The sequence below is a fragment of the Electrona antarctica genome, assembly GCF_951216825.1.
Source record: "Electrona antarctica genome assembly, chromosome: 2".
Taxonomy (NCBI): domain Eukaryota; kingdom Metazoa; phylum Chordata; class Actinopteri; order Myctophiformes; family Myctophidae; genus Electrona; species Electrona antarctica.
This window is the reverse complement of record NC_136807.1, coordinates 24,097,731-24,241,909: the sequence shown is the minus strand read 5'-3', so window position 1 is coordinate 24,241,909 and position 144,179 is coordinate 24,097,731. Positions and strand designations below refer to the sequence as shown.

Genomic DNA, 144,179 nt, shown 5'->3' with positions numbered 1-144,179 from the left:
TGTACACTGTTGCTCTGTCTCCTGCCTCCCAATCTTTGCCATAGCATGAGCCAGATATGACAACTGTCTGACTGAATGTCTGGATGAGTGACTGAAGCCTGCCAGAAGGCAGAATGAATGAAGCTTGGCTGAAGGCTGACTGAACGGCTGGGGGGCGGGGGCCTGGATGAAAGGCTGGGAGCGTGGCTGCTGACTGAAATTTTGTCTGGGGCCTGAATGAGGCGCTGGGAGCATGACTGTCTGACTGACTGGCTGAATGAATGGCTGGGGCCTGAATGAGGCGCTGGGAGCATGGCTGGCTGACTGACTGGCTGAATGAATGGCTGGGGCCTGAATGAGGCGCTGGGAGCATGGCTGTCTGACTGACTGGCTGAATGAATGGCTGGGGCCTGAATGAGGCGCTGGGAGCATGGCTGTCTGACTGACTGGCTGAATGAATGGCTGGGGCCTGAATGAGGCGCTGGGAGCATGGCTGTCTGACTGACTGGCTGAATGAATGGCTGGGGCCTGAATGAGGCGCTGGGAGCATGGCTGTCTGACTGACTGGCTGAATGAATGGCTGGGGCCTGAATGAGGCGCTGGGAGCATGGCTGTCTGACTGACTGGCTGAATGAATGGCTGGGGCCTGAATGAGGCGCTGGGAGCATGGCTGTCTGACTGACTGGCTGGTGTCTGAATGAGAGGCTGGGAGCGTGACTGGCTGACGGTCGACTGAATGGCTGAGAATTTGAATGAATGGCTGAAGCCTGAATGGAAGGCTGGGAGCGTGACTGTCTGGTGCTCGCTGCAGCTCGCCTCCGAGGCCCCGCCGCTGCAGCTCGCCTCCGAGGCCCCGCCGCTGCAGCTCGCCTCCGAGGCCCCGCCGCTGCAGCTCGCCTCCGAGGCCCCGCCGCTGCAGCTCGCCTCCGAGGCCCCGCCGCTGCAGCTCGCCTCCGAGGCCCCGCCGCTGCAGCTCGCCTCCGAGGCCCCGTCGCTGCAGCTCGCCTCCGAGGCCCCGCCGCTGCAGCTCGCCTCCGAGGCCCCGCCGCTGCAGCTCGCCTCCGAGGCCCCGCCGCTGCAGCTCAGATGGGCTTTATTACCTTTAAACCTCCATTTTCCTCTTCCTTGCTCTGCCCTCACACTCGAGTCATAACAACTATGACGTTTTTCCATGGTTTTCGACGACATACTACAGTATGTTGTATGTTATTTTTAACAAACAAAAAAAATACTTTATTTCAGAAGTCTTTTCAATCATTCTTTAATTTGTTAATACAAGTTTTACCTCATTTCAGTTTAGTGAATAGTTTTACAGTTGTTGTTTCACAATGTAGCTTATTTTTAGTGCTTCTCATTTTACAATGAGCTTCTTTAAGTGCATCACAAAATATGTAAAAAAAAACATATTTATGTAACACTGTTAGTTTCCCCCCACATCATTGGTGTGAACGTCTTACTGTAAAATAACATTTGTATTTGAATGTTCCCAGTCGAACATGGGAGGCCTTGAGTAGCTTCATTAACGGCCACGCCAATGGAAAACAACACGCACTGAAAAACAAAAACAAAATTAATTAATTAAATAAACAAACAAAAACATCAAGACATTAGTTCAAATGTTGTAATAAAGCTAGGGATGGGACGATAATATAATATTATGAAGATTTCATGTGATAATATCGTTTAACAATATTGCGATAATTAAAACATGCTTAAAGATTAGCCAAAGTACAGAGACAACCATGTCCAGTTGTATGACGGACAATTTTACCATACATTCATCTCCGTGATATGATTACTGCACGCGTTTTCTTTTTTAATCACAATTATTAATAAATAAATAAACAATGTTTTACTTACATCTACACGTGGGAAGCTCAGGGCTCCATTGTCCATCGATGCCACAGGATACGGTGGTGGACCCCACCAACACGTATCCCCAGTCACAGTGAAATGACACTGCGTCTCTGTGCTTGTAGGGCGGTCTTAATGTCCCCGTCCTGGAGGCGTGTAGCACATTGGGGAGGATGGGACAGGATATGTCTGGAAAGGAGATATTCAACAAGCAGCCCTCAGTGACATTGTCAGTGTCTGCCCATGCCTCTTTTCCACCAAAATAACTTTGGTTCTGGAACTGGTTCCGTTCTAGACTCTTGGAGCCTTGGTTCTTTCACGGAACTGGCGGCCATTTTTTGGTTCCAGTTCCAAACCAGTGTTTAGGTTTCTGAACCAATTAATTTTCAGTGTAAACACTCTGAGCTGGTTCAATATTAGGTGGGAAAAAATAACCAAACCGCCTCAGTGTCATGTGGGAACATCTCAAATGGTATGACCTCCGGGAATTTGACCTCAAGAAAACGTTAACGTCAATTATACTGCACGTATACAGCTGTCACAATTAGGTCAAATAATGTGTGATTAACAATGGTTTCTGTCGAACATTATGTATAAAAAATATATTTCTGTAAACAAGGTGCACAGGGCAGATATGACAAACGTAGCTCTGCAAGCTCAAAACACATCACGGTTTTGAGCTTGTAGATCTGCTATTTCCTGTGACAGGCGTACACAGGTATAAAGTATTCACTTTAAAAAGTATGTTTGACCTGTTCTCAACAAAGCCATGTGCCAATGCCTAGCAAATGTGATTTGACCTAAAAATCCAAGCCAACATCACGTGGTACCTTTGCATGTGGGGGGTGGGGAACTCCAGGTTCCGTTCTTGGTGCACCAGAGCTGCTTGTTCCCGCTGAGCGTCCCCTTACGGCAGCGGTAGCTCACCACACTGCTGTACGTGTAGGGCTCAAACGCTCCCGACATCACTGCATCAGACACCGACGGCGGTTCTGGGCAGTGCACGACTGGAAGACACCAGAAGCGTAGCCTATTAGTTTAGCATATTCTTCATCAATTCATTTGTGTTTTCTCTTTGTCTGCTGGTTCAGTTTGGCATTAGTTTCAGTGTTGTTTATTGTAATGACTCAAAAAGGTTGAGAAAAATAAAGCCATTTACAAAACATGTTAAAACAAGCACTGCTAAATATGGAAGATTAATTTAATATCCTCCTGAGATACCATAGTAAGAGAAACCTATGAAAATCTGGGAACTAAATCGTTACCAAGAAATTTCTTCACCAATATGTTTCTAAATGTGTCTAATAACATGTAGGGGAGAGCCGCCACGGTTGTAACGCGTCATGGTTGTAACATGCACGTTATCTCTTGATTGGTCAACGCCATCATGACGCCATCGCGTCAGTATGTGTACAGCAACGTACTCTACGTGCCCAGGAAGTTTGAAGTGTTTACGTTCATCCTACGGGGAGTTATTGCCGAAAAACTGACTTTTCTCAAAATGCGTAACATTTTACACCTGGAGTATCTTTGGGCTACAGTTTTAGTCTTTGATGTTGGTGAATAAAAATCCACATGGATGTCTTCATGCTTATGTTCTTCATTAGTTTGCATCGTGTTTAGACGGAATGCACGTTAATTCTGGTCTGTAAGCAACCCAAAGAACAACCCAAAGAACAACTTGCAAAAGTGGGTCAATTGTAACACACACCATACCATTAAATGTCATATTTACATATTTGACATATTGGCCGCAATATTATGTTCAGTCAGCTGTCTTTCATTACAGAGTGTATTCTAAATTAGTTTAGGGTTGTACAACTCAATCAATCAAACGTTTTATCTTTGTTGTTTAATCAATGTATTTTCCCATTGAACTGACTCAAACGCCCAAACTGGTACACCCAGTACTATAATTCCCTTATGTTTGATACATTTTCGTATCACATCCATGGTATGAAAACAATGTTAAGGAGTTGCTTCAATGAAATATAATTGCTTTAAGCTGAAAACGATATGTTTAATGATGTTTTTTAGCATTGTTACATTCATCTCGCATGCCGTTACAATTAATCCGATAAGCGTAGCAAATGTAACATTGGAACAGCATCCACGTTCGGTTTAATAACTCCCGACCTTCTTTATCAATTGAAAAACTTGAAGTGGTTTATGGTAGCAGACATGTGTAGGTCTGTTGCCTGAAAATATTACATATGTATAAACGGATCTCTGAGTAAAAGAGTGTTACAACCGTGGCGGCTCTCCCCTACTAAAAGTTTGAAATTCAACTCCTGTGGGAAATTTGAGTTATTAGCATAATATGTGACCATACCATTGACATCCTATATAAGGCAAAAAAAAAGTCAAAATGTCATCATTCTTTAAGTAGCATGTGACATATGAAACTAGGGGTTTTCATGACTCTGAATCCATTCCAAGCATTAGTTTTGCACAAAGAACACTCCTTGGGAGGAAAACAGCCATAGCCGTCATCACAAATGTGCTGAGGTCAGCACATTTGGGATATGGCCGAATTTAGCCCAATGAGTGTTTTTAATACAGTTTTCAGTTATTTTCTTTTTAGATTATATAATTTTTATGTCTATCTATTTTCCCTCTAAATTCTAGTTGATTATTTTGTTAGTTTTATACTAAACACTGTATATTAGTATTATTATTATTATAACACACATTGCCAGTAGTTTGTGCATGTCATGAGCAGAAGGTAGTAACACTAAAAGCATGTACTGCATGTTGTTATCAGCGGTCTATCAGATAGCTCACTGACCTTCACAGACAGGAACTCGGCCGTCCCATACTCCCGAACTCATGCAGTTCCTGGTTTTGTGGCCGACCATGTCATACCTGACAACAGAGTACAAATAAATGTAGTTATTGATTAAACACATGGACCACAGGTCAGCAATAACACATAATGTACCGCATATAGTGTTGATTTTGACAGCGGTATTATTACATTTTTATCCCACGATTTTCCAACCCATTTTTTTCACCCAGTGTCAATTATCTAATGTAATCCTGGGCGCTACACTTCCTCTGCCAACCTGGGGGGCAGCAGACTGAGCTCATGCTCCAAGCTGATACTTTTCACCTGACGGGGAGAGTTTCCCCGGACGGACGTAGCACGTGGAAGGAACACGTTATTCTGACCAGTTCCTTTCCCCTCCATCAGGCCCCCCGGCTGGCCAGGCAGAGGTAGTTTAGAGACCAGGATTACTGCATGTTTTTTGTGAGGGTACCTACCCTAGGGGACACGGGGAGAACATGCAAACTCCACACAGAAAGGCCCTTTCGCCAACCCCACCTCGGGTATGGGCACTGATGACGCCGAAGAGAGAACAAGCCCCCAGCGCCCACAGCGTCCCCAGCGGGAATCGAACCCAGGACCTTCTAGCTGTGAGGCGACAGCACTACCGACTGTGCCAATCTGCCCTTTGACAGCAATTTTTTATTTAGCTTTAGTCACAGTCTTTTGAATACAATCGAATTTAGTTTTAGTCATATTTTAGTCATCTGAAATGTTTTAGTGTTAAGTCTAGTTTTAGTCGACTAAATCTACAGTTGATTTAGTTGACTAAAATGTGTTTTGGCGGGCCTTGGTGTCATAATGGCTGATTTTAAACAACCTGAAAATAGCGGATCTACAAGCTCACAACGCGTTGCACTGCCACGCGTTGTGAGCAACCAAGCATAATATGACTCATCTTTCTACTAGTTCTACTGGATCTCTTTCCCACTAGTTCCTCCCTAACATTTTAGTCTAGTTTTAATTTGTTGACAAAATTGACAATATATTTAGTCTTAGTGTTAGTCAACGTAGCTTGGTTTTTATATTTTGTTTTTATTTAGTTTGTCAGTGAAAAACCTTAGTCAACGAACATTTTTTGTCATAGTTTTAGTCGACGAAATAAACACATGTACCACAAAGTGTACGTGACCCACCCACTTAACGTGGCAGCCTCGTGGAGACTGGGCTGCCGTGTATAAAGTAACATAATGTATAACGTTCTTACCCATCATCACAGACACCTGTAGCAGAGTCTCCAAACTCTGCTCCAGTGTACAAGAAATGACCGTTGGAGACTTCCCCTGCTGAGCCACAGGACTTCCCTGTTTGGGTCACACACAAACAAAATAATATTGCCAGTGTCTGCGTGGTGGCCTAGCAATGATTACTATCAGAATATGAACAAATATAGTAATGATTACTATCAGAATATAGAGCTATTTAACAAAGAATATCACTTAGCAAGTTTATTTACTGCAAAGGATATATTAAGTACAGTAGGCCTGTTAGTTAGTAAGTACATTAAGTAGTTATACTTACGTTCACATCTCAATGAGAGATTGGTCCATTGTCCGTTGATACATTGGCGGTAACTGCTGCCACCTGCTGGTACGTATCCCAACTCACACACGTACCTCACTCTGGAGCCAGCAGGAAACACAGTGGTCTTCTGGGTAATGTAGTCATCGTGAAGGAGGATAGTGGGTTGGTTGTTGAGCTGCGGTGCATCACACTCACCTATTGCCAGGAATTAAGGGGCCAGCATGTCAGCTCTAAGCTCATTTAATGGTTCAGTAACAGATAAGGCATGAACTTCTGATATTTAAATACTATATCTAAACACCAATATTGGTTTCTTCTTCCATCACTATATGCAATTGATATAAAAGATTGCAGAATGGAGTTGCACGGTGATGACATTGTTACATCTTGTGTAGGCCTACAGGTACATAAGAGTAAAACATATCTTCCTTCAGACAACACAGCAGCATGGTTAATAATAATAATAATAATAATAATAATAATAAGGGTAATAATAATAATCATAATAAATCAACCTACCCTTGCCAGAACTTAGTATAATATATTATAATTATACTATAAAAGTATAAAGTATAAAGTATAAAAACAAATACAAGGATACTTAACATCTCAAAAACGAAAAATCTGTATCGACTTTAGACGTACCCCCCGTCTTACCCAGAACAGTGTCATCCAGGGCAAGCCAGTGGAAATTATCGACAATACCTTGAAATTTGATGCAAACACTGACATGCGCATTAAGGGCCAGCAACGCCTTTACTGTCTAAGAAAAGTGGCTAGGTTTAATGTTGACAAAAGCCTGATGAAACTGTTCTATAGTGCCTACATACATTCAGTCATTTCTTTCTCCTGCATCTGTTGGTACGGTAACCTCGTTGTCAAGGATAAAAATTCCCTTGGGAGAATTGTGAAAACTGCTTCTAAAATGACTGGCATCCAATTGGAGAGCCTTGATTTCTTTTCTAATAGACAGCTGCTCAAAAAAGCCCTGTCCATCCGCTCAAATAGTGCCCACCCACTCAGTTCGGAGTATGCTGCTGCTATCTGGCCTTCGCTTTTGTGTCCCTACGACCACAAAAAACAGGTACAAATACTCCTTTGTCCCTGCCTGGATCCGAGCAGTCAATGCTGCCGGAAGAAGGTAAATAAACTGTGATGATGATGACGATGATGTTTAGTACCTAGCTCTTAGCTCTTATCACTTGGCTCTTGGCACTTTATGATGATGGCACTTTATGATGCTATGATGCTTCACTTTGTACTGTAGGCCTACTTGGTTGGCTACTCTTTCATTTCTTATCCTTTTTATCAATTGCACAGATATGCTCATGCTATGTTGTCCTATGCTATGTTGTCACATGTCTGTTGCTGTTCTGTACTGCTTTTGATGGGCGCTAGCCCCTCCTATATACAGGTTTAATGTTCGTCTTTAGTTCAATGTTTGTTTAATAAACGCCTTTGACAATGAAGGGAAAACTTACGTCTTTTTGTAACTCATTACGTCATATTGTCTCTTTATTGTTAATGTCATTTAATGTTTGTGTTGGCACCGTTTGTTTTACATCACCATTACATCACCTAATCGACATGAGTTAAGACTCATTCATAGTCTGGATTTTCGGTGGTGAGGTGACCACCGCTCCGGTGGTGAGCTGACTACCGGAGCTGAAATAACATTGAGCGGTGGTGAGTAAAAACAGAGAGAAGGGCTGGGGCGGTGGCGGTGGTTTGCTCTTCACCGCAGCTTGTGACGTCATGTTGTAGTTCGTGGTGGTCACCTCACCACAGAAAATCCAGACTATGTATGAGCCTTGGGACTTTAATATATTAGCGCCCCTCACTTCACACGGGTGTGATTTTTATGTTTCAATCCTCTATGAACTGCTGCAAATAAAATTGCCCTCCGGGGACATTAATAAAGAACTTGAACTTGACAAGACAAGACAAAATAGGTTTATAAAACACATTTGTTTCATGAGATTGACAAATTATAACATACGCTATGTGCCGTTTCCCATATTTTGGATTTCCAGCCAAATCTCTTCTGTGAAAATCGCAGATATACAAGCTCGAGCGTGTTGCAAACGCGGGAGGTTGTGAGCTTGTAGATTTTCGCCTACCATTTCCCCCAGAGTAGTGACACACTAGGGTCAACATCGCCTATCATTTCCCCCAGAGTAGGGACACACTAGGGTCAACATCGCCTACCATTTCCCCCAGAGTAGGGACACACTAGGGTCAACATCGCCTACCATTTCCTCCAGAGTAGGGACACACTAGGGTCAACATCGCCTATCATTTCTCCCAGAGTAGGGACACACTAGGGTCAACATCGCCTACCATTTCCCCCAGAGTAGGGACACACTAGGGTCAACATCGCCTACCATTTCCCCCAGAGTAGGGACACACTAGGGTCAACATCGCCTACCATTTCCCCCAGAGTAGGGACACACTAGGGTCAACATCGCCTACCATTTCCCCCAGAGTAGGGACACACTAGGGTCAACATCGCCTACCATTTCCCCCAGAGTAGGGACACACTAGGGTCAACATCGCCTACCATTTCCCCCAGAGTAGGGACACACTAGGGTCAACATCAACACCTACCATTTCTCCCAGAGTAGGGACACACTAGGGTCAACATCGCCTACCATTTCCCCCAGAGTAGGGACACACTAGGGTCAACATCAACGCCTACCATTTCCCCCAGAGTAGGGACACACTAGGGTCAACATCGCCTACCATTTCCCCCAGAGTAGGGACACACTAGGGTCAACATCGCCTACCATTTCCCCCAGAGTAGGGACACACTAGGGTCAACATCAACGCCTACCATTTCCCCCAGAGTAGGGACACACTAGGGTCAACATCAACGCCTACCATTTCCTCCAGAGTAGGGACACACTAGGGTCAACATCGCCTACCATTTCCCCCAGAGTAGGGACACACTAGGGTCAACATCGCCTACCATTTCCTCCAGAGTAGGGACACACTAGGGTCAACATCGCCTACCATTTCCCCCAGAGTAGGGACACACTAGGGTCAACATCGCCTACCATTTCCTCCAGAGTAGGGACACACTATAGGTCAACATCGCCTAACATTTCCCCCAGAGTAGGGACACACTAGGGTCAACATCGCCTACCATTTCCTCCAGAGTAGGGACACATTAGGGTCAACATCGCCTACCATTTCCCCCAGAGTAGGGACACACTAGGGTCAACATCGCCTACCATTTCTCCCAGAGTAGGGACACACTAGGGTCAACATCGCCTACCATTTCCCCCAGAGTAGGGACACACTAGGGTCAACATCAACGCCTACCATTTCTCCCAGAGTAGGGACACACTAGGGTCCGGTCAACATCAACAACTCACCCGGTGGTTTGGGTTGAGCAGACGGTTCAACAGACTGCAGACAGCTTGGAAGCCGAGGCTGCCACTGGCCCGCAGGACCACATGTGACCTGCGGGGGTCCGTCCAGCCAGAAACCCTGTTTGCAGGTGAAGGTCAAGGCCTCTCCAGTCCTGTATGAAGCCCCTGCTCTGCCAGTGGACACACTGTTGTCCACAGCAGGGCCAGGACATGTCTTCTCCACCGGTTTAGCATCTGACAGAGGAAAATAAACAGAATAAACATGATACGCACTATGGAGGACAAAGTAGCGAATGATGACTTGCTTTTATTCATGTATAAGGCATGTTGGTACAGTACACACTGGCATGCATATGCATATGAACGTGCACGTTACATTATGACACCATCAGGGCCTGTCAAAATAAATTTAGTCGACTAAAATCTTAAAACTAGACTAAAACTTTTCAGATTACTAAAATATGACTAAAACTAAATTATTTTTCATTCCATAGACTATACTACAAGCTAGATCTGCTATTTTCAAAATATTGTTCATATTCATTTGAAGAAAAAAAAACTGAAACAGTACATTCTGCATAATGAGTACTTTATACTTTTAGTACTTAAGTACATTTTTATACTGATACTTTTGTACTTTTACTCAAGTTATTTTTTTAATTCTGGACTTTTACAATTTCTACATTACAGTAATGATACTTTTACTTAAGGGATATTTCACTTCACAAAAAAACTAACTCTTGGTCATAATTTGATCATCTACTCAGGCTTTTGTGAGCACCCCAGACAGTTTTGAAGTTGTTCGATACTGTAACTGCCATTTTTCACTTTCCAGTCTCCTTTGCAGTTACTTCACAGATATATGGTGGGGGTGATCCTACGCAGTACACACACAGAAAACAGTAACAGATGGATGTCAAGTCTTTGATCCAGTTTGAGTGTTATTTATTCTTTTATTGAACAGAAGTGAGCAGTTGAAATCATGAACATACCGGCTATATTGAATTGTTCTTTCCTTTCTGTCTGTTTGGTTGCCGAGTGCTGCTGGTAGGAACGGTTTGGCTCCCCAATCCCTGTGTCTAGCCCTGCTCAGTGCACCTGTGTCACCTTATAAATGCACACCCAGTGCTGTGCTTCTCAAGCCCGCCACCAAGTGGTCAAAAATAATAATGGATATAATCTAAATAATGCCTCTCTTCTAATGGCTCCTACACACCGGCCCCTAATTGTCTCAAGTGTAACAATTAATAAACATATAAGGAGCCATATTCAAATTTACACATTTGTCTTTTTTTTTTTTAATAAAAAAAAAAAAGAATTAATTCAATCTTTAATTAATTGAAATCTTCTTTCAACATCGGTTTCAGTCTCTTTAGTTTTCAGTCTCTTGTGTTTCAGACTCTTGGAGCAGACATATCTTTGTTATCAAGATGTTGCTTTTGGTCTTTAGTCGAACTATGCGTACAAGACCTTTTGCATCAGGAATGGTCTCCATAATATTCTTCCCAGTAACCAGGCGCCTCGTGGTGCAGTGGAATCCACCACCACCACAATGTCACCAGGGGCAAAACTTATTCTTTCTGCTGACCATCTTTGCCGTTCTTGGATTAATGGTAAGTATTCTTTTGTCCATCGTTTCCAAAAGAGATCTGCCAAGTATTGTACTTTTACGTACGTTTCCATCTACGTTTTATGTACAGATCCTCTTTCACAAAGAGTCCAGGTGGCAATATTGGCTGTGTTTTCAACAAAAGAAGATGGTTTGGGGTCAGCGCTTCCAGGTCCATTGGGTCATCAGAAGACTTGGTGATGGGTCGATCATTTAAAATTGCCTCTACTTCACACATTAAAGTTTGCAATTCTTCATCATCGAGCACTTGTTGATTAAGAACAGAACGGAGTACACCTCGTACCATGCGGATCAGTCGTTCCCAAACACCGCCGTGATCAAATAATCTTCTAATGGCTCCTACAGATACAGTATTTAGATATTTTAGCTTCCCCGCAGCTAAAATACTATAAAAAAACAAAAAACAAGAAACAAAACAAAACACGGGCACCTCACATATTAGGAGTCCATAGTGGGCCCCTGCAGGAAGGCTAGCTGTGCTTTAGGGCACAGCTAATGGGGATCCTTAATTGCCCGGGGTTATTTAATCCATTAATAAAATGTGCCCAGCGATTTATAAACACGGAGCACTTTTACCGACGGACCGGATGTTGTCCTGTCTAACACATCATCTTTTTTTATAATTAGACGGGATGATTTAGATCGCGAGTTAACGTTTTAATTTTATTTGCGTTGTCGTCGGCTAAACAGGGGGGGGGACATTTTCGATGACGTCTCACTGTTGCGCAACATCGAGGATTGCACAACAAGCGCTCCTAGGCTGTGGAGCGATGTGACCGGTTTTGATATCATTAATCTCTGTCGATTTAATCAATCTCCGTCTTGGGCAATAGACCGTACTAAGTACCAGGACGGAGATCTCCGTCTGGGGCCCTTAAACTGTTAAAAGGTTGCTTGTTAATCAAGCAACCTAAAAACTGTCTGGGGTGCTCACAAAAGCCTAAGTAGATGATAAAATGACCAAAAGTATTTTTGAAAGTGAAAAATCCCTTTAAGTAACAAATTTGAGTACTTTTTCCACCACTGCTACAAGCTCATAACGCGTCATAAATTCATCAGCATGCAAGACTGTATGGTTCGCACACGGCGAACTATACAGTGGTCTTTCCCTACCTGGCATGCACTGAGGAATGTCGCTCCACCTCCCAGACGCTAAACATGTCACTGTGCGGGGTCCCTGGAGATGATGCCCAGCAAGGCATGTCACGGTGACGACAATGTTCACCCTCATACGTCTGTCGTTAAGCTTTCCATTTGTTACATTGAACCTGGGACACTTGATAACTACAAAAGAAAAGGTTAAAAAATACTTAATGCAAGACAGGTTTGCTTTTTTTTTTACGTTGTACAATCCTTCATGCTTTACTGCCTACCGTAACAAAATCAAAGTAACTACATTGACAAAGTGACCAGATGCTGAATATAAAAGCTTACATAAAATAAGACGGTGTCCCTTTTCATTTTCAAGCAAGAATTTCCTCTTTCCATTCAAGAAAGTGAAGTGCTGTTAATCACTCATTAGCTAATTTTAAATAGTTTGAAATACATTATATTTTCACACCCAAATACAAATACAAGAGAAAGATGTACTGTGCATAATGCATATACTGTAGCTTCTTCAAATACCTCCCATAATAGTAATTTTACAAGATGTAAAGGCTAGATTTTGAGAGATTCAATTAAATAAAACATTAATGTGTACTTTTTACTGACATAATACTAAGCAAAACAATTATATTGGCTGGGCAAATAACAATTTGTAGATCAGCCATTTTCACCATTAATGAAAATAAAATTAAATCAATATTTTATAGATTAAAATAGATTGGAGGCAAACGTGGTGAAATAATGATAGTGGTGAAATAGATTGTTGAAGTCATATTGCCCAGCACTGTTCAGACCTTTTGCTTACTGTGTTGTAATTTGTTTGCAACATTAGGTGTATAAAAAGAAAAACAACAAACAATAGAGCACCGAAGTCTGATGTATTTTATTTTACACATCCTACCTGGGTTGTGTTTGTTTTGCCCCATTCTGAATTCCCATGGACTTTTTTCATATCACGTCAAATAAGAACTGTGTTCCAAAAATAAACAATGATCCCGGTGGTTTGAATGTTACCGCCGCAGAATTAGTTACATTTTCACCAGAAACTGACTGTATCAAATATGAGTGACTGACAACCTCCCTGACAATAGAGGGTATGCGCATGCATAAAGTGAATGGCAGATCGAGTGGCAAATCGAGTGGCAAAGTGAGTGACAAAGTTAATTAATTGTTGTTTAAAGTCATTTAATGCAATCAAATAGGACTTTTCTGTTTGGATGTATGGGCTGCCAGGCTAGAAAATAGTTTTTTGACACTCAGTAGGCATTCCTGCATAATTTCCGGGTATGATGATGATGTCACTCGCATACCCTCTATATCTCTGAGACAGTGTGTTTATTTTTGGACCACAACGATTTTAAGATGACCCTCCTTCTCCATAGAGGAAAAAGGACTGGACTTCTGTACTCTATTGCAAGACGATGTAATATGTGTACTGCAACATGAAATGTAATATGAACAAATTGCAATTCAATTATACACTTACCAATGCACTTGGGAAAAGATGGAGACCATTTTCCATCCGGTCCACAGGTCACATTGCTGGATCCGTTCAGCATATGGCCGTACGTACAGGAGAAGGACAGCAAGTCTCCAGGCCTGGAAACACCTTTTAATCCCTGGATCTGCATCTTGTCCGATGCCTTGAAGTTGTTGGGTTCTTTACATGTAATAATGTCTCCAACTAAGAACAAAGAGGGGAGGAAAAAAGCTGTGCAGTTTTATTTTTGCGTAGTGCAAAATAGGCTCTGTGCACAGCAGCCATATTGGAAAGAAATTGGGCCACTTCCTTACATCCTTCAAAGGTCTTACCAATAATAATTATTAGAGTTCTAAATGGGCCTGACAAGTAAAGCCCGGCCCTAACTGGCCCGGCTGAGGCTCGGCCCAGCCCGACTAATTAGCATATGTTAATTATCTACAAGCTCATAGTGCCTGCCACGCTATGAGCTTGTATATCTTTTTTGTTTTTCAGAAAACTGTTAGGATTTAGAAGATATTCGTAGAATCGGCCTCAGGTCTTAATGGGAAAAGAAAAAAAACACCATGACATTGTTTCTACATTAATTTAGTTTTGGGCAATTATTTGGGGGCCCACTTGCAACACATCCTCACGGGCCACACCACACCACCGGTTGAGAATCACTGACTTATAGCAATCCAGGACCTAAGCTGACCTGGAGTGTTGGCCTCGACGTCAACACTCTGGGGCAGACACTGTGGCAGCGGAGGCGTCCACGTGCCATCAGCACCACAGGTGAAGCGTTGGGCTCCGGTCTGAATGAAACCTGGGCTGCAAGTGAAGGTGACAGAGTCCCCCTGTCTGTGTGCTGAACCGTTGGGCACCACAGGCTCAGAGCAGGTATTATTCACTGGCACTGCACCGATCTCTATATGGAAACACAAAGGAGACAGATGTATTGTGTGTTGTTGGTGCGAGACGCTGTCACGCATCCAAGTATACAGTATATTAGGCTTTAAGACCTTTTGCACTTCAAATGAATGTGAATATTACCGTTTCATGCGCTATGCATCCTCACCCACTGACTGCAGTGATGTGAATTTAGCATCAATCCATTTTATTATATTTTGTTATCATTTTAATAAGATTTTTCCAACATTTCGACAACAGAACATAATCAGACTTACATAGAAGACAGTGTACATTTACACATTTTGAACATAATCATACACACTTTTATAATAATATAAAGAACAAAAACAATGAAAGAAAGAAAGTGAAGTGTACTGTAACAGATCTCCAGGCCTTAGTTTAAAAGAGAAATCCAGACCAAAAGTTCCAAAACACATGTTTACCCATGAACCAGCCTATAATCCTGTCCCAACATAAGTACATGTTGGCCTTGAATTGTTTAATAGATGCCCCCTGTTCTCCATTTTCCCCACCCCTCCCACAGTAAAATGCAGCTAGAATGGTAAAAAATGATTATAGGCTGATTCAGGGTACATGGTCTGGAATCCTTTAAGAGGCTGTTTCACTAGTCTTATCTGAAGGACAGGTCTTAATTTTCCCATAAAACTGTCCCTGTTTCTAGACATTTTTCCTAGAGAGGGGAACAGCCCTAGCCTGGTTAATAAACCAGACCGAATCAGCCGTTGGCAAAAAAAAGTTGTCTACCAGCGGATTACGGTCTGGCGAGGCTCAGTAGCACGCCTCTTTCCTACAGCAGAGAACAGGTCGGACCAATCGGGACACGGTATGCAATATAGGCGGGCTTTGGTACAGTGACGTTCAATGTTTGAGACTTTTGACTGACAGTAGCTCTGACCAATTGCGTCAAAGAGAAAATGTTTCCCGGGAAATGAAATCCAAGTGGAGCCAGCCCAGACTGATATACCGCGACAGTGTTGTGTGATATTAGTCTGGCTTATTAGCCAGGCTAGAACAGCCCAGGACCTCTTGGACACTCTAGAGTCTGTGTCTACCCATACCCGTGTCTACTCTAGTCCAGGGGTTCTCAACGTTTTTGGCCGGGGACCCCTGGAAATGCTTTGGCAATGTCTCTGGACCCCCGCCCCGCCCCCTCCCGACCCCCAATATAAATTGACTGCTACAATAACCTTAAACAATTTTGGGCGGGAACCCCTTTTGGTGTTTTAAGCATTGTTATAATTTAGCTATTGAAAAATAGCAGATCTACAAGCTCATAGCGCGCCACCGAGTGGCGCGCTACGAGCTTGTAGGTCTGCTATTTTTGAAAAATCGTGAAAATATATATTTTTTAATAATTTGGGGACCCCTAAAATAATTTGGCGACCCCCCGAGGGGTCGCGACCCACGGGTTGAGAACCCCTGCTCTAGTCCACTCTGTTAAGGGGGAGACACAGAGCCACACCATGCAGGTATCCCGCGTCCCTGCCTGGGGTAGGAAGCTCAATATAAGAATAAGCCGTTTGTTTGACATTGGCAGAGAATACTTACTAATGCATGTTCCTTACAACTGTGCTACTCAGCATATACAGTATGAATAGCACGGTTTGGGTGCGTCAAGTTGTGTGTTAAGTACTGGGTGGTAGGTAGCTGATGGTAGGTGTGGCACTCCACCTCAGCATCCATTTCCCGGGGGTCTAGCACATTCTAACGCGGACAGACTCCCACGTGTTACCGGCTGATACCAACAATATGCCTCTCCCGACCGATTGTTACACACAATAGCTTCATCAGGCAGTACTACTTGTCAACCAGTAGGTGTCCTACCAGACACCATGAAGGTCGAAGGTCTCAATGGAAGAGCATGGAGACCACTGTACATACTACTTATATCGCAATAATCTCATACTCTGTATGGTACCACAAAGACATGCTTAATTAACATAATATTTAATTTCTTAAAATGAGTTTCAGATTGCAGCTCGAAACGGTACATCATATACATCATAAACGTTTCCGCTCAAAGAACGTTCACACCCAGTTCTACTATGTTTGTCTTCGTTTACTTGGAATCATTGCCACATTGTCTTGTGTAATGTGTAATGACTGGCAGTACAACCACCCACTACTGTACCACCATGCACGCATATCTAACACCCTAACCCTGTGGTCAGGCACTGTCTGTACTCGCCTTTCACAGTCAATGACAGACCTCAGCTAAATAGCACTCTGTCTGGTATTGCAGTTAGATGATTCCTGGTATTGTCTATCTAGTGAAAATAAATGAAGTTATTATTATAGTGCTGCAGTGCAGGGTTTTGGGTGCCGTGATGCAAGTCCAGGGGTGCCTCAGAATACCTTCATATTTACTTGCACTTTACTTGGTGCGTTCTTTTTCAGTCTACAGTACAACAAAGTCATTTCACCAAATATAGCAGATCTACAGGCTCAAAACACGTTGTGAGCTTGTAGATCGGCTATTTCTGGTGGATGTTCCCTCTAGAATAGGAATGCTGGGGTTTAAGTTGTTAAACGCCAAGTATAAAAGTTATTTTCAGTCTGTCCTAATGGAAACAAATATTCTCTTCAGTTTTCCTTGTGACATACTGTATCTTTGGGGGTAAGATTTACATTCATACCGTTAATATGACAAAAGGAGCTATAAAGTAACAATGCAATGCAGGAGTGCCGTGGATAAAAAACAAGTTATTTACAGGGGTGCCCTGCACCAAATATATTTGAGAACCAGATCTGGTCTAGTGGGTTTAATGACAAGGACAGAGCCTTGTAACAGGCTGCTCAGGCTTCATGATTCATAATCTCCTGTTTTAAATTACTCATAATATCACGATTAAAATGACTCATAATATCACACACAAAATGACTCATCCTTCAAGAGTCACAACACACTTCGTTGACCCATAGGAGTCTGTAGCCTACTCGGCCCCCCTCCTTTTCTCCCTCACCAAACCTCTTCACCAGATATAGCTGATCTACAAGCTCACACGTGTTGTGAGTTGTAGAACCTTTATTGCACACTGCATAAACCTTCTCCCCAACTGAATTTCTCCTATACTCAAATCAGCCATTGAGAAGGGCAATATTTCCACATGAACGATGGTTTCTCTAAACAAAATAACAAAAACAAAAATAAAGAGTGGGAAACCACTATCAGTCAAGATGAAACAAACCATTTCTTTATTTCACAATGCGCTGCAAATTTAAATCAACCACAACACGACACCATCAATCCCACTAACGTCAACAGGTTTTTGCCACACGGATCTCAGACGCTTATGGCAAAAACTACCCATAATTCTCCTTGGAAAGACAAGTGTAAGTAACACTTAAAACATTTGAATCATAACCACCCACACCTTTCATTAAGTCTAATTCCAGTCATATTGTTGAGACAGGTCTTAAAAATCCTGATCTAGCTTCAGACCTCATAATAAGGCAACAAACCATGTTTTACTGTTCTGATGAATGTGAACCACTGCTCACACAAAGTTAGTATGTTAATAAAGGGGATTTCTTTTCTTTTTAATACAAATTTAAGAATTAAATAGCCTTTCAAAGTTGCAAGAGAACAGTGCCCTCGCTTCCGACACACACACACACACACACACACACACACACACACACACACACACACACACACACACACACACACACACACACACACACACACACACACACACACACACACACACACACACACACACACACACACACACACACACACACACACACACACACACACACACACACACACACACACACACACACACCCTAAACTTAACCCCATTAAAACTAACACTGAACTTATTTCAAACCTTATTCTCAGTAAAGCATATACTGTACAAGAATACAAGAACCATCCCACTGAGCGGTCGGTGGGGGAACAAATCGATCGAGTTTTAAGGCTAGCATTCCGGTTACCCTGTATAGCACTTTGATACTATATGTTTTGAAAAGTGCTACACAAATAAATAAGTCTTATCCAGAGAGACTCGGAGAGCGTTCATTGAAGCCTTAGGGGACGAAGAGGAGTAAGTAAGTAAGAGAGACTCGATACACTACAACTACATGGACAGTACACTACAGTAGCCAAATCATGCCTACAATAAAAGTGTTCTTAGACTGGGTCCAACCCTTATCAAAGAGGGTCCATGGACCAATTTTGGGTTCCTTGAAATTAAGAGGTGGGGAATCAGTGGAGGCTTGGGAGCATTGGGCTGGGGGTCACAGAAGGGACAGACGTCGATGTAGGCCTGGCTGTCATTTTCTGGTAGACACCCCTTCCATATGAATAGAAGCTTATATTATATTCTCCCACATTAAACACCTCAGAAACATAGCCAGACTGTCCCACACTCACCCTACCAGAGGCCGAAAAACGTCCTTTGTCTCCTCAAGGCTTAACTACTGCAACCCACTTCTCATCGGGATCCCTAGCAAGAGCATCCAGAAGCTCCAGTACAATTAGAACAGTGCTGCTAGGATCCTGATGAGAGTGTGGAAATATGAACATATCACACCCAGACTCCATTCTCTACACTGGCTTCCTGTCTCATTCAGGATAGAATACAAGGTCTGCCTCCTTACCCATGCATCAGTGCATCCACAGCAACGCCCCTTCCTATCTAAAGGAACTTATTGAACCCCCAACCTCCACCCGCTCACTCTGCCCTGGAAATTTGCATTCACTCAAATGCAAAAAGACTAAGCTCCGCACTATGGGGGACTGGGCCTTCTGCTCAGCTGCTCCTTTCCTTTTTAACAAGGCATTTGCCTAGATGGACTTTTGGATGCCCTGTGTGCTTTTAAAACCTTTTTAGCTTAGTTATTTTAAATATGTATTTCTCCTTCTTGATGTAGCACTTTGAGACTTGCTTCAAATGCAAAGTGCGTTATAAATAAACTGTATATATATATATATATATATATATATATATATATATATATATATATGGGTATGGTTTTGCCCACTCAATTCATAATTAACGTTCCAATTGTGTAGCTCTGGCTCATGGACTAAGAACCAAAAAGAACTGAACCGGTTTCCATTTACCCAAAGAATGCATCGTAAGCGAGAGAAAAACGATATTCCATCGAACGTCCAACATGTTTTCTTTTATCAAGTTGTGTGCCGTGCGCAAAGACGCAGCAGATTCCTCCTCACTCTTCTGTTGTGACAGCGCTGCTGTGCTCGACTTTAATACTACGGGAGGTGGGGGTGGATTTATACGCACCCACATTCAGACTAGGATCTTTGCACATATATATATACATATATATATATATATATATATATGGGTATGGTTTTGCCCACTCAATTCATAATTAACGTTCCAATTGTGTAGCTCTGGCTCATGGACTAAGAACCAAAAAGAACTGAACCGGTTCCCATTGGGAACCAACCGGTGGAAAAGGGGCCTCAGTGGTCCTTGAAGGGGTTTCAGGTGGCTAAATGATGTATTGGTAACCCAATGGAACCAGAGCTTTCTTGAGCTTTCGTCATGTTTCCCAACAGTGATATCATTGTTAAACATACATTTACAAGAAGTCTAGTCTACACAATTAGATAATGTAGAAGATTTATTTTATTTTGATCAATGTTGCCTGTTATGTCTCCTAATAGTATCATCAATACAGCATCCAACGATTATATAAAAAGGTTTTGGGTCTGAGATGCAAAATGATGGTCAATGGCTCACATATAAATGGACCTTATATGAAAAGGGTTGAAAACCACTGAAATAGCCTAGTGGGCGTAAATAATGCCCAGTTTTCTCCTAAATACAATCCTGTAGGATGTAGGTGTATACTGGACTATAGGGCAAAAGCCATCTGGTTGTGACTTCTGAGTGACCTGACCAATAAGATCATAAATATTGAAATAGGCATATGATCAGACCAGATTGGAAAGATCTGCTTTGGATCAGTTCTTACATCTTCTAGTTTTTGCAAACATTAGGATATAGGACTAAACTTTTTTTTTTCCTGAGAAATGTCCCTTTAAACGAAAAGACAGTTTTAAAGTAGGCTACTGGCAGCTGACGTCACCATCAAAAACAGCAGACTGCACTGTCTCATGCCAAAACAAAATAATAGATTCCATAGCGCGGTGGTACGTGTCGCTGGCCGAAAATAACGCGTGTGTTTGGATTGTAGTCTACAATCCAAACTTGATTGTAGTCTACAATCCAAACACACGCTTCTTTGCTACAATTTGTAGATAGACATTAGACATGGTGTTACTATTTTCGGTAAGGGATTGATTTGAGGACACGTTGGTAGGAGTAGGCTAAGAACTAAGAATTAAGCACAGGCTAGTTGTCAAAATAACGTGTTACCTTTTACGCACAACCACAAACAGAACATAACGTAGGGCATCTGGTTCATAGCCCTAATGTCCTTTGTTGCCGTTACATTAAGGCATATTAGAGCTATGGACCAGAGCTAGGCCTACACGTAGAATGATATAGTAGGCTAAAGCCTAATATAAACAAACTCACTTACTTTGACATGTTGATTTAGGTGTCCATTTTCCAGCCATACACGAGTAAACAGCAAATCTATCGTTTCCTCCAGATGGAGTGAATCCCTCCATGCATTCATAAAACACCTTCTCATTATGCACGTATTTCTGTCGTATTGAGCTGGAGCTTTGCATTTTGCCGTTCAGAACGGATAATTCTGGAGCAGCGCAGTGCTTGTTTCGAGGATTTGGATGCATCTGAGCTGTGGGGGGAAAATGCAGGAATTAGCAACGTCTATCAGCTAAACTAAACACGGGGGGAAATAAAATATAGCGAGATATATGCTAATACAATATGTTTGGAACATTTCCATTTACCCAAAGAATGCATCGTAAGCGAGAGAAAAACGATATTCCATCGAACGTCCAACATGTTTTCTTTTATCAAGTTGTGTGCCGTGCGCAAAGACGCAGCAGATTCCTCCTCACTCTTCTGTTGTGACAGCGCTGCTGTGCTCGACTTTAATACTACGGGAGGTGGGGGTGGATTTATACGCACCCACATTCAGACTAGGATCTTTGCACATCAGCATTCCCAATGCATTATGCATTGATTGACGCAGCGGTGGCCGAACGGATAGCGGCGCGGTCTAGATACCGGAAGGTTCCCAGTTCGAACCAGCCGTCCGACACGTTAAAATTACCACCGCTGAAATGCCCTTGAACAAGGCATCAACCACTACGATGAAATGTGTTCTATGAGCAGGGCCTGGCTGGAAACAAGTTCTTGAGCTTAGCCCAGATACCCTGGGTAAATATAGATTTCATTTCATTTCATTTCATTTCATTGAAGGATCCTTTTTTTTAAACGAATGTGTTTCCATGATGCGCTTTATGGCCGACAGACATAGATTCCTGTCAGTGGTTCTTATCAAACGTTTTCATATTTAAGGAGTCAAGGACCTCAAAATGCATTATGTAGCTCAGGCTGCTATTTGGATTCCAGCTGGCCAGCCATGTTTCATGACAATGGAGCAAGTTCGTAAACCAGCTGTTAGAAGTTCCTTCATGATGCTGATCGTGATGGACGACTGTGAACCATGTGGCCATTTGGTTCGCAGCCCCCATCTGAAAATATTTTGTGCCAGGGCCCCACATACAAGATTTGTTACATTTGACCATTTTCTTTTTTTAGATATTTTTGATAATATTTACTAAACAGCAGAGTTCACAACAGGTCATCATCACCACAATGCACTGTTATAGATCTGCTCTTTTCAAATATCCTAAACTGATGCCATTTTGCTTAAAGCACATGTACATATGATATGATTGCAATATTCTGTGTTCTTTGCTGTGTTGCTGTTATATTATGGTTTTTTTTGTGTGTGATGTTTCTTCTTTTATGCATTTCTATTGTAGCACTTTGAGATCCCATGGAATGTAAAGTGCATTAGGCTATAAATAAAATCCATTATTATTATTATTATTATTATATTATATATGCTGCATTGTCTGAAGGAAGCCAAACAAAAATAAGTTGTACTCTTACAGTATGCACCTGTACGTAACAATAAAGTACAATCTTGACCTTGAGAACCACAGAACATTTATTTGAGGCCTACTTCTTTAAAGACGTCAATGGAAAAAGTTATACACTGGGTTAGGAGATCAGATGATGAGTGTGATGAATGGCAGGTGTGTCGACTGACAGAGGTGGTGAGTTCACAGGGAGCAGGTGTGTCTGGTGAACCTGGAACCAGGAGAGTGGCCACATTCCTCCAGCCGTCACCAAACAGGACAGGGGAGGGACAGGGACAGACACAAGACAAACATGGACAGACACTGGGACACACACAGCCATGACAAGTAGCTTGGAACTATAAGTTCATTAACCCATTTAGACCTGAAAGCATCTGTGTAATCTATTTTTGTCAAGGACCCCAAATTGATATCTGGCCGCAGACCCCCATCTAAAAATGTTCAGGGACCCCCCAGAAGAAAAGATGTATGTTGCATGAATGCATACATTATTTTACATTTTCCAAATATTGTTGAGATTTCTCCAAATTTGTTCATCTGCTATTTTTGAATAGCCAATGTTTTTGAATTACAATGTCAGGTTTTTCAGAAAACTTTAGGTTAGGATTTAGAAGGCTTCTTATCTTTAATGTGCCAGGTCTAAATGGTTAAACATCCAAGTAGGCGAAGCTTCATCATGAGTGGCATGTTTCTCACTATTTAAAAACAAAGATACAATCCGTAAATGTTGTGTTTGTTCTCTCTCTCTCTCTCTCTCTCTCTCCCGGCAGACAGACGTAATATAATTGCAACGATGTCCGAGCTACGATAAAGATGGCAGCGCTTCTTGTGGCCAATCCTGTGCGCTGTCTCCTTCAAATAACTTTATTCATAGTCAACAGTCCCTGACACCAGAGCAAGTCCAAGGGTGCCTGAGAATTGATAATATTTGGAATTTATCAATATCACTTCAGTTTAACCAATTAGACCCTAGTCTAGACTTAAAGCAAAACCTACCTGAGTTGCACTGTAGCCTACTTGGTGAGTTATTTTTTTAATCTACACCAAATTTCAGTTTAAGTGGTTAAACATCAAGTTATTTTCAATCTGTTCTCTAAGACATTCTCTCAAATTTCCCTTGTGACATACTGTATATCTTAGAGGGAAAGATTTACCCATCAACATAAGACATAAGAATCCCCAAGTAAAACAAGGTTTGAGAACCACTGGTCTCAATGGAAGAGCAGGGAGACTGCAGTTGTGTTAGTTATTATATAATAGATTTTACCGTATTAATGGTAAATGGTGCATTTATATAGCACTTTTATCCAAGGTGCTTTACATTCACCCATTCACACACACATTCACACACCGGAGGAGGAGGAAAACATGCAAGGCATGCACCAACTCATCAGCAGTTAGAGGTTCAGTCAGTGTCTTGTTCAAGGACATTTCAAACCAGGATCGAACTTCGCTCTATCTACCTCCTGAGCCACTGCCACACCTGATATTAATTAAAATAAGGCCTGTATTGTAGTAATTGTAATAATACATTGGCTTGGTGGCAAGTATTTCTGGTATTATGAGTTTAGATTCATTACAAAGCTCTGACTGTTAGCCACAAAGGTTTCCATACGTGTATCATGTGCAGGTTTAGAGGGTGTGGTGGAATTTATGAATGATTTGAAATTATTCAGTTTCCTAAGGATGTTGAAATGCAAGGATGTTGAAATGCGGAGCAGGGGATTAAACCTGTCCAGTGTCTACAGTATCACCACATCCAAGCACATTGCACACGTCAGTCACACTATCAGAAGCAGTGTTGCTATGTCTGTTAATTATAAACGGCGTTGCCATGGGCGTTTTTATTTTATTTATTTCTGTGGGGGATGCCAAAAATATTGGCATCAAAATGTACTTGACGTACCAAAAGTAGAAAGTTCTCATTGTACAGAATGTCCCATTTCAAGTTTTCTAATGTATGAAAAATAGCAGATCTACAAGCTCACACATTGTGAGCTTGTAGATCTGGGCCGGCCCAGATCTGATATTTTCAAATGGACAAAATGTATAAGGGAAGTGGTTAAAGGACCAATTCACCACTTTTCAACTTATCTTCATATAACTGGTCCTCACTAATAATCATGATAAAATGCTACTCAGTCTGTTTCTCATAAGAGGGCTGTGGGCAGTTCAGAAACCCGTCCACCAGTTACATCATCGTTAGGCAGATCATTTTTTAAACAAGATTTCTTTAAAAAAAATGTTTAGATTTTTTTTATCTTGAGAACAATGGCTTCCATTATCGTATTGCAACTTTTCAGGACTAGAAAGTGTGCCGTTTCTATTAGCTTGGATTCCCCATCGATGATGCCACTGGTGAACAGGTTTCTGAACTGCCCACAGCCCTCCTATGAGACACAGACTGAGTAGCCTGGGGTCCACCCAGAGGCGTAGCTACAATAAGGCGTTTTTATTTCTCCCTGGAAATAAAAACGTCTGGGTTTCCGAGGCTACAGACCGAGTAGAAACAAAGTGTGCCGTTTTATCATGATTATTAGTGAGGAGCTATTATATGAAGATAGGTTGAAAAGTGGTGAAGTGGTCCTTTAATGTATGTTTCGTAATAATAATGAAAATCTACAAAGTAACTATGTATAGTAACTAATGTTTTCACATAATTGTAGTGGAGTAAAAGTACAATATTTGCCTCTGAGATGTAGTGGAGTAAAAGTACTGGAAATTGAAATCCTCAAGTAAAGTACAAATATCTCAAAACTTAACTTAAGTACAGTATAAAGTAAATGTAAATGTTAAAGTAAATGTTACTTTCCACCACATCATGTCAGCCCACTATCAGAGGGTTGTGGTTGACAGCTGCAGGGTTATGTAATTAGGACATGGTGTAATGCCACCATGCCCATATGCGTAATGGATTAGAGCTAAGGAATGAGATGTTCTTCCCTGACGAATGAGATTACAGTGCTTTGTTTTGGGATATGATAGTCTGCATGCAAGGACCCTGACAACGTGTTGACTGGCGGCCTGGTTGAATCTTAGAAAAACAAACTTATGCAGTGCAGTCATGCAGTGTTCTAAAACTAGGACCTTCAAAGACCCTCAAAATAATTTTGGCCGCGGACCCCCATCTGAAAAGATTTTGTATCAGGGAACCAAGATTATTGTTATTAAAATATAAAAAACAGATTAATTTATATAGGTTTAAAGTGGTACAATTTTTTACTGGGGACCCCATGGAACAAAGACCCCTGGGGGTCCCTGATCTCACTTCGAGAACCACTGCTGTAGTGTTCCACTTCATTACGTTGAAATATAGTATAACATTGTCATTAACTTATAGGAAGCATAGTTATCGTCAAATAATGAAGGTTTTGTGACTTAAATGTATTACCTAAACTTGCCTTTGGGGCAAGGATGGGAGTGAAATGGCACATTGTGACCACTTAAGTGAATGCAAAACTTGTGGGCAAGACATTTACATTCCCCTTTTAACCCATTAAAACCGGGAACTTTAACCATTATTTTATACTTCGGCTATAATAGCAAATAGGCCTATACAAGCTCATAGCACAGCACAAATGTAGATCTGCTATTTGAGAAAAAACTTTGAAAATGTGTGCAAATCTTGAATATAAATATATATCTTTTTTTTAACTGAAATCTTTAATTTGAGGGTCCCCGGAACAACAAATTTTGATATGGGGGTCCACAGCCAAATACATGAAAAAGTTTGAGAACCAATGACATAGAAACGTTTTACAGAAAACTGTATTGTTGATTGATTGCCTGAATTTCATTTTTACCAGACACTTATGTCATGTGTGAGCTTTTGCCCATTGGGTATGAAATGCACTAAATAAATAAACTTGACCTGATGAACTGCTAAAAGAATGTTTTCTTATCATGCTGTCAAGTTGTGGAATCTTTCTCAACCAGGAGCTTAAAAAACAATTCAAACTAAACAGAAGAATGAAAGAATGAAATGAAAGAACAATATATACTTGGTGGTATGTCTACAGCAGGGGTACCGGTATTCAACTAGATTAGGACGGGGGCCACAACTGTAGAATGATTGTGTGTGGGGGCCGCAAATGCATTTTGTGCTCAAACACGAAGATTTATGTATACATTTGTGCACAGTAATGTGCAGGATAATATAATGATGTCTATACAGGTATACCGTATATGCTACCTTTGAATAGATGTAGACCTATTTGACAGTGCATAAACATAATTGCCTTGACATTAACCTCTCTCTCTCTCTCTCTCTCTCTCTCTCTCTCTCTCTCTCTCTCTCTCTCTCTCTCTCTCTCTCTCTCTCTCGGCACCCGCTTCGAATGGGATCAGTGTATTGAAACGGGGAAAATCAGGTGCAATCAGGCCTTTCTATTGAAAGGCCTGATTGCACCTGATTTTCCCCGTTTCAATACACTGATCCCATTCGAAGCGGGCACACCCGGTCACATCGTGACAACTAAAGTGATGAGACGTGTGAATGATGGAGACAGAGAATAAGAGGGCTTCCTTCCCACTCCCCTCCTTTCCTCTTTAGCCCTGATGTCCCTCCTAGCTTCACCACCCCTCCTTGACCCCGAGGAGACCATTAGGAGTCAGAAGAGAAATCCGGGAGGACTTTGAAGATCAAAGACAAAGGAGTATAACTTATTTTTTAACCACTTAAGCCCTATGTTACACTTTGTCGTACGACGGATTACTGTCATGGTAATCTTATACTTCATATCGGACACACCACCATACCTGTAACTTTCATTAGCCCTCAAAATAATATAATAATTTGTTCCAGGGGCCACAAAAGGGGGCGCCCAGCGGGCCGTATTTGGCCCGCGGGCCGCCTGTTGAATACCCCTGGACTTCAGAATGTAGGTATTTGTCATTGCTAGGTCAACAACACAGTTGCAGCTAATCAAATTAATAATGGGCATGTTAGATTTTAGGTGTGTCAGCGTTGCTTGCTAAGTCTGCCAAGTTTTTAATCTGCTGTAGTCTTTCACCTGAAGTGGAAAACAAACAAACTCAGCCTCTAGGGTGTTGCGTGTCAATGTGTTCAATGTATGCTGCTTCTGTACTTACTGTATTGTTTCTGTGATCTGTGTAAAATGCAAGTGTAGCCCCCAGCCAAGACCCAGCCCAGCCAAGACACAGCCCTGCCAATCGGGCTCAGCCCTATTGGCATGCGCGTTGGTCTGGAGAGTGGGAGGCCCGGGCTCAGCCCTATTGGCATGCGCGTTGGTCTGGAGAGTGGGAGGCCCGGGCTCAGCCCTATTGGCATGCGCGTTGGTCTGGCGAGTGGGAGGCCCGGGTTCCATCCCTATTGGCATGCGCGTTGGTCTGGCGAGTGGGAGGCCCGGGTTCAATCCCCGCTTCCGCTTAATGCTACACAAGCATGTATGCTGGACTCTGAATAGCAGGGATAAAAGAGATCCACATACAGTAAACACAAACATAAATAACTATGACAATTATGTCATGTAATGTGGTATGATAATGATAATGGCCCGGTTTCCCAAAGGACACATGGTGTAAGACAGGGTTCCCCAATTAATTTTCCTCAAGGGCCATATTTTGACTAGGGTACCTGGCTGGGGGCCGAGTCCGCACGCACGAGGTCGAGGTCTTGCCCTGAAAATTCATTTTCAGGGCAAGACCCCATTTGAAAAGGATGCCCAGTTTGACATGCATAGGCTACTGACCCACATTTAATGCCATTAATATCTGGGACCCCCTAAAAAAACCCCCCAAAAACAACCCTTTTTTTTCTTTTTGTATTCTTCCAGGGCCACAAGGGGGGCCCGCGGGCCGCCTATTGGGGAACCCTGGTGTAAGAGGTATGATTGCACATGCTCAGATGCCCTCTAAGCCGCACACAGAAGCCTGTGAACATAAGACATTTCGTGCATAGATGTGCCATGCAATGGCAGGCCTCAGGCCTGGTATGGTATGGTAGGCCTAGATAGGGTTTTAGTCTTTGAGCTTGACAAACAATTGAACATTGTGGCATTTTTCAAAAGCGTAAAAATGTGCCAGTTCAACTATTGCTTGTTTTGTTTTATTTATTATTCCTTTTTTAATGGAATGTGGATTTTAAACAGAAAGTCTTCTCAAACTGGTTACACAGGGTAATGAGCATACAAACACAGTTCTGTCAGTGAACACCAGTTAACCATTTATTGCATTATGGGGATGGCAGTAGTTTGACATGGTGCTAGGACGCTCCCTTCTGCACCAATAACATTAATAGCAGAATACACAGACATGTAAGACCATGCAGCATTGCATCCAGCCACTCTACCCCTGAGCCACCGCCGCCCCAAAGCACCTTGGGACCGCCCACCCCAAAAAAACAAATGACTTGGGGGTCCCGGCCCACAGTTTGAGAACCACTGGCATAACCTAACGCCCAACATTGTGAACATGGCATATCTGTAAGACAGTCTAAATTAAGCATAAGAGTGTTCTGACAGACTTACTTACGTTACTTACTTACGCCTGTAGCCCAACTTTGGGCATAGGCCACGAACAAGAGCTCTCCAGACATCCCGGTCCTGGGCCAGCACCTGGTCCTCCAGGTTGGGGGTTGGGCGTGGGGCTAACAACCCCACCCCGTCAAAAGAACGTTTGTTACAGAAACACGAAAAAGAGCATCAAAAGAAACTAGAGTCCTGGGAGAGGATGGTCCTCCAGCTAGAGGATATATGACACCAAGTAGTGAAAGCCAGACCCATCTGGAAGCTACTGGGCCGACAACCATCATCTCTACCAGGAACACCATTAATATAGGAACATGGAATGTCAGGACCATGTTCGAAACTGGCAAAACAGCAGTTCTGACAGAACTATGGTAATATTTTATTTTGTTTCCAATATACTGAGAAACATAAGTACGATTTCAAAAGACAAACCAGCATAGTGATATTCATTCGGTTCAGTTTGTATTTGTAACATAATATTGTATATACAGTACATACATACCTTCAGTGTTCTTATTGCTTGTTACAGCCTCATGTAAATAATATGCAACATGAAGGCACTTGGTACTATACCAACAATACTTAAAACAACAATAATTAGGACACGTGGATGGCTATCATGGATGTGGATGGCTTGTGTTAACCCATTAAGACCTGGGTTCTCACACTTTCAAGATTTTCGAAAACTGTTCAAAAATAGCAGATGAATAAGCTTGTGCCGCGCTGCGAGCTATTGTTTAATAGCCAACGCATGCCACATGCCACATTACAAGTAGCTAAACACATTTTTCCATTCTCTTTAAAGACAGTGCTTAAAACAACGACAATGATATAGAACAAAAAAGACAAATATCAATTCCTTTTATAAGTATATAAAAATTACAGTTTAAATTAAATATGTGTGTTATTCAGTCTCATAGTATCCTATTGAAAATAGTTGTGTTGTTTTTAATGGGATGAATTAAAACTGGCCATCAATGACAAAATAATAATAATAAAGTCACATTTAGCATAAGGAGTCATCAAGGACACTGCGACTGCTATACATTCTGTACTGCTACAGCACCAGCACCAAATTGGAATAAGTGTACACGTATTTTAAAATAGTCCCAACCGAAACATACAGGATTTGGGGACAAGTGCTTGCTGGAAGACACTGCTTCATAACTACATTTAAAAGGCATGTTTCAATACGCAGTGGACAATTCACAATCACCAATGCATTCTACATTTAATAGTCTAGCATTGTGATATACATAACAGCTGGGTTTTCTATCTCATTATGTTCTCATCAATCACTGCCTATTTGATATACTGCCAGTAAACTATTCAATAACCCTGATTTTCATTTGAAGTAAATGCATTGCTGATTTAAGACTGTTGTGCAAAGGCATTAAGCTTAGCACATTATCTGCATAAAGCTTAGAAATTATAATTATGTATACGTACATGCACAAACAAAGCTTAGATATATGTGCACGGCACGCACACAGTAGATGCACGCACACAGTAGATTTACTTAGAGCATACAACAATTAAAACATCATATTAACCATCATAGGAACCAAATGGACGTTTCCATATCTGTAACTCTGAGAGGCCCCTTTTCCACCAGGGTTGAGCCAGTTCCGTAATTTTTTCCTGCCTAATTTTGAACCAATTCAAGAGTGTTTCCACTGAAAATGAACGCTAAAAGTTTGTTCGGACCTGGAGCCAAATAAATACCAGATTTTTCCAAGTGGGCTTGTCACTATTCTATAAGTAAGATTATGATTATGAACAGTGGCAAAAGCAAGCGAAACTGTGTGAAACTGTAACTGACACTGGTGATTGAATTTCCCCCGTGAAATGGATACTTGGACTGGTCATAGTCGACACATTGCTGGCCAGACCTGCAATCTAATCTGAGGACTCCTGCTCCTCAGGAGGGCTGTTTAAACATTCAGCTATGGTTCTGTTTTAAACTGGTGGAAACTCAACATTCAGCTATGGTTCTGTTTTAAACTGGTGGGAACTCAAGCTGGGGTACAAAAAAAACAGGCCCGTTTGGGAGAGAGAGCGAGTGCATTTTCCAGCAACGGCATCAGCCGCGGAACACCGGCGGCAGGTGGTAGTGTTTCTCGGCGGTATCAGTCCGACACTCTACCCCAGGGGTTCTCAACCCGTGGGTCGCGACCCCTCGAGGGGTCGCCAAATTATTTTGGGGGGTCCCCAAATTATAAAAAAAAAAAAAGGGGGGTTTTGCAACTGAATGGCTGTAAAGTGGAAATGAAGAGTTTACACATAGTACATGCATACACCTTCCCTAATGATTATATCTGGTTTCAGTATTTATTTATGGTGTATTGTCTCCATTATTAAGGTTATTGTAGCAGTCAATTTATATTGGGGGTCGGGAGGGGGCGGGGCGGGGGTCCCGAGACACTGCCAAAGCATCTCCGGGGGTCCCCGGCCAAAAACATTGAGAACCCCTGCTCTACCCCAAACCCTAAACTTAACCATAACCGCAAGCACGGAGCAGCGCATGTTCGCCAACCTTAACACATTTTCGCCAACCTTAATCCGGTCGCCAACCTTAACCCATGTTCGCCAACCTTAATCCGATCGTTTTCCACATGTCGGTCCTATGGTATGTCGGATAAGCCCCAAACCCTTACCCTAACCCTAACCGCAAGCACGGCGCAACGCATGTCGGACCAACGCACTGCCGCGGAAGCGAGCAGCAGTCTTGTGTCTTAGCTGACACCCCACGGCACCGTGGCAGTTACCGGCAGTTTACCGGCACTGCCGAACGGACCGAGTCCCCCCCCCCGTGCAGCAGCTGCCGTCCCCGCTGCGGTTGTTAGCGACAGTTACCGGCAGTTTATCGGCACTGCCGAACGGACCAAGATGGAGTGGCAGTGGAGTGACATAATCCCCCGCAGCAGCTCCCCCGCCCTAGCCTGGCTAATAAGCCAGACCGAATCAGCAGTTGGCAAAAAAAAATTGCCTGCCGGCGGATTACGGTCTGGAGAGGCTCAATTGTACGCCCATTTCCTACACCAGAGAACTGGTGTGGCCAATCGGGACACGGTATGCAATATGGGTGGGCTTTGGTACAGTGACGTTCAATGCTTGAGACCTTTGACTGACAGTAGCTCTGACCAATTGCGTCAAAGAGAAAATGTTTGAACCTGCCCCCCAGGAAACAAGATCCATACACAGCATCTCCAGACTCAAATACCACACGACAGTGTGATTTGAGTCTGGCTTATTAGCCAGGCTTCCCCCACCCACCCCACCGCCCCGGCAGCGTCGCAGCTGATGCCGTTGCCGGAGAATGCACTCGCTCCTTCTGCCATTTGGTTCTATTTGTGCACTCTCAGAGGTTTGGATTGACGGATGGATGGATAGATTTACAGAGTCAAATAAATAGATACAGTCTGGTGTGCTGTCTACAGGGAGACTGGTACTGGGGAATAACTCAAAAATACAAAGAAAATGTTCTCAACTTACTTTTTTTCAGGTCAAGACAATTAACTGTCAATGAACTGCAGACAGACGACTTGGCCTGGTCTTGGCTTCCGTTTTGATATTTCACAGTGTACCCGGTTTGCTACGTTAACATTCCTAAACATCCATGATAAGCATATTTGACATCTTACACCCAGGGCTCTGAAGGGAAAAAGGAGGGGTCCAAGTTCAGAGTCTGAACTTGGACCTCCACTCTACACTAAATCTCTTGGATGAAGGAATTTTGAAATCAAAGCTTGTATTAATAGTGTTTGGTCTTTCAATGCTGTAGGTAGTAGGTTGATGCTTATTTGATGCCTGCTTGTAGATCTGCTATTTTCAAAAGATTTCTATACATTTGAAAACTTGAAATGGGGCATTCTGCATAATGAAACTTACTACTTTTTGTACTTTAAGTACATTTTGATACCAATACTTTTGTACTTTTACTCACGTCAATTTTGAATTCTGGACGTTTACTTTCTACATTGCAGATACTTTTACTTAGTATCTTAAACATTTGAGTACTTTTTACACCTACTATGGTTTGTGTGCTGGATATAGCTGTATATATGTGGATATGGAGCAGAGAACAACATACAGAGGTATTCCAGACAACAGATAAAAAGGTAGAACAAGGACGTTCACCCATCTCTTCTCTACGCCTCTTAACTGTCAACACCGTTGCCCGGCTCCTCTGGACTCGAGTGGTTCAGGGACTCCTGCAAGTAAACGATCAAAAAAGGTTTTGTGTGAAATGGGGGCAAGAACACTCAGAGAATGAAGCACTTGTATGACTGGCTGCAGTCGCATTTGAGCCAAGATTTAATGTACGAGGTCACGAAACATTCCATTTCAAAACATTCCATGTTATTTATCCAGTTCTCCTGTTGCCACGGTCTTTTCAGAGGGCATACGTTTGTATCAAGAGCAAGACCAACACTTAATGAACAGCTTCCACCTGGCTTCCATTCGACTGTTGAACAAGGCATGACCACTGCCTCTCACCAGACTGGCATTAAACCTTTTGTATTTTCTTCTTTTTTTATATACAGTATACATTTAGCAGGCATAGCCATAGATAAATATAATGCCTCATTGGCCGCTGCAGTTCATTGGAGCGACGTGTCTCCATTGAAGGCAAGAAGTCAAGCGGAGGCGCTGAAGGCACGCTGCGTCGCTGCCCAAATTACACTCGTGCGACTCCTCCATGTCTCTTGCTGTCACTCAACTGACTACTGGTCAATCACAGCACGTATATTCCGGGACTTCCATTACACCACATGCTTTGCAAGGAATCTTAGGAAAATTGTGCCTTAAATTTTGACACGTGCCTCAGAGCCGGAAGAGGCGTCTACCTTTATATGTCTATAGGCATAGCAGCCTAGGTGCCCAGACGGCTACGCCAGCCGAGGGAAGCTGTAGATCTGCTATTTTCATTACTTCTTAATTGTCTCCACCAGGACGAACTGCCGCTCCTCCAGTAGGAGCGGCCTTCTCCACTCCCTCCATTGGCTCCCGGTCGCTGCCAGCACAGAATACAAAACTCTGATTCAAAGCAACCAAAGGTATGGCTCCCCCATATCTTGCAAGTATGATCGAACCCTACAAACCCTCCCGCACTTAGATCAGCCAACGCAGGGAAACTGGAAGTACCTTCACTAAAAACGCTGGGACAACGCTCCACACGTCCCAAACTCTTCTCCCTCCAAAACTATGGAATGCACTTCCCATTACAATCAGAATTGCAGCCTCACTCCCAATCTTCGTAGTCTGTAGTCTGAAAACCCACCTCTTCAGACTCCATCATGGCCCGTAGCACTTGCCCTAGCCCCTTAGATATCACTCTATGTAGACTTAGATAGCATTTTATACAGACTTATAGCATGTTACGTAGACAGCACTAGAATTGCATTTTATGTAGTCATAGCACTTTATAGTATATACTGTATGTATAGTACTAGAATTTCGCGGGCCTTCGGCCCGCTCATCCCAGAGTTGCGTTGCGATACAGAAGTCCACAGATACAGAAGTCCACAGTGACACGCGTTTTATGCAGCTGTTTTGTGTTGCAGCGCGTGCGCGCGCGCGCGCGTGCGTGTAGTGTTGTTGTTCGTATCCATAGATGCGCCTGGGTTCGTCCCGTTTTTTCCACGCCAGGTGTCGATGCAGTCGTTTGCGCAATTTGCGTGTTTGCATTATTTTAAGTGTGTAGGCATACCATATTCTGAATGAGCAAAAAGAGGACACATGCGCGCGTGCATGTGGATGTGCACATGCGCGTGCACGTCGTGCATGTGCATGTGTCGTGCGTGGGCGGTTATGTTAAAATCAGATGTGAAAATAATCTATAGCCTAACATTAAATTGATCAAATATGCTCTATATTAGTTATGTATTTATTGAAAGCAGTGGCTGGCAAAGGTGTGATCCAGGGACCCTCATGGTTCCTTGAGGGGGTTCCAAATGGACCCATTATAGGTGTGTAACTCTGAGAGTGTACAAATGGAACCAAGTGGACCCTACAGGTGTGTAACTCTGAGAGTGTACAAATGGAACCAAATGGACTGTTTTATAACTTTTAACTCTGATACTGTACAAATGGAATCAAATGGGAGTCTTATGGGTCCATTTGGTTTTACTGTCAGAGTTATGGGGGTCCTTGAAATTAAAAGGGTTGAGAACCTGTATGCAATGGCTTATGTCTTGTAAAAAGAGAGACCAGCCTATTCTCCAAACCATCATATGTTATGCTTTGCTAGGTTGTACAAAATAATATTGGGTCAGTGTAATTTGCAGGAGTCACCGCGCGCACAGCTGCCTTGTCTGTGTTGACATGACATGGGCTTGCAGGACAGAACTTTTATTTGTGACAGCCACATAGTTCCTTTGCAGACAATACAATCTGCTTGTCATTGGTCAGTCACAAAGCTAAGAAAACAATGTGAGAGAAAAGGTAAGGACTGGAAAGCTCTGTCTGTGTCTATCTGTCTTCCTACGTGAAGACGTGTGGGCTCTGTCTCTCTCTCGCTCTCTTCTCTCTCCTCCCTCTCTGTGGTGTGTGTGTGTGTGGGGGGGGGGGGGGGGATTAGTTGCGCTGCCTTCGACAGTGCTATACTTCTCCAGCAGCGGTGCAGAACCGAGAGAGTGACACATTGTTGTGGATGTAAACGGCGCAACTTGTAGCTGTGAAGAAGTTCGGATTGTGTAGTCGCAGCGGTGCTACAAAGTGAATGTTACAACGCGCACGGTGATATTGTAAGTCGCAAATGCGAGTACGTAGTCGCACTGTCGAGCCCTGTGTAGTGTAGTGCCATTGTCGCGGCATCGCGAGGCGAGGCAAACCCCCCCCCCCCCCCGCGCACGCACGCACACACACACTGTACGTAGCTGTTTGTTGTTGCAGCGCGCGCGTGTGCGTGTAGTGTTGTTGTTGGTATCCATATATGCGCCTGGGTTTGTCCCGCTTGTAGCACGCCAGGTGTCGACGCGGTCGTGTTAGCATTATGGTAACTGTCCAAGTTAGAATCAGAGTGTGCGCTGTGTAGGTCTTCTTCTTCTACTTGGTTTTGGTATGTGTGTGTGGGTCACGTGGTTGGCTTTGAGCAAATGGGAGAGGGAATGTAGTGTTGCCAGGTCCGCGTATTGTAAGCGAGTGGTAGTGTGTGTAAGTAGCGTGTTGAATGGCATTTTTTCTGTGCTTGTTTTCATAGACGTGGCAACAAATTAGGCGGGGGTGTCGGTGCTTGTGGCGTGTTTGTGTTGATTATTGATATTGATATTGTGTGCGAGTCTGGACGGGAGGCGGCTTTAGTGGCAGTGCAATGACAATTTTTAGGCGGGTGTTGTTGAGTGTGGGCGTGCGGCGCGACATGAGGAGATAGCGGCCGAACGACACGGAGGGTAAGTCTGTGACGTGTTAGTGTGTTGTTGCAGTGTGTGTTGCTCCTGCTTCGGCTTCGGCACCCAGCGTGTCAGTGACGTAGTAGCTGGTGACTTTGGGTCCCTTCCTTGGGCACACCTTTTGGGCACACCTTTTCAAATGTATAATAGATAGTATGTATAGTTTATATTAATAGTTTCATTATATAGATATTCCAATGTTACGTTCTTAGTTTACGCATGTTTTATAATAAATACTTTTTATGTATGTGATGTATTGCCATGCTTTTTGTTATTGCTTAATGTAAATCGCTCTGGATTAAGAGCATCTGCTAAATGCTTAAATTGTAAATTGTGGACAGCTAATCTCTGGCACCGTTGGCTTGATCGCAGCCAGACTCTGCACACACACACTCCCTGGATGCCAGAGCTGAACCTCTGCCCCAAATTATCCAATTTGGCCTGTTATAGCGCCACCAAGAGGCCACTTTTTGCAAAACGCATTTCTTCACAGTACACCTACAGATTTTGTCCAAACATCACGCAAATTGGTACACAGTCTCTCTATTAGCCATTAAATGATACGGCTCTTTCAGATATTTCATACTCCATCCTGATTGGGTAAGATTGGCTGCTCCGTTTTGAACAAAACGCTGCACATCATGAAAATTTTCCGTGAAAATTTGCACGCCCAGTCCCACTAGGCAGAGGAAGAAATGCCACTTGAAAACTTTCATCTCACGTGTTTTTACCTATAACTGCACCAATCTGTGTAAAACCTTGTATGCACACTCCCTAGAGGCTAAGGAAAAACCTTTTCACATCTGACACAAGGCTGACATATGTAAAACACATACATTTTTATATTACTCCTTCAGATTTTATCCAAATCTCACGCAATTCGGTACACATGATCTCTACAGTCATGTGATCAAGATGGGTTTGTTTGAGACCTCATATTCCACCCTGATTGGCTAAGATTGGCTTCCAAAGTTTTCAGGAGTGGCCTGTTTTGTACAAAATGCCGCATATCATCAATGCAGTGTCTGATTGCGCCGGTGAAACTGTGCATGCATATTCCCACTAGGCTGAGGAAGAAATGCCACTTGATATTTTTTTAATCAGCCTCATGGTGGCACTATAAAAGGCAGAGTCGCGTCTTTACATATAACTGCACCAATCTGCGTAAAACTTTGTATACACACTCCCTCCAGGCCAAGGAAAAACGCCTGCCCTGCGTTTTTCAATTCTGCCTTTTCGAGTGCCACCAGGAGGCAAATATCAATCCTGGTGGAGACCTGTGCCCCGAGGGGCACTAATTCTAGTTATTGTTATTTTTCTCATTCATGGAATGAGTTTGTTTAATGTTTAAAACTATTTTAATTTATTTTATTAAAAAACCGCTTCAATGACTGGCCACGTGTGTCTCTTTGTATGTCTCCATCTGTATGTACGGACAGCTGCAATACCTTTGGGTGACCTTCACGCGTGCACGCACATGCGCACACGCACACGCACACACACACACACACACACACACACACACACACACACACACACACACACACACACACACACACACACACACACACACACACACACACACACACACACACACACACACACCCCCCCCACTGTTTGGGAAGCAGTGTATTAGCCAGTACTGACCTGGCTGTTGGACTCGGGGCCTTCAGGCAGCTCCATGCTGGGAAGAGACGGAGCCTGCGGCGGCCAGCGGGACTTGGGCGGGTTCCCCGCGCTGTAGAGACGGGGCCTCTTCACCAGCTGGTCCTGACTGGACAGAGGAGTGAAGCTGTTCCGTCTGAGGAACAGTGTCTGGGAGCCTTCTGCTGACACTCTACCCTGCTGCAGTGGAGGGGCAGAAGTCACAGAGCAGAGGTGACATTTTTACTCTGGTTCACTCAAGGGGTGTAGGGGACAACACAGAGGTGACATTTTGTTACCCTGGTTCACTGGAGGGGTGTAGGGGACAACACAGAGGTGACATTTTGTTACCCTGGTTCACTGGAGGGGTGTAGGGGACAACACAGAGGTGACATTTTGTTACCCTGGTTCACTGGAGGGGTGTAGAGGACAACACAGAGGTGACATTTTGTTACCCTGGTTCACTGGAGGGGTGTAGGGGACAACACAGAGGTGACATTTTGTTACCCTGGTTCACTGGAGGGGTGTAGGGGACAACACAGAGGTGACATTTTGTTACCCTGGTTCACTGGAGGGGTATAGGGGACAACACACAGGTGACATTTTGTTACCCTGGTTCACTGGAGGGGTGTAGAGGACAACACAGGTGACATTTTGTTACCCTGGTTCATTGGAGGGGTGTAGGGGACAACACAGAGGTGACATTTTGTTACCCTGGTTCACTGGAGGGGTGTAGGGGACAACACAGAGGTGACATTTTGTTACCCTGGTTCACTGGAGGGGTATAGGGGACAACACAGAGGTGACATTTTGTTACCCTGGTTCACTGGAGGGGTGTAGAGGACAACACAGAGGTGACATTTTGTTACCCTGCTGCAGTGGACCGATGGTGGAACAAAACAGAGCTGACTTGTAGGGGTGCATCAGTTAATAGAACTAATCGATTTGACTATATATATTTATTTATTTTTACAATAAAAAGGTCAGTGCAGTACAGTAGATGAGTCATATTATGGTATCCAAAATAGTCTCATGTGCAGGAAGGACAAAAGGGAAGTAATCTGAATGATCCAATATAATTATGCTGAGAACATGTGGCTAGCCTGTGTGTGTGTGCGTGGGCACGTGCGTGTGTGTGTGTGTGTGTGTGTGTGTGAGCATGTGTGAGTGTGCGTGGGTGGCAAATTGGCAATGCTACTGGAAAGCAATTAATTGTTATGGTTGATGTACGCAGACATGACACTCTTACCCAGCCCACTGTGTATACGCTCACTGCCTGGGGAATCTGTTCAACCCATTAAGACCTGAGGCCCATTCTACAAATGTCTTCTAAATACAGTTTTCTGAAAAACTTGTGTTGCTATATCAGTGCTTCTCAAAACCATTTCATGCCAAGGACCCCCAAAATTATACGTATTTGGCCGCAGACCTCCATCACAAACTATTTTGTTCCAGGGACCTCCACAAGCAAAGTATTGGAGGCTGACTTATATAAAACTCATTTTTGAATATTACTCCTTCAGATTTTATCAAAATGTCCCGCAAATCGGTACACATGATCTCTATAGTCATATTAGTCATGTGATCAAGACTTCCCTTTTGTCCTTCCTGCACGTGAGACTATATTTTGGATACCATAATACGACTCCTCTACATACTGTATTGACCTTTTTATTGTGTGTGTGTATGTATGTATGTATGTATGTATGTATGTATGTATGTATGTATGTATGTATGTATGTATCTAATTAATTAGAAGCTTTGTAATTAATTAATCTTGATTAATCACATTTTAATCGCATATCAATATTCAACCCGAGAACAGTGAGAAACCTTTTTTTCAAATGTTTTTTGGTATCACTAATTTTCAACATTTTACTATGTCATTAATATACCTTAGAGCTGTTGTGTGGAAATAATAAAAAAAAATCTGTAACATTATGAAGTACATCTCAGTGAAAGCTGTACTTCATAATGTTACTGTTTTTTGTCAGACCTCCAGTTCTAGGCAACACAAAATGGGGTGACTTTTTATTATTTCCAGTGCACACAACTCCATAGAAAAATGTTGAAAATGAGTGGTATTCCCCTTTAAGCAATACAACTTTTTTCCAACGGATAAAGAAGTGGAGCAAGTGCCTTTACATGGCGGGGCATGAGAAAAACAAATAAAAACAACTTTATTAGGGGGGAAACACTTAGACAAAGGAATAAAATCAAAAACTGGGGAGTGCATTTCACATGGGGCAGACGATTGTCTGACCACGGACTTCCACGCTTATTGCTGCTTCAGTATGTTTCGCATCGAGGACAGCTTGACAGCTTCGTGCTGTGGTGAAATCACCACGACTCCGCGAGCCTCTACTCTGTGAGACATGTTAAGCTGAAGCAGCTAGCATTGGAAGCGTTGGTCATATGGCGTATGGATCCTTTCCCTCTGACATTGCACACAACCATGCTGCTATCCACGCGTCCATCCGATAGCTTTTAAATCTAAATGTCCCATCCACGGAGCAAAAGCGATATAAGCGGCTTCTTCATTCGATTCGCGCCCAGTGAGAAAAGTTCCGCGGTGAAAAAGGTGCAATGACGCAAAGTCCGATTGCGGTGAAACTGTGCCCGCATATTTCCACTAGGCTGAGAAATGCCACTTGACATTTTCAAAATCAGCCTCGTGTAACCACTACACAACAGAAGTTACAGTGTGTTTTTATGTGACATTTATTTTTAATTATTTGTTTTAATTATTAACGTGTTATATAAACGGGTAGTAACTGAAATATAAATCATGTAATAATAATCTAATAATACAAAGAAAGTCCTCATATAATCTACAGAAGATGTTATAAAAGTGCACAGAGTACGCAGGGCCAAGAGGTACTGGGCTCAACTCTTACAAAGGAAGTTGTGTTCCACAAGAATGTGTGCTGAGGAATGGACGGAGCTTGGCTGCCCTGCCAATGATCATAGATCACGAGATATGGATGAGCCAGCTTCCAAGAGGAACAACTCATTTTTGATGTGCTAAAGTTAAGACCTGATGATTCACAAAGAGGTGTAATCTTCTCTTTTTTGTGTTGTTTTTATTTGTTATTAAAATGTGCTAATAAACTACACTAAAAGTTGTGTCCCGCACTGACAAATAAGCAGATCTATGAGCATGTACATCTGTTTATTTTATTTATTTTTTATTGTGTAAAAAGTGTAAATCAAGTGTAAGAGTATGCAGGCACAAACTCACTAGTGGTCGGTCTCTGTGCGTGTTGACTGCCTCCACTTTCAGATCAAACATGTCCACTTTACAGCCTGGCAGAGACAGGGGACAGACAGGGGGGAAATAGTCACAGTCCAGGTAAGGAGGGAGGTAGGCGGACAGACAGACAGGCAGACAGAAAGGCCAGGCAGTAAAAACAACTATAAAGCGACTAATGAGGTGTTTCTATTTCCTTCAGGTTGGTGATGTCTTACCATAAGCCACAGGGGTGAGCTTCAGAACCGTGTGCAAGGGGCACTTCAAGTAGGGCAGGTCATCTGTAGCGACACAAATGTGACTCAGTTATGCCAACAGTGGTCAGAAGTTCCACATGACATCACTGTTGGGCAGAAACCTTGTATCTCCATAGTTCAACTTTTTATGTTGCATGTGTACTTTATCATACAAGATTGCCAATGAATAATAATAAGTACATTGGACCCATTGGAACACAGGTCATTTTTTCCACCGCCAATTTCCTAGTAAGTAACAGTTGTGGACATACAGTACAAGGTTTCTACTCGTCGGTGACAATAACCAGATTTATTTATTGTCGTATATATTTGGTGTTTGACCTTTTAAATAGAAATTACACTTCTCCTTTTCCTCCCCAACATTAAGGGCACACAGTGTGTGCCATCAGAGGTGTGCCGTCAGCTGTGTAGGCGAACCCTGCAGACTGTGGTTTTAGCTTTTAAAATACTCCAAAAACACACAACCCACTTCCTATGTCCTTACTTGACAAAAAAGAAAATCTCAGGACAGCACTCTAACCAATACTGAGACTATTTTGAGAATACCCTATTTTCCAGTTTGTACAGCAAATTAATGTTGTTTGTGTCTGTTTCATCTGACAAAATATGTTATGTCGTGGTGGAAAATGACTGAATGCTCATATTGTTTTTCTTGCTGTGCTAAATGTGTAAACTAACAGTGTTGTGCAGTGTTGTGTTTTTTAGTTTTATCTTGTGTACATTCTGTTCTACTGAGGCTATGTGTGCCAAGGTCAACATTCAAACAGTAAGTAAACAATAAGACGACGGTATTAGGATGTGGTGGTGAAATCATATGTTAAGAGTCTAGACAAGATAACTGCAATCCATCTAATAAACATAATCGATGTACAGAGAGACACTGAGATACTACCGATGTGTTAAACGTGTTCTTTGACGCAAACATTAAACCATACCACGAGTGATGTGTCTATTCAATTTACTGCCTCTAGCAGACGCTCTTATCCACAGTAAGCCTTGTAAGCATGAACTCTAGACAATACACAACAAAGTATGGCGCGGGCAATGTAGTGGCTCAAATAAACTAGGATACACCAGGTAAGCAACAAACCTATAATATGTCTATGGAACCTGCTATCTAAATAACATTCTGTACATTTGTGGTTGAAAAAAAGAAAAAGAAACAAAACATGCAAATAAATTATCTGACCCGTATAGTAAACTAGCCTCACAAAGGGATACATCTTCATCTCACCATTGTTCGTGACAAATATCAGTACTAATTGCGACCGTAGGTCAAAGATTACTATGAAAACCTGCAGAACCCGCCCGTCCGTCAGTCAGGTCACGCCTCCATATGGTTGTCAGCCCATCACGCCTCGTGACACATCACACCACCAAATATGGTCGACGCTCCATATATGAAGATCACGACACTGACCTCATTAAACCCTGGATAGCCATACATGGAGAAGACTGGATCATCACCTAGATCTGCATATATGGAGCCGACCAGCAACTCTACATCTGACCTCAAACCCTTAGATCTCCATAAATGGAGCGGACCTGTTTTGACATACCCTTCCTCACCCGTCCTTCCTCTTTGATGTCTCCCTTTTGACTGATACCTGTCCATTCAAACTCTAGACGGGCCTGCCCCAAAGTTATTAGTGCAGCCACGCCCGGCAGCAACAGGATCGAAAATTAAGGCCTGGCCCTACCTGGGCCCTCATCAAACCCTATACACTCAAGACACTGCCCCCGCTGCCACCATTAGATCTCCATATATGGAGCCGACCTGTTCTGACATTACATATGTTGATCTGACCTCATCAAACCCTGTACAGAATTACCTCGCCCTTTGGGCGAGGTAATTCTGTACCTAAGTGGTCGCTTCTCACCCTCATGGCATCTTACTGGTTTTATTAGTAATATCATATTAGACAATCGGCTAGTTTTTATATGATTTGAAAGTGAAAAGTGGGTAACGTCTCTGTGTCACAATTTTTTTGGACGCACAAGATTTTCACCAAACAGCGATAATGATATTCAACATGCATACATCAAAGACATGCTATGTGTCCATGGGTTTGTAGATCTAACCTGCGCTCTTGTCCAGGAAGTAGGCCAGCAGGCAGCGCATGACGGCCTGGTGACAGATGACCAGAACGTTGCCCTGTCTCTCCAGCTCCATGATGACCGGCTCCAGCCTCTGCACCAGGTCCTGGTAGGACTACACAGACAAGAGCATATACTCAGCATGGAGTGGGCTACATAAGGGGTTCCCAAAGTTGGGGTCGCGGGACACCGACGGTGGGGTTGCAAAACCTTTTTTTTACTCATTCAACAGAATGAGTGAAATACAATGCAAAAATGATTACAAATATATTTAATCAATAAAGTGTTACAAAACCCCTACATAGACCTTTTTTCTCTGACCTCAATTGCACCCAAACACCTGAACTTTGAACAGTCAGTAGATTTTCTGTGGTCTGGGGTTTTCTGAATAATGAGCCTCAAAAAGTGGTCCACTGGCAAACTGTGGACTGTGATGTCATCAGAATCAAGATCTGGATCTATCCATTTAAGAAAATGCATTTCAAACAATGAAAAGTATTAACACATTGATTGCCAGGTATACCATCTTGACAGAAAGTAGCTCGTCAATGTCTCCTACCTCTCCTCCTGGGTAGCGGTAGTGGTATTTGAACAGTCCTCTTACCTCTCCTCCTGGGTAGCGGTAGTGGTATTTGAACAGTCCTCTTACCTCTCCTCCTGGGTAGCAGTAGTGGTATTTGAACAGTCCTCTTACCTCTCCTCCTGGGTAGCAGTAGTGGTATTTGAACAGTCCTCTTACTCTCCTCCTGGGTAGCGGTAGTGGTATTTGAACAGTCCTCTTACTCTCCTCCTGGGTAGCGGTAGTGGTATTTGAACCGTCCTCTTACCTCTCCTCCTGGCCTGGGTAGCAGTAGTGCTATTTGAATAGTCCTACCTCTATTCCTGGGTAGTGGTATTTGAATAGTCCTCCTACCTCTCCTCCTGGGTAGCGGTAGTGGTATTTGTCCTGGTCCCTCAAAGCAAACTCCTCTGGGTATTTCTCCTCAATCATGTGGTAGGTCATCTCCTCACACACACCCTGGAACACACATCAACAGGACTCTGTTTATTTATATAGCACCTTTCATACATAAAATGCAACCCAAAGTGCTTCACATAAAACAAACAACAAGCAGCGGAATACCAGAAAACAAAAAGCACGTCACTCAGTACAAGAAAAAAGTATACAAATGAACAAATAAAATAGCAATACAAAAAATACAAATGGTAAGAAAATTTGTAACAGAACATTGAATGTGAAGTTGTGAACACAAGATCAATTTAAATGCCAAGTTGAAAAGATACGTTTCCAACTCGCTCTTAAAAACAGCAAGGGAGGTCGCCCTTTTAAGGTGCAGCAGTAGTACCCTAAATATAGTCTGAACGTTGTATTTGGAGTGTCTTGAGATTTTGACAGCAAATGACCATTTGAGAAGCAGTGGCACTTACCGCATCGATCTCATTGAGGATCTTCCACTGCTCATAAGGAACTCCCAGCTCCTCTGCGGTCTGGATGGTTCGTCTCAGCTGACTGGTCCACACCTTCAGGTCCGACAGGCGGTGCTCTTCCACAAACTCCTTCAATGCCGTCGCAAACTGACAGCGATAATGATAATGCATTTATTTATACAGCACTTTTCCAAACAAGGTTACAAAGTTCTTTACATAATTGAGCAGCAAATAACAATACAGGTTAAAACAACATACATAAAATCAATGGGTAAAAAAAAGAGAATAAAAGACTGATAACACAAAAGGTGAAAGAGGCAAAACCACTAAGAAAAGGCCTTAACATAAAGATAGGTTTTAGGCTCCACGGACAGGGCAAGACAAGACACAAATTGACCAATGACAAAGCTTCTACGAAAATATTTGAATGCAGATTGCGGGCCCTAGATAGAGACTACATTTTTTGGGAGCGTTTTACCCATTGCTGGCTATCTGAATACCAAAAAACACAAGAAGTCATTAAAATGTTGACATATTATTGCTTATAGCAGCTTTAAGTTTAGTCATGGGTTTGGTGTGGTTAAGGTTGGGCTAAGGATGTGGGGTGAACATTCATCTTTGCTTGTACTGTAACTGTGATGGATTCACTGAGGGACCAAAAACAAGAGGGAAAGACACAACAATGGCTGTGTTAATGTTTGGCTGTTAGGTTCTTAGCTTAAGTATGATTCATGATGACTATTTTTGATGTATTATCATGTTTTTGTTCTTGCTTATTGTAAATCGCTCTGGATTATGAACGTCTGCCAAATGCCAAAAACTCACGATCTAAATAATAAATTACATTATATAGAAATGGCATAGACTGGCCTTCTCGCCGATACCAGCATTTCAGACAGTATCCGCAGCTTTTCCGATACTGGTATTGGTCGGAACAACTCTACAAAAAAGTTTAGGCATAAGGGCTAAGGCCCTGAGTTTTGTCTGACTAGGGCCCTGGATGTTGTCCGTCTCACCTGCTTGCCTCTGTCGGACAGCTGCGCGTCTCCTCCGATGCGTCCCTCTACGTTGTGGTGGGACTCCCCGTGGCGACACAGGTAGATGGAGTGAGAGTGCACGTGGATGTTCATCAGGTAGTACACGATCTTACTCTGGATGTAGTCCTGCACCCGGTTCACCAGGAACCTGCGGCCCACGTTAATCACCTGGATGAAGGACAGCTGCCTGCAGGGAGGGGGAGAGAGAGAGAGAGGCAGTCTGGCATATCAGTGGTTCTCAACCATTTCAGGGTGCACACAACCCACAAAATAATCTGATTTGAACTCATTTCACAATTAGGGGATATAGCCCCCACTCGAGTGGGACAGAGATGGATTCTCTGGGATGTTTCAGAGTGACAGACATTCACAGGTTCAGATGTAATGGCTGGAGTCTGGAGGGGGTGTTACAGAAAATTACAGTCATCCAAAAATAACTACTTTCAACCACATTCTTACTGTCTTAACACTCTGTGTTTTCTGTTTATTTTTGGAGTATATCCCTAAATCATTATGTCATTCCATTATGCTAAGGCTACTGTTTTTGGTTGTTTTGTTTTTTTGTTGTTTTTGTTCACCTAAATGGTGGTTTTGATACTAGGCGCTCATAGTCCATCACCTAAACAGTGGTTTAGGAGGGCCCCGCCTCCCCCCGGGCCGAGCCTGGGTGAACGCGGTGACGATGGTTAGTAAAAATCACACCCGTGTGAAGTGAGGGGCGCTCTTGTCGTCGTACATCATCCAATACAAAATGTATATACTTCTTCATGAATTAATTTGTCAACTTATGTTATTATGATTTTAACCATGATACAATGTTTAAAAAAACTCATTTTTCACCATGATCATGTAAGATGACTTTGATGATGAATTTATGTGATATATACCTGTATATACACACACACACACACACACCGGTATATATACCACATGTGACGTAAATTCTCCATGCATTGTCAATGGCATTTAATGTTTGTGTTGCCACAAAAAGCTAATTGAGTTTCTCATCACCGCAGCTCATTCACGTCATGTTGTAGTTCATCACCTAAAACTGGAGTATGCGTGGACCTTTACAGGTCTGTAACTGTGTCCAAATGGAACCAAAGAGACCCGCGATTGTACACTCAGAGTTACATAAACAAATAGGATTTTTCAGTGTAGATTGGGGCCCTGAAGATGGAAAAATTATATCAAATGGGGTTCCGTGGCCTAATCCATATCAAACTGGGGGTCCTTGAAACCTAAAGTATGATTTGCAACAGGGGCCTGTGTCCTAATCAAAGTGAATTTGGGAGGTCTGTGAACTAGAAATTACTGAAGACCCTGGTCCTGGACAACTACCTGCATTGAGTTGACTACAAGTAGTTCATTATTACAAAAAACAGGAAGTCTGCTTTAGAGTCGTTTCCATTTTCTTCCCAAAATTAATTTAGGGCATATCAGTTATACAGATCAGATCACTTTAAATAAAACACATGAGTTTGAAAGGAAACTCCACCACACAGAAAAAAGTTAAACATTCTAGTACAAATAAACTTCTGTCTCCCCCTACCGGACAAAGCCTGGATGCCAATGCTGGCCAAAATCTACAATCTGTTTAACACATGTTAAGACCAATAACCAGAATTTACTTTAGCCTTACGTAACTCTGGCTTTGAAAATTAAATCTGTGAAAGAGCTGTGAAAGAGCCTTTAAAGAGCCTTTAAAACGTTACTACGTTTTGCCAACATATTACAATTTGTAAAAATGATTAATGAATTCTTTATTTAATTTATTTAAAGTGTTTTGCGAGATCACAGTGACCTTTGACAAACTGCTTCAAATCCATTCGTCGTCGAGTCCAAGTGGACGTTTTTGCCGAATGTTAAGAGATCCTGAGATAATCGTTCAAAATGATGGAGTGGCCGTAAAACGATTATACTGTATGTATGCATGTACAGTATGTATGCATACAGTACGTATGTATGGACAGACAGACATAATGTCCGCAAACATAATGTGACAGCTGTCCGCAGGCGGAGTTAATGTTTAATAACTTCTAAGAATGAGTGTCTTACTTGTCGTGTTCATCGGGATCTAAGGGTTGATATGTCACTTTGTAGCATTCTATTCTCTTCAGGAAGTCTTCCATGACACTCTCTCGGTCTCTCTCTGGGTAGTCTGGACTGGACACCTTCACATCCTGACCGGTGGAAAAACATGTATACGTACATTTATCATGTCGTATACTAAGATACTGTCAGATACAAGTCATAACTAAACGACATGCTGATTAGATTATTTAACGATGCTGTAAAAATAACGGCTAAGCGATTGTTGTAGAGTAAATGTAATATTATGATTTACCAATATATTTGTAGCAATTACTTCAGGGTCATCACATATCGACTCAACAAAAAACACCTGCAAAAGAAGGAAACCGTCTTTTTTAATACAATTACAAACACAATTCGAATTTGATGAAGTTATGCAGACGATACTATTGGAGATGTGTAAAAGCTCATGCTACACAGTAACAGTTAGTCATATTATGATATAAGTGGTTATAAAAAACACTCCATTCCGACCTTGTATTCATGTTCCTGTGCAAAATGACGGATCATTTCTCTCCGTTCCCTGGTTGTGTTTGTTGCATCGAAAACCTGACAGAAGAACATGAAACATTCTAGTCAGGATTTTTTTGTTAAACATTTTACAAAATAGCAGATCGACAAGCTCACAACACACCAGAAGTGAGCTCGTAGATCAACATCTTTTGCCATTTGTCACACGACATATAGGGCTTCGTGTGAACAGTGGTGAACCAACATATAGGGCTTCGTGTGAACAGTGGTGAACCAACATATAGGGCTTCGTGTGAACAGTGGTGAACCGACATATGGCTTCAGTGGTGAATAGTGCACAATGATGGTGAACTCACAGCGATCTGCCCCCCCTCTTCATTCAGGTAAGATTTGACGTCCTGTAGCGCCACCAGGGCACACTGTCTGTAATTATAACAACAATGGCATGAAATCTATGAAACACATGGAATGTTAGGAAAGGGCCCCATCTTGTGATAGAGCAGAGGTACTACAGACTATATTCTACAGAATTGTATAATAGAAGCTTAATTGATGTTACGACGGAGGTTTGGTTGCTGTCCGCCATGTAACTTCTAGTTCTTCTGCTGTCGCAGCCACTGCAATGAATTGTGGGGCATAATAGCAGTGTAGTGTCCACTGTTGCATACTGAAATATTTCTGGAATTTAGTAAGCACCCCAAATACTAAAAAGTCTCACGTTCTAATTTTGGCATACTAATATTATGTATGCTAGTATGGCATTTCAGACACACAGCTGTCAATGGCATCAAGAATGTTTTTTGGAGATATGTATTGGCACCATTCATTCTAATTTGCACCAGCATGACAAAAAAAACAATCACATTGTTCCTGAATAATCTCTCATTGTGAGTCTTTGTCACCACAATACTATCTGAAACTCAGAATCAAACAGAATCAGAACTTGTCACATCACATTACAAGTAAGGTGGGTGCAATTCTTGGTTGTGCAGGCTCATCATTGCAGTTAAAAAAAGATAGAGAAGATCATATAGTGCATAATACTGTGTATGACTGATCTGCATGATACAATGTGAGTGCATAATAAAAATAAATTAAATAGGTCATGAATGTATGTGTATAAATATAAATTCAGTTCAGTCTGTGCAGTATCATCAGACTTAGCTCTTGTTCTGCAGTCTAATTGCTGACAAGTAAAAACTCTGTATAGAACACCTGCAGTAGGCAGTGAGGTATAGACACATTCTCACCTTGAGTTTCCTTTTTCATATCTTCTGATCTTTGTGTAGATTTTAACTCGGCATACATTGTATTTGTATTTTGTACATAAAAATGTGTGCATAGAAATAGTGCAAATGAATGCACTCAGATCAGCTAAGACGAGGAATGTTATGTGTCTGAATGTTCCATAAAGCACCCTGGACAACACATCCCACTCTTCTCCCACCCGGCTTCCAAACTGTGGAACAAACTCCCCAACTGCAGACTCACTTTAATGCTGTAATCTGCAGACGCAACTCTTCAAACTCCAGCTCAGCCCGTAGCACCTGACATAGTTATGACCATGCAAACATAACGTGGTTTGACCATAATGTTGAAAATGTATTTTAGACTGCATGTTATTTAGATAGATTGCCACTGCTAGGTTCATTGTTTACCTGGTGTCCTATAGTTTTGATGTACAGACAAATTTGATAGTATATTGTTTAGACACTCGTGTGACAGCATTACGTTTTTAACTTTTTTTTCTAGTGATTTCATTGGTATGGCCACTGTCTCCCCTCGAGGCTCCACTACACGCATCCACCTAACACCTTCTATACCACGCAGCGGGCATACCAATGTCTTAAAAATTGATTAGCTTCGTTTACACAACATTTCAATCCCACTCACAGTTACGCTACATTTGGCTTATAATTAATTGAATTTTTATAGAGCTTTTCCAAGTGCTCAAAGTGCTTTACAATGATTAATGAATCATTGTAAAGCATTGGAAGGTGAAGCGGTGAACAGTCGACGCCAACGTCCTCACTTCCCACATTCACACACCAATGGTGGGAAGCTCGCACCCACCGGCTCATTGGAGGCAATCTAGGGTTCAGTGTCTTGCCCAAGGACACTTCGACATGATGTAGACACTGGTACAGGCCGGGATCCGAACCGCCAACCCGTGGCTCATTGGATGACCCGCTCTACCTCCTGAGCCACAGCCGCCCCGCTTAGAGGCAGAAAACGAAATCTAATAGGCTATAAAAATCGGAATGCGTGTCCGGGAGGATAATATTCCCAGAAACCTGGCCGTGGATATCAATGTCGTTAAATAGAATACCTGCAGTTCAGTCGCTTTTACTTTGGAAAAAAATAAATCACTGGTAACGACAGAGTAAAACAATGACACGTTTATGCCTGCTGTCTGTAGGCATCACTCTCCATGTGCCCAGAAAAGGAAAAGTCATGGAAGGGGAAACTTCTGAGCGCTTCCTCAATTATCAAATTATCAAAGATAATTGACATCTCAACATCGTCCAGGCTGACTGCTCCAACTGCTAAATGCCTAAATTGTATGTAAACTGTACAAAATGAGGCCCCGGGTCCGCAGGAAAAGGACTCTGAGTTGTGTCAAAGACCCAGAGACAGCAGAGGACTCACTTTCTAATCTGCATGGCCTCTTGGTTGTCATGTCTGAAGAAGTCGTAGGACTTGTAGGACTGCACCATTTCTCTCCTGTAAACCCCCAGGTTAAACACTGCAAGAGAACAGAGCGAGAGCGGCCCACTGAGTCAGTGGAAAGAGAACAGAGCGAGAGCGGCCCACTGAGTCAGTGGAAAGAGTAAGACCTACTGGACTCTAGTGGTTCCCAAACTTTTTAGCCTGTGACCCAAAAGAGAAATTAGATGTTTGCCCGGGACCCAAATTAGTGAAAATAGCAGATCTACAAGCTTACAACGCGTTGTAGATCGGCTATTTTTACTACTTCTTCAACATTCGTTTTTTTATGGAATGTCATAGACTTTTCTTTGGATTTTTGAATTATGTTTTTAAGTCATGATTTCTTTCGTTGTTTTTTTTTGGGGGGGGGGATTTTCTTTGAAATAATATTAAAAATAAAATGTAGGAAACCCAAAGGGACCCATAACAATGTGCCTGCGACCCACAAATGGGTCCTGACTCCTGACCCAGTGTTTGGGAACCACTGCTCTAACCGTATGCATTTGACAATGAAAAGACCTACTGTGATGAACAATAATGAGGAAGCCATGACAGAGGAAGCCAAACCGGTCCCTCTGCATTACCTACCTGTAAAGCAACCTTTGTGGTTGAACTTGACACTCACAGATACTCTTCTACTTGCACTAATACTGTATCTATGTTATGGACAGTATACTGTATACAAGTTGATGCTCATAGGGGTTGTCACAATTATTAAATATTAGTCTAATATAATCGCAATTCTTTGAGATTGTCGCATTATTATAGCATGTCATGTAGACAGCACAATAACAGTACAGCATAGTATAATATATATGTATAGCTTATATGTATAGTGTCATTATATATAGATATGTTCTAGTTACGTTCTTAGCTTACGCATGTTTCTTGATAAATGCTGTTTATATATGTGATGTATTCCCATGCTTTTTGTTCTTGCTTAATGTAAATCGCTCTGGATTAAGAGCGTCTGCTAAATGCCTAAATTGTAAATTATTTCGTCATAATCATAATCATTAATTGTGTAAGCTTGTAGATTTTTACCTTTTGTATAAAATGTATACAAATGCCAGGAATTTATTTTTCAGTTATTTGCCATATCTGCCCTGTGCACTTTTTATTCATATTAAATGTTCGAATTTCCAATGCAATAACACAATTCAATCGTTAATCACAATTATTTGTGTGACAATTAATTGTAATCGTGACAGCCCTAGATGCTCATGCACCTTATTTCTAAACCTCATGTACATAATGTATGGAAGGAGATGCTACGTGTATATACTGTACAGTATGTAGATTCTTTATTTTTTCCTTCCCATTGTGTCTACACTGAGGGTATTGTCTCTGTACTGTGTGTGTGTGTGTGTGTGTGTGTGTGTGTGTGTGTGTGTGTGTGTGTGTGTGTGTGTGTGTGTGTGTACCTTTGGTAGGAACTCCTATCCAGTTGAGGTAGCGTGTGAGTTTCTTGGACATGTAGGTCTTCCCTCTGGCCGGCAGGCCGATCATCACGATGACTGTAGGAGAGTTGGTCATGTAGGAGGCCCAGGCTGGACACAGACACAGACACAGACACAGACACAGACACAGACAGACAGACACACACACACACACACACACAATGAATGCCATTTTCGCATTAGCCTTTTTATATAGTAAGCTAAGCTTAAAGCCGAAAAATAGCCAATCTACAGTACAAGCTCACAACACGTTGGTTGTAGACCCCCGTTGCGGTGGTTACAAGGATTGTGATGCTCATGTACAGACAGACATACAGAGATGTTGTGCATGCATTTATAGATAGATTGTGATGCTCATGCTACATTAACTACTTCTGCTGGGGACCCCCTGGAAACCCCCCGCCAAAGACCCTGGGGGGTGCCCGGACCCCACTTTGAGAACGACTGATGCAGCAGCGGGATAAGTAGACTAAGTTTAAATAATAAATATGTACTTGAACACTTAAAAGTAAGTGAGACCAAAAGCACAGTAAAGTAAAGTTAATTACAGTAGAGCAGTGATTGTCAGTGTAAATAACTTTTGTCAACATTGTTAATTCATAGAACCTTAAGTTTGTCATATAACGGTACGAGGAATGTTTGAGAGAATATCTTAGTTTTAGTTTTGACTAAGTATAGACGGTTAGGGTTAAAGTGGCTAAACTGAAGTGACACTGATGAATTCCAAATATAAGTATTCTGAGGCACCCAGGGCTTAAAGCTAAAAAAAATCCCAAGACTGAAAAAGAGTTTTTGCAAATCTGCACTGATCTCATTAAATGACCCCTATGAAATCCTCAGGACTGAAATCAGTCCCCAGGACTGAGAACTTTAATGGCACCCAGGGTGCCATGGCGTCCACTTTGAGAAACCCTACAGTACAGTACAGTACAGTACAGTACAGTACAGTACACCAAGGTACAGTATAAACATGTGTCCTCACATGCAAGAGGAGAGGACATTCCATTCCATGCGTCATGTGAACACAAACACACAGAAATTTAAAGGGATGCCAGCCCCTGTCTCAACAAATATGTCTTTTCATGGTTAATGCACAGCACAGTTCAAAATGAGTTCACATGAAAGCACTCAATTAAAAGGTTGTTTTTATTGTGTTCGGTACAGGGCCGCAGGCAGCAGCATTTGGGCCAGAGACTTCTTGTGAATTAGGACATTATGCTGAAGAAGGCTCCGGACAAAAACACATCTGTGAAGCAAATAACATGATAAAACTTTAAGTGAGCTTTTTATTGTTTTATGTGAAAACATGCGCACACGCACGCACACACACACAGTAAACTGACTTCATGTTAGAGGCTTGTCTGCCGTGTTGTTTTAATGTGCTACTGTCTTGTCTCTTGCAAAATAGGATTTTAATCTCAGCCAGGCTTTCCTAGTTAAAGTTATATAAGAAATGAGAAGAAAACATAAAGGAGGCACAAAGAAAAGATGTGGTTAAAGTCCAGCAAGCTGGTTAATATTTTGACATTTTCATCACATCATCCTCCTCAAATCCTCAACAGCCTGTTAATCTTTCTCCAGGAGTTGGTGCCTAGCATAAATTACTAGAATAAATATAAAATAATAAACAAGAGACTGTGATATACAGTAATTTTAGAACAGTTATATGGTGTTGAGAAGGTGGTGTAAGTGATCCTTTTATTTAGTTTTTTTCTTTCTTTTTCACAAAATTGCGTAATCATTGCGTTTTTCTCTCCTACCAATTATAATATATGCACGCTGAATGCTAATGACCACAACGTACCCCCACCCACCCCCCAACCATAACGGTCCGCGGACATTTTATGAACTGTCAGCCCGTACGTGGTAATAGAAAGTTTGGGAACCCCTGGCCTAATTCAAAACCCTTCTCTTTGCATACAAAGCACTAAACGGACTGGCCCCCTCCTACAGCTCTGACCTCCTATCATATCCCTCCCTCATTAGGACCCTCAGGTTAGCAGACAGACGACTCCTAGAAGTTCCAGCGACAAAGAAGAGGCTCAGGGGCGACCGAGCTTTTGCTGTCGCAGCTCCTACACAATGGAACAGCATTCCTCTTACTATCAGATCTGCCCCCTCCGTTGAGAGTTTTAAGTCTAGGCTCAAAACATTTTTACTGTATATTCACAAGCTTTCCAGTCCCCCTGATGCTCTTGCACTTTTATACATATATAGGATATGTTTGCCCTGCTGCTTTTAAACTGCTCTTAAACATCTTTATTGTCTACTACACCTTAACTACGCATTGTTTTTATTGCTTTCATTTTACATGGGTGTATTGTATTGCACTGTATTGTATTGTTTTCTCTGTCCTGTGAAGCACTTTGGTACGATGAGAGTCGTTTTTAAATGTGCTATACAAATACAATTGATTTGATTTGATAGTTCATCCAATCTGGACAATACAGAAAACCTGTACATATAAAAAGGAAAATGCCAAGAGGCAATAAGCCCAAACTAAGGGCTTCTACCTACAGTATGTATAACACAAAATAAAAAAAATAGAACATGATTTGTTCTACTAATGTAAATCAGACAATATAGCATGATGAAAATGAGTACTCCTCTTCCTTCACCGTTTAGGCTAAACTAAATGATCATGGAACGGTACGGTGAATATAGTAAACAGGATGTTGACGCAGTGAAACTGGTACACGCGGTCCTACAGTAGGTGTGAGTATTTTGCAACGGGACTCAGTCAACCAGAATCAAGCGACAGAACTATCCGTTTTAGGAAAGTGGAATTGTGCAGTGTCCACAGAAGCCGTCCCTGAGCTATACTAACAGACCCATCACGACAAATACATACTGCAGTACTGAACAAGCCTTGGCCTGACTCACATTCCACACTACATACATACATTACATACATATCCAGGGCCAAAATATGGATCTCTACAGCAGCATTTAAATGAAGGTGCAAGCCGTTTGTACTATATCGTTGTTGTCGTCAGGTAAAAAAATATTATCCCACTATTTTAACTGTGTTTTATTTTTGATAAATAAATGCCCTACGTGATCATACTACAGTGTCACACAAAAGCAAGTTTTGAGCTTGTGGATCTGCTACCGACATGAGGTTTTCCATCTCACTCGGTCTTAGAAGAGAATTATGTTAAAAAGTTATGTTTAATGTCAAAATCTTATATTATCTTATGGGGGTCTCTCCTTGGTCAAGTCAATGTGGGGGTCCTTGGCATGTTTTAGAACCACTGGTACAGTATAGGATAATAACTAATCCAATTCACATACAGTAGATTAAAGATTATTCAGAGAGTAACTGTTGGGTTAATGTTAAACCTAGATTATATTATACGAGATTAGCCTTTAAAAAGAGTCAAAGACACCCATGATGTCTGCTATGGGGACAGAAGACACGCCTCGTTGTGTCATGTGGCATCAAAGGTGACATTTCCACATGCTGATGATCATAATCTTTTTGTTTAACCTTCAAAACCAACAGGAGGGTACAGAATACTTGCAATAAAAAGGAGAGAGAGAGAGAGATATTAAAACTGCTGCAGTGTTTGAATGCTTGCATACAGTGCCAATAAAGGGATTGTGATTCTGAAAACAATATCAAAGAAATTAATCAGAATCTTTGAACAGCCAATGTGTTATGATGCAGTCTGGAGGTTCAATAAGTAACAAAGACATTATCCCAGATGATGTGTTAACATTTCACCTTGAACGGAGCGAGCGAGCGAGCGCACGCGCGCACACACACACACACACACACACACACACACACACACACACACACACACACACACACACACACACACACACACACACACACACACACACACACACACACACACACACACACACACACACACACACACACACACACACACACACACACACACACACACACACACACACACACACACACACACACACACACACCCCCTTGAGGGGGTTCCAGGTGGTCTTCAGCTACATTTTTGGCAATTCGAAAATACCGGTAGCCGACCTGCAAACTCACGACACTCGTGTGCTTGTAGGTCAGCTGTTTTATGAATAATGAAGACAAATCTTGAGCAAATCTTCTCTTATGGGGGTCCCAACTCCCAGTCACAAAATCTTTTCAAATGGGGTCTGGGGACCAAATAGAGAGAGTGGCAAAACATTAAGCAGCATGGGGTGTTGGAGTTTGGAAGCGCTCGTTGGAAATCACTCAACCGTCCTGCGTACCACCTTTCTAAATGTCACATAATGCAGGAGGCAGCAAAATGTTGTGTTATTGAAAACAAGCACTTCCAAACTCTGACACTTAGAAAAATAATCAAATTCAGGGCATTTCTTGACAGAAAGAAGCTCATAAGGTTTCTGTGGTGGATTTTTATGAAACAAAAACTTTGCAGATAGAGGATAATTCAAGCTTTTCGTACAGCTGCAATGTTGGTGAGTTTAACATTGTTTAATACAATCAGACAGGCCTTTTCTGTTTGGAGGAATGGGCTGTCAAGGCCAGAAAGTAGTTTTTTGCCACTCAGTGGGCGTTCCCGCATAACTTCCAGGTACGATGATGTCACACGCATACCTATACGAACAACAGACTTACAGCATTTCTTCTCGTTGGTCCGGGGTTCGGTTCTCTTGCCTTCGGAGCCGTTCTCAAGGAGGCCGCCGGTGCTTCTGGGCTGCTGCTGCTGGCTGGCAGCCATGATGGAACCACTGGTCACCTCCTCTCCTGTGGCTGTGACACACACACTGCTGCAGAGGAACCAGGAGAAGGTCAGTTAGGTCAGAAACTCTCTCTCTCTGAGAGTTATGTTCTACTTGCCCCAAAAGTAAATAATCCATTATACGATAGGTAAAAATGTCTTATTTTAGGTGTAGCAACAGTGAAAACAGCACATTATAGGTAAACAGTGTTGGCCACGTGGTTGCATCCCCTCTCAAGCAAACACCTGTTCATCTGGATTAACCACCTAAGCCTGTTGTTTGTCGTTGTACAATGGTGGTGTAGGAACTAGAGAAAATACTAGCACATGCACATCTACAAGCTCCCATACGACAGCAACATAATGCAGGCTGCAGGACATCTCCATAACCGGTTGTGTAAAATGTGATGTGTAATGTCGAACATCATATTACATAATATTTGTAATGCAATAACATAACGTGTCATTTTTGGTTGCTACAATACACAGTAACTTCCTCAGTGTTAAAGGCATAGTACAGTAGCCTACTGCATGTACTGTAACTTTAACCTGTGTTAAAAAACAATAAATATATTTTTAAGTTGACAATCATTTTCCTCTATAGCAGCAGTTATCATCCAGCCATGAGTAGTGTGGTGTTGGTAATACCTGCAGAAACACACTATTTATGTTTTCACTGGTTGATTTGATAGACAGGGAGGGATGTTTTGGTACAACCAAAACAAAACAGTGAAAACACCAAAACTGTGGACAACACCATAAAGTACTAGCTTGTTTACAATAGGGTCCACCATTTTCAATTCATCAGAAACATCAGGACAAAGTGTTTCTGCAGGTAAACACCACCACACTGCTCCAGTGGCTATACAGTAGACGGAAATGATGGTAAGAAATGTATTTATTGTTTTGGGCAACGTTTTTTTTAACATATTTTTTATAGTAATCATTGCTATGGAGTGTGTGTTCATTACTATAAGGATCTCACTCTCCAGCTAACAGATGCATTTTCATGTCGGAATAGCAGCTCATCACATCCAAGTTCGGTTGTTTATCCTGTATCCTGTCTGTGTGAGTTCACTCTCCTCCTGATTTGGATCAAATTGCGTACATCCTTGTTTACTAAAGAGCTTGGAGAGATCGCTAATCGCTAATAAACCCCATAGCTGTTACTGAACAAACCCTGTAGAACGATTATTGTAACGCAAGAACCTCACATCCCAGAGACAGCCCACAGCCCTACACCATTGGTTTTCAACCCCTAAAATAGCAGATCTACAAGCTCACAAGGCATCACAACATAGCCAGATAACTGCTATTTTCGGCAAGCACAACTAAACCACTATGCATTATGTGCATAATGTTAATGTATGGCTCTTTTTATAAATTAGCATAGAATCCGATATCCTTGTTTTAGCCATTTTAATCTATAAACCACTAATGTTATGATAGAAAATAGAACACATATGGACTACATGCAAGCAAGGTGGCAGGCTGAGCAGAGATGTAAGGAAATGCTTGACAGCAAGGATAATGCGACAGCAAAAACAACACAAATAAAACGTTTAACTCACCAGTTTAAGGTGGTGGAATAATGTGTTCTGTGTGGACACACTCAAGGAGACTAGTGTCACTTTGCACGTCTGCTGGAGTTCCTATTTGTCACAAACCATCATCATCTTCTTCGTCATCACCACCAAAAAAAAACATTCTAGACATTAGCTGCGTGCCGGTCGCGCAAAACCGAGAAATAGCCGATCTACAAGCTCACAACCCGTCGCAGCGCGACGCGTTGTGAGCTTGTAGATCGGCTATTTCTCGCCCTTCCTTTAAGCTCCTCCCTCCTCCCGGCGTCTTGTCCATATGTCTTGTCTGCTGCCGATCTACGATCCCATAACCCGGGAGGTTCTGTCGTACTGTGATTGGTCAGCGTGGCGTGGCAACCCCATGCTAATGCATACAGGAGGAGGTTTGATCTGAAAATTCCAGTTATCTATGGAAATAAAATACAAGATCACGTTGTGTGTTATTGTGTACGTTTTTCTTTTTTTCCAAAAATGTAATAATAAATATCACAGTGAAATAAATAAAATCTACAGTGAAATAAATAAAATCACAATTATGTAAATATATATTATCATATTGTTTGTTTTAATTTATTTATAATATCATTGTGAGACTGGAGCATTATAATGAGCCTCAATTGTGTCGTGTTCCAGACTGTCCTATTTATTCTGCTAATTCGTTTGTTCATTTACTTAGGCCCAATAGACTTTATCCTGCACTGGTTTTAAGGTATCCTGACCCGAAAATGCATCTTCTGTTTGAGACAGACTGAACAAACCAGTAAGACGCCTGAGGGCACGCGTGCACTGCCACTGGCCAAAGTGGCCATATATGGAGCGTGTCTTGAGCGTACAGGCCAGGGTATGATGTCAGATCAACATATGGAATGTCAGAACAGGTCAGCTCCATATATGGAGATCTAAGGGTGGCAGCAGGGGCAGTGTCTTGAATGTACTCTAGTTTTCGCCGGCTGCCAGGCGCGGCTGCACAAATAACTTTGGGACAGGCCCGTCTGGAGTTTAAATGGACAGGTATCAGTCAATCCCTGTTATGGAGATATATTATTTACTATCATCACTGATGATGTCATAGTGATGTCACGAGACCTGGGCACAATATATGGGGGCTTTCCTCATGTATGGGGATTTTACTATCATCCCTGCCGATGTCATAGTGATGTCACGAGAACTGGGCACAATATATTGTGCTCAGGATTGTGAGTGACGTTTGTGAGTGACGTGACGTGACGTGACGTGACGTGACGTGACGTGGCGTGACAAAAAACGCGAGGTTTCATAGTTAACTGCAACCTTCGGTCGCAATAAAGTCTAGACTAGAGTACCGTATAATAGCAATGTGCATAAGAATCTGGAGATATTTAAAGCCACTTAAAATAATGTTTAATTCATACTTTTCCCACATTTTATAATTTTAAGTCACAGACCAGATGTGTAGTTCAACATAGGCCTACGGTACCTTAGTCCGGCAGCCGAGGTGGACTGGTGCGAAATTTAGTATAGACCTATAGTCTTTTTTATTGGCCTAAAATATTGTCTTACATACATTCATGAATCCACTTGCTGACTGGCTGTCATCCTATGGCAGGCAAAAATGTCTAAAAATGTAAACTTTCCTTTTGCTTTAAGTAGCATGTGACATGTCAAACTAGGGGGTTTTCATTATTCTGAATCCATTCCAAGCATTAGTTTTGCACAAAATACACTCCGTCTCCTTGCAGGGCTAAAAACAAGCCATAGCCACTTGCCCGAATGTTTACACTTGTTTACAACAGGGTCCACCATGTTCAATTCATCAAAACATTTAGAGACGTACAAATAGACACTTCTATATAGACAAAGAACAGGGGGGGGGGGATTCAGATTTTACGGGGGCCAGTTTCGAATTGCAGCCATCCGTAGGTGCCCTTTGAGAGTGGTTTTGAAGGAGTCAAGGGATTCGCATGTCTTAATCTTGGTGGAGTATCGAATCTTGTGGACCAGACCCATTGCAAGATGCTGTACTCTGTCGCCGACCCTAAGCCATGCCAGTCTGTCAAAGTGGGCAGGGGTGAGGTGGGTTCGGGGGGTGAGGCCGCAAGTAGGAGCCTGACCAGTTTGTTTTGGGAAGTCTGGAGCCTAGTTTTAAGGGCCTTTGATGTGCTGTGGTACCAGGAGGTACAAGAAACCCTTGTAAAAACATTGCTCAATACTGACTATATGTTAGGCCAATATAAAAGACATAGGCCTACCAAATTTCCCACTTTAAACAAAAGAAGCCTGTCAGCTGCCGGACTACCTCGCATCAGAGGGCGCTGTTTTTCCCTTTTTTGACGATGGGTTATCCCAGCCAGGTGTGGTCAAATAGCCCCATCGTGTGGCAAGATAAAGGTAGGCCTACTTGTGGATATTTTTTAACACTTTGTGAGGAATGTATTGTAGCTGTAGCAAATCATGCACAAATGTCACATTTTACACAACGGGTTAGGGAGATAATACCAGGAAGGAAGCTATCACTATGTCCTGCAGCCTCAGCAACATTATGTTGCTGTTTATGGGAGCTTGCATACAAGCATCTGCAAGCATATAAAGCGCATTATGTAGATTTTCAACTAAGTATTTATCTGTGTAATTGAGTCAAACAAAATGTAATGCGTCAACTCCTACAATTATTGGAATGAAAACAGAGGCATCATGAGAGCTCAACGTATTTCAGCTCAATTTGAATCTGGATTTATTATTCAGAATGCAATTTATATTAAAAACAATAATTATTTCTAATATGTTTACTGTGTAGGATTTTGAGAATTATTCTCAAGATGCTACACAGTAAGAAAAAAAAAAAAAAGCTAAAGGCTGCAACCTGGGTTAGAAACCTGCAGAGGTGGACAGTACTTAAGTAAATGTACTTAAGTAGCCCACTGTACTTAAAGGACCACTTCACCACTTTTCAACTTATCTTCATATAATAGGTCCTCACTAATAATCATGATAAAATGTCACGATTTTTTTCTAGTCACTCAGTCTGTGTCTCATAGGAGGACTGTGGGCAGTTTAGAAACCGTCTTCCAGTGACATCATCATTAGGCAGATTTGTTTTTTAAACAAGATCTTTTTACAAAAATGTTTAGATTTTCATTATCTTGAGAACGATGGCTTCCATTTTTGCATTGCAACTTTTCAGGACTAGAAAGCCTGCAGTTTCTATTAGCTTGGATTACCCATCGATGATGTCACTGGAAGACAGTTTCTGAACTGCCCACAGCCCTCCTATGAGACACAGACGAGTAGAAATAAATTGCGCCATTATTTCATGATTATTAGTGAGGACCTATTATATGAAGATAGGTTGAAAAGTGGTGAAGTGGTCCTTTAAGTACAGATTCTGAGGACTTATTTGAGTATTATATTTCTTTGATACTTACTCAAGTACATTTTAGGAAGCCTGAAAAGTACTCGTTACTTTAAGGTCGGCCCGACTCGGCTGTTTCCTCCATCGTATTTGCATTAACACGCAGGGAACAGAGGAGGCCTTCCTTGGCTGTCTGTCTCCATGTCTTCTTTGGCCTCCCTTCCTCTTTCCACCTTCTGGCATTGCACCACTTGCCGGTCTCTCTCTTGGCAGACGGAGTACGTGCACAGCCATTCTCCTTCTCCTTTCAGCGACGATGTCAGACAGTGGTGCTACCAATGCCCTTGTCATCAACTCCTCATTGGTGCTATGGTCTCTCCATGGGATCTTCAATATGGATCTGAGACAACGTCTGTGGAAGACATCTAACTTATTGGTGATGCTGGCTGTCTTCATCCACGTCTCACAGGTGTAGGTCGCTGTTGGGATGACCACTGACATGTAAAGGCGTAGCTTAATGGCCGTAGTGATGGCTTTGGACGACCAGATGTTCTGGAGTCGTTGGAACACCGTTTGCTGATTCTGTTTTTGACATCTTTCGGTCTGTGCTTGAGATGTTACTACTTCCAAGATACGTGAAGTTGTCAACATACTCTATGTCATGTTCGCCTAGAGTGAGTGGTGAAAGGTGTTGGACTTGTCCGACGGGCCATGGTCTTTTCTTGGCTTATCCGTATAGGCCGACTTTATCCCCGTGCTCATGGAGGTTGTTGGTCATCTCTTGGAGTGCAAGCTGAGTATGACTAACCAGAGCCAAGTCGTCCGCAAACTGCAAAAGTCCAACTGTCCAATGGAGATGTATAACTCCGGAAAACACCGTCGTATGGACATCCAGTAGCAATTCAGTCATTTTATGTTTGGTTGAGCTCAGGTGTTGTGCTCTGAAAATAGCAGATCTACAAGCTCACAACAACCTTTGCGCTGTGACGCATTGTGAGCTGGTAGATCGACTATGCTCAACATGCAACCAAATGTAAAATCTTCCATTATGACACCATCAAGGCCCACCAAAATACAATTTGTCTACAAAATCAACTATTTATAGCCTATAAACTAAACTATTTATAAAACTAGACTCAGACTAAAACATTTCAGATGACCAAAATATGACTAAAACTAAATGAAGTTTTATTCAAAAGACTGACTAAAACTAAATGTACAAATTGATGTAAAATGATGTCCCACAAATTGCATTGCAATCACAATTCTTTATTATCTGAAAAGAAATAATCCTCAGTGTCGCTACCTAATACACCAGAACATTAAACAACGCCCCATCTTTCATTCAGATAGTGTGCTTGCTTTGTAAAACAACACCCAGCCAGTTAAAAGATCACCTAGAATTATGTCATTTTTGATACAAGGTCCATCCATAAATATAAGCCACCTTCCATATTTTTTTTTCTTTTCTTTCTTCTTTTTTTTAACAAAAAAACTAATTTATAACAACTGCTATATCTTCTCAATTAGATCCATAATACACCCATTCTTTAAGATCTAGGGAAATAAAAATAAAAAATAAATATATATGGGATAATCTTCCCATGTCACTATACAACACCAATAAAATAATTTATAGACTTATTTGACGTGATGAAATTAAGGGTTTCTCTCGAGCTACACCGCCATGCGGTGATGTATATTTTAGGCTTTATTACCTGCCACCTTCTAAGTCAAAGTTTGTTCCGTTTTTGTAGCCCTTTTTGTAACAGCGGAAGAACTGGTAAACTATTCAGACCTCAATGGTAAACAAGCTGTTATGAAGATCCCTGATCAGCTCATGATCTTACAACCATAAAAAAGTTCCATCATTTTCAGAAAATAACAGATCTACAAGCTCACAACACGTTGCGATATCGGCTGTATCCAAATTATTTTGAAAATAGGGTTTAATTGTCTTAACTCATCCAAGTGGTATACTGTATAGGCCTATGTTGGGGAAATAAAGGGATCCAGCTTTGAAATTATATGGAATATAATCTCCATCCTGTCAGACACTATACATAAGTACAAGATAGAATAACTTAATTTTATATGTATTTTATTTATTCCCTCATTTTCGGGTTGGTATTGGAATTGTGGTTGGGGTTAATTAGGCAGAGGTGTAATTTCAGGGAAAATAAGAAAATAAATCTTCCTATAGAAAATATTCATAATAGTTCTCACTAATGCTCATTATAAGATGGCACCCATTACTGTCTTCTCACTCGGAGAATGTAATGTATACAGAAATGTATTGATTGATTGATCAAGAACAACATGGTTTCTAGTTCAGCATGCTAAAGGCTGTAGTTTATTTTAGCTTGGAATCTCCATCAATGTCACTGAGACACAGTGAGTAGATGGAAATTGTGCTACATCATAAGGAGCATTAGTGACGACCAATATTATAAGATGATATGGTTGAAAAATATGAAGTGCTCCTTTGACCCATTGTGAGCTTGCAGATCTGCTGTATTTACTATAGTACATCAAATACGAGTATAGTACATTTTTCAAAATGTTTCATTCATAAATACACAAAAATCCTAGTGTTGATTTACGAATTAAACATTTTGAAAAATTGTTCACCTATTCCCAAAATAGAGACTCCAGGTTCAATGTGATAAATGAATGTATGATTGCAGATAAGAAAACTGTGTGTGTGTGTGTGTGTGTGTGTGTGTGTGTGTGTGTGTGTGTGTCACGTCATATGTACATGGGTTGAGAAGCACCCAGCACTGATGTAAAACCAGAGTAACCTGCAAAACATGGTCAAAGAGGTGGAGAAAATATGCACAAAATAACTGAGTTGAGGTGAAATGTGAACTCTAGGGGACGTGGCAATTGCAATCTCCAAAAGACACCCCTGGGGTTAGGGATAGATTTACATAACGCCTTTTTCCATTTTAAATATATCTTTTTCTGTTACAGAGATATGTCAATCTATTCACAGTCGTTATTGATGTCTGAGGCCTCTCAAAATGCAAAATCACATGAAACTTAAAGATGGAATGCCGTGATTGTTTGCCCTCCTAAAACATGATCATCAGGTACTATGATTATACTAGGAGAAAGATTAAAAAAAAAAAAAAAGTGTACAGAAAGTGTTAAAATTATGTTTTTATGTGGCCACACCCACCAGTTATGCAAGTATGGTTTTCAGGTTGGTGGTGATCCACCTGAACCGAAGTCACACCCACAGCTATTGTTGTATGATAAAGGGGGAGGGGTGATATTGTGATGTCACTAACATGGTGTATTTTGATTGGGCCTTTTGACAAGGCTTTCAGCTTTCAGGAAGAAACCAAAAATACACAGGGAAGACATATTTCAATATTCAAAACACACCTGGGGGTCGATTAGAGCAATGTTAACTCCATACATACAAAACAGAAAAAGTAAAACAAATCACGGCACTCTAACTTTAAAACATTTAGTCTACCGATGTTAGTCTTCTTAGATGTAGTAAATTTCGGTCCATCTTACCATAATCCATAAATATGTTGCATAAGCATAATATATAGTCTATACACAGGAATAGCATTTTTACAGCGGGCGACAGCCTGGCATATTTTCCATATTTTCCAGAGTTATTTGTCTATGGGACCCGGCAACTACTGGCGATAGTAGGCGAAGAAGCGATAGTAGAAAAGTGGGTGGATGAATGTCGCCCGAAAACATGAAAATATTTTATCTTTGGACAACATCGCGATTCTATCAGGTATGTGACTCATTTGAATTTGCACTTTTTCAGCATCACTTGATCCTACATCCATTTGGGTTTCTTTTTGGAGCACAGTTCTTGAGGCCTATTCTTACTCCAGTTTTAGGTGATAAGGTGACCACCAAAATGGTGATTAGTAAAAAGAGATGTGTTTGGGTGAGCAGTGAGTCGCTCTATGGTCACCCTATCACCTAAAGAGATGTGTTTGGGTGAGCAGTGAGTCGCTCTGTGGTCACCTTATCACCTAAAGAGATGTGTTTGGGTGAGCAGTGAGTCGCTCTGTGGTCACCTTATCACCTAAAGAGATGTGTTTGGGTGAGCAGTGAGTCGCTCTGTGGTCACCTTATCACCTAAAACTAGAGTATGAATAGGCCTTTACAGTATATGCCACAATGCTATTGAGACCCTAAGGTAGTTTCAATGTAAAACATAACTAGTGGCATTGATGTCTGACTTCTGTTTTCTACGGAAATAAGCTCTTGAGCTTTTCTGCATTTCTCCTTTTGACAGATAGCATGTGTATACATAATTATATGATCATGTATATGATCATAAGTGTGGTATGTTTGGGGGTGATAGAGATGTTCAACTTTGCATTGAAAGGAATCAGATTTCAGCAACAATCATGAATAAGGTAACTAATAGACACGTAGTTTGTAAAAAGGGCCATGCATCGATATATCACACATTAACATCTAATGAGTCTGATGATTCATTCATAATGATTAATGTTTCTAATTCACTTCTCTATATTTGTAACATTAACAAATATAGTAGCAATGAGTGCAATATAAAACATTGATGACCAGAACATGTAGCAAAGGGGATGTTTAATGATTTTTCTCTTTGGACAATGAAATGTACATGTGTCCATTGTAGGATGTGGTACAAATAAAACTAATAAAAAAAAATCAACAACCCAGCTCTATGTCAGACAGCATTCCCAGTTCTAATTCACCTACGTTTTGATTTAAAAAACAAACAAAAAAAAGAGTGGTGGGTGTCTGGAAGTGTCCAGTCCAACCACACCCCCTGACCCCAATTCTCTGCTGGAATTCAGATATGAAAGATATGAGCGAAGATGGTTTCAACTTTTATTTTTTATCTAAAACACATAGGCTACCAACATACTGTAATGCTCACATCTATGTAAGTTCTATAGGGGGGTGGGACTAAAAACTAAGTGTAATCTCTCTCTGCTTCCTAAAACGACACTATAAATGCTACCCAAAGTGAGAAGAACACATGCAGCTGGTGTGTTTATGGGTTGGAGAAAAAAAAGAAAAGACCTCAAGTTAAAAAAATAAAACCTTTGGTCAGTGCCATGGCAATGGTCGTGATCCAATAAATTATAAACCCCATTTTTTTTAGGCACGATAGCCAGTCATATGCAGCACCATGAGTTCCAAAGTCCAAACTCTTCGTCAAACTTTCTTTTTTTTTTTTTACGTACAACACTAAAAATCTAACATCAGTGAAAATGTACCGTGGTCCTTTTATCTCACCTTGGACAATGTGCTTCTGCGGACAACAGGGAGAAGAGTTCAACCACTTTAAAGAAGGTCTGAAGCTTAAACTGATCCAGTGGCTAGCATTAAAAGGGTATAGTTCACCCAAAAATGTACTTACAGTATGTTCCATCAATTACACATGCATCCTGATCCCCTGATGAAGCCTTGAATTCATGGAGATTTTTCGTTTTTTTCGCTTTCCTAAGCCAATAATTTGATAACCGGGTCATCGGTCAGTAGGAGACTCCGCCAGTCATCAAATTATTGGCTTAGGAAAGCAACAAAAACAAAAAAGCTCCATGAATTGAAGGCTTCATGGGGTGTGTAATTGATGTGAAATAAGTCATCCCTCCATTTTCTGTGTGAACTCCTCCTTGAAAGGGTAATTTTGTTGTCGTTTTGTTTCTTTAAATCAGGGCACTATATTTTGTTTTAGATAACTTGGACCACAAACAGTGGGTGTTAAAACGGATTGGAATTGGTCCTTGTTCGCTTCTCTGGACACACCAAAGGGGGCAAGCGAAAAAACAAATAAAAAAATGGCCACTTATATCCAACTCTTCATTTGTGGTCCGAATTATCTAAAAGTTCCCCTTTAACTTAGCCACAGCATCTTCCTCAACCATAAGGGTACTTAGTTTTTGTCAACAAGAATCATGTAAAAACCGTAGCTGTTGAGGTCAAGACATTTGTCCAAAAAACTAGTGGTTAAATAATAAATAGTGGATGGTTTGGACAGTTGGCTTTGAGCGCTCACCCTGAGAATTACACCCCACCCCACTAAAACAAAACATATCATAAAAGGAACCAAGTAAATAAGCCTTCATATTAAGCAGCCTTATACAGTAGGAACTCCTGCAGAAGCCATTGTATCGTCGTCTACGACATCCGTTCCCATTGAAACTGGCTATTTAGTTCAAGTCAATTGAACACTCTGCATCTTAAATCACGTCTCCCCAGTTAACTTGAATTCTAGTTTCTTATTCATTTATTGCTAATTCTATTGCCAATACCAGTAACACCCTCCTCCCTCCCAACCCCAATACAAGTACTAACACAGTTGTGTTGTGTGGGAATGCTTTAAAAAGGTGTGAACGTTTTGGTCCCCTGCATTACAACGGATGCAGTGAAAAACGTTATGGTCATTTTCCACTACTAATAACATAAGTGAACTGTGCCGTAAAAAATATGTCCATACGCTTACGAAATTGGGTTTCAGAGTAAGGTTCTCGGAACCTAATTTTGGGATTCCTGCTTCAGGAGTGCTGCAAACCCAGAACTCAGAAGTGATTAGGTTCTGGAAGTGGTCTGAATAACCCTTCGTAGTGGAAAAGAATGCTTCAAATCAAATAGAAGTGGGATAAACCTGGGGGAGGCGAGGTGAATGGAAAAGTACAGGAGCGTCGAGTCAAAATGAGCAAAACAAATCATATATTCCTCCACAGCGCAAATTGACTGGCCTTGGACTACCCCAACCTCTCTCACACAACCCCCCACTAGAAAAATAAGCAAATATAAGACTTAAAAAAAACGACGGGTCAAGTCGTCTTCCACGGAACAAACAGCGTAGTGTGTTTGTGAAGAATCGAACATTAGTGGATTTTTTTTCGTTCTTTTTTTTTTTTTTGATTGCATCGAGTGCTTTATAGTATTATCATGACAGTACGCGTTACTTGGTCTATAAAGAAAAGGATAAAAAAAACTACCGTGGTACTTTGAACACTGACCGTTTTTAGTATTCCTAATTAAGATGATCTGCTCTAGAACACTTGAAAGATGAAAGATGCTAAATTACCAGAGGATTGTGATTATTTATTTATATTTATGCTACTGCCGGTTCCTCTGGATTTGAAAACCCTCAGAGTGCGTCAACCATCAACACCATCTCATGTTTCGTACACCGTTCTCAAACTTTTAAATTTCAAGGACCCCCCGCCCCCAAAACTCTGAGAGCGTACAAATGGAACAAAATTCATTATGGAGACTCATTATGGAGGGTCCCCGTACCCCACTTTTGAAAACCAGTGCCGTAAAGCTTTGCACAGACCACGCCCCCTCCCGATGACTGGCAGCCTATCGCTTGACTTAAGACTCTGTTGCACGATGGCATGTCGCAACGCCAAAAATAGATCTATAAGCTCGCGATTTAGGACTGCAACTAATCGGTTCATGTACTTCGATTACTTTTCCTCAATAAGGGAATAATAGGGGGATAATGTCTTGTCATTTTTGTATACATCCATGAATCAGCTTAAAGAAAACTAACACATTCGAATTGTTTATAAACTAATAATTTGTTTGATTAAACTGTTGCGACCGCTAGTAGTGAGCTTGTAGATCTGGCATTTCTGATGCTGTGACTCCACTCATACGACAACGTATAAATAAATCAAGCGAAATACAAACAGGAAGACTCTGTGGACATCGAGTTCACCTGCAACGTGGGTCCTGAGTGTGTGTGTGTGTGTGTGTGTGTGTGTGTGTGTGTGTGTGTGTGTGTGTGTGTGTGTGTGTGTGTGTGTGGGGTAGCTCAGCTCGTGAGGCAGGCGGTCCGAGGCGGGAGGCCTGTAGACTCAGGAGTTAGGACAAAGGAAGGAAGGTAGGAAGAAAGGGGACATGGAGATTCTTCATGTCTTTAAGTCCAAGACACTCGCACATTTAAGACAGTCTTACTCTTGATATATTTAGGGGGAGATAATAACAATAATAATATAATAATAACTGTGTCAATAGTAATAACAATAGTATTAAACATCTGTCTGTCAAGGGCTTTTATTTTGTGGGGTTTCTTTCTGCTCCATGGTAGGGTGAGAACAGGGGGGGTGCATTGTCCCGAACACCGTCTGTCTCTGCCCCCTCCCTCCCATTATGTCCCCCACCCATGTCCCGTCTGCTTGCGCCAACCTCCCGCCATGGGGGTCCGAGGCATGGAGAGCCCCCCAATCCCACCCCCCTTTTGTGTATTATTGTTGTGTTTCTGTCACGCAAGGTTTGGAGTGAGTACGAGGGAGGAGGGAGGGGGGGTTGGTTCCTTCGTGGCGAGGAGGAGCGGCTAAGGGTTTAGGAGGAGTTAGGGGCGTGTCCTCCTCTCAAAGGCGGGTCTGGGCCTCAGGGACGTAGATCTCGATGCTGTCGGCGCTCTCTGTGGCAGAGTTCTGTCGTACCGAGGCGGCGCGCTTGGCCGCCATCAGACGCTTGCGGGCCTCCTGCCGCTGCTTGTCGGCCGCCGTGGAGTCCACACTGCTGCGCTCCTTGGGCCCCGCCGACAGCTTGGGACGCCCGGACTTCTTTGGCACGGACGACGGAAGTGTCTTCTTCTCCTCCTGAGAGGAAGGAGAAAATAAATAAATAACACCGGGTCATTTTGAATGTAGTTGGGAACTGTTCTCACACCTTTTTCCTCACAATGTTTTCTAAATATTTTGTACTGCTGTACCCTGAAGACAGAGATAAAGTTGATGGTATCTCTCAATTGTTTTTCACCTGTAAAAATCAAGGGTCAAATTATTATGAATCAACACTGAATCAACACAATCTATAGTCCATTTCACAGTATTCACACTAGTGTGGGCGTTTCCCAGACTTGAGACGGAGGGGCTGCATGCATGAACACAAAATGTCCGACACACTAGGAACAGACCTAATGCAACAGATTTCACGCTGCCAGATCCCTTGTGTTAGGTCGCAGTTCAGTGCAAAACAGCTCAATGAGTGAATGTGAGAAACCAATCATCTGTGTCTAAAGTCTCAAACTAAGATTCCAGAATGACACTCAATAAAGTATGTAAAGTGTGTGCAGTGGGAAGGTTCCAGTACCTTCTTCTGTGGTTTGTCAGGAAGCTGCCAGTTGTTGGCTTTCAGTTGGTAGAGCTCATCAAACTTCACGCTGATGTTTTCTATAGTGAGCTGCAGGAGGTCCCAGAACCCAGCCAGGTCCTGGGCTGTGGGTCGTGGGTTGGCCTCCATATCCTAAACAAGAGGGAAATAAGTTTTATTTGTATTATTCGATTTTATTAGAAGTCACACAGGAAAAACAAGTTATATCATGTTCACATGAGAAACGTCAAGGATACAAACACAACACTTATTTCCATTGTGGTCCTTGGCCAATACGTGATTAAAATATGTCAGCTTTGAAACAGTTACTGCATGCTCACATACGTTGATGTGTCCTTTATGTTGGCATAGACGTTACAGCAATACATGTAGTCAAAATTGTCTTACAGAGTGAAGCCACTCTCTTGAGTTGCAAAAAAAATAATATTACAGTTTAAGTTATCCTTAAGAGGAGTTATCAGATAGTTATGGACTTACAGTATGTGAGAAAGCTATGGAGTTATATCAGAAAGTTTGGGGTAGTGTGGTCACAGTTAAAGGTGGGAGTTGTATCACATAGTTATGGAGTTAATATTTAAGGAGTTATAGCAGATACTCACCAGGTTCTCGTTACAGAGGCCTCTGAATTGCTGGAACTTTTTTGCCATGAGAAGCTGGGCGCTGCCCACCGCACTGCGGATTGTCCCCAAAACTACAAACACAAACAGGGACATGGAAAAAATTTAAACTATTTTCTTCCCCCCACATTCTTGTCATCGGGCACAAACATCATTATGTGGAATGTACTGTACCTCATTGGTGACAACGAAAGCTAAACCTCTTATAAACTAAGTTTTATAGACCGTTAATCTGCTCACAGTACTGCAGGAACAGGCCCTGGATGGAGTCTACACAAGAATGTTACGAATGGAACTTGGTGTCACTTGGACAGACCACATCAGAAACCTGGACCTCTTACGGGGGCCTAACACGGGTCACGGAAAGAAGGATCAGGGTGGCTGGGCACTCTTGTCACGTGGAACTAGTAGCAAGCAAACTGACAGTGTGGGAGCCAACCCAGGCCAGGCACAGCCAGGAGGGGAAAGAGGTGCTCCACATGTGTAGACACACTGCGGCACAAGACTAAAATGGTACAACCAAAGATCTATATCGTCTGCATCCCTACCGGTCATTCAAGTCACTTTTGCACCTCCTATTTGCATAAAAAAAATGCACAAATAATTTAAATCTGTTGATAGCAAAGGGAATGGAGGTTTTAAGTCCATGTGGCTTCTACAGCCATTCTTCATTACTCATTCATATTTCAGACACTGCAGAGGTAGATTTGTGCCTGAGAGACAGAGAGACCAAGATGAATCAAGAGAGAGATGCGTCCATTACAGCTGAACCCAACCTCACTCTCCCACTATAATGAGATGCTGCTGCCGTCTATCAGCGGTAATGAGGCCGTCAGGATTTGTCCTTTCTGTTCTCTACTTTGACAGGAGACTGTCTGACCTAGAGCCCCTCTTGTGACATCTCTCCCGTCACTGTGGCTCTGGGATAGTCATCCATGATTAAGGGGACAGAGAGAAAAGTTGTATTTTTGACCTATTTGCTAATGATGCATCACAAATTTGAAGGTAATTGTAACTGCAGAACTACTATGGTTGTCTGTAGTACAAGAATCACACTTGTGTGAAGTGAGGGGCGCTCTTATCAAACATCAGCCAATCAAATCATCACACAATGGCAGCGGTGGCCGAACGGATAGCGGCACGGTCTTGATACCGGAAGGTTCCTAGTTCGAATCAGCCGTCCGACACGTTAAAATTACCACCGCTGAAGTGCCCTTGAACAAGGCATTGAACCACTACGATGAAATGTGTTCTATGAGCAGGGCCTGGCTGGAAACAAGTTCTTGAGCTTAGCCCAGATACCCTGGGTAAATATAGATTTCATTTCATTTCATTTCATTTCATTACACACCAGGAAGTGGGAACAATTACAAACAAACAACACAGGTCAACATGACATGACAGGTCAAGTACCTGCAGTGATTATTAGCTGCTGCCAACTAGTGGTAAGTGGACGTACAGGATGAGGCTGAATAATTGACAAGGCTGATTGGAAGGCTGCGATGCAATGCAATACTACTACTAAGAATAATAACTTTTTTTAAATTTTTAAATCAGGAGGCCCCTGGAGGCTCGAGGCCCGTTTCAATTGAAACGATTGAAACATATAGTTACGTCAACCAATCCCTGATTGGCCGACGGACAACACCGACATACGGCCGACATACGCAGACGATTACAGTACTTGCGCGCTCTGCTTGTGCAAGTAATAACTGTTGATTGAATTTGACCTCTCAATCATGCTAGTGTTAAATAGCGGTTTTCTGACAGCCTGTGGCGAATTTCCCATCCACAAACACTGAAGAGTGTCATTCCTTCCTACTGCTGATCAGCAGTAAGCTTCTGCATTAACCCATGAACTCATTGACTGCCAGATGAAATACCTAGGTATATACCATTTTAGTATTTAATTACAATTACAAAATTACATTTTAAGATAGATGTGCACAACTGCAAAGACAAAACAGAAGTGGGGAGGAGGCGGCTTCACATCCGCTTTCTCCCATAATCATGAAAAGAGCTTCCGTGTCCCAGACTGTATGACTGGAAGCATTTGAAAATTGTGGGAGGCAACAGTCTGGCCACGAGCATTTTCAAGCATTTGAAAATGGTGGGAGACACAGTGGCAACATGTCTCTTCCCCTCCTCAGACTGAGGGCTCTAATGGAACTCTTACCCTCCTCAGACAGCTGCAGGTCTTTGGTCTCTGCCTCCATCTGTTGACACCAACCCTCCATGCGGGCCGTCTCTGCCTGCAGCAGCTTTAAGAAGCAGTTTCCGTCCCGGAAGCAGGTGGGCGTGGCCGACGATGGCGACGGGTCGGCACCGCCGCCGTTGTTGTTGCTGCTGCTGTCAGCCTGACAGGTGCCTACGCAGTTCCCCGTGCCCAGGCTGGGGTCCGGGGGAGGCAGGGAGGACGGGTCCAGGGCCGGGTCAAGCGGCTCTGGAGGATGAGGAGGAGACATGGTTAGATTAGTTTAGTCAAGATAAACTAACAAAATAAATAACTCAAACAAGAATTGTAAAAACATGTAAAGGACCACTTCAACCATTTTTAACCTTGTATCCATATAATTGATCCTCACTAATGCACATGAACTTATTGAATCTCATGCCAAATAAAAAGCGAAAACCTTGAAACTAAACTAAAACTACGCAACTAACCTAGCAAACCCACTGAAATTGATGAACCAAAAGGTCAAAATGAAATAAAAATTAAAACCAACAAAGATGCAAAACTCGAATAACCTTGCTGCGAGGAGCAGGTCACTCTAGGGGTCTCCGTGGTGGGGGTACTGCTGTCGTTCTCTCCGTTGGGAGTCTGATGAACGTCGCTGCAGTTCATTTCGGACGGGGGCAAGGAGTCGTCGTCCTGGGGGTCTGTCTCCGTGCTCTGTCTGGAGGCCATGCTGCTGACACGGCTCAAACTGGACCCACACACACACACACACACACACACACACACACACACACAACATTTTTAATACCTCAAAAGACCAGTATTACTGTATCAAAAGTAAGCACCAAACTATACTACAAAAACTGGTCAAAAATTGCCAAATTGTCAAATAATATAAGAAAGAGGCAAAAATGTTGAAATTAGCTGATCTTCAAGCTCACATCGTGAGGCGTTGTGAGCTTGTAGCACTGCTATTTTCACCATATTTATCATGTGGAACCGAGTCAAACTAAATGTAATGCCTCAACTCCTACAATTCCAAGTGCTTCTCAGGGTGGGGGCCTGGCTGGGGGAGCCCCAAATATAAATATTTTGGGGTGTCACGGGCCACGGCCTGAAAAGGTAGGGAACCACTGGCTAATGGGTTTTTGAAATAGCATGTCACTGAGATTTCACTGTGCTAGCAAGAACATCATGCTGAAACGATCTACAGGGGAAATGAAATGAAATGCTGAGTTCATCATTTTTACACCACAATGGTTTCAAGCCATTAGTGAGTTGGACCAACAGGATATAGAGCATGAAAGGAGCTGAGAGGACAGACGTCTACTGAAAAGGACAAATAAAAGACTGGCACAGACAGACAGAGGGTTGTAATGTGACGGACAGACGAACGGACGAACAGAACAGAACAGAACAGAACAGAACAGAACAGAACAGAACAGAACAGAACAGAACAGAACAGAACAGAACAGAACAGAACAGAACAGAACAGAACAGAAAGCAGGCAGGCAGGCCTCTCAAACGTTTGATTTTCATTTCAAGGACTCTCAGAACTCTGAGAGTGTACAAATTACGGGTCCATTTGGTTCCATTTCTAACTCTCTAGAGTTACAGACCTGTCAAAGGGTTAATCTACACTGCACTAGTGTCGTCATGATCATGAACATTACGGGTGATGGTGATTGGGATTATTTCTACTGTATGACAATTCATTTAATTTCATCATATCCTTAATATTATATGTTGCAATGCAATGAATTATGCACTCATATATCTGGTATTTTCACTATTTTGGGAAAATATTAATTTTGAAATAATATGAAAAATATGTGATTTGACTAAATTCCCCAAATAGGTAGCCTACACACGGTACAGATTGGTTAAAATAGCATGGATATGACATATTTCTTCTTTTCATCCAGCTGTTTTTCTACAGAGGAATGAAAGGGATTTTGAACGATTATGCAAAATGATTGCCATTAGCTCAACTAGTTTCACCAGGCTAATAATTATGTAATAATTGTGAAGCAGGCTCTAATGTGATTACATTAAAGTCCAGTGCATGGGGCAGACTGTCACAATGTTGGCTTCCCTCTGGTCAAAACAACATCATGTCAATCTGGGAGAGCCCTGGGCTGCAGCCTGCTGCTCCATGACCTTGTCTGGTGCCTGTTTCTAGCATGCAGTCTGTCTCGACCATGTTGTCTCTACTAACGCTGCTACGTCTCAGAGCCAGAGGCAAATAGTGGTCACAACATTAGACTGACCGATGGCAGATTTTCAGGGCCGATTTCAGAAATAGTAAATTGTACATATCCAATGGGGCTTTACAATGATTGCGCATAGGGGTTGAGTGTCTTGCTCAAGGACACTTCGACACTACCTCTGGGGGAGCCCGGGCTCAAACTAGGAACATTCCGGTTCCGAGTCGTACACCACCGAGTCCTAGACCACCAATTACCGATATTTTGTAAAAAAGTTCTCATCAAGTTGAAAATGTTAGATTTTATTTGTTTGCGTGTTTAAGATAAGATACACACATGAACTGAACAGCAAGCCCAATCAAAACTTCTGAAAGATAGCCAATCTATAAGCTCACAACGAATCACATTGGGATGCCTTGTGAGCTTGTACACGTAGATCTGTTAACTACACATCAGCATAATTGCTGATAGAGATGTCAAAAAATAATAATAAGTTGGCCAGATCTATACTGTGTGTGAGTCGGACAACCTCACATCCCCCAATGTATGAATGAACGGACAACTGTAAGCGCTTTGAGTAAGCACTCCATGCAATTTGGACATGACTTACGGCCTGCCGTTTTCCACCTGCACTCCAATAGACTGGAACGTCAGAGGGGCGGTGAGGGGGAGGAGCTCCTCTCTGGAGACAGGAGGAAGGCAGTCCACCTGTCAATCAATCACAGACGACAGCAAGTCAATCTAATGCAGTTGAACCCCATATATACTTGTTTGCCGCGTCGCACAAAAAATATTATTTCAGCACAACAGAAACCAATGAACTGTGTCGGAGCGAAACTGGACTGTAGCAACGAATGAAGGCCGATGACGAGTCTCACTCAGGCGGCAAGGAAGCTCTGATGGATATGCCAATAAGGACTGCAGTTATCATTAATGGCCTAGAAGGTGTCGCTATTTCCCCCAATGCTGGCTGCAGAACAATTACTGCTCCATTGATTACAATGGGGATTTGACGAATGACCAGACTTTACACTTGATTTTATTAACCTAATAATTATTGTCATAAATACTTTATGCTTTCAGTCGCTAGTTTGAAGTCTTCTTTCAATTAACATTAAATATAATGTACAAAAACGAATTCAACTGTTTTTGTACATTATAGTCCCATAAAGTATTGGCTGGAAGTGCCCTTCCAACCAATAGCATTTTTTTCTGGTTTCTTTTAGGGGATCATTAATGCCAATATGGTGGATTTGAATTCGCAGAAAAAGTGGCGGGTCTGTAGAAACCAATGGGTGATGTCAGCGTTCCCTTCGTCCATATTTCTGAAGAATCTATGGTCTCACCTGGATTCCAATGGAGGACAGTTTCCTCTTGGGCTCAGCAGTGGGGGACTTCTCTAGGACGGGGGCCAGGCTCAGGGTGTCATTCTGGGGCTGGGTGGAGGTGGAGGAGCTGGTGGTGGTGACACTGGAAGGAGGTGGTGGAGCAGAGTTATTATAGTTAACTAAAACTAACAACGTAACTAGAAACTAGAATTGGAAACACATTTTAGTTAAGTGAAATAGCAGAAAAGAAAAACACAACTAAGTGAAACTGTATTTACAAAACTAAATTAAATATCTAAACATCATAGGAAAAGTCCTATGATGAATAAGAAAAATAGCAGATAATCTGCTACTGTATATTTACTATTTTTACAAAATAAAACATTTTCTTTTAAACATCAAAACTAAACTGAAATTGAAAACCAAAAGTCAAGACAAAAAATAATAATAATAAAAAATACAAAACTATAACATACCTTGTGGTGGAGGTGGTGCCAACAGAGCAGGAGGTGGTAATGGAGGAGGAAGAGGTGGTGGTGGGAGGAGCTTCACAGGGGGAGGGGACAGTGATGGTGGGAGGAGCTTCACGGGGGGCAGGGACGGGGGTGGCGGCAGCAGCAACAGGTGCAGCAGTGGGGGCGGGGACAGAGGTAAGGGGGGCGGGCACCAGGAGAGGCGGGGCCTGGTGGTGGGCGGGGCCCTTAGCCAGACTGCCGGTGCGGATGCTACAGAGGCTGTCGGAGGAGGTGTTGCTGTCGCCCGACTGGCTGTTGTTGTGGCGATGCTCCAGGTAGGTGTCCTGGGCCGACTCGGTGCTGCTCTGGACCGTCACCGAGATCAGAGGCTTGGAGGAGGAGGCGGAGCAACGAGGCGGGATAGGGGGCGGGGCCTTGCTCCTGCTGCCGACTAGAGAGAGAGAGAAAGAGAGAAAGACAGAAAGAGAGAGAGTGTGAGGCCTCATACACACGTATCAAATGAATGTTCTGTGATCTGTTGATACGTGTGTATGAGGCCAGAAAGAGAATTAAGCACATTTTTGGGTAGGTGTGTCATAGCCGAACTCATTCAGCGCCACAACCCTGCCCGAGCTCTGAGGTCTGCGGACCAGTCACTGCTGACCGTGCCAACAACCCGAACCCTCAGAACAAGAGGTGACCGTGCTTTTGTGGTGGCAGCCCCTGAGGTTTGGAACCCCCCCCCCCCCCATATTAGAGCTGCTCAAACCATTGACATTTTTAAATCCCTTCTTAAAACTCACCTTTTTTCCTTGGCATTCAATGTGAACTGATTTTAACATTTAGGCACTCCTGTACAGTACTAGCCATGTCTCACGCTGGTTTTTATATGCTATGTTTTTCTGCTTGATGTATTCCGCTTTAATTTCTATCTTTTGTTGTGAAGCACTTTGGTCAACTCTGGTAGTGTTAAAATGTGCTATATAAATAAAGGTTGATTTGATAGCAGAAAGAAAGGAAAAAGAAAAATCACAAAACATAGCAGATCTATAAGCTTAGAAGATCAGCCTGATCTAGAGGTTGCATAAGAGGATGAGAACACACAGACAAACTAAAACAGCAGAGCATTGTGCTGCACACTGAGCCTACAGTAATAATATAACTTCATAAACATCACACGGCAGAGTGGAAAAACATTTTTTTTCTGCTATCACAGGCTGTCAGGCGCTTTGGCAAACGGACACACAACACAAACAAACTACCTGCTGTGTGCATTGACGTCAGTCTGTCCCCATGGAGCTTCCCCTCTACCCTGCCACTCCTATAGCACTGCTGTTCTGCTCCATGCCGCCCTTTCCCAAACAATGGATTGTTGACCCACTTTTGAGTCGCGAGTGAATATCAACGTCAACTGTGTACATTTTTGCCTAATTTATGGTGGAGCTGTTGCACCCTTGACCTGACTACGGATAAGCGGTTGAAGATGGATCGATGGATGGATGTATATAAATAATGTAGCTACCACCACTTCTGTCAGCCACTTGTAATTATATTATTGAGCTGGTGTGTTTCCCAGTTTTCGTTCCACTGTTTATGTTGTTGTTCATCGGGGCGGAGGGACGGGGGGGACGCACGGAGGGGGACGGGACGGATGGACGGACGGGGGACGGGGGGATTTATGTTGTTGACGTATATGTTTTAAGGCGTGAACACCTCTCTGTGTAGTGGTTGCTTTATTTAGAAGGATTTAGAAGACGTTTTTATCGGCCTCTGCCTCTAAATGGGTAAATAACTGGGATGCACAAAAAAAACATTTATAACTCAAACCTTGAATGGTTAGACGGGAGATGCCTAAGTGCCATCATCTATAATATAGAAGACTAAATATTTAAATGTTAACCACTTAACTTGAACCCGGTAACAACATGTGCACATGCAACAGGCCAACAGCACACACACCAAGGTCCACCCCCGCTCGATCATGATTGGTGGAAGGCCCCTCTCTATCCTGATTGGATGAAGGCTGGGCCACCTAGCCAAATCCGAAACCTAAGGTTCTTTGACCCCCAGGGGTTAACTGGGGACAGAGGAACTCCTTAGGTCAGCACACTCTATAGTAGGGAGGATTATCACAACAAAACAAAAAAATAAGTGATATTTGAATTAAGTGAAATCACTGAATATACATTTAAGAGTTCTATAAATTACAAAAACGTTGTGAAAATCTCCAATTTACAAGCTCACAGCGGGAGTTGTGAGCTTGTAGATTGCTCATGTTCACTATTAAATTGGGCACAAGTGGTAAACTCATATTCATCATCCTGGGGGGACATGACATTTTGCTTCTGGGTCTTGGGCTAAAAAGCTTGGGAAGCAGAGCGCTAGGAGAATCACAGGGCCATCAGTGTGCCTGCTGAATGTCCCGTAAATAATGTGATGTAGCGTGATGGAACTTCATCAACAACACCATCACACATTGTAGGATAGAACACTACTAATCCCCCAGGAGGGAGGTTCAGCGTGTTTACACAGTGTCAAATGGTAAAAGGGTGCACAACAATGAACAACCAAATACAACCTTGTTTTAGCAAAAGACGCAAAACTGGGTCAATTCAATTAGAATAAACAAGTTTCAAGCTTGCAAGGCGTTGCGTGTGAGCTTGTAGATTGGCCAGCACAGGCAGTGGTACATACTTATGATAATTATGATAGTGTAAAACTCATATACAGTTATAACTACATCTCAACTCATAACAAAAATAAAGTGGCACTTGTGTCAGTACTTTTTGTACAATCTAATCTGTCATAGCTGCCATCTAGTGGATGATTAGTTGATTGCACATTATAGACCGACGTAAGCCTACAATAGCGACGCAACTTACGCAGGAACTCTGTAAGGACGTTTTTTGTGTGCGTTTGACTCCCCTCCAAGAGGCAAAAACAGACTCAAGGCTTGTAGTTGTTTTCTTGTTATTTTGGATATGTGTCATACCACATGGGATGGGCTAAAATGGTGGCATGACACAGAAATACAAATTTAAATTAATTCATTCCTTCATAATACACTAGAATAAAAAGGATTTATAACTAAAACCTCATTCCTAAGCACCATCTATAACACATTTCAAAATATTTAAACGTTAACCACTTGAACCCTGGATACATTATTCTGGGCATGTCATAATAGGCAAACATTTGTAGAAAAAAGGCAAATGTCCAGCGAAGCTGACATTCTACAAGCATCTAGATGGGCTTTGGGGTTTGGTGTTGACGGGGGAAAGGGGGAGACGGAGACCTCCGTCAACAACGGTATGCATGTTTTAAGTGGCTTAATGACACATGTAACAGATAACTACACGTCTGGGAGCTTTACTTTCATCATGTCCTTATGATGAAGTGATAATGGTGTGGTGAACAATTGGTCCTCTGTTAAATACACCACCGTCACAGAGCCTCGCCTTACAGCGCTGACTGACCAGGTTCTACACAGATACCAATGTGACTGACCTGGTTCCAACAGTCACAGATACCAGTGTGACTGACCTGGTTCCAACAGTCACGGATACCAGTGTGACTGAACTGGTTCTACACAGATACCAGTGTGACTCAGACACCCGAGACTCCCCAACCTGGAGAAATATCTGCCTGACAAGGAGGCCCAATGAGAGGGAACTGCGAAGTGATCAGACAGGGTAGCAGGCTCCGACCCAGGGCCAGGCAGCAGGCTCTGACGGTCTGACCCAAGGCCAGCAGCACACAGTAGAATAACTGTGTGTGTGTGTGTGTGTGTGTGTGTGTGTGTGTGTGTGTGTGTGTGTGTTGTTCTGTCATCAGTGGCTGATTGCAGGGTTTAGGAGGCCGGAATGGGGCAACTTTGGTGCAATAACATGAAGGGGGAAAATCTGGGAAAAGCCACAGGATTTCTGTAAAGGGCTGAGGCAATGGGGACGCTGGGGAAATTTTGTGTGGATTCTATTTAAACAGCTGACAAACTGAGTCTGACTGTCTCGCTAGCTGGCTGGCTGGGTGGGTGAGTGGGATCAACATGTCTGACAGGGCTGGGAAAAAGGGAGAGTAAACAAATTGTATCCTGGTCAAATTGCTTCAAATCAGTGACTATTTTTCTTGTGTTTGTTTTTATTGTACATTTAGAGTAGTCTACTCTTAGTCGATAAACGTTTCTACCCCCTTTCTCTCCCAATTTAGTTATGTCTAATCGTACCCTACTGGCTCCCGTCAGCAGGGAATGTGGAAGGGGAGGGCTCCTTACAGGCAGGTAATGTCCTGTAAAATACTGCCAGAAATGTAAACATGTTAACAAAGTGTAAACATTTAGCTTAGCCACTTAAGCCCTCTTTTGTCACACTACACGACGAGTCACACAAAAACAACCAATCTGGTCAGTGTGTGTGTGTAGAAACTGTAGATTGGCTGTTTTAGTCAATTTGGGGGAAAACCCTGGAAAGTTTTCCACCTACAATGACACACTCAAACTAGGGACAGGGCCCGGCTGAAAAAATGGTTAAGGGTAATCGAGGCTGGCGGTTTGAGCGAGTCAACCAAAAGTAATATGCGTCTGCTCCAACAGTAGCAGTTCCAGTCTGTAAATGACTAGCTAACACCCTGCAATCCTGAGGGAGCTGGCCCTGCATCATTAAACCAGTGACTCACTCACAGCACCACCAGTAAGGCCCTCGTTACATTACATACGACCAAATATACACATGGATGGCTGTACGTTGATCCTGACCTCCTTCCAGCAGCCAGTGACACTTGTCAGTTTGCACTAATAGCTGTTAAGTCTCAGCAGAGAGAGCCGGGGGGACAAAACAAGGACATATTTATGCTCTGGCAATGAGAGACACATTCCTGGAATGCCAGCATCGACGCATGACATCTCCAGAGTTAATTAATGTGTCGCTATGGGCTGCAGAGTGTGAATAGACATTTGTTGTGTCTGCAAGACAAGAATTCTCTCTCTCTCTCTCTCTCTAAACCTTAGGCTTAGACATTGAAGGCTATGCTTACAAAACCTACAATAAATCAGAAATTGTTTTTGCTCGTCTATATTGAAGATTAGCCCTACGTGACTTATATGTCATATGTCACGTGAAGTGGGTAAAATACATACAATGTAAAAAATCCCTCTGCTAATTTCAACTGTGAAGAGCATACCGAAATGGAATCACGCCTTAACACCATTTCCCCCAGCCTTAACAAAAGCGCAAAATCCATTTGCTCCATCTCATTTTAGCTGGCTTCATGTCATCTACCTACAGGGCTTGATGCCCAGGGTGTTTAAGAGCTGGATATAAGCTGTCCAGTGTACTCTGGATGGCTGGGACAGATCCAACTGCTCACCCACTGTACTTCCTTATGACAGCACAGACAATAAAACAGGAATAGAGTGGCTTTGTCACAATCACCGACTTAAACCTAGCAGGCCACTTTATTGTATATACTTAAGCCATATATTCAAGCCGATCCATAACGTGTTGCATTGCAAAGCTTTGAGTTTGCACATCTGTCATGTGTGGAAATGTTTGAAGATGTACTGGGCTGTCTGGGCATGTGGACAGTACAGCCCAACACAGGGATGCAAGGTTTGATGGTTAAAATGGACACATCAGCATGCACATAATTGCAGATACCGATGTAAAAAACGTAAAATATTGGCTAGACATGCATTGTTCAGGCTCTGGCTACCACCTGCCTGCCTTGCTGCTTGGTCCTGTTGGTTGGCACTAGTCACAGAGCTTGGCAGGCAGCCCTGACACCTCACAGCCAGAAGGTCCTGGGATTGAACCCGCAACCCGGGCACTTTCTATTTGTGGGGCTTGCAAGTTCTCTCATGTTCATGCGAGTTTCCTTTCCTCACACACCAGAAGACATGCCTGCTCAAACAGTTCTCCTGCCAGTGGCAGGTCCCTGGGCACTGCTCAATGGCTACACGCTGGCTACACATCAGAGTGAAGTACAACTTAACTGTGAATAGAAATATTTGGCCTTCGGGCACTCAGGTGGCAAGGTACCTGCCCACCACCATGCTGGGGCTGGGGGTTTGAATAATCCACTGGGGTGTGTTCGTAAAGACGCTTTGTCAAGCATCTATACAATTGACCGTGTTTGGGGAAGGGAAGCCAGGCAGGGAGGGTGATATTTCTCATGTCACTGTGCGTACTCTGGGGCAGCACATGCCAGCAGGGAGTGTTGGGTGGGAGGAGTAGGACGGAGGCTCTACATCCTCCCGGTGGGGTCTCCTCACTGGTAGGTGAGTCGGATACAGCAGTGACAACACAAAAAACATGTGTAGGGATGAAATAATTGGCATAACATCTAAATTGGGATAAAAAGTAACCCCAAGAAAATAAATAGATGACATTCAAGCAAGTAAACATTAATTGTGTCATTCTTGTGCTTTCTAGAGGAAGTAAATGGTGTTTTACAGAATGGTCCACTTGGTCATTTCTATGTGCAGCACCAATGGGTTTATTTTGCTCCCACAGCTCTCAACATCAATTACAGAACAACAACACAGGCTCATCAAATGTTAAGTAAATTGCTTCACTTGTGAAAAGCAATGTAGTGGCGGCATTTAGGATGCACTCAGAGGCCATCAGCAGGTCTGTGTGAGAGCTATCAGATAACTGGTAATGGTGCAGCGCAGCTGGTCAAACCACACACTGTTTTCATGTATGCACTCATGGTCATGACATCCATTAGGACAGCTGCGTCAGCTCGGCTTCCTAACTGTTTTACGGACACAGGGCTTTGGGATTTGACAGCTTTGATTAATTACTAGTACAGTACAGTAAATTATGATTTGCCATTTGTTTTGATCATTTTATTTAAACTCTGTCTTCAATTTGTTGGAAGCTTTGCCCTAAAGAATTTCACACCTGGCGTAAACTTGTGAGGTGACAAGTAAAGTAAAGTTGCGGATGGGTTCTTTTGATTACCGTTTGGGCTCGTCCTTGTAAATCTTTGCCATCAATTTAGTTTTCGTTTATTAAGTTAAATAACCACATGAGCCGTCCCTCCCTATTCTGGGGCTGGGCATCATAATAGGCGAGCATTCGGTAAAACAAATAGGCGATCATTCTGCTAAAATGATCATTCTGCTAAAATAGGCGAATATTCTGCTAAAATATCTGATCTACAAGCTCATATTGCACCGTGAGGAAGTAGATTGCTTATTTCAGCAACAAAATTTGGTGTAGAGGTAAAGAAACGGAGGGAACCAAGGACAGAGACCTGTGGGACACTGGTCAATGAAGTATATACTGTACAGTAAGTTTGAAGCGGTTAATTAGGCTTGAGAGTGAACCTGTATCAGATTATCCAGACAGATGCATTGACTGTATTTCCAAGCCAATGAGCTACTGATTGAATGAACACAACAGAACAGCATACTGTACATGGATAGAGCTCATGGCTTACATTTAAGATATTTCCCATGAGAGGCATTGCTCTGCTGTTAATTATCCTGTACATCAGATGTGGACAGAAGCAACACATACATATATATATATCCATGCTTGTTTTGCACAATGTTACTTGCACTAATGTTCATAGATGAGTTACTGCAATCAGATACCTTTTATAAATCTGTATAGAACGGTCTATAAATAAGTGCACTGATGTATAGTAGAATACCTTCTACAAATCTGATATCTGAATCAAATAATCCCAAATTATATTCTTGCGCTGTGATTCGGTTGTTCACAAAAAGATAGGCAGAGTGCCAAAACATGAACATATCACTGTTGTGCTGATATACTGTGTGTAACTGTCGGATTATAGTTTATTAATCCCCTGGGGGGAAAATTCTTGCCGTTACTGAAACAGAGTGTAAAATGTTAAAAGCGTACAACAATGAACAATACATAGCATTAACTAAACGCTCACTATACGTACATGTATACTCCACACACACACACACACACACACACACACACACACACACACACACACACACACACACACACACACACACACACACACACACACACACACACACACACACACACACACACACACACACACACACACACACACACACACACACACACACACACACACACACACACACACACACACACACACACACACACACACACACACACGTTGCTTTACTTCAACATACTGTGGCAGTATGACCGAGAGAGAACCTGGCTGGTTGCTCAGTCCAGGACTCACAGCTGGTGACGAGTGACAAATAATTTAAGCAAGACACTCTTGGGCCAAGAGGGAGCAAAGAGACAGCCACGGCAGAAATCTGGGATGGATGGGCTTAGAGATGGGGAAGGACATCAACATACATGCAGTCAGTTTGTGGGGGAGGATGATAGTGGCTGACAGGACTGTCTCAGCACATACTGTCAGGAAAAGCAACCCACTTCAAAAACACCTCACAAAACCAGAAAAACCACCACAACCAACAACAAAAGACAAGTTAAAAATACCAAAGACCACACAGCCATGTCATATATTAACAATTTAACTTAGTCCTCCATTTGGTCATTTGAATGTGGCAATTAATTCTTATAAAACAAGGGCATCATCCTAGTATGAATTCTGTAGCTGGTACTGTAACTCTCACATTGTCAAAAATCTGGTGGCTGTGTGGTCTGGCAAGGTTACAGGGGGCCATAGAACTGTCTCACCAGTGCAGAACTATACTTTTGTATTATTATTAAAAGCTTACTTTCCCATTCTAACATGATTCATTTGTAATGATCAAATATAGATTAATTCTATCGACTTTTCACTGACAACCCCGACAGACAGACACACATTATCTTCTGGCAAAAGTTTTGCACCAACATTGTTTTTATGAATCATTGATTTTGTTAATAGAACAATAGTTTGTTCATAGAAGTAATGTTTATTAGTTATTATGTAAGCACTGTCACAACACTATTGATAAACAGACACTTTGCATTCCCACTGTAGTTGTGGAAGTGGAAGTTGTCAACCTGACAAGGTGGAGCTGAAAGTCTGACCGTACAAACTATATCTGAATTTAGGGCTGTGTCACAACTCACAATCATGACATTGTATTTGACGATAAATTGTCAAACTAATAATTGTGATTAATGAGTTAATTGTGTTTTTGGCATTGAACTTTGACTTTTAGGCTTTGTAAACAAATTGCACTGGGCAGATATGACAAATAACTTCAATATAGACAGAAATAACTGAACTTAACTACTACCCATACGCATTGAAAATAACGTACTGTGGGCAAAACAGAACAGACCATATTAGTTATCAATTGAATGCGTTCAAAACAAATTGCCAGTCTACAAGCTCACAATATGTTGTGATGGGACACATTGTGTCGAGCTGGTATTGCCTATTTCCCCCTATTTTTTAACATCTTTCAAAATGTATAAATATTTTTCACCAGATAAATGTAAACAGGTAAACGACAATTCTTCAAAAAATAATTGCGATTACGCGATTATGTAATTAATAATTGTGACATGACAGGCCTAGGGTTCCTATTCCCACAGGACACCAACATGAAAAAGTAAATGACTCGGTGTGCCTGCCAGTGGAAAAGAGATTTAAATATACATCAGGGTTAAGGCTACACTACTCCTCCCATACAGTACATACAGCAGCTATATGCTCTCACCCATCTTTAGGAATCCTAGCTGCTGCTGACCTTCTTATGAAACAGTTTCATCACCCACTGAGTCAGAACTTCTGACTCAGAAGTGATCTCATCAATGGAAGTGACAAGCAGAGTGTGTAATACCATGCTGGATGACTCACAGTCTGTGCACGGTGCTCAACACACGCACACACACACCATGTGAAATCTGCATGGCTGCTAGAGGATACAATCAGCATTACGGCGGCTACGTGCAATTGAACTTAATCTGATGACACCCATCAAGCAAGAAATAATTTGCACATGAAAACAATAAGGCCACTCTGGTGGCGCAGTGGTAAATCCACCACAGTGAATCCGACTTTTTCGAGTGTCTTTATACGAACACAACTGGCCTGTGTTAAAGGCAGGGAAGGCGGGCGAGGACGGTGATAATTGTCACTACACGCACTATAGGCTGGGCGGCACATGTCAGCAGGGAGCCTGGGAGGAGTAGGACGAACGCTCTACATACTCCCGGTGGGGGCCCTCATTGGCAGTAGGATTATATACAACAGCTTTGACAACACGCCAAAGTGTGTGGGGAGGAATTAATTGGCATAATGACTAAATTGGGGAGGAACAATGTGTAGAAAAGGCAAAAACAAAAATATATAAAATGTCACACAAACACAAATGTACACCTCAACATGTAGGCTAACAGAAATTGTTTCACTATCATAAGACCCGAGATAAATAGCTTCAACCATATGCCCTAATAGAAAGAATTTCCTATTGTACACCTACTTAGTTAAATGGACAGGTACGTAGGAAAGAAAATCAACATCAGATACCTGATGAAGGTCAGTTGGACCCAAACAGCATTTTATAATGATTAATCTTTTGTCTGTGCTAATAATCTCTCACATAATGCAATACAAGTGCGCATCGACAGCTCGTCAGAGATGTGTACACACAGACTCGTTGTCTAAAAGCTTTCTTTGAATAATCACAACTGGATGCAAAGCACTGGCCTTAAGTATCAAGTGGGCAGTGAACTAATACATTATTGATGGTATCCTCAGGTCTTAACACATGCTAGCCAACATCACTGCGTCAGAGAGAGAGAGAGAGAGAGAGAGAGAGAATACAGAGGGTGCAATGTGTTCCAAAATTTGTATCTGCACTGGAAATGGTATCCGTCAAATTAAAGCCAAATAATTTAGCTTTTGTGGACATGGGTGTAATTAAATGCCTACGGCTTCCAATTTAACGGAACAGAAAGTAGGAAATGTTGGAAGTCAGCTGATATATTTGCTTGCATGGTGGTAGCTGGGTTCTGACACGCTACAGCAAAACACAGAGCTGACAGCGTGTGAAATGTTCCAACGTTATCAACATTTTCATCACCCTTGTGCTGGCAACAGTCACATGGACCTTTGCCACAAGTGTACAGCTGTTCATTTGTGTAGAATAAAGGCTAAATAATTCTGTACGTGAAAGGCTTTTCCATCTGGTTGTCAACAGAATCCAACAGATTTATAGAAACCTGACCTAGCTTTTAATTGAGGTTTTGGCAACTCTTAATTGACATCTCAAATACCATTTGGTTTGCCCTAGTTTCATACCGATGAATCAATCACCTTAGCATTACTCCTATAAAAGGTAGTCAGAGAGGCATAACAAATATTGCATATCAATTATCAAACTGGGGTTTGTGAAATTAAAAAGGTTGAGAACCACACTGGTCTCAGTGATGTCAGTTTACCCCCAGCCAGGTTGCGTGACTCTGTGTTGCTAGGTGCTGTAGATCTAACACTAGATAATGTGTTACACATTTGAATAGTGCAAAGTTCCATAGATGGTCACTCTCTCTCTCTCACACGTACAAGTCAAAAACACAATATGATGAAGGAAGGGGCTTTCCTCCACAGTAAAATGCATTAGGCTGGCATAATGAATGGCTTACTATGTCTTGATCATGAAACCGACTAATGTCTAATAAAGAATAATTGATATGTTGATGCTTGCCTGCTTTGCACATACTGCATTAGAAATAATAAATCCAACATCCAACTTGTCCTAAGTGGATATGATACCTTTAACGTTACTCTGCAAGCTTATATGTATTGTATGTAAGCAGGGTATTATGCAGCTAAGTCAGATTTAAAAACTTTTAAGCCTTTTTTAATGCCACAGAATGATATTCAATATGTATGAATTACACACAACAAGCTCAAGCTCAGGGTCAAGTGTGTGTACCCTACAAATATTGGTTCCGTATTGAAAAAATAAAGCTGCTCTGTGTGTAAGAAGATACTTGTATTTTTGGGGCGTAGCTAGCAACTCCAGGCTAACCAGTCTTATGTTGTAACAATCAACACGTTTATAGCTAACGTTAGCAATAAGGTTTACTAGCCGTGCGCTAGCGAAGGTGGACTGTAACGGTTAGCATTAACTAGCATTAACAGGAGTTCAGCTCCCCATCTGTGTTTATACAGCCACAATAGTAACGTTACTGAACCGTCAATGAAGCCATAAATCTGTCATGTACAGAAAACTTTGTAATATAGCTTTAAATGATTAGAAAAAACATAGGCTATTATAGAGACGTTATACAGTCCTAGTTCCATATAATAAACCGTTAAGTGTATCTTATCTTTTGTGGTTGGTTAATTAACCCACAAATAACACCCCACCACACCAGTCGGCTACCAGGCTTTTAGCTTTAGCTGGTTGTCGTTTAGCCAAAAAATAACTGATCTACAAGCTGTCAACGCGTCGCCCCGGCGACGCGTTGACAGCTTGTAGATCGGCTCTTTTTGGCCAACACTCGCCTCGCGTATTTTAAGGGGCGATTCCTCCTCTCTCACACACACACACACAGACACACACACACACCGCTCGAGCTCTCCATCCACGTTAACCCCACTAGCGATTTTATCGACACGGCCGTCGCTTGCCGACAAATTAAATTCTAAACACCGTTAAAGAGACATTAAACGGGTTATAAAAGCCACCTTACTGTGTCAGAGATTAATCCTGGTTTTATCCGTTGTTCTTTCTTCCACATAGACTGAGCGGTCTGTTAACTGAGAGAAAAGGCTCGGGAAAACACGCCCTTCACCATGACGGTAAGGGGCCACGCCCCACTCACACGCCATTGGACGGGCCGAAACGTCAATCTTGGATGAAGACGAACGCGATTGGTCAGAGCTTTATTAATCCTTCTGCGTCACCACCAACCGAGGCGTTTACTTGCTTTGGGGTTCCTATTCACTGTTCAGCGCCCACATCCGGCCAAGCCAGAGACCAGCCCCTCTACTGTATCCGGTGGTTTTCATGCACACACCGCTGCCAAGTGAATTGATCCCAGTCTTAGTGTGTGTGTGTGTGTGTGTGTGTGTGTGTGTGTGTGTGTGTGTGTGTGTGTGTGTGTGTGTGTGTGTGTGTGTGTGTGTGTGTGTGTGTGTGTGTGTGTGTGTGTGTGTGTGTGTGCGTGCGTGCGTGCGTGCGTGCGTGCGTGCGTGCGTGCGTGCGTGCATGCGTGTAGGCCTATGTTAACACCCGAGCGGCAAAAACTGAGGTCTCCGTCCTATCAAATAATCCCACTGCGCGCCCAGGAAGGAGATTAAACAAAAGTTCTGTCTTTAATCATATCATACAGTGCACCAGTCTACATGCTGGTAGCGTCGATTGAGCAACATTTGATGTAATTTCCGGTTGGGACGTCATCCAAAGTGGTCCCCGTCCATTTTAGTGGATGGGAAGAAAAATATTCAAACGTGAATAACTCTTGATCTAAATCAATGCTTCCAATTATTACCAAAGATTGTGTTTTTGACGGCCCATCGCTGTCCCGTCACTTGTCACGTTAGAAGTAATCATACTTCCCGCTGTTGTCGATCGCCTCGGGGGTGTTTTGGCTACATCTAGCTACTTCCAAAATGGCGCGGAGCATAGGCCCTGAAGCTGCAAATCGCTGGGCGCCCTGATTTAATAGTTTCAAATACCCCCGGGCGTTCGGGGTGGTAAAGGGTTAGTTGCCATAGGTTTGTGGACTTACAGGAACATATTACCAAAATTCCCTTTGATTAAGGTAAACAAATGTTAGGGCCTACCCAATAAAAGCCTTGACATAGGCTATACGTTTCTTCAATAGTTTCTTGGTATATCCATCTTTTATTCCAACTCGTAGGCTATAGTGACTGGCAAGACTAAAAACAAACATGGGGGACCATAACAAAGCGATCCCGAAAGAGTCAGAACCACCAACCGGAACATGATTTTTTTTGCTTTTTATCATCCGGTCTAAACCACACCTAGACCAGATTAGTCACAGACCAGGCTTTACTCCAAGGTGGAAAGCCTGGTGAGTCGTGACGTGAGGTAACAATACAAATGATGCTAGTTTTGTGGATCTTTTGTGGATTCTGGAGGATCAGGGCCCACTTCAAAATCTTGAAAGTGATTGAAAGAGTTTGGTCAGATGGGTGGCATTTTCAGAGCATGTTTATTTTAACGATGACTTACATAACAATACAAATGATGCTAGTTTTGTGGATCCCTTTCACCCTTTGTGCAAAGATGCAGAGATGGAAAGTCATACTGTGGATTTTTTTTCAGTTAAACAAAAGTTATAAAAGAACAAAGGCAACCCAAGTGCTCTCAAATGAGCTCGATTCATACTTTGTTCTAACTACGCTGTGAGATTGTAAGTTGGCTCTAAAGCATAAAGGCTTTTGAAACGGTAAGAACTCAGAGGTGCTCACAAAGTCAGTAATAGATCATAGATGAAAGGATGCCCTGAGGTGAACTCCAATCACACTGAGGATGAGCAAGGATCAAAGTTAAAGGCCTTGAATGAGTCAGAACATACACATTAAAATACTATTAAAAATCACACCTGTGTGAACTGAATGGTGCAACTCCCCTCTCCCCTCTCTCTCTCATTAGCAGGCAACAGTGCAGCACTATTTCTCTCTCTCTGTTTCTGGCACAACAGCGCCACCTTTGCCCCTACTGGTACTCTAAACATAGTCACATAGTCACGGACATTGCTGTTCCTTGGAGTGGTTGCACCACTCAAAAAATGGGAAGGACGCCGACCGGTTTCGACCCGCGTTGGGCTTCCTCGTGGCTAAAGGAAAAAAAATGATTATGGTAAAATATTTTCACAATAACTATTCATCATACAGTATGTGTTTGTTAATTTTTTTCTAAACACTATTAAACAACTTTTTTTTTTGTTGCAAATGTCTGCTCACACTGCCAAAATGACGCAGGCAAGTGAAATGTATTTAGTTTAGTTCCATGTAATCTGTAAAGACAGATTCAGACTTCCGAAGTTGAATCAAATTCAAATGATTTTATAATTTCTTTCCTTTTTTGCCGATGGGTTCCCAGATTGATTTGAACGTAGTATTCTACGTTAATTCCCCCCCCCCCCCCCGTAGTGGCAAATGAAGGTAAGGGAAACTTTTATCTTGCCGGTGTTATACAGTTGTTTCAATGATCATCATCAACTTCAACAACACTTGCCAACTAGAAAAAGTGCCCTTCTGGGCACAGGTCTCCACCAGGAGGATAGGACTGTGAGATGTTTGGCAAAATGTTTAGGATTAATATAAACATGTTTTTGAGGCATTTTGTTCCAAAAATGTGTTTTGCAAAAATCAACCTGTTGGTGGCGCTATAACAGGCCAATGTGAAAAGGGTGGGATATATTCCTCAGCCTAGTAAGAAAATGTGTGAAAGATTTCACGTAAATTGCATGCTGCGTTCATGATTTGAGGCTTTTGTTCAAAACGGGGCAATCTTGCAAACTGTGAAAGCCAATTATAGCCAATTAGGATGGAATATGAAATATCGGACAGATCCAACTTGAGCACATGACCATAGAGATACTGTGTAACGATTTGTGAGATTTTTGGACAGAATCTAGAGGAGTAATATAAAAAAATGTGTTTTACAAAAGTCGGCCTCCTGGTGGCGCTATAAAAGGCAGATGCGGAAAATGCAGGTCAGCGGTTTGTCCTTGGCCTCTAGGGAGTGTGCATGCAACGTTTCACGCAGATCGGTGCAGTTTTAGGTACAACATGTGAAAAGCTGCCTCATGGTGGCGCTATAACAGGCCGTTCTGGAAAATGTGGGGCAGAGGTTCATCGTTGGCATCCAGGGAGTGTGTGTGCAAAGTTTGGCATCGACCGGGTTAACGGTGCCGGAGATTAGCTGGTAACGGACGGACGGAAAGACGGACGGACGGACACACACACACACACACACGGACGGAGTGCAAAACATACTCTCTCCCCATGCCTTCGGCCTGGTGGAGACAATAATGGAAGCTAAAGCCCCTCTGCCTGTGGCAATGTTCTGGTCTCCAGACTCCAGCTCATTCATTCATGCATTCATTCATTCATTCATTCATTTAAAAGACTGCTGTTCAGACTCAGCCACTCTAACCTTTCTTGCCCTTTCACTTGCTGCGGTTGAATCATCTTTTCAGAGACACTGATGTGGTTTTACTGATAACAAGAATGGCCAGGCCCTGAGGGTGTACAGCTGAATAGACCTGCAATATGAACTATAGCAGCTATTCTCTATACATAATGAACATGTTCTCCGCCTCTTACATTTATAAAGGGCGTGTAAGTGATGTGTTTTTGTAAAGACAAAGTCTTTTTGTTAAAAAGTTAAAGATCTATAATCTGATAGTAATCATTCTGGAGGATCAGGGCCCACTTCAAAATCTTGAAAGTGATTGAAAGAGTTTGGTCAGATGGGTGGCATTTTCAGAGCATGTTTATTTTAACGATGACTTGTGTGCCAGCTTGGATCAATGGAACCAACACAGGGATCAACGGTGGTCAAAATGGTTCTGTAACTCTGAGAGTGTACACATGTACACTCTCAGAGTTAAGGATCCATTTGGACCGCTGGCGATCCCCGGAGTCGATGTTGAGAACCAATGATTTATAGTCAAGTCAAAGGCTATTATATCACTATCACAATAATAATGTCGCAAAGGGCTGCATATGAAAACAGAACAATATTAAAAGCACATTTTAAGGAGTGTTCAAGTATACAGCCGTATGCCCGTACATAATAAGTAACAGTAAGTAAACATAGCTCAATGTACATACAATTTACACACTATACTCACATATGCACACACGTAAAACACTGTAAACAAAGGATAAAACTGACACACAGCCTTAATGTCTATATCATGTACAGTATACCAGCTGCTATGCTTATCCACCATATGTCTAACTTCATACATACTACTGTACCAAATATATTCTGTAGTATTATGTACATACCTTTGTTTGATTATTTTCCCCCTATCCCCACCCCTTTCTTTTTCTTACTCTTTCTAACAAAAAAGAAAAAGAAAATATATATATATATATATACAGCTCCATCTCAATGAATTAGAATATTGTGTAAAAGTTCATTTCCCCCCCTAATCAAGCTTGTCAACATACTGAAGCACAATGTACTCTAAAAAGATGGCTGTGTTGAAACCATTGTTAGTTGGTTGTCAGTGGATCAATACCAGAAGATAACATGGCCTAAAATCATCACTGTGTTTTGTCAAGTCCAGAAACACAACCATCTATTATGATATTTTACAGCACTGTGTGCCTCCGTACATTGACAAGCTTTATGTTGATGCTGATCTTCCTTTTCCAGCAGCACTAATTGTCACCTGCCCACAGAGCCAAAACTACTAGTAACTGGTGTACTGGGATACTGTGCTTAACTGACCAGCCAACTGGCCTGAACCCCACAGAGAATCTCGGTTGTATTATCAAGAGGAAGGTTTCAGACATAAGACATAAGAACAATACAAATAAATGTACGGCTATTATGAAAGCAAACCTGGACTTCCATGACACCTCAACAGTGCCACAGGCTGATCACCTCCATGCCACACCCCATTGATGAAATAATTTGTTCAAAAGTAGCCCAGACCAAGTATTAACTGCATACATTAATTTTCAGATTGTCGACATTTCTCGTTTAAAAAAAAACAAAAAAAATGTAGTGGTCTCGTAAAATATTCTAATATTTTGAGATAGGATCTTTTAATTTTCATGAGCTGTAGGCGCGTAGGCCTACAGCGTGTTGCACAAAAACTAATTTCACCCACTGTTTTACAGCTGTAAAGCTTTGATGTGACAATAAAGATGATTCTGAACTGTAATGTGGTCTACACCTTCGCATGACTAGTGTAAATCTTCACAGTCAGGTGGAGTCCTTGTACTGTATGTCCAAAACTACTCCTATTCTATTATTAATATGAAAATAATAATAATAGATTATTGTGAAAATAGCAGATCTACAAGCTCGCAACGAGTCGCTTCGCAACACGATGTGAGTCTTGTAGATCTGCTATTTTTACTACTTTTGTGTGACACTGTAGTATGACGAAGTCGGACTAACTTATGCCCCCTGACGAAACCGAAACGAGGAGGAGGCGTCACATCCGCATTATCACCTGACGGTATGACCGGAAGCATTTGAAAATGGCGGGAGGCAACAGTCTGGCCACGCAAGACTACTTTTTCCATAAGAGCGACAGTGGTGGTGAAATGCTTTTTTTTTACTCACTGGAGCAGTACACGTGTCCTGTGATGGTGGGCGGTGGGGAGTTTGAGCTCAGCGAGGCGGTGTCGTCGTCCTGGGAGCATCCAGCCTGGATGGCGCGCAGGTAGCTGTGGCTGCGTGAGCGGAAACACGTGGGAGCGGGAAGGTCCAGGGCCTCCACCGCCTGGGAGCCCGTCCCCTCGCAGTACACCGGCATGGAGGCCAGCGAGCGCCCACAGCTCTGCCCGCATACCTGTCAATCACATGATGGGCACTGAGGTTTGACATAATGCTGCATGGAGCAGAGATGGCGTGTGACCTGTAGTAGTCAGTTAACAAAGTGCATTTACTTGAGTACTGTATTTAAGTAACTTAGCCCATTTACGATGGGAACCCCTTTTGGGGTTCTTGTTGCTATGTACACTACATATTGTAGCAACATACTTTTTTTGTTGTTGTAATTTTTGAACTTTCCAGAAAACTTTTAGAAGGCATGTTTTGAATCGGCCTCAGTCCTGAATGTATGAATGCGTTCCACTACTGTACATTTCAAAGACAAACTTTTGATTCCACTACATTTCTAGGAAGGAAAAAGCCTACTTTATGAATTAACCACCACTAACTTTACTTATACACTTTTCAAGTATAATGAAAATCTTTCTCGCAATGCATTGTTAGCTTGTAGTCGCAGGGCATGTACAAAACATTTACAAATATTTTATTTTATTTTATTTTGTACATGCCCTGTGAGACATTCATAACATTTTAACCTGTATCCCTGCTCGTCCGCAGTGTGCTCATGTAGCAGTAGCGGCTCAGAGCCTCTGCCTGATGACAAAAAGCCTAATATATCCCCCGGCCACCCTTGAGGCTAGTGCAGCTAGATGTTGGCTTTCTATATGGGAGACCCGGTTTCGAATTCCAGGCGTTACACTCAATAATTCGGCCAAAGCTTCCTTTCATGTATGATCTGTTATTGACGTGTGCTTATGGATACCACCGCTTTTCTAGGGAGACCCACCGTGATTGGCCAGTAGTCGCTGTGATGGATAGTTCTCGTTTTTGCAACTATGCTTAAACCTAACCCTAACCTCAGTGAAACTATGCCTAAACCTGCCCCTAACTCTATCCTCAGTAAAGCTATGCCTGCTAGGCCTAGGGAGCCAACCAGGTAAGGCGGGTCTATCCTATGTTGGTGGAATCCATAATAATGCGTAAATAGTGTTATTGACACCTCTTCAGCCCTTGGACTGGATTTGTCACCTTATATGAACACTGAAAGAACTATAATTTCACTATTGTGTTCTGTCAGAGATGCTGTGAAGTGTGACACAACATTCTGCCTCTGCTCCCCGTTTCACTTTAATGTATTTCTGATCACAAAAAAACATGCTGCTATTTATTTATTAAACAGATAATATTTACCAGACAGACTCCCTGAAAAATGGATTAACCGCCTCCAAAGAACTCGAAAATACAAGCACATTTCCCCTATTCCTACCTCACTGCATGGCTACGGCTACCCGTTGAGCTCAGAATTGATTTTAAAGATGGTATTGTTTGTTTGTAAATCACTGATTGGCACCTCCTTACATTTCTGACCTTTTGAACCCTAGTTTATACGCTTCCCTGTAATCTTAGATCCGCAGACAAGCTGTTATTCAAGGCCCCCAGAACAAGGTTTATAACAGAAGGATATAGTAGGGCTTTTGCTGTAAGTGATCTACACTTGTGGAATAAACATCCACTGGGAATTAGACTGGCTACCTCAACATCCACTTTACACTTTAAAAAGTATTTTAAAAACCATATTTTAAAAACTCTCTTTTAAAAACGTAATCGGCCCATTTTACGTCCGTATTTTGTTAAATAAATGCAGAGACTATAGTATACAATCTACAGACAATAGCTACAGTATAAAACTAAATCAAACAGCATAGTGTAAGACTAGACGGTAGAAGCTGATGCTATTGTGTTACACGTCATGCCTGTAAATCTGCAACGTCGGCATGCAATGTACCGTAAAATCACACACAATGTGCTGTGTACACAGAGCGCCTTTTGTTTGTGTAGAAAGGCAAAGCCGGCCTTAGCCACATGAGCCCCAGGGCAGTGCTTCAACCGCTTTCATTTCAAGGATCCTTATGCATGGGTTTGATGTCGTCGCTGTCGGGTGGAAACCTCATTATTGTCCAAAACTGTTACTTTTCAGGATTCAAATTCAGAAATAGCAAAAGTAGCAGATCGACAAGCAAAAAATGCATCGCTTCGTGTCGCATTTCGAGACGAGTTTAGTGCTTGTGGATCTGCTACTTTTGATGCTTTTCTCCCGTCCCGTCCGTCACTCCCGTCCGTCGGTCGCTCCCGAGTCCAACCGTCGGTCGCTAAAGACCGACCGATGGCTGACGGTACAAAAGTCCTACTAAAACGGACCTTTTTCCGTGGCAAGGTTCTGTATCTTTGTCCTGCATGGCATGAGGTTGAAAAAGCGATACATGGGGGATGATCAGTGTCATGTGATATTGAAAGTGCTATAGTGTGAGGGCCTTATTGTTCATATCAGAAGGTGTGGGAAGTCCGATGATCTTGGAAGCAATACAGGTAACTGAAAAGTTTGTTTCTGTTAGGCATGGACAGTATGGTGTAGAAACAGTACAACAGAACAGGTTGAATAATACTTTTGTACAATAATAACAGACGATGAGGAGCAACAGATCAGATTATTTAAAGTATGTGATGTTGTTGGTTGAAGGGCTAATACAGTCATTTGTATAGTGTGTAGACTGTAGAGGAAGAGACCGGGGACACAACCATAGGGGGGCCCTGTGTTGGTGATAACGGTTGATGAAAATGATGTAGCTACTTTAACTGTTTGTGGTCTATTACTAGAGGTCTAGAGGGGCAAAAAGGATGGGACCAAGTACATCAGATCTTCAGGCAGCTACTGCAGGATCTCTGTATAAAATGTTGTGGCAGATAAGTTATGACGCTGTTTTAGGAGTAGTGGAGAGACTTTCCCAAACAATCTGGCTGAGTCGGCATAATCTCACTGAAGATGATGATGATGATGATGATGATGATATGATGCATAAATAAACATCAATATTTCTAGTAAAACAGGAAGTGAAGAAAGCAGTAGTGGTGATATTTAGCTGTGATTATGTCAACAGCAGTACTGTTCATAACATTCAGAATGCATTCACAATTGTCCCTTCATCGTTTGGAGAGATAGATGCATGCCTGCATGCTGCTGCATATTATTTGTCTTCTCTTTGTAGTATAATAAAGGCCTCTAACATTTTCAGGTTGAAAACCGACAGTGACATGTTCGTCAACACCAACTACCTCAACCACACGGTGCTTAGGCCTGAACTGAAGCCCAAGGAAAACTACTTCACGCTTCACGGGCCAAATTTCTTGGAATTACAAGCCAATCCGAGACAGCGCCAGTAAGTCGTACGTGTCCAGAGAGATGTACCCAAGCGAGACGGGTCCCCCCTTCTGCTATGGAACCGGTTACGTGGCAGCGGTGGCCGAACGGATAGCGGCGCGGTCTAGATACCGGAAGGTTCCCAGTTCGAATCAGCCGTCCGACACGTTAAAAATTACCACCGCTGAAATGCCCTTGAACAAGGCATCAACCACTACGATGAAATGTGTTCTATGAGCAGGGCCTGGCTGGAAACAAGTTCTTGAGCTTAGCCCAGATACCCTGGGTAAATATAGATTTAATTTCATTTCATTTCATTTCATTTCATTTCACGTGTTCTCCGGGGACTTGACTGCCAAGATCTACAGAGCCTCTCTGATTACATCCCCATGAAGGACCTCAGCCTTCACTGGAAGAGCCATGGACATCCATAGACGTTTTTATGCTTGTTGGCAGCCAAGTCTATGGACTTTTATTTGTTTAGGGCAGCAGTTAAGGTGACTTTCCACCAAAGAAATCTTTCCAACTCCAACAGACTCTTTCCAACTCCAACAGAGAGCAACACAATAGCATTTAATTCAGCACAAACCAGTCGGTCGATGCAACATTGTTTTTGCGCATTGTTTGGGCTTGTTTTTGAAGTGTAGTTGCTTATTTGGGCTTGCTTTCAAGATTATTTTTGAAAATAGCTGATTATAAGAAAATGTCCTTCTGCACACCTACAATGGACAGGTGCGTCGGATAACTGGAACTGAGAAGTAGAGAAAAAGAATCCCGCACACTGTCTTCACTTAGTTAGATTTATTGAGCAACGTTTCGGTCGTTCAGACCTTCATCAGGCATAAAGAAGAACTGACAAACAGTCAGTATAAGTACATACAACTCTGGGATCAGCGGGGGCCAATCAGATGCACCGCGCCAATCCGTTATCATGGAGAGGGACTGCCCACAGGTGAGTACAGGTGGTATAATTTTTCCATGATAAAAGGAATACCTTTAAGGTGTACTGACTGAGGCAACAAATAAATATTGGACAATTATACAAATAAAGCATGTCCCTGGAGGGCATACTATCCAATAAGTGTATTAGGGGTCAGACCTAGTAAATTAGAGGTATAAGGGTCTGTACTCAAAATACACCAAAAAGACATCAAACACAATGACAGCTTTAAAAGACTGTAACAACAGGACATAAAACGGCACCAAAGTATCGAAAAATCTATCAAAAAAACCCAGAGGTAGAAAAAAACCTCAAAATCAAAACATCACATTTAATAGGAGTTCATCATTTAAACCTTTTGGGGCTAGGGTGTCGCAAGTTAAGATCCAATGTGCCTCACATCTCTTATGGAGGAGGTCATGGTTTCCACCTCTGGGTGGCAGAGGAACCATGTTTATATCATGTTTCATGACATTAAAATGAACGGCAACCAGGTATTCCCTGTCATTTCTGCGAATAGCTGATGAAATAACCAGTTTCACCACTAGCTGGCTTCTTTTGGGCTTGTTTCCATAGACCTGGTCGCTTGTTTCACTCACCGGAGTCTCGTACCAAAACAAAACACACATACCATTTTTGCCTAGGTTTGCTTTGGAGTTGATCGATTAGTATAGGAATTGAGGGTTGAGATTGAGAATATGGTATGATATCTAGTTCAAATGTGCGACTGGCCTGCTTCTACACCAGTAGTCAGCCGTCAGCCCTGAAACATGATGAGCAGATATAGGTCCACTCTAGAGTATTTAATTACCCCACTCATCACTACCACACGGATATTGGCGGCTACTGAGGTCAGCAACCGACCAAACATGGCCAGTTCTTCATTAACGTGTTCCGAATTGGTTTGATGGAGAGTTGCATGTATGGATTTACAGTAAATTTCTCCCCGTCCGTCCGGCGTCCGCCCGCCCAAATAGCAGCTACTAATGAGGGAAGATACTCAAGAGCCTCTTTCCTGCCCCTGTCTCGGTTGGATTATTCGCATTTAACCAAAATGCATACAGCTCATCGTGTTAAATGCTCTCTCACTCAACTCTAGTAGATTGGAAAAGTTTTTTTCTCTTCAATGATTATCCCATTCATCACATCCACTCTGTCTCTCCTTATAGGTGCTTGCGTTGCTCAAACTATTTCATTATCTTAATGAGCCGTTCTGTGCCAAGCCAGCAAGTGTTTGTGCAACAGACAGACCATATAGCTCCCATTTATGAAGCATGTATTTACCTGTCAGCAAAAGCTATAGGCAGTGTGCACAGACAGCAGCCATATTGGAAAGAAATTGGGCCTCGTTTACTTCCTTCACAGGTGTTACCTACCTATGATTCTAATGAAGTCTCTGTTCCATTTAGTGTAGAACAGTGGTTTGCAAACGTTTTAAATTCAAGGCCCCCAATAAAAAGAGTTATCGGGGGTCTGTACTCAAGGGTCTGTACTCAAAATACACCAAAAAGACATCAAATACAATGACAACTTGAAAAGACTGTAACAACGGGACATAAAACGGCACAAAAGTATCGAAAAATCTATCAAAAAACCCCAGAGGTAGAAAAAACCTCAAAATCAAAAGATCACATTTAATAGGAGTTCAAACTTTGCGATACAAAGCATTGTGAACTTGTAGATCTGCTATTTTCAAAAGATTTTCATACATTTGAAAACTTGAAATGAGACATTCTGCATACTTTTACTGTTGGTACTTGCCAATACTTTTGTACTTTTTTTTTTACTCAAGTCAATTTTTTATTTCCAGATTTGTACTTGTAACAGATGAGTATTTATATTTTGCAGTACTGTATATTGATACTTTTACTTAACTAAAACATTTGAGTACTTTTCCCACCACTCCCGCCCTCATTCATCAATTGAGTGTAAAATCTGCCCCAAATTCGAGTGTAGGTTTTGTAGTACACCCACGTCACCACGGCATTTATAAAGTGATCGCAAACAGCTGATCCTTCCTTAATTTCGTTCCGACGTTAATAAATGTGACGGCTGAAATCTATCTGGCACGCCCTATGAAATCAAGCCTCGCCCTCGTTTTTGCGACATGAACAACTGCAATACGACCTGGAAACCATAGTTACATTGCCTTGCTGCCCGCCTCACCCCCCCTCTCATACACACACACAGACGCACGCACGCACACGCAACTTGCAAGCCCAACTGGTGTGTTGTATAAAGAAAGAAAGAATGAACACCTGCATGAATTAAATAAAGCTGAAAGCCTACCCTGTCTGTGTTTCTCCTCTCGCCTCGCTTACCTTGCTGCCCGCCTCACAAAACAATAAAAGATAGCCTACTTTGGCAGCCCTTGTGCATGCACATTTCTGGTTTAAAGAACAGCATGCAAGCCGCCTTTGTTTTAAATGGACCCCCAAACTGTTCACACTTCACACCTATGCGCTACCCCCCCCCCCCCCCACATACACACACACACACACACACACACACACACACACACACACACACACACACACACACACACACACACACACACACACCCTCCATGCTAATTTGCCCAGTCAATCATTTGATCCACGCTACGCGCCTACTGTGTGTTGTTAGTTGTATATTCAATTATTAAAGTCTTTATTCATTTAATATACAACAAGATATATTAGTGAACGAAAACCTGAACCTGTGAACCATGAATTAAATAACAAATAGGAGCGCACACACACTGCTGTTTTGCATAGGTGCTCCTCCTGTCCTGTCTGTCTGTCTCTCTCTATCACTGTGGTCCGTCCGTGACACCGTGACCAACTGACCATGCACGTTCGACAGTCTATTTAAATTGCCTCGCAGTCGCTGCAGTGGCTGCTGTCAACTGTCTATTATATGAATATTGCAGCCAAAAACGTAGCCTCATGTGGCACTGGACAGTGGTGGTGGTGGGCTGCAGGCTGGGTTAGCCTATAGCCTACTATCTCCGATGCGTTCCCACTTGCGCTGGCACGGCACATTTGGCATTCGAGCGACGCGTCGGGTTTATTAAGGAGGAGGATTAAAGAGGAGATTGCACATACTGTAACTCCAGAAAGACATCGGCCTGCTGTAGATTAGGCTACAGTAGGCTACCCATGTTGGGACTCTCCGCAGCTGCAGCACTGCACTATAGCCTACTCTCCAACGTCCCGTTATGGAAATATTTCAGCACAGACAGCCCAAATCCTCGCATGTATGCGCTCATCATGCAAAACACTGTTTAAATGGCTTACGCATCTAACTTGCAACATTGTTTTAATTGCACGATTGTAATTGCTTGTAAAGTTGGTAATCCTACCAATTTCATATGACACAAAGACACATCATTGATGTAGGCCTATTCCTTTTTTCTTTTATTTTTCTTTTTTTACATGTAGCCCATATACATACAGTTTTATATTAACATTTTAGGAATGAATACATGTTTCGATGCCCGTGACAGCCTGTCAGCTGGTCAAACAATGCTGCTCCGCTGTTCTACGACAGAAAAACAGGTGAGGACAAAGTGTACGACAGCTCCCGACCAGACGTGATTTTTGTCTTGGCACACGATCAATTTCAAGCTTTGGCGGAAATGGTAAATTTCCGCCTGAGGTCATCAAGAACTGCAACCTTGATGAAGTCATCTTGGAGATCTGCAACCAGGCTCTAATGAAAAACATCATGCCAGAAATATGGTCTCTCTCTCACATCACCCCTGTACCAAAATCTGGAGATCTCTCAAAACCTGACAACTACCGTGGCATCAGCCTGACCTGTATCATTGCAAAAAATGTTTAACCGCATGATACTGAACAGGATAAGGAGCGCAATCGACCCCCACCTCAGGGAAAACCAAAATGGGTTCCGAGAGGGGAGAACCACCTTAGCACAGATCCTTGCGCTAAGAAGGATCATTGAGGAGGTAAAGAGGAGCAACCTAGCAGCAGTGCTATGCTTCATAGACTTCAGAAAGGCCTTTGACTCAATCCATAGAGGAAAGATGATGAGAATACTCAAGGCCTACGATGTCCCTCCGAAACTGCTCCGAGCCATTGAGACCATGTACACAGGAACGAGAGCCCGAGTGACAACGCCGGACGGTAATAGCGAGGAATTCGACATCCAAACCGGAGTGCTGCAGGGAGACACCCTAGCCCCCTTCCTTTTTATAATAGTATTGGACTATGCTCTGAGACAAGCTATTAAAGGAAGGGAGTCGGAGCTCGGCTTCACTATCGTACCCAGAAGGTCTACGAGACACCCTGCAGAAACCCTCACAGACCTGGACTATGCTGATGACATCTGCCTGCTATCTGACCAAGTAAAGCAGGCACAGGCTCTCCTGACCAGAGTGGAGTTGGAGTGCGCTAAAGTTGGCCTCGGGCTAAATGCAAAGAAAACCGAGGTCATAACCTATAACATCCCCCAAGAACATCTGCCCCTAACAACAATAGAGGGTACTGCGCTAAAGGAAGTCAGTGACTTTAAATATCTGGGCGCATGGGTCGGCTCCACAGAGAAGGACCTTAAAGTGAGGAAAGCCCTTGCCTGGAGAGCTCTTAATGGTATGACCAGTGTGTGGAAATCCAACCTCCCCCGACATATCAAGATCAGTTTCTTCGCTGCGACTGTGGAGTTTGTTCTCCTCTATGGCTGTGAATGCTGGACACTAACACAAGCCCTACAGAAATCCATGGATGGATGCTACACCAGAATGTTGCGTGTGGTTCTGAACATCAACCAGGACGAGCACATCACCAACAAGCGTCTGTATGGAGCATTACCAAGTGTATCAGAGAAGATAGCAGTAAGGAGGATGAGACTAGCTGGCCACTGCCACCGACACCAAGAATTCCCGGCCAAAAAGCTTGTACTGTGGGAACCAACACACGGGCATCGATCGAGAGGACGCCCCACACCTACCTATGTGGACGTACTAAAGAAAGATGCTGGTGCAGAAAGCACAAATGAGCTGGCCAGATGTATGGAGAACCGAGATGACTGGAGACGCCGATGGAGGGCTCGTCTGAGGACGACGTAGAGAGAGTAAATGCCGAAAATTGCGGTAATTTTGGCGTGCACCCATATTTTGGCGTACGCACGGTTGATAAACGAGGGCCGTAGTCTGTAGCTTTGTAGCTGACAGTGTGAGCGCAAAATCAAGAGTACTCGGGATATGTGGAACTTCATATTTGGGTAGAGTCACGTCATATTGATGAGATCATATTCATTATTAATGATGTCACCGTATTAGTTCATATTTGGGAAAGAGCGAAGGACAGATGCTCATTAACAGGACGATATTCACATTCTTAACAGCAGGCTGTGTGTGGAAGCAGCATCATGGCCAGGATCAGGTCCTGGTTTCTGTTGGTACTCTATGGTCTGCTCATCTCGGAGCTCCTCCTGGCTAAGAAGAGAGACTACTATGACATACTGGGGGTGCACAAGGACACTTCCGACCGCCAGATCAAGAAGGCCTTCCACAAGCTGGCCAAGAAATACCACCCGGACAAAAACAAAAGCCCTGGCGCTGAGGCCAAGTTCAGAGAAATAGCGGAAGCTTACGAGACCCTGTTGGACGACAAGAAGAGGCGTGAGTATGACCAGTTTGGTCACGGGCCCCCGCCAGGCGCCGCTGGAGGATGGGGCGGAGGAGGAGGCAGCAACTACAACTTCCAGCATCACTACCAGTCGTTCAACTTCGACGACTGGTTCAAGGATTTGGACGTATTCAGTCACCAGCAGCAGCAGCAACACCGGCAGAAGAATCGCGTTCAAGGGGCCAAGAACAAACACAAAAGCCACAGGTCCAAACCAAGGGGCAGGGCCTTCGGCGATGTTTTCGAGGAGTTGTTCTCGTTGGACGGTGGGCGTGCCCCTGGTGCTAAGAGACAGTTCCATGGCTCAGGGGAGCAGCAGCGGCAGTGCCGGACGGTGACCCAGCGCAGGGGGAACATGGTGTCTACTTACACCGTATGCTCCTGAGACTGCAGGGAAACCATGGTTAAAGCCGTCCTGAAATGGCTTTATTGCTAAATTTATTTTGTTATGTTTAGCTCAGAAACAAGGGTGTGTTTTTCCTAGACCAATCACAGTGCCAGCCGACGGTCCTGTTCCCTCCGAGTGGTGTGAACTCTGAACTCTATAGAGATGGAGAAAATGTAATTTTTATTTCACTACGTCTTGAAACCAAAAGAAAGCTACTGCAGGTGCAATCACTGGGAACACCGTTTGATTTAAGGCCAGTGGTTGTCAACCTTTAGAATTTTAAGGACCTGCCATTTGATAACATTTTTTTTTAAATCTCTGGAATTCCAACTACACTACTATCAGAGTATTGTACAGCAGTGATTCTCAACTATTTCATATATATGCATTAGGCAACGGACCCCCATTTGATATATTGTAGGACCCTTACCATTTGGTTGCATTAGTACACCCCCATTTGATATATTTTGGGATCATTAACATTTGGTTCCATTAGTACACTCACAACCCATAGGGGTCAATTTGGACTCCTGATGGTCCTCAGACCATTGATTGATTTAGGCTAATATGTGTGTGTGTTTTTTTTATCATGATTCTTCCAAACAAGAATCCTCACAGGTTAGTGTACAAATAGAACATTGGTCCATGGATAGAAGCCAACATTTAATTTTGTTCACATGGATTCAATCATTCATGATGTGCTTATGTTTGGGCCATGTGCATTTTCAGAGCACGTTTATTAATGATCAATCAATTGCTTGTGTTCTGGCTGGGATTAATGGAACTAACGTATCGGTTTTAAAGAAAAATGCCATGATTTTTTTTTCTCTTACATTTACATTTTACATTTGCTTTAAAGGAGAATTCCATGCTAGAAGCCTTTCTTACCTTTATTTGTATAGTTGTTACGTCCCCACCAAAGAGGTCCAGGTGTTATTTTGTGCAAAAGTGCATTATTGGCTATTTCCCCTAATATAGCCTAAGCCCGCGGCGTAAACGTCTTTAAATAAATACTTTCTGAAATGTCTATGAGGAAAATGAACGGAGAATCATTTCCTGGTCCAGGGTAGGGGGCGGGACTGCGACGCTCTATAATGTACCTGGGGGGGCTTTGGAATAGGGAGAAATTATGACAGGCAGTTTCTGCTGTCAAAATATGTCCCCCCCCGTATTTAACTTAAACGCCCAATGCATTCTCAATGGCAATAGCACAAACTTTGGCATGGTACTAGTCCTACATACTTACACCTAGAAACCCCATTCAAACCTATTTAGGTTCATCTTAGGGTGGACATGTTTGCCTGAAAAGAAATCTTTGAAATGTTTCATAGTTTTAGAAATATAGTGCTTTCAAATTTGAGACATTTATAATGGTGCTCAATGGCAGCTCTATGGCACGTCAAAAAATCACTTTCACCTAGAAACTCCATTCACACATTTTATAATTCAGCTTACTGTGGAGACAAATGCTGGAACTTTTAACTTTGAAATTATTTGTAGTTTCTCAGTTATTTAACTTAAACTCCCAATGCATTCTCAATGGTAATAGCACAAACTTTGGCATGCTGCTAGTCCTACATACTTACACCTAGAAACCCCATTCAAACCTATTTAGGTTAATCTTACGGTGGACATGTTTGCCTGAAAAGGAATCTTTGAAATGTTTCATAGTTTTAGAAATATAGTGCTTTCAAATTTGAGAAATTTATAATGGGGCTCATTGGCAGCTCTATGGCACGTCCAAAAAAATCACTTTCACCTAGAAACTCCATTCACACATTTTATAATTCAGCTTACTGTGGAGACAAATGCTGGAACTTTTTACTTTGAAATGATTTGTAGTTTCTCAGTTATTTAACTTAAACGCCCAATGCATTCTCAATGGCAAATAGCACAAAACTTGGCATGCTACTAGTCCTACATACTTACACCTAGAAACCCCATTCAAACCTATTTAGGTTCATCTTACGATGGACATGTTTGCCTGAAAATAAATCTTTGAAATGTTTCATAGTTTTAGAAATATAGTGCTTTCAAATTTGAGACATTTATAATGGGTCTCAATGGCAGCTCTATGGCACGTCAAAAAATTACTTTCACCTAGAAACTCCATTCACACATTTTATAATTCAGCTTACTGTGGAGACAAATGCTGGAACTTTTTACTTTGAAATGATTTGTAGTTTCTCAGTTATTTAACTTAAACGCCCAATGCATTCTCAATGGCAATAGCACAAACTTTGGCATGCTACTAGTCCTACATACTTACACCTAGAAACCCCATTCAAACCTATTTAGGTTCATCTTACGGTGGACATGTTTGCCTGAAAAGAAATCTTTGAAATGTTTCATAGTTTTAGAAATATAGTGCTTTCAAATTTGAGACATTTATAATGGGTCTCAATGGCAGCTCTATGGCACATCAAAAAATTACTTTCACCTAGAAACTCTATTCACACATTTTATAATTCAGCTTACTGTGGAGACACATGCTGGAACTTTTTACTTTGAAATGATTTGTAGTTTCTGAGTTATTTGACTTAAACGCCCAATGCATTCTCAATGGCAATAGCACAAACTTTGGCATGCTACTAGTCCTACATACTTACACCTATAGAAACCCCATTCAAACCTATTTGGGTTCATCTTACGGTGGACATGTTTGCCTGAAAATAAATCTTTGAAATGTTTCATAGTTTTAGAAATATAGTGCTTTCAAATTTGAGAAATTTATAATGGGGCTCAATGGCAGCTCTATGGCACGTCAAAAAATCACTTTCACCTAGAAACTCCATTCACACATTTTATAATTCAGCTTACTGTGGAGACAAATGCTGGAACTTTTTACTTTGAAATGATTTGTAGTTTCTCAGTTATTTAACTTAAACGCCCAATGCATTCTCAATGGCAATAGCACAAACCTTGGCATGCTACTAGTCCTACATACTTACACCTAGAAACCCCATTCAAACCTATTTAGGTTCATCTTACGGTGGACATGTTTGCCTGAAAATAAATCTTTGAAATGTTTCATAGTTTTAGAAATATAGTGCTTTCAAATTTGAGACATTTATAATGGGTCTCAATGGCAGCTCTATGGCACGTCAAAAAATTACTTTCACCTAGAAACTCCATTCACACATTTTATAATTCAGCTTACTGTGGAGACAAATGCTGGAACTTTTTACTTTGAAATGATTTGTAGTTTCTCAGTTATTTAACTTAAACGCCCAATGCATTCTCAATGGCAATAGCACAAACTTTGGCATGCTACTAGTCCTACATACTTACACCTATAGAAACCCCATTCAAAGCTATTTGGGTTCATCTTACGGTGGACATGTTTGCCTGAAAAAGAATCTTTGAAATGTTTCATAGTTTTAGAAATATAGTGCTTTCAAATTTGAGAAATTTATAATGGGGCTCAATGGCAGCTCTATGGCACGTTAAAAAATCACTTTCACCTAGAAACTCCATTCACACATTTTATAATTCAGCTTACTGTGGAGGCAAATGCTGGAACTTTTTACTTTGAAATGATTTGTAGTTTCGGAGTGTGTGTGTGTGTGTGTGTGTGTGTGTGTGTGTGTGTGTGTGTGTGTGTGTGTGTGTGTGTGTGTGTGTGACGCAGCTTGGCCTGTTGTAGTGCCACCATGAGGCTGATTTGAAAACTGTCAAGTGGCATTTCTTCCAAAGCCTAGTGGGAATATGCATGCACAGTTTCACCACAACCGGACGCTGCGTTGAGTAGTTGTGGCGATTTGTCCAAAACGGGTACAAAGCGGGCTACTCCTGAAAAGTTTAGAAGCCAATCGTAGCCAATGAGGGTGGATTATGAGAAATCAAACAAACCCGAACGAACGAAATTTGGATAAAATCTGAAGGAGTAATATTAGAAAATGTGTTTTACATATGTCGGCCTCCTGGTGGCGCTATAAAGAGCAGATGTGAAAAATTCCAGGCAAAGGTTTTTCCTTGGCATCTAGGGAGTTGGCATACAAAGGTAAAACACTTTTCGGCCAATTATAGCGCCACCATGAGGCTGAGTTGAAAATGTTCATGTGGCATTTCTTCCTCGGCCTAGTGGGAATGTGCGTGTACAATTTCACGGAAATCACACGATGTGTTCATGATTTGCAGCATTTTGTTTGAAACTGAGTACTCTGAGAAGTAGAAACTGAGAACTTTGGAAGCCAATCTTAGCCAATCATGATGGAGTCTGAGAAATCTGAAAGAGCAGTTTCGTTGAATTGGCATTGACCGGGTTAACAGTGCCGGAGATTAGCTGTTCACAGACGGACACATGGACGGACGGACACACGGACACACGGACGGACGGAGTGCAAAACATACTCTCTCCCCATGCCTTCGGCCTGGTGGAGACAATCAAATAATCAACAAATAATTCTTTATAACTGTTTGATATTGGTGTTGATTTAACTTTTCAGGCCTATGTTAATTATGTCACCACCTGTGCCTGATTTTTGGCATCACACACTTTCATTTTCAATAAAAAAATAAAATCTACAATTCAAGTTGCATAAAGACTTTAGTGCACCATCTTTCCAACTGATCTCTCTGCCTCACTGAGCACATAACCAACAGGGACGTCCATACGACGTCAAACAGACGTCTCTGTAAACACCCACCCCAAAACGTACGTCCTGAGCACATAACCGGGACGTCCATACGACGTCAAACAGACCTCTCTCTCTCTCTCTCTCTGTGTAAAACACCAACCCCAGTCGCCGTTCCAGCCAGACGTCCATACGACGTCTGTACAACGTCGTCGATACGACCTGACAATCAATCTCAGGATACGAGGAGTATCCACAGTCCGTTGCAAAAAGACGTCCATATGACGTCCATACGACATTGACTAAACGGCCCCAAATGGTAGCGCTGAACCACTATGGACGTAATGACATTTCTGGCCACAACGTGGGTGTCAATGCGCTTGTGGCGCTGTTCCACATTTCACTGCCGATGTGCCACCCAGATAACCTGACTCCGCCAGATGGGGCAGCAGAGAGTACACTGGAGGGGGGAACCCAGTGTAGACTGAAGTAGCCAGACTGAACTATTCGCCACTGATTGTAACAGCCTGAAATCAATATTATATCAGTATTCCGATATTAACCTGCGGAGGTAAAGCCAGTGAAGCATTAAGTGAAGGTGTGGCCGGATGTGGCATGTGCCATGTGGCATAGTGTGGGTGGTAATTAGGAAAGAGAGATCAATCAATGAAAGCGAACAAAGTATCAACAGATAAGATATACCGTTTGTGTGTGTGTGTGTGTGTGTGTGTGTGTGTGTGTGTGTGTGTGTGTGTGTGTGTGTGTGTGTGTGTGTGTGTGTGTGTGTGCGTGCGTGCGTGCGTGCGTGCGTGCGTGCGTGCGTGCGTGCGTGCGTGCGTGCGTGCGTGCGTGCGTGCGTGCGTGCGTGAGTGAGCATAGCAGCACACGCATGTACATGGTATATACTGTATAGGCGTTACTATGGTTGTGAGAAACAAAACATTAAAGACACAAGACTTTTTTTCAGCAGTCTCTGTCAGCGTGATTTATTTGACGGCCTCTCTTTTATCCATATAGGCTTTTATCTCCCTTAATGCCTTATGTGTTCTATGTTATATATTTGGATTATTTTATGAATTGTATCATTTCAGAATTGTTATGTCATTTTCATAAAGCGCACTTTGTTGAAGTTGCGTCAAAAAGCACCATGCAAATAAAGTGTATTATTATTACGAATGTGTGCTCTCTTTTTGATTATTTGAATACTTTAACAGTTTGCAAAAAAAAGGTACAACAGTGGTACAGATTTATACAAAAGGTGCTAAAAGGACAACTAAAAGGATACATTTAATTTAACCCATTGTGGTCAGTCCAGTAAATAGTTGTTGGGTGGTTTTGATTGATTGATTGATTGAAAAATGTATTAACAGTTTGCAGAATTACAGTACATTTCAAGCACAAACTCAATACAAAGGCTGTTAACTGTGAGTGGATGACCCAATTAAGCATTACACTTGTTTCCAATAGGGTCCACAATGTTCAATTCATCAAAAACATTTAGAGACGTACAAATAGACACTTCTATATAGCCAAAGAACAGAACAGGAATTCATCATAAAGGAGGTAAAAAGGGAAAAGAAACATATACAGTGAGGGAAAAAAAGGGGTGGGCGGTAGGGGGGATTCACGTTGGTGATACACTCAGACTTTCCACAGGTCAAAGTGCACTCAACTTTGTGATATGGTTTATTGCTGGGCAGGTACTGTACATCTGAGGTTTAGTCATCCACGGGGCAGGTACTGTACATCTGAGGTATAGTCATCCACTGGGGAGGTACTGTACATCTGAGCTACTAGTCATCCACTTCAGAAAGACTCACATCTGTAAAGGTAAGACCTTGATTTCTCTCTCTCTCTCTCTCTCTCTCTCTCTCTCTCTCTCTCTCTCTCTCTCTCTCCTTGTTATATCTTCTGCTACTTGGGTACTACCATGTCTATTGTCTAGTACTGTTATCACCCTACTGTATAAGATCCAACAATTAACATCAATAATAATCCTCATCATACTATAATTCAGTCAATGTCTGTCTGAATGAATGTGTGTCACTGTAACATAATAATATGGAGGTCTTAACAAAGCCCTTTTTCCAATTTAACACCTTATAAATTAATAATGAATTTATTAGTGAATTAAAAATGCGAAAACGCACCCAGGGTGCAGTAGCCCCTGCGGGGGGCAATATCTCACAACGGGTAAGGGCTAGTAATAATAATAATAATAATAATAATAATAATAATAATAATAATAATAATAATAATAATAATAATAATTTAGCAGAGGCTGGGCAATTCTTCAACTCCTCACATACAGCTCCTTCTCAAAAAATGTGAATGTTATGGAAAAGTAAATTTTACTCCGTAACATAATTCAAAAAGTGAAACTTTCATTCTAGATTGATTGTGCATAAAGTGAAATATTTTAAACCTTTTATTTTTATCTTGATGATCATGGCATAAGGCTCATGAAAATCCAAACAATCCTATAAAATAGAATATTTTACGAGACCACTAAAATAATGATTTTTTTTTAAATGTATGCACTCAATACGTGGTCTGGGCTACTTTTTTTTAAAGATATTTTTGTTGGGCTTTTTCTGCCTTTATTCATAGGATGAAAGTATAGTCTGACAGGAAATGGGGAGAGAGATGGGGGAAGACACGCGGCAAAGGCCGTCGGGATCGGGAGTCGAACCCGCGGCACACTGCCAGACTGGATTACCAGCCAAGGTGCCTGGACCACTGAGCCATGGCCCATTGGCCCAGGCCGGTCTGGGCTACTTTTGAACAAATTATTTCATCAATGGGGTGTGGCATGGAGGTGATCAGCCTGTGGCACCGAGGTGTTATGGAAGCCCAGATTGGCTTTGATAGCAGCTTTAAACTCATTTGTATTGTTGAATCTGGTGTCTCACACCTTGAAACATAGATTCTCTGTGGGATTCAGGTCAGGCCAGTTGGCTGGTCAGTTAAGCACAGTAATCCCATGGTCAGTACACCTATCACTAGTAGTTTTGGCACTGTGGGAAGGTGCCGAATCCAGCTGGAAAGGAAATCAGCATCTCCATAAAGCTGGTCAATGTACTGAAGCACAAAGTACTCTAAAATATCATTTATTTTTGAGTGGTGTAAACCACTCCTACGACTGGCTTTGTTAGTTTACGTGTCTGTCTGTCTGTCTGTGCTCAAAAAATGAGCATGATTGCTACAGTCACCCAGTTCACCCGGGTGTGATTTCATTACGTCAGACATTACATCAGACCACAGCTGATCAGTCTATATAAGACCTTACACCACTCAGTTCACACGGGTGTGATTTTGTAATAATTGTTTCTGGAAAATAATTAGGAGGGGGAGGAGCCAGCGGAAAACAGTAGCCTAATTGAAAAGAACACACAGACCCAAATGGACCTGTCAGGGTACACTCTCTGAGTTACAGACCCATAAGGGTCCATTTTGTTCCAAACTATCATTTAGCTGGGTAAGTAAGTAGCCTTGCTGAGCCATGGGGCCCATAGGGGCAGGAGCCTACAGTATCTCCTGTTTCGGTAGCTTGATGTACAAGTACACCCCCTGGACATGACGCTAGTATGTTGCTAAGACAACGTGGGCTTTCATAACACCTCAACAGTGCCCCTGGACATGACGCTAGTATGTTGCTAAGACAACGTGGGCTTTCATAACACCTCAACAGTGCCACAGGCTTATAACCTCTATGCCCCATTGATTACATCATTTGTTCAAAAGTAGCCCAGAGACCCCAAACATTTTTTAGTGGTCTCGTAAAATATTCTAATTTGAGATTAGATTTTTCTTCTTTTCTTGAACTGTATGCCATAATCATCAAGATTCAAACAAAAAAAAAGTTTTAAATATTTCACTTTATGCACAATGAATGTAGAATATATGAAAATGTAACATTACTAAGCTAATTTACAAGAAGTAGGCCTACACAATTAGAGAATGTCAAATAATTATTACTTTGATCAACGTTTCTGTTATCTATCATAATTTAAATGGTCCCAACCCAACATCAATACAGCATGGAATTGTGGACAAAATCTTATCCAACGACAACAACATATTCTTTAGTTTTAGGTCTGAGAGGCTAGATCTAATTGAATGGTGGTCCGTGGCTCATAATGCCAATTGAATAGTGGGCCTTGACATGAAAAAGGTTGAAAACCACTGCACTATTTGAACTGAACTGGTCAAACATTGGCCAAAGTCGCCAAAAATGAATGTCAAACACCGGTAATATAAGAGGCATATACATTTAGAAAATAGCTGATCTACAAGCTCAAGTGCTGCGAGCTTGTAGCTCGAGCCACACAAAACAGAGCAACAGTAACATAAATCAGAACACCCAGAGAAAACCCCAGACCACAGAAAATCCACTGAATGTTCTTTTTAATTTTTATCCCTCGATTTTGTAACCCATTTTTTCACCCCTGTGCCAATTATCTAATGTGATGCTGGGCTCTACACACCCTCCGCCAACCTAGTCCCCATATATGGGGGACATGGGGAGAGCAACGGACTTGAACTCATGCTTCCTTCATGCCTGAGTGTCCAAGTTGCTCCTTTACACCTGACAGGGGGGAGTTTCCCTGGTTGGACGTAGCGCGTGGAAGGAACACGTTATTCCAACCAGTTCCTTACCCCTCCATCAGGCGCCCCGGCTGGCCAGGGGGAGGCAGTATAGAGACCAGGATTACTGCATGTTTTTGTGAGGGTACCTGCCCTAGGGGACACGGGGAGAACATTAATCCACTGAATGTTCAAAGTTCAGGTTGTGTGGTGTAATTGAGCTCATAAAACCTAAGAAAAAACGAAAAATAAAAATAAATGAAAATTAAACATGTTAACAATCTCACTTTCCAGAACCAGACCAACCGGTGGTGCCACAACGTCCGTCGCCTCTTCATGGAGAACGGCAATAACTTCAGCGGCAGCGACAGTCCTGTCGCCGGTCCGTACAACAGATGGAAGACCCCGGGGGACAATCTCTACTACTACAATGATACCGCTAGTGTGGCTCTCCTGCTGACCGGCCTCTGCGTCGGCCTGCCGTGGCTCATCGGCGTGATCATATGCGTCTTTCGCAATAACGCCGCCCGAAAAGCCCTCACCGTTCTCAACGTGTCGCTAGTCTTCGTAGCCCTCCTCCAGTGCTTGTCCTCGCCGGTGATTGTCAAAGTGCTGATGGACGGCGTGTGCCGGGTGGAGCACTGCGAATTATTCGTGGTGGTGTGGTACGCCTCGAGGCACTGCGGGGTGCTGCTCCATCTCCTGGCGGCGCTGGAGTTCAACGTCGCTGACACGGATTGCGGAATTTGCGGTCGCAAGCTGCGGCACGTCTACTATTCTCTGCCGATCGTCCTCACCTTGGTCGTCGTCTGCCTGCTTTTCGCGGAACGCACCTTCGCCTGCAACATCGGGCTGGGTGCTCTGGCCTGCGTTTTCTTCGTGTCGACGTGTTCGATGTTGGTGTGTGGTCGGGCAGGCCGGGGGCGGTCTCACCGACAGCGGGTCATTGCGCTGGCCCTGGCAGCGGTCACGTTCGGCATGTACGCTCCTAGTTTTGTGATGACGTGCATGGCGGAGAGTGGAGCATACGTCTCTGGTCACACTTATGAAATCATGAACTTTTTGAACAACATGCGGCTGGTGACGGACGCAGCTCTGTTTACGCTGATCACACGCGAGTCGAACGCCCCGCTGCCGCCTGCGCAGCCGACCGACGTGCTCTCCAGTGGTGGTGGGGGTGGGCCGTACGTCATTGGGGCAGCCGACTGGCAAAACGGCCAACACCAGGGGGCAGCGGGGGACCCCCCAAATTATTTGGTTTTACAAGCTAACAAGCTGTAGATCGATATCGATTGGCTCTTTTACAGTTAGGCCTATTATTATTTTTTACTCTTTTTACTTTGTTTTTTAACTCTTGTGAGCGTGAAATGAAACCAAATGGACCCGTATGGGTCCATTTGGTTTAATTTCACGCTCACAAGAGTTACATTATTGTAAAACACCTTCACCCCCCCCTCCCGGCACCCATGACAGTTATAAGAACTGTTTGCCACTGATTGTAACAGCCTGGAATCAATATTATACAGATATTAAACTGTGGAGGTAAAGCCAGTGAAGCATTAAGTGAAGGTGGGGCCGGATGTGGCATAGTGTGGGTGGTAAGAGGAAAGAGAGATCAAAGTATCAACATAATTGCACATAGTACCTGAGATAAGATATACAGTGTGTGCGTGCGTGCGTGCGTGCGTGCGTGCGTGCGTGCGTGCGTGCGTGCGTGCGTGAGCAGAGCAGCACATGCATAATTGCATATACTGTACATAACATGGTATACTGTATCTGTCAGCGTGATTTATTTGACACTAGGAATTTATGAATTGTATCATTTCAGAATTGTTATGTTATTTTTCTAAAGCGCACTTTGTGAAGTTGCGTCAAAAAGCACCATGCAAATAAAGTTTATTATTATTACGAATGTGTGCTTTATTTTTTGATTATTTGAATACTTTATTTATTACTTTATTATTCAGTGATTTATACAGTGATTTATACAGTGATTTATTCAGTGATTTATTTATTACTTTATTATTCAGTGATTTGGGTGATTTGGAGAGAAAAAAAGCCGGTCCGCCCCGGTAACAAGATGTGCACATCACGCACTACAGTGGGGGGGGGGGGGGGGGGGGGGGGGACACACACGCAACAGGCCAACAGCACACACACCAGGGCCCGCCCCCGCTCGATCATGATTGGCGGAAGGCCTCTCTCTATCCTGATTGGATGGAGGCTGGACCACCTAGCCAAAAACTAGGGGTTAACTGGGGACAGGGAGGAACTCCTTATATGGTCAGCTATAGAGTTAAGTGAAATCACTGAATATACCTTTAACAGTTTGCAAACAGTGGTACAGATTTATACAAAAGGTGCTAAAAGGATTACTTAAAGCAGGGGTGGGCAACTTTGACCATGGAGAGGGCCACTATAGTTCCACACTCACTCCAGAGGGCCACTATAGTTCCACACTCACTCCAGAGGACCACTATAGTTCCACACTCACTCCAGAGGGCCACTATAGTTCCACACTCACTCCAGAGGGCCACTATAGTTCCACACTCACTCCAAAGGGCCACTATAGTTCCACACTCACTCCAGAGGGCCACTATAGTTCCACACTCACTCCAGAGGGCCACTATATTTCCACCCTCACTCCAGAGGGCCACTATAGTTCCACACTCACTCCAGAGGGCCACTATAGTTCCACACTCACTCCAGAGGGCCACTATATTTCCACCCTCACTCCAGAGGGCCACTATAGTTCCACACTCACTCCAGAGGGCCACTATAGTTCCACACTCACTCCAGAGGGCCACTATATCACTCCAGAGGACCACAGTGCATATTACTGTCGTAGCAAAAATAGCCGATCTACAAGCTCAAAACGCGTCGCAATGCGACGAGTTTTGAGCTTGTAGATCAGCTATTTTTGCTATATTTGAATTGAAAACCTGAATAATTTTTTGCTATTTTGAATTGGAATCCTGAAAACCTTTTATTGAATTTCAAATACATTTAGTTATAGTTATGTTAACTTTATGAACTGTTAACATAAATTGGACACAAAAAGACACATTTTAATAGTCATTAAGTACTATAGTAATTTTAATACGTCATGAAGTAATTAAAGCGGGTTTGGAATTGTAACAGCTGAAATCAATACTATATCAGTATTCTGATATTAACATGTGGGCCGCACTAAGTGAAGGTGGGGGCCGCATGTGGCCCCCGGGCCGCCAGTTGCCCACCCCTGACTTAAAGGATAAATGTATCCTGTGTGGTCAGTCCAGTAACTAGTTGTTGGGCGGTGAAATGCTCAGACCTTCTACAGGTCAAAGTGCACTCAACTTTGTGATATGGTTTTATTGCTGGGCACTGTGGGCAGGTATACTGTACATCTGAGAGGTCTAGTCCTCCACTGGGCAGGTATACTGTACATCTGAGAGGTCTAGTCCTCCACTGGGCAGGTATAATGTACATCTGAGGTCTAGTCCTCCACTGGGCAGGTATACTGTACATCTGAGGTCTAGTCCTCCACTGGGCAGGTATACTGTACATCTGAGGTCTAGTCCTCCACTGGGCAGGTATACTGTACATCTGAGAGGTCTAGTCCTCCACTGGGCAGGTATAATGTACATCTGAGGTCTAGTCCTCCACTGGGCAGGTATAATGTACATCTGAGGTCTAGTCCTCCACTGGGCAGGTATAATGTACATCTGAGGTCTAGTCCTCCACTGGGCAGGTATAATGTACATCTGAGGTCTAGTCCTCCACTGGGCAGGTATAATGTACATCTGAGGTCTAGTCCTCCACTGGGCAGGTATAATGTACATCTGAGGTCTAGTCCTCCACTGGGCAGGTACTGTACATCTGAGGTCTAGTCCTCCACTATGCTGAGGGAAAAAATACAAACTATCCAGGTTAAGGACTGGAATGAGGATGCCTGTCTGTCTCTACAGGGTTGTATGGACTGCACTGACTGGGATATGTTTAAAGAGTCATGCAATGATATTGATGAACTTACTGATGTTATTTGTAGCTGGACATCCTACTGTGAGAATATTGTGATCCCTGTTAAAACTGTTAAAATGTATCCCAACAGTAAGCCATGGATAACAAAGTCGCTTAAAGGGCTACTGTACAGAAAGGGAAAGGCATTTAAAGAAGGGAACCTTCTAGAGATGCGTAATATTGAGAAAGAGATTAAACGAGAAATCAGAGCCGGGGAAATTAGATATAAAGACAAAATAGAAAATCAGCTCAGGATGAACAATCTGGGCTCTGCCTGGAGTAGTATGAAAACTATTGTAGGTCTCAAGGACAAGGATGAGGGCAGGACTAAGATACAGCTTGGTGGCTATAATTCAGATCTGCAGCTAGCAGAAGAATTTAATGAGTTCTACACAAGATTTGATGTTCATGACTTTAAAGAACAACACTCTGAGCTGAAAGGGCAGTTGATGACATCCAAGGTTCACGATGTCTCTTTCGATGAGCTTGGTGTGATTAGGTGTTTTAAAAAGTGTAAACCTAAGAAAAGTCCAGGCCCTGATAATATTGGTGGCCGTCTGCTCACTGTCTGTGCAGAACAGCTAGGCCCTATTTTTCATTTTATATTTAAATTATCTCTTACTCAGCAGAGGGTGCCATCTTTATGGAAGCGCTCCACTGTGGTGCCAGTAGCCAAGAACCCTCGTCCCAAGGCTCTAAATGACTTCAGACCTGTGGCTTTAACATCTGTGGTTATGAAGTCATTTGAGAGACTCGTTAAAGAAGAGCTCTTGTCAAAGACAGAGTGTTACCTGGACCCTATGCAATTTGCATACAGGGCTAGGAGAGGGGTGTCCGATGCTACCATCACCTTACTGAACCTTCTATTTAAACACCTGGAAGTTAGCAAGAAACATGCTAGGCTGCTTTTTGTTGACTTCTCATCAGCCTTCAACACCATTCAGCCACACATACTAGTCGGAAAACTAGCTAACAACTTTGGCTTAGACTCTGGTATCGTTGGTTGGGTTCTGGATTTCCTCACAAATAGAACCCAGAGGGTAAGGGTGAATGGGAAGCTGTCTGGTGAATTAACATCATCCACCGGTTCACCCCAAGGTTGCGTACTATCCCCACTCTTATACATTTTGTACACAAATGATTGCAGAAGTCAATATGCCGACAGACACATTATTAAATTTGCTGATGATTCTGTCATTGTTAGTCTGTTGGGTGATGGTGAGGTCAGCCATGGCCCAGTTGTGGATGATTTTGTTTCTTGGTGTGAAGAGGCATTTTTACAACTCAACGTCACAAAGACCAAAGACATGTTTATCGATTTTCGTCGATGTCCACCTGCTCCTCAGAGCAGTGTTATTGATGGCGAGTCAGTAGAGTTTGTAACAGATTACAAATATCTCGGGACAATAATAGACAATCGTCTCAAATTCGACTGCAACACTGAAATGGTGTGTAAGAAAGGCCAGCAGCGCCTTTTCTGCCTAAGAAAGTTGGCCAAATTTCAGGTCGATAAATCACTTATGATTTTATTTTATAGATCTTTCATTGAGTCTGTCCTCACCTTTGCTGCCATTTGCTGGTATGGCAACCTTGGTGTCAGACAGAAAAATGCCCTTAACGGGATTGTTAAGGGGGCCAGCAAAATTGTGGGGGCAAAATTCAGCTCCCTGAGTTATTTGTATGATGAGCAGGTGCTAAGAAAAGCATCGTGTATCAGAGCAGACAGCTCTCACCCCCTATACCGGGAATATGAATTCCTGCCATCCGGCCAATGGTTAAAGACCCCTGTTACAAAAACAAACAGGTACAAATTTCATTCATACCTACCTCCATCCGAGCCATCAACAAGGGAAGCAGGAGGAGGTAGATGTAGTTACACTCGGTGCACTTTAGCCCTGGTTGCACTTTATATTTAATGTAACATTTGTATCTTGTGATAATGTATACGTATGTCTGTTGTTATGTATGTTGTACTGTTTGTAATGTCTTTGAGAGCTTTTATTATCTGCTGTAAAACGAAGTGCCCAGTTTGGGACATATGAATAAACTTGACCTTGATACATTGAGAGATACTGTAGTAACTATTTTGTATTGTAACTCGTGTGTGTATAGTGAGAGGAGATTCAACACACCCCTGGCCTTGTGGAATGCCAGTATTCAAGATAAGGCAGTCAGAAAAGGTGTTATTATATACTGACGTGTTGGGGTGTCCCTCTCCAAAAGGTGTTATTATATACTGACGTGTTGGGGTGTCCCTCTCCAAAAGGTGTTATTATATACTGACGTGTTGGGGTGTCCCTCTCCAAAAGGTGTTATTATATACTGACGTGTTGGGGTGTCCCTCTCCAAAAGGTGTTATTATATACTGACGTGTTGGGGTGTCCCTCTCCAAAAGGTGTTATTATATACTGACGTGTTGGGGTGTCCCTCTCCAAAAGGTGTTATTATATACTGACGTGTTGGGGTGTCCCTCTCCAAAAGGTGTTATTATATACTGACGTGTTGGGGTGTCCCTCTCCAAAAGGTGTTATTATATACTGACGTGTTGGGGTGTGAGGGTGTCCCTCTCCAAAAGTCCACACAATTAAGTCACTGACTACTGCGTTGCAGGTCACACAGGTGTCTTAGGAGAATATATTGTTGGACTGTTTTAAAAGCAGAGGAGAAGTCCATAAAAAGTACACATACTTAATGATTTAAGCGTGTATAAGTTACGACTATTAATTGTATACAACAGAGTGGAATCCTAGACCTCTATAGCAGCAAACTGCACAGGGTCCATGAACATGAGACTAGACCTCTATAGCAGCAAACTGCACAGGGTCCATGAACATGAGACTAGACCTCTATAGCAGCAAACTGCACAGGGTCCATGAACATGAGACTTTGAGACTTAATTTGTTAACTGAACACTGTATGAGTTAGAGCCACACTTTATTGGCTTCATGAGGAAACCCAGCAGGAAATTCGACGGACTGGCCAGACCTATATATTCTTTCAGAGTGAACGTTCTGGGGGGGGGGGGGGGGTCCCTGGAGCAACATATTTTGAGATTGGGGTCCGGGGCCAATTACATATAATTCTGGGGGTCCTTGACATGAAATAGTTTGAAAATCACTATATAGAAACATTGCTTTTTCTGAAAACTGCCATGATGATGACATTGATAACTAGAAAAAGTGCCCTTCTGGGCACAGGTCTCCACCAGGAGGATAGGACTGTGTGAGATGTTTGGCAAAATGTTTAGGAGTAATATAAACATGTTTGTGTTTTGCAACAGTTTTCTTCATTTTGTTGAGGAACACAAATCAACCTGTTGGTGGCGCTATAACAGGCCAATGTGAAAAGGGTGGGATATATTCCTCAGCCTAATAAGAAAATGTGTGAAAGATTTCACGTAAATTGCATGCTGCGTTCATGATTTGAGGCTTTTGTTCAAAACGGGGCAATCTTGCAAACTGTGAAAGCCAATTATAGCCAATTAGGATGGAATATGAAATATCGGACAGATCCGACTTGAGCACATGACCATAGAGATACTGTGTAACGATTTGTGAGATTTTTAGACAGAATCTGGAGGAGTAATATAAAAAAAATTGTTTTACAAAAGTCGGCCTCCTGGTGGCGCTATAAAAGGCAGATGCGGAAAATGCAGGTCAAAGGTTTGTCCTTGGCCTCTAGGGAGTGTGCATGCAACGTTTCACGCAGATCGGTGCAGTTTTAGGTAAAACATGTGAAAAGCTGCCTCATGGTGGCGCTATAACAGGCCGTTCTGGAAAATGTGGGGCAGAGGTTCATCGTTGCCATCCAGGGAGTGTGTGTGCAAAGTTTGGCATCGACCGGGTTAACGGTGCCGGAGATTAGCTGGTAACGGACGGACGGAAGGAAGGAAGGACGGACGGACGGACACACACACACACACACACACGGACGGAGTGCAAAACATACTCTCTCCCCATGCCTTCGGCCTGGTGGAGACAATAAAGGTAAGAAAGCCTTCTAGCATGGAATTCTCTTTAAGCAGCCCCTTCTCAACATCACCCCCCCCCCCCCCCCCCCCCCCCCGTGGCAGCCAAGTCTATGGACTTTTTGTCTCCACCAGGCCGAAGGCATGGGGAGAGAGTATGTTTTGCACTCCGTCCGTGTGTCCGTGTGTGTGTGTGTGTGTCCGTCCGTCTGTTACCAGCTAATCTCCGGCACCGTTAACCCGGTCGATGCCAAACTTTGCACACACACTCCCTGGATGCCAACGATGAACCTCTGCCCCACATTTTCCAGAACGGCCTGTTATAGCGCCACCATGAGGCAGCTTTTCACATTTTTTACCTAAAACTGCACCGATCTGTGTGAAACGTTGCATGCACACTCCGTAGAGGCCAAGGACAAACCGTTGACCTGCATTTTCCGCATCTGCCTTTTATAGCGCCACCAGGAGGCCGACTTTTGTAAAACACATTTTTTTATATTACTCCTCCAGATTCTGTCCAAAAATCTCACAAATCGTTACACACTATCTCTATGGTCATGTGCTCAAGTCGGATCTGTCCGATATTTCATATTCCATCCTAATTGGCTATAATTAGCTTTCACAGTTTGCAAGATTGCCCCGTTTTGAACAAAAGCCTCAAATCATGAACGCAGCATGCAATTTACGTGAAATCTTTCACACATTTTCTTACTAGGCTGAGGAATATATCCCACCCTTTACACATTGGCCTGTTATAGCGCCACCAACAGGTTGATTTTTGCAAAACACATTTTTGGCACAAAATGCCTCAAAGACATGTTTATATTAATCCTAAACATTTTGCCAAACATCTCACACAGTCCTATCCTCCTGGTGGAGACCTGTGCCCAGAAGGGCACTTTTTCTAGTTATGTTTGTTTTAAGCATCCCCCCACTGCCCCCAGTGACGTGTCATGATCAATGATGATAAAAGGTGCCTCTCACTTCACACAAGTGATTTTTATTCTTACTGCTTTGGCCCAGTCTGGACCAGGTCTAACTTTTTCTGCCATTGATAGTACAGTAGAGAGACAGCAAACATTATTAGTGTGGTTGCCCAAAAGAACAAACAGACTATAGTTATTGTCACACTTTCTTATTTTCCTTTTTCCGGAGTAACCAACCTAACTTCCGCTGTGATTGGCCGAGCTTTGCATAATGTTTGTAGTAGCTAATTGGCTGTTGTTGGTTACGTAACCAATCTATGTTTTACAATCGTTTATAAAGACATGAATTCCCTTGCAGGGGCAGAAGACCAAACTATTCAAGCGTTATAGAAATTTTCAAATTAGTGAGGGGCCTATGTAAGCGACTGCGGCAACCACACTTTGCGAACACTTATTATTATGAACTGTGTAAATCCATTCCAGAATCAGAGACCTTCTTCCGGAAGAAGATTGATATTATGTTCCAGGGGAATTCAAGGCCCATCTCAGGCGTGCTGTTGCACGGTGGGAGATCGTATCATCCTTCCTACAACCAATGAGTCGATGAAGACCTCATGCAAGCTAGCATTTAGTTAGTATGGACTGGAGCAGTCAGAACTCCCACACAACATCAGGTGCATGGGAACTGGCAGCCATGACAAATAATGACTGGGGAGAACAAAGGGGGTAAAATGTAAAAATAGACACAGTGGTCTTACCTGAGAGCCCACCCCTCTGCCCAGGGTCCCAAAGCCCTGGCTGAAGTCGCTGTCCCAGTGGCGGGGAGGGGGGTGGGGGTCCACCGGGCTCACCAGGCAGTCCAGGTTATCCAGGCTGCGGTTGGTGTTCAGCTCCTTCAGGGATGGCAGGGAGCTGTGGACGCAGGAGGACAAGCAACGCTCTCAAAACAACGAAAAAAGCGTTGGAAGAAGTACTCAAATGTTGTACTTAAGTAAAGTTATTAATATCACAAGGCAGACATATAATACACTAAATGTCTGTTTTTTTCAAAATGTACTTGAGTTAAAAGTTAAAAATTAGAAATAATCAAGTAAAGAAAAAGTACCTCAACATTATACTTAAGTACAGTACTTGAGTACTGCCGATTCTGATAACCAGTGGTGGACAAAGTACTCAACCCCAGTAGTACTTGAGTCAGAGTATAGATACGTCACAATATTACTCAACTACAAATAAATGTTGCTCTCATTTTGTCGGATACTTAAATATTCAAAATACAAATTACAAAGTACATTTTCTTTTTTAGACTACCGATTGATACCGATGATTGAACTGAACATGCATGTAGGTGTTGAGATCCAGTACCGATCCAAGTGTGATATGTCATAACTGAAAAAGAACATGAATAATAGAAATTAAAAAGTAACAATTTGATAAATTGTTAGTGCAGCCACAATTTGTGAAACAAGACATTTAAATAGTATAATAACATTTTAAAACAGTAGCTCAACCTCTTCATAACAAAACATTCCAAATAGAATTAAACTACGATTATCAGATCAGTACATATATTTTTATATTTCTTAGGCCTTTTAGGCCCTATAGTATCAAAGGCATTTCCAATACTACTGGTATCAGATCAACTCTAATTATGACGGTGTCGCTTGCCGACAGAATCTGCTCTTCGTCGGCAAATGACGCCGTCTTGCGATGCAGAATAAATTAGGCTTAAAGGGCCACTCACACCAAGCATGATAAATAATATAACTACTAATTGTGTCAGTGTCCACTGTCCACACTCATGAAGGATAACATTTCGTGAACAGTGGCACCAAACACACTTGGAGATCGAGAGATCTCCGTGGCAGGGATCATCACTATGTCCGTACACTGACAAATATATGTCCATGGCAAAGACTTGGTCTTGTCTGTGGCATATTTTAGATTTTATTTTTTATACACCATTAATGTTCTTATTGTTTTCATAATTTTTTCGACACTATATGGCATATTAGGAGTCCAGCTAGTACTAGCGGTTTCCAATTTTTTTGGGAACCAATGTAGTTACATTTGAACACTCAGAGTTACAGACATGTTATGGCTGGCTATTCAGGGCTAGGTCTTTATGTGTTTCTGGTGATATTATTGTCCACTCATTTTGTGAGTGTCTGTGGCAAAATGTCTGTGGCAAAATGTGAATTTTGACAAAAACGTCTACCACAGGCCAGCATAGCGATGACCCCTGGTGCTGAAAGACTCATGAACAGAATATGGATAGAGGCTAGATAGTTGTAGCCTAGCGCTGATCCATATACAGTAGCGTTAGAAGGAGTTCTCCTTAACGCTATGTTACTTTTCAGCCGTTGCCATTGCTTCTAACACTATAGACCAGAGCTAGTTGTAGCATACCTGAGGTAAAAACAGCTAGCCTATCAGTTAGCGTTAGCTATTCATAATAGTCTCCTCATCTCCGTTAATGAAGAAAAGGATTGCATTCCAGTCAATGCCGTTCATGATAATGGCTCTGAATGTGATCCAAGCGATATTGTTTACGACTATCGCTGTTGTTGTTATAGTTGTGGATGCTGCCACTTCACATAGAACAATTTCCTAATCAACTCATTTATAGTTATGGTTATTGTTATCGTGCTTGGTGTGAATGGCCCTCGAGAGGAAGAGGGGGCTGTCTGGATCAAAGGCTTAAAGGAGTAGTTCACCGAAAAAAGTAGGTCTACTTATTTTCTATTAACTACACACCCAATGAAGCCTTGTGGAATTCATAGATATTTTTTTTTTTTTTTTGCATTCCTGAGCCAATAATTAAATAACCCCCACGAGGGCCCCGGGCCCAGAATTATTTTGGGGGCCCCCATAGTGCGCGTGCACGAAATGTTTGGGTTTTTCAGGGTTTTTCAGGTCCCCCGGAGCCCTTTTCAGCGCATCAAACCCAGTACCGTGCAGTCCAGTTTCCCTGAAGGGCCTCTGAGGGCCAAGGGCCAAGGGCCTGTGGCCAGAGGCCCCACCAGCCCAATGGCTAATTTGGCCTTGGTCTCCGGAGACTCTGCTGTTAATTATTGGCTCAGGAATGCAAAAAAAAAAGAAGAAACTTCATGAATTCAAGGCTTCATGGGGTCTGTAATTGATAGAAAATAAGTAGACCTACCTTTTTGGGTGAACTACTCCTTTAACGAATGATTTTGTGTGGGAGGGGTTACCATGGCAGGTCAGAGCGTTATGAAGAACAAGGCGTGACGGATAGAGCTGGCAACAGGGTGTGAACACAAAAAACTGGGTATACGTGGGTAGGTTAGGTCAGTGTTTCCCAAACATAGGGTTGCAGCCACATTGTGGCGCAGGGTGTCAGCTTGTAGATCTGGCAGATTGGCTATTTTCGCTACATTTGAAATATAGCATTTTGGGCGTTGAGCTGAAAAGGTTTGGGAACCCCTGTGGGGATTAGAGAAAAACGGTGGTGAGTTGCTAGCCTGGAATCAAGACTGCTCCGCTCCGTTCGGCAGTCTATTTTTTACTCACTCTGCCTCTCAGTCTGGCCAAGGTCCAATTTGACGCGTATTTCCAAACGTCACCAACTAGTCAAGAATTTACTTGAGACCAATGGCCTTTGTGTTCATCCTGCTCCTTGGAAATAGATAGGATGATTACCAGACTGAGTACCGAAGTGAGAACAAACAAATTCACCGAACGTAGCGAATAAGTCTAGATCCTATTGAGTTGCGGTGATCGGGCAAAGAGGGAGGGGGGTTGGTGTGTGGTGGTGTTGGGGCGGGTGAATGGGAGGCCCACGCACGTTCTCTGTCTCGGGATGATGATGTCACACTCACTGACCTCAGGTGCTGCACAGAGCATGTGCCCTGCAGCGGGGACCACAGAAGATCCCCCCGCATGAGAGCATAGACACGGGGCCTGCCGTAGCAGCGATGAGGCCTGTCATACCGACGGGGCCTGGCCGTGGGAACGCAGGGGCAAAACACATGGCAAAAATACAGAGTTTACCATATGTTGGCTTAACCCATTCACTTTGAGTGCCAGGTATTCACCACCATTCTTCCACCAGTGCTAAGGACTTTTCAGTCAGGTCATTTTTGAGGAAAATTACCCCGGGTCGTGAACCCAACCGGAAGTGAAAACCATATGTATATTCTCCTGCGATCCTTTTTTTATTCACCCGAAACATACATCTTGTAACCGTGATCAGCAACACTTTAGTTATCAACTGTGAATAATAAAGCTTTTTTTGAGAAAAAACTGAATCTGGGAAAATAATCAGAGATAAAAGCTTAAATTATTTTAACAAGTGGTGGCCGCCATCTTGTTTCCGATTAATTTCCTGTTTTATCGATCGCCTAGCAACCGAGGGTCATTCAGATGGCAGCAACGAGCACGATGTAACTTCATCAATAAAAAAAAACACACAAAATCTCGTCTTTGGTATCCAGTTCACACTTTCAAGATAAAAAAAAATTATCAGATGTATATCTGCTATTTTTGAATTTTTGAAAAATCTAACATGGTACAGATGCCTTCCCGGTTATAATGGGCTAAAAAGGCAAGCAGTGGTTCTCAAAACTTGTTTTAATGTCTAGGACCTCAAAAGAATGGGCGCACGAGTTGAAAGTCACAATGCAATGAATGCGCTTCAGCCGGTTGGCCAACCCTGTCAGTGTATAAAGGCCAACAGGCCAAAAAGTGTTGTGACTGCTGTGACACATTAAATGCATTAAAAGAATCCCTGGCTAATGAGCTATAATGCCTTAATATACATTGTAATTGCCCTCTATAATTTATATTAATTTCAGAAATCTATCTTTTACTCAAGGGGGACAACGTCCGTCACAAGTTGATGTCATTTGTCCATGTGTGGTCCAGCCCGGAATATAGGCTACCTGTAATGCATGTGACTAAAAACACTAAAAAAACAACGTAATACTTGTGCATCAAAACACTTAAATATATCTGCTGTCGGGAAGAAAACCGCCTATAACTCAAAAATGTAATTTTTTTCAGGAAATGAAAAATATAAAATTTTCAGGAAATTGAGAAAAACCTATTCTTTTTCTTTTAAAAACAAAAACAAAGCAATACTGCCTCATTAAATTTGGTATTGTGACTTTATATAATTGTCAATTACTTGCAGAGGGAGACAGGTGGTGGAGTTAGCTATACTTTAGCAGACATTTTGAGGGTCCAATGGACTTAGTAGGGGGTGCGCGCAAAATGTGCGTGCACGCGCATCATGCAGGTGCATTTTTGCGCATTTTCACTCAGAAAAGTGTCTTTTACTTTCCCTCTCTATACGCATGAGAAAACTGACACAGGCAATTAACCAGGATAAGGCACTGATACAGCATATTTATTAGGCCTAGTAACAGAAATCTGTTTTGATTAAAATTATTATTATTTTTCCCCTCCTGTCCGAGGGGGGCTGTGCCTGGGGGGAGGGGGTGCTCCAGCCCCTCCAGCACCCCTACTTCCCTCAGCCATGCACACTCATACAGACGTAAAGGATGTTAGCATTGATTTTGGGGGGGAAAAAATCTAAAACCTCAAAAATGGTGTTTCCTCCTGACAGCAACGAATATTATGGCTGGTTAAATTTGTTAATATTCTCTCATCAGGCTTGGTGTGCAGGTAGAGTCATCAATTTGCTTCCTAGACCTGAAGAGCACTGTTGTAGATTGTTATACGGGGGCGGTGGTGGCTCAGGGGTAGAGTGTCTGGATGGTAACCGTAAGGTTGCCAGTTCGAACCCGGGCTCCCCCAGAGTTACTGTCGAAGTGTCCTTGAGCAAGACACTGAACCCCTAATTGCTCCCGATGTGCTAGTTGGTGCCTTGCATGGTTTCCGCTGCCATCGGTGTATGAATGGGTGAATGTAATGCACAATCTCTGTAAAGCGCCTTGGATAAAGGCGCTATATAAATGCACCATTTACCATTTTATACACAGTATATAACCAGATGCTGCCCCCTGGTGGCTGCCTTTATATGACTCACCACTAAATCCATTTTTGAGTGGTGCAACCACTCCAAGGAACAGCAATGTCCCTATGTCCCTATGTCCGTCCCTATGTTTAGAGTACCAACAGGGGGTGCTGTTGCACCACTCACTTCAGACTGGTCTGATTTTTAGGTTATGTCCCTGCTGTGGCTTCTATTGATCAGATTAACTATGTTTGGTCACTTTGGCGACAATACTTTTGGTGTAGATATATATATATATATATATATATATATATATATATATATATATAGTGTTGTCAAAATATTACTTTAACAGTAATATACTACTTATTACTTGAAAAAAAGGAATAAAGTTACACTACTTATTACTCCCTGAGAAAAGTAACTAGTTACTTATTACTTTACTTATAACTTTTTTCTCTCGCCTCCAGTAATTGCATATTTTGTCCCCAAAAGTCTTACTTTGCATTTTCAACATTAGCAGTCCCCCTCCCCTATTCTGCAGTGTTTATTTAACTCTAAAAAGTGTACTGTATAGTGTACACATGATGATGGGTCCATTTGTACACTCATTTGAATTAAATGAACACTAAGACTTTTACTGTGTATGAATTCATTAATAACAGTCTAAATGAAAACCACACCTGGGCAAAAGATAATGAAACGCAATCTTTGAACAACTTATGATGTTTATTAAAGCAAACAAATGCTATAGCTGCTTTAAAAAATATATAAATTGGTCACAAAAAATAAACAAAGTGCTATAGGGCAATAACGGCCCTGCAATGCATGTCAACTTGACTGAAATAAACGACACAATGTAAAACAGCAGCAAATGTATGCAGTAGTTTTATCCTGTAGTTTTATCCTGTAGTTTTATCCTGTAGTTTTATCATGTAGTTTTATCATGTCGTTTTATCATGAAGTTTTATCATGTAATTTTATCCTGTAGTTTTATCATGTAGTTTTATCATGTAGTTTTATCCTGTAGTTTTATCATGTAGTTTTATCCTGTAGTTTTATCATGTAGTTTTATCCTGTAGTTTTATCCTGTAGTTTCATCATGTAGTTTGTAGAGCGGATCAGCAGTCTGCAAAGCAACTTGACCCCTATCCAGTCTACCATTATAAATAAACACTCAAACCCACAGTTCCACCAAGGCTCGTGAAAATAGTAATAATATTACTTTTGGAAAAAAAGTAAATGTAATATTATTACTCAAAATGTGAAAGTAACTAGTTAAGTTGCATATTACTGGAAAAAAGTAATAATATTACTGAAAGTAGTATATTACTTAAGTTACTTGACAACACTGTATATATATATATATATATATATATATATATATATATATAATAATCACTCCAAGTGCAGAGTCAACTCGGGTCCCGTCTAGATTCTAGAGCAGGGGTCTTGAACAGGGCGTCCAGGACCCCTAGCGGGTCCTCAGAGTTACTACAGGGGGTCCGGGGCCCCTAGCGGATCCTCAGAGTTACTACAGGGGGTCCGGGACCCCTAGCGGATCCTCAGAGTTACTACAGGGGGGGCGCCAAATCTTTTGGTGATAGGATTTTACATTAACCTCTAGCATTGAACCCTGGCCTACCATCCCTATTCTGAGGAGAACATAAGCCAAAAATAGCACATCTAGATCGACTATAGATCAAGATCTGTCAGCTAGGGGGTCCTTGGGCTGAAAAACGTTAAAGACACCTGCTCTAGAGGGTATTTAAAGCACTATTTCACTTTAAAAACATCATTTTAACGTCCATACCCGGGCTTGTGTGAGCACCCCAGTTTTTAAGTTGCTCGGTTCAACATTCAGATATTTGATATTAATTTTGTCAGACACACCGACTTGGCCCCTTCCTATAATTTAACCATGTTAAACACACGTTCCTTGGTTCCTTGGTCTGGGGTGCATACACATACAGTACATATGCTGACCCATATAGATATACAGACCCCATAGGGGTGCACACACAAAAGCCAGCGTAGATGGCACTATGACCCCATAAGTGTGTTTTAAAGTGAAATAGCCCTTAAAGTGCTGCGGAGCGGGACTCACTTGCGTGGCGGTGGGGGTGGAGGAGGGTGTTGCTCGCTCAGGGAGCGCTGGGTGGCCTTCAGGTAGCTCTGGCGTCGCGCGGCGCTCTTGGGCGAGGGTTTGGGGCTGCCCTCCGAGTCCTCGCTGTCCTCCACGTCCCCCATGGCTTTGACGTAGCTGCCGCTACGCATTCTCCGACACGGGATCTCCGTGCCGCCGCCGCCCCCCACCCGGCCCCCGCCCCGACCCAGGGTCCCCGTCCACTCTCCCAGGGGAACCTGGGAAAACGGAAAGAGAACACGTAACGTGAGCCCATTAAATGTGGTGTATAAGTCAGTGGTTCCCAAACATTTTAGATTAGGCGCAAACTTTTTATGGAAATGTGGAAATTATTAGATTTTCTGGTTTTATTCATTAAATACTTTTGTAAAATGTTGGAATTGCTTTTAATTGATGAAAAAAATTCTTTTTTTGGGGGGGGGATATTTACCCAAATATGGGTGACCCACTGTTTTGGAACCAGTGGTGTAAGTCAGTGATTCTTATGTAAAAACACTTTATGGTATGTTTTCTTTTAAACATAGGAACTTAAATTATATTGATCCAAGACGGGAACACAGTCGATTGACTGATCGTTAAAATAAACTCTGAAAAAGAAAATGCACACGACCCACCTATCTACCAACTGCCGTGTTAAGTGGTCAGATGGGTGGGCCACGAAAGCTTTACACATTTGAATGTGGGGCCCGTGACCTCGAAAAGTCAAGAAGGTCATGGCAAGCAAAATCAAAAATGTTTTTTTATAGCAATATCATTATATGGCAGAGAATTCCATCAGAAGCAGCTGACGGTTGGATTTTATATGTCGGAATACTCTGTCATAAGCAGATAATTTGTTAAGGTGTATATTTGAATATACAAAAATGGGGGTGATATAAATGATCTGCTCTTATAATGGATGATGGATGATGATGTGCTGAGCAGGGTATTAGGCCTACTGTATGTACCAGAGGCCCGAATGCCAAGATCTTTTCACACTTATTCAAATTATAAATACAATGTTTTTCATTCCATAATGGTGAGTTATCTGACATAATGTCTCGCTAACAAGACAAATCCGTTGTTTTTGTCAAGCAACACTGTCATACTATGAAAAGATTAAGCTTTAGTACATATTAATCACCTCTGTTAGTAGATCCTTTTCCTTGTTTGTGATAAAAGATTAAGAACACATTGATTAATGAATGTGATGGTTCAGCTAAATAACGTCTTCCACTGCACGAGGGAAAAAAGTCCAAGCCATAGTGTTAAAACTCAAAACCAGGGTTATTCAACTGGCGTCCCGCGGCCGCTGGCCAAATCCGGCCAGCGTGGACCTTTCTTGTGGCCCCTGATTATTGAGGGGCGCTAGCCCCTCCTATATACAGGTTTAATGTTTGTTTTTAGTTGAATGTTTGTTTTAAAAACGCCATTGACAATGAAGGGAAATTTTACGTCATCTTGTCCCTAACACAAACATTATATCCCATTAACAATAAAGATAATTACATGTTTGTTTTGTCACCTTTTGTTTTACATCACTATTACATCACTTAATCATAGCAACATGAGTTAAACTTTAATATATTAGCGCCCCTCACTTCACACAGGTGTGATTATTATTGTTATTTTTAGGGGTTTTGGAGAGAAATGAGACATACTCCAGTCACTTTAGACTAGAGCACTGCAGAGAGCAGGTGTGTATGTGCATGCTGAGCAGTCCAAACCACACCAATGATTCGGGATGCAACAAAACCGTTTTAGCGTTCCTCGCAGCGGTGTCCCGTTGCACGTCGGCACATGCTGTTGCATTGCGTCGCAAGTGATTAAATTCAAAGGAGCTTTATTGGCATGAGAAAACGTTAGTTTCCATCGAAGTTATCCGTCCATCCGTCTGTGTGTGTGTGTGTGTGTGTGTGTGTGTGTGTGTGTGTGTGTGTGTGTGTGTGTGTGTGTGTGTGTGTGCGTGCGTGCGTGCGTGCGTGCGTGCGTGCGTGCGTGCGTGCGTGCGTGCGTGCGTGCGTGCGTGCGTGCGTGCGTGCGTGCGTGCGTGCGTGCGTGCGTGTGCATGCTGAGCCCAATTAAAAATCCCTCCACTCCACTCTCACTCCACTCCGCTCGTATCTTCACACAAGTGTGATTTTCTGTTCAATAAAGAGCTCAAGAGACATGGAGACTCCAATATAGAGATATATTGGGTATATAGGGTAAAAATAAATACAATAAAATGTCTCACCTGGAGGTAATTGCACGCCAGGTCCTGGTGACATGACTTGGACTTGAGCAGAGTTCTGTTGACTGTAGCCGAGCCCTTCTGCAGAACCTGTCTGGCCTGGCTGAGGGTCATACTGGACCAGGACCCCCTCTTCACCAGGGGGTCTTTCTTCCCTGACCGGCCCCTGCATTCATCCTCCTTGGAGCCCACCTGTCCATCACAATGATTAAATAATCACCTGATCGCAAATATTTGTGATACTATTACTCACAATCGTTCCCAATCCTCTTTATATTATCTTTTGAAAAGTAGCAGATTTAAAAGCTTGTAGATCAGCTATTGCAGTTATTTTAGTATAAGCATAACATTATTAAATGTATGATCTGTTTGTGTTGCTCACCCAGATACTCAACCAGATATTCTTTTGGTTTTTTGTCACATTCCGATCCAACATTCCGATATTTATTTAATTAAAGTCAATAGGAGGCCAATCTTAACAAGAGCAAAACTATATTTAAAACATTCGCTTATAACCTCTGCAGTGCATGCAGTAGTCTTTGGATTACACACAGTCAGAGTTGTTTTGGAGTTTATACATTATTCTTATACACTTTTGCCTTGGCTTCCTATCTTATTTTAATTAAAGTGGCACTATGTAACTTTTTAATGAATACAATAAAATGTTTTCCAATCTGTATGGCAGAGTACCGACGTGTACTGTATATAAATACAATATAACTCATTATACAATCTGTATGGTAAACTAGAATATGTTAATACAATATAACTTACACAATTGGGGTGCTTGTATTTAATTAGATTGTGTCAAAGCTCATGTCTCACCTACAGCATCTGATACAAAGTTTGACCTGATGGTCAAGATTTAACACGGAGCCCGCCAGAAGCATAGAAAGTGTAGAATTGTCTGGCAGCCCGCCAACATACAGCGTAGCCTACGTTTTCTAGGATTTATATTCTTTAATCTATATTTTGATCGGATCGAATCGATAGCTCTCTCCCGTTAGCATCATAGTGTAAAGTGGGACAGTGGCCGCGGCCATTTTGAAGATGCGCGCGCAAGCCGCGCATCCACTTGCACTCTATGTGCTGCTTTCAATGGCCTGTATCTCCAAATCGGCGCAATGAATGTTGTTTCTGGTGAAAACAAGGTTTTTCAACGGCCCTGTGATAGGCACTGTGATACTCGCGGTCAGGTTTTTTCTGCACCGAGCGAGAGAACAACAACCGGTCAAGATACCACACACAGCATTACGTCATCGTAACACCCGGTTACGGATATTTGGCTCTTCAAAATAAGGGTTGAAAGGGGAAACACCTTGGCAATGTGCGATAAATAGATTAATTAATCCTGGCGGTCAAACGGTTTATTGTGCTCTATTAGCTCACTTGCACGGGAGACCAGGTTCATATCTAGGGGTAGTAGAGGAAAGTTACATAGTGCAGCTTTAAATATTGCAATTATTGGATCAGGAATCTGACAAAATCTCCATGAATTACACCTTGCCATGAGGTGACTACCCCCCCAGCCCCCCACCTGCATAGCATGACAGGCCAGGAACTTGAGGTCTCCGCTGCTCTTGGAGGTCTTCAGCGTGTGACTGTGAGAGGCAGAGATGGTGTGGTAGCCCTGTGGGAGGAGTCTGGGAGGAGCCTGGCTGTCCGACACCGCCCTGCCCAGGGTCATCATGCTCAGGGGGTTGCGGTAACCTTAGTCATGACAATTAACGGTTGATCTGTGTAGCAACTTTTCAACAACAAGGCAATTCAATGTGATTTTTTACACAAGGCTTTGTACATGGCATGCTATGTTATGTTATTGCGACTGTAGGTCGCAGTTTTCTATGAAAACCTGAATTCAAACCCTTAGATCTCCATATGGAGCTGACCCTCACCCGTCCTTCCTCTTCGATGTCTCCCTTTTGACTGATACCTGTCCATTCAAACTCTAGACGGGCCCGCCCCAAAGTTATTAGTAGCCTAGTTCTCAAGAGGCCCGAAAATTAAGGCCCGGCCATACCTGGGCCCTCATCAAACCTGTACACTCAAGACACTGCCCCCGCTTCCATGCACCCTTAGATCTCCATATATGGAGCTGACCTGTTCTGACATTCCATATGTTGATCTGGCCTCATCAAACCCTGTACACTCAAGACACCAGTACAGAATTCATTCCATATGTTGATCTGACCCCCCGGGCGCCATCTTGTGCCATCCTTATCCCTTATCCTTAAACTTAGTTTAAGGATAAGGTTAGATAGTTCAAAATCTATCTACACGTTGTGAGCTTGTAGATCAGCTATTTGAACTATTTTAAAAGGTTTTTTGAAATAGTAAAAAATGGCAAATAAGTTTAGGGATAAGGGTTAAGGGGTGGCGCAAGATATAGCCCCCCATGCCAAAGCGACAGCCAGCAGTCTGCTGTCACCCAGGCTGTCACCCAGGCTGATGTGTCCACGCGACCGCCTGTTGTGCTGTGCTGTGCTGTGCTGTGCTGTGCTGTGCTGTGCTGTGCAACAGCCTATAACAACTCACCTACGGCGATGGTTCCAGCTTTGGTGGCATCTGTGTCCAGGGCGTCGTCGGAGTTCCAGAGGGCCAGTGCGTTGGACCTGCATTGGGCCCTCTGCTGCTTGGGCCCCTCTGTCTTCGTGGCCCGGTCTTTACTCTTACTTCTGCCAGTCGGCCTGCCGCCCCCGTCCTCGCCACCCCCGGTGGTGCCGCCGCCCACCACCCCGGCCGTCCGCCCGTTGGCGTTGCCCGTCTCCAGGGACTGGGATTTGGCGAAGAGCTTCTGCACCGAGTGCATGAGGTGGCGGATGCGCCCGGGACTCTCGCTGCGCTGCTCAGACATGAAGGGTTAATAATAGTTTAAAGGGACATTTCACTTTAAAAAAAACTAGTCTACTCAGGCTTATGTGATCACCAGACCATTTTTAGAAACACATAAATACAGCAAGAGGGCATTGTGTTTCTTCAGGTAAACACCACCATGCTGAGTGGAGTAGTTGATTGGTAAAACAAATACTAATTGTTGTTTTAATGTAAGGGCCAGTTACACTGTATGTCTTTAACAGAAAACATAACAAAAACCTAATAAAAATCAACTAAAACTAAGGCTTTTCACAAAATGGAAACAAAATTAAACTATCAAACCTGTTAAAATTGATAAACATGAAGTAACAAAACAAAATACAAAAAAACAAAAAAAACAATGATAAATGTCAAACTCTCTAGCAACCTGCTTGGACATGCGCCCCCGGTGGAACTGCAGGGTGCTGAAGCCGTCGTGCTGCAGGGGCAGGTGTCTCTCCAAGTGGTCCAGGAGGTTGGAGGGTAGCCGGTTCATCTTAGCCGCCTGTGCAGAGGAGATGGTGGCCGACCCGCTGGTGATAATGGGGGTTCCGCTCAGACCCTGCAGGCCCAGGCCCAGGCCCAGGCCCATGGACATAGAGGTGGGCAGAGTGCCCGTCCTGCTGATCTGTCCTCCAGATCCAACCCCACCAGACAGACAGCTCTGTGGGCAATCCACCTGGATGGATGGATGGAGGGGTTGATAGACATTCGGGCCCCATTTAGACTGTGGTCAAATCCAGCCTGAATCAGATCTGTTCCACATCCAGATCGGAATCTGATTTGTTTAATTAAGTCTAAACACAAGTCACATGGAATCCTTTGTTTTGCGGTTAGATCAGGTTACTGCATTCAGACTGAAATACAGTAACCTTCTCCTGAAATCAGATTTGAATCAGATTTGAAACCACCTGTAATGAGTCGAGTCACCACCATCTGAGCTTACGTCAACAAGGAATCTCAGGAACGCAATGTGTTGACAGCTGGGCGTGACGTATATTAGCAGCGACATTGCCTTCATATGTAGTTTCAAGGCTTTTGCGGTCACATTAATTCAATTTTCTCCAGAAACTGGCTGTATCAAATATGAATGGACATCATTAACGACGCACAGCCACTCCCCCTACTGAACCGCCTGCGCACTGGAGTCGGCTGCTTCAAATGAGCAAAGCAATGAAGAGGTGGGGCTTGGCGGACAGTGCAGGATGCGAGTGCGGCGAGCCTGAGCAATCTGCCGAGCACATCATTAACACCTGCCCCCTGTACAGACCTCCTTCGGAGGCCGGCCTCTACCACGTGGGACCAGAGACAAGGGCGTGGCTACTCGATACTGAGTTGGACATTTGAGGATGATACACGAAAGAAGAAGAAGCCACTCCCCTGACAGAAAGGCCGGGGTGGTCGGTTTATTTTTCAAACCACAGTTCTTATATGAAGCGACCTAAAATCGCCCTATGGGGATCTCAATGCAACTCAAAAATGCAACCCGTGTGAACTGAGTGGTGCAAGGTCTTATATAGTCTGATCAGCTATGGTCTGATGTAATGTCAGTGACCATGGTAACCATGCTCACCTTTGCACGGACACGTACACAGGTACACAAACATACAGACAAAGCTGATTGTTGGAGTGGTTTGCACCACTCAATAACCCTGCTCACCTGTGCACGGACACGTACACAGGTACACAAACATACAGACAAAGCTGGTTGTTGGAGTGGTTTGCACCACTCAGAAATACATGAACCTGTGTATTGGCGCCCTCTACTGAAAGTGACGTCAGACTTCGGTGCTCTAGGTATGGGCATAAGGTTTTCAAAAACCATCGCAAAGGACCAACTCCTTTGCGATGGTTTTCCCCCCTAGTGGTCCGTTTGCAATAAATCCAATATTAGATAGCTCAGTACATGGTTGAAACACAAAATTATTGATAGATAGAAGAGATTTTTCAATAGATTATGTTACTATTGGGTATACTAAATATTAACCTATTTAGACCGTAGGATGTGTGGAAACGTCATAGATAATCCAACCGATGGATTGCGAGGACATGTACACCCGTCCTAGCACATTTTCATTGATCAAACGAGATAACTTTTTCAGAGTAAAAGCTGCCATATCTGCGCGGCACCCCAAGCTGCTATTTTGAAAGAAATTGATTGTGTTAAATAACATACAAAAAAGTTAGGAAAAAATAACGTCTGGAAAGGCATCATTTTCAAGATGGCGTCCATAATGGTTGCCGGGAGCTTAAATGCCTTTCTAGGTTACGGACTGAAACTCTTGTCACACTGTTTACAGTCAAAACGTTTTTCTCCAGTGTGAATATGCTGGTGTATTTTCAAATTATATACATTCTCCAGTGTGGATATTCTGGTGTGACTTCAGGTGACTTAACTGACTGAAACTCTTGTCACAATGTTTACAGTGGTAGGGTTTTTCTCCAGTGTGGATACGCTGGTGTTTCTCCAGGAGACATAAAGCACTGAAACTATTGTCACAATATTTACAGATGTGGGGTTTCCTTCCTGTGTAAGTCGTCCGATGAGTTGTCACTTCTCCTGTCTAAGTTACAGTCTTGGTAAGCTGTTGATAACAGCCTGATCTTAGTTGGTTCGTGTCTTCTTGTTTCTGGCTGTTTAGAGAGCTGTTGGTCTGACAGGCGGTTGAGGGGATCTGGCCTTTTCTCTGCATTTGGCAGGCCAGGTCATTGAGGCCCATAGTTGCGTATGCATGAAGGTAGACCAGAGACCTGAGACTTTCAGACATATGGGCGCTCAGTAAAGCTGACCTGAGTCTGGTGAGACCTCATACCTTACATGGGCAGTGGTTCAAAGGCTGCTATACATGGATTGTGATGGGATTGAGTGTAGGAGGTGTTTTGCAGCCTATTTCTCACCTACTCACTCACTCTTGATGACTTTCTGAAATCTTAAAAAAAACAGTTTTTAAATGAAGTTTTCACCCCATATATAGGTGGAGTTCAGGGTTGACGTCACACACAATACAAAACATCACCATGCATGACTAACAACACCACTTTGTTCAGACGCCGCTGCAGTTTGTGCATGTGTCCTGAATTCGGCACAGTCTTAAAATGGTGTTTCAAGCGTCGGGTTCAGGGACCACCAGCGATTCAAGCAGACCTTTACGGTTTTGTAACTCCGAGGGTAAAAATGGAACCAAATACCACCACCGATCCGTGGTGGTATTAGGAACAGAGGGCATAATCTTGCTCCAGCGCTGATGCTGCGTTCACACGGGCAGATGCAAAGATACAAAGATTCACAGCATATTTCTCGCTTTGTATCTTTGTATCTTTGTATCTGAAGTTAAAGCCAGTTCATCTCATTTGTAGCTGTGTAACATTTGCAGCAGCTACAAACTCTGATGCATCTTTGCATCTGCTCATGTGAACGCACCATGACACTTAGGTTCAATGAATAAGCATGACCATTATACAGTTGTTGTGATCACTGAACAATGGCAGTAGGCTAATATAAGAGCTGGGGACACTGACTCAAATGATCAGGTCATTGATGATTTGTTTGAAATCTGAACACTTTGAGGTTTAGCCAGTTATCAGCTGTGATCGAAGGTAGAAGATAAAAACAGGGAAGCAATGTATTTGGAACGATAATGCTTAATTTATGCTTTGCTGTATAATGAAGTAAATCAGGCTTAACCGCATCAGTGGTTCCCTGGACAGCTGTCAACTGTATGTCTGACCAGTGGGTTTCCCACGCTGCATCAGTCATCCTTGTAAAGTGAATTATTTTGTTTTATCACACACACACACACACACACACACACACACACACACACACACACACACACACACACACACACACACACACACACACACACACACACACACACACACACACACACAGAAAAGCATTTGGTGACAAGTTTTAGATTTTTGCTATGGTGTTAGGTAGCCGTAAGTCGTTCCGTAAAGTTTTCTTTTTTTTAATAAAATACATTTATTGAACAACATACCATGGTCAATAATTGTTATTTGGAATATACATGACATGGAAATTAAGGTTAATAATTAATAATGTGACTCACATCGACAAGTAATTTAGAGTGGATATTTCCGCGTTTACCTTTAAACAGTGACTGATATTACCGGATTGTTATATGGCTTCAGAACATTTTAGATTTAAAAAAGGAAAATAAATGTGTTTGCCCTCTGGTGGAAAGTTGAAGTTACCGCAATGGCAGCCCGTGCATCAGATCTCATCACATATAGCGACAAATCGTCACCAAATAAAAACTAGACTAAAATGTTAGGGAGGGACTAGTGGAGAAGAGATAATAATAATGAATTGCATTTTTATAGCGCTTTTCCAAGTGCTCAAAGCGCTTTACAATGGTTCATTCATTCATACATTGGGAGGTGAAGCGGCGAACAGTCGACGCCAGCATCCTCACTACTCCTCCTACAATGTGACGTCATTTGAGGTTCGGGGGGGCGGGTACCGTCCTAAAGTCGGCTCTTCGGTGCTACTGAAAATTTCTGAGTATGAATCGGCCCTAAGTCATTTTACGCTTGGCTGTATGTGGGTGTCATGCTCCGAAAATATCCGACCGATCAGACTTCTTTTTTAAATATGGCATTACGTCATTACATCAGGGCCCACCAAAATAAATTTAGATTTAGTTGACACTAAAATGTCACTAAAACTATTTTTTTTTATTCAAAATACTATTCAAAAGACTGTCCAAAACTAAAGTAAAATCAAGCTGTGAAAATGAACACTGCTGTCAATGACGCAAAACAATGCACCGACCTGGTCTGCCTGGGAGGTGAAGTGGAGGCGGGGGAAGGTGGAGCTGTTGGAGACCTGGCTGAATGGCAGCAGGCAGTCGGGGGGGAACGGGGTGGGGCTGCTGGGGGCGTAGTGGTGGAGGTGGGGGTCCAGCGTGGCGTAGTGGTTCATGGTGGGGCTCAGCAGGAAGGAGCTGTGGGGGTCCGAGGAGCTCAGGGAGCACAGGTTCTTCTGGGGTCCACCTCCTCCCGTGGGCTCACAGGAGTCCGACAGGTGGCGGCTGCGGTTGGTGCCTAGGCCTTTCATGGTGGCTGATGGTGAGGGAAGAGGGTGCAGCACCTTTAGGGTGCTGCCCTTAGCAGCAGGACCACGCAGAACTCATCCTGAAATAAAGACACAAAAATACATCCTTAAGCCATTAAAACCGGGAAAGCGTTTGTGTAACCACTTTAACTTTGACTATACTAAACTCTATACTATACTAAAATCTTTTGAGATGGGGGTCCACAGCCAAATACATATACTTTTGAACACCACTGATATAGTATCCTGAAAGAATGTTCCCTTTCCAAGGCATAGATTCTAACTAGCGGCGGCTCCGTATTGGTTCACCAACCAATGTGCCCACCTCCCCTTCCACAACACAGCGAGAACACTGACGTCACCAAATTTGGAGTGACGCCCCTCGAAATTGAGAACGGCAGAAGAAAGGGAGGGTAATTGTGATTTGCTGGAAGGTCTGCCATTCTATGCCCTGATTGGCTCTAATTTACACTTTTAATACTTAAGGCAAAATTACAATATATATAATGCCAAAATTGGCGCTGTGAACCTGAGCCTGAACATTGCATAACGGGTTAATGAAAAGAAGAACAGGTACCCAAACGGGTATGGACTATTATTGATTATTCTAAATAGTGGGTGATCTACTGTATATAAGTCAGAACACGAAAGTTGTTCAGCATGTGTATCAACGTGTTATTGCTGACGGTCGTGAGCTATGCCTGTTCAAAGTTTGAATTTTCAATTGAGTGCTATAGCG

General features: G+C 42.6%; 4 protein-coding genes across 6 annotated transcripts; 1 reads left to right on the top strand and 3 right to left on the bottom strand.

The window, feature by feature from the left end:
* Window positions 1-1,224: 1,224 nt before the first annotated feature.
* LOC306942561 (complement receptor type 1-like) lies at window positions 1,225-21,775 on the bottom strand. Its single transcript, XM_079528545.1, has 12 exons — window positions 21,550-21,775; window positions 21,213-21,434; window positions 14,473-14,685; window positions 13,782-13,979; window positions 12,302-12,472; window positions 9,562-9,792; window positions 6,182-6,379; window positions 5,868-5,964; window positions 4,622-4,698; window positions 2,664-2,840; window positions 1,840-2,022; window positions 1,225-1,530 (listed from the first exon to the last, which is right to left on the bottom strand). The coding sequence occupies exons 1-12, from the start codon at window positions 21,734-21,736 to the stop codon at window positions 1,499-1,501; spliced, it is 1,986 nt and encodes a 661-aa protein (XP_079384671.1). The 5' UTR covers window positions 21,737-21,775; the 3' UTR covers window positions 1,225-1,498.
* Window positions 21,776-31,581: 9,806 nt separating this feature from the next.
* LOC306913494 (6-phosphofructo-2-kinase/fructose-2,6-bisphosphatase 2-like) lies at window positions 31,582-59,437 on the bottom strand. 3 transcript variants are annotated; one of them, XR_013788547.1, is made up of 17 exons: window positions 59,326-59,437; window positions 57,652-57,803; window positions 53,007-53,132; window positions 51,523-51,619; window positions 49,230-49,296; window positions 48,877-48,951; window positions 48,656-48,712; window positions 48,367-48,491; window positions 46,288-46,495; window positions 45,272-45,418; window positions 44,757-44,861; window positions 43,829-43,958; window positions 41,708-41,770; window positions 41,481-41,545; window positions 38,243-38,440; window positions 33,231-33,415; window positions 31,582-33,176 (listed from the first exon to the last, which is right to left on the bottom strand). XR_013788547.1 is itself a non-coding variant. In XM_079490184.1 (16 exons), the coding sequence occupies exons 2-16, from the start codon at window positions 57,752-57,754 to the stop codon at window positions 33,362-33,364; spliced, it is 1,620 nt and encodes a 539-aa protein (XP_079346310.1). In that variant the 5' UTR covers window positions 57,755-57,803; window positions 59,326-59,437; the 3' UTR covers window positions 31,582-33,361. The 3 variants fall into 3 exon arrangements, 2 of the variants coding, with proteins under 2 accessions (XP_079346310.1, XP_079346311.1); XM_079490184.1 differs by having other exon boundaries at window positions 31,582-33,415; XM_079490185.1 differs by lacking the exons at window positions 51,523-51,619; window positions 59,326-59,437 and having other exon boundaries at window positions 31,582-33,415; window positions 57,652-57,784.
* Window positions 59,438-67,244: 7,807 nt separating this feature from the next.
* Window positions 67,245-143,443, bottom strand: LOC306916794 (disks large-associated protein 4-like; the record flags this gene model as incomplete). The annotated part of the gene is made up of 17 exons (XM_079494821.1): window positions 67,245-71,265; window positions 71,759-71,911; window positions 72,379-72,470; window positions 74,573-74,839; window positions 75,145-75,323; window positions 77,393-77,490; window positions 78,129-78,252; window positions 78,587-79,016; window positions 96,786-97,014; window positions 125,967-126,120; window positions 129,055-129,132; window positions 133,257-133,513; window positions 135,511-135,699; window positions 137,045-137,217; window positions 138,043-138,349; window positions 138,749-139,039; window positions 143,159-143,443. The coding sequence occupies 17 exons, from the start codon at window positions 143,441-143,443 to the stop codon at window positions 71,032-71,034; spliced, it is 3,540 nt and encodes a 1,179-aa protein (XP_079350947.1). The 3' UTR covers window positions 67,245-71,031.
* LOC306942909 (dnaJ homolog subfamily B member 9-like) lies at window positions 106,502-107,146 on the top strand (the record flags this gene model as incomplete). The annotated part of the gene is made up of 1 exon (XM_079529089.1): window positions 106,502-107,146. The coding sequence occupies one exon, from the start codon at window positions 106,502-106,504 to the stop codon at window positions 107,144-107,146; it is 645 nt and encodes a 214-aa protein (XP_079385215.1).
* Window positions 143,444-144,179: the final 736 nt, after the last annotated feature.

Coding starts and splice junctions, on each gene's coding strand:
- LOC306913494 (XM_079490184.1), bottom strand. CDS start 57,754: ATGGCTGCCAGCCAGCAGCAGCAGCCCAGAAGCACCGGCGGCCTCCTT. Junction 53,133..57,651: donor GACCAACGAGAAGAAATGCT/GTAAGTCTGTTG, acceptor GTCTGTGTCCAG/CCTGGGCCTCCTACATGACC. Junction 43,959..44,756: donor ACCGCTACCCAGGAGGAGAG/GTAGGAGGACTA, acceptor TTGTCTGTGTAG/TCCTACCAGGACCTGGTGCA.
- LOC306942561 (XM_079528545.1), bottom strand. CDS start 21,736: ATGTGGGTGCGTATAAATCCACCCCCACCTCCCGTAGTATTAAAGTCG. Junction 12,473..13,781: donor ATCTTTTCCCAAGTGCATTG/GTAAGTGTATAA, acceptor TTTCTTTTGTAG/TTATCAAGTGTCCCAGGTTC. Junction 2,841..4,621: donor CCGAGTTCCTGTCTGTGAAG/GTCAGTGAGCTA, acceptor GGTGTCTTCCAG/TCGTGCACTGCCCAGAACCG.